This window comes from Cyrtonyx montezumae, unplaced genomic scaffold, assembly GCF_038088225.1.
Source record: "Cyrtonyx montezumae isolate F1298 unplaced genomic scaffold, pur_monq_1.0 scaffold_44, whole genome shotgun sequence".
NCBI classification, from domain to species: Eukaryota; Metazoa; Chordata; class Aves; order Galliformes; family Odontophoridae; genus Cyrtonyx; species Cyrtonyx montezumae.
The window spans coordinates 997,348-1,129,021 of NW_027072050.1; the positions used below are offsets into that span (position 1 = coordinate 997,348).

Below are 131,674 nucleotides of genomic sequence, written 5' to 3' on the forward strand. Positions count from 1 at the left end.
CTGTAAAGGCATGTCTTTCTTTATGAAAGGGGCTTTCCCTTCCCTGTGTTGCCAAGCTGAGTGTATCTGGCAGGGACTTGTAGGACTGAAATGTGCCACCCCCACAGGATGAAGGCAATGTGTAACCCTGGAGTTTGGGCGCAAAACATTTCCTAGAGGTGGTGGATGCCCCATTAGGACAATGCCCTCATTCAGTTTTGGTTGGCCTTGAAGAGGTCAGGCAGTTGAATGTGACAATCTTTGAAGGTTTCTTCCCACTTAACTTGGTGGAGAGGACAAGTGACAGAGCACAAGCTGAAGACAACTAGGCAACAGCTACTTAGAGCAGCTCAGACCACCATTACCACCACTCAGAGAAAAACAAGGCTGTCTCCCCACACAGACCCCATCACCTCTGCATATTTTCAGCTAACTTTTACATTGAACACCCAAAAAAAAATTCACACCACAGTGTGTGTGTGAGCTGTAAATCAGCTCCCAGTTTCTAGCCAATATATCATTTCAAGGCTGAGATGAGATTCAAGGATGAGATTTTGCTATATGCAAAGTTAGGAAATGTTAATATGCAGGAAAATGTGACAAGAAATCTGATAAACTGTATTGCTGTCTTCAGTTAAAGAACACAACTGCAAATTAGCCTAAGAGAGTGCCCACTCATAACCCATGGCCACTGGCAGATCAAAGACAGAAGCATGAGTCACAGTATTACCAAGAACTGCTGGAAGAACAGAACTGAAACCAAATCAACTGCATAAAACCAGGTTAAGTTCTGTGCTAATGCCTGAAAATGATGATTCAGTGTAAAATATACTCATTCCTGATTCAAGAAAACTCAATTTAGGGCCATCATGTGTTATCTATCATTGATCTGAAGATGGCGAAACCTCATTCTCCCGCCACATAATCTGAATATTTGCCTGAATACTTCACCTTTGATATTCAAAGGTAAAAGACTCACAGGAGAGCATGTTATTGAAATGAAAACATTCCAGAGTGAAATCCAATGCAACTCCATCTACATTTCAAAATACAAGATTTCTTATCTCCGTAGAAAAAGCACTGCAACTATTTAACATTTGCTCTGATGCAATTTCTTCCCAGAGGATTTACGGGCCTTACATTAGCAAAACAAAGCCAAACATATCTTTGTAGGGTGAGATCTCAACTGTCAACCACAATGCTTTCCTACTGAACTAGTGGACTTAAGGTTTTCCACACTTCACATGGCCAGCCACTGCAGCTGTTATCCTGTCTTCTTCCCTACTGCCAACCCCACATCTACCAATTTTAATACAATTACTACTTGAAAAATTATACATGCATTATACAACTATGGGACAAAGAGAAGACAGACAAAACTGCAGGGCAGAACTTTAGGATCTCATGATAAGTAACTGTATGTGAGCACTCCAAGAGCCAATAGAGCAGATCTCTATTTTGTTTCTATTGTTTTACTTCTTACTGGGCTAGCCAGGGAGGGTATAAACACAGTTGAATGAAAGGAAGGAATCAATCCCTCAAGGCCAAGGGCATTTAATAGGAAGCAGAGAGAAATTAAGCAGAGAACTGGCCTAAGTCAGTAACAAAGCTCTACAAACTGCAGGGTGAAACCATTCAGATGCACTGAACACACGGTGACCCAACAACTTCAGTCTGAAACAGCTTTAAAAAGAACAAAAACCAACAAAATGATAACTCTGAGCATTCTGTCAGATTCTACAGAGCAAAACAAGAACTGCAGGGAAATACACGTCTCCTAAATGTCATGTTATTTGACCGATGGATGCAGTCACCTTCAGCAAAGCTCCAGATTGTTATTGCAGCTCTGTTCAGTAGGTAGCTTCTTTCTGGCTCCACAGACAGTGCTATTTTCCAGCATACTTAGAAATAACTGGCATTAACATTACAGCCATAGAGTCTCAGTAACAATGCATCAGAGATGCAAAAAATAATTCTAAAACATGGAAATGGGCATGAAAAATGGAGGGCTTTCTTAAAAAGAGACAGACTGAGGGGTACTGCAACAATAAAAAGAGCAGCTTCTACAGGACAAGTTTCACTGAGTATCTGAGATCAAGGACTTAGGTTAAAAAAATAAAAACAACAAAATCAAGAAATTTGGTATGGTTAGCATAAAAGAAACATGGAATGTGAAAAAGATGACTCACATAAATTAACAGAGGATGTGGGGTACTTCTCCCTTGCTACTCTCATAAGGATCCTTGATATCACATTCTGCCTTCAGCTACATTTGTGCAACCCTTCAGGAGGGTCAAACCCAAACAGTCAGTCCAACACACTGACTTATTTAGAAATTTTTGACCCAGGAAAGAATATATCCCTTGCTAATCAGGTAATCCAAAGTGTTAAACAAAGCACTTAATGCTACTCCAAAAGCAGCCTTTTAACTCAAGTTTAGTGTGGGATGTACATCTGCAATCATCAAATAAAATCAGAGTTAACTATGCTGAACATATTTTCACATTTTCCTGTACAACATTATATTTTACATTAGGCAGTTTAGGGAAATTTAGGGCAAGGCAGAAAAGCACAACCTTGGTTTCTGATGGAAGTGTGGAGGATCAGGGTCCAAACAGTCGCAGCCAAACTGGTGCACCAAAGGTGTACAGTACTGCAGTAGTCAAAGTATGTGACTGTTTATATACTTTAACTGGAGATATTGCACTATTTTTTCCCACTCTGATATCTGTAGCTTGAGAAAGAAAAACACACAAAACTTACACACAAATAGATGGAAAAACACTGAAAACAAAGGTGAAGCATGTACCCACCCATCTAGAACAAAACAAAGCAATAGCTATGTGTCTACAAGTTAGAGTTATAAATTCTTCCATTTTCATTGAGTTATAAACAAGTTGAGAAATAAGCTATTTCCTATCCCACACAAGAACAAACGTTAACATACATTTTCAAGATGGTGATAAAACTTAATGCTTCATCATCAGAAATCTACTGACCTCCATGTATAAAAATTACTCCCTATAGTATTACGACTGAAAAAAAAATCAAAGCAAAAACACAGAACTTGGAGTCATTCTCCAAACTTTTATCACTGTTTGTCAAGTTCATTATTTAAACAAAGGATTGGTTTCTTTACATATAAACTTACACAATGGTTTAAATTAAGGCATAATCCAGCTGGCTGATATTTTCAGTAAAACACCTCTGTTGCTTTTTAGTTTGTTGAAATCCAGATTAGCACTGGCAAACATAGTCCATCAAAGAGGAGATTGAAGAAAACAAAACCAAAAATAACCCCAATGTCTTTAATACTACTATCTTCCATTTGGGTCATTCAGGAATTAAATGCAGTGCAGGACTTGGGCTATTAAATCAATCAAACAGGGCTATAAGAAGAGAGTAAAATTTTGACTCCACATTGTGGTTTTACAGAAGACTTTTCACATTCCAGAGAATGAATGTTACCCAATCCAAAACACACAGGAAGAGGAATAAACCTCCAAAAAAGAAAAACACAGGGCCAACTTCTGGAAGATCTAGCCAAAGAGATGATGGCTGAAGTTTAGCAGGCAGACACTGAAGGAGAACCTTTTGAAATTCAACTCAACATGCCAACTGGAGACTCTTAATTTAAAATCATTGCCTCAGACTGGAACACAATGATGATGCTTTTGTAAATGACATTTTAGGCTCTCAACGTGCTTTGAAAAGCATTTCTCCCATGCAATTTAGGAACGTATTCTCTGATCCTGGAACATTTATATCATGAACATATCCTTTATGCTTTCTTTCTCAGTTTTATCATGAAGTGTTTGAAGCTTCAGAGGACTGCAATTTAAATGCAAGACAAATGCTTTTGAGAAAGCCAAATGTTCATATATGGAACAAATGGTACACAAATCTCATCATCTCCCCATAAAAGATGCATAAAAGATTCAATCACATTACACAAGGAAATGTATAATTTTGGGAATATAAATTAAGACCACCTGCACCTCAAATGGTTTTACATTCACAAATTATGTCCTTTGCAATGCCATTTAGCATGAGGGGCAAAATAGTGAGATCACAGCCTTTTTCCAGAACCTGATAGGCCATGCTTCAGCTACTCCTGGGATGAAGACAATACATTATCTGAGGCAGCTGATTGGTTACCAAGCAGCAAGTAGCTCTAAATCACAACCGACTATAGCACCGTGTGTTCCCTTGAGATTAAAAACATCAGATTATTTTCCTTCAGAGTTAGTAATCACAACTATGTTCCTTAAAGTTCTTCAGTTTGGGCTCTTGAGGTTTTACTTATTCTTTTTGCTGTTTTACTGTAAAAATGATAATAATTAAGCTTAGTTTAATGCTACTACCTATTTGCTTATTTATCTGACTTGATTTCTAAAGCAAACATTCTTAATATCCTTGGCTCTACCAGGCAGTGTTCCATGACAAACACTTTCTTTTCAGAGACAACACCTGGACTTCACGGAGTGCTTAGCGAGCTTCTCGTAGCTCCATTCATCCTACCTTTTAAACTAGACTAGTAGCCAATGCAGGTACCTGGAAGTAAAAACAAAGTAGTTTAAGAGATGCATTTAATGCACCATGGTAGTATAAATCCTTTCAGAGACTGATAATTTAACTATTCTCTCCATTTCCTGAATGTCAGCTTATACTAAAGCATTCCCTTGTATCAATGGCTTTGACAAGTAGGAAAAGTAAAAGGTGACAATAGGGAAAGTGCTAAAGTCCTATTGAGTTTCTTTCAACTAAGCACTGTAGCAAACTTGTTCAATGCTTTCCCTCCATGTTAACCTACACTATGTTAAAGCAGCAAAAATAACCACAAAGCACAGAGTACTGTGTAAATAAAGACTCTTAATACTACCCTGGTATAATTAAAATGAATCAATCAAAGGTATTTACTAATAAAATGATAATTGAAATCCATAAATCAGAACCCTTGTAGAGCACCATATTTCAGAAATACGTTCAAAGTATATAGCTGTACCAAAGCTGGAGGCAGAACATTCTTTGTTGGATTTGATGATCAGATTCCCACCGAGGTTCCTCAATGAATGTGAATACTACAGAACCAGTCTAAATACATACTGGTTTTACACAAACGTTTGTGAGGGAAAATACAGAGTTCCTATCAAATTGTTTATTCCAGCTGTTTTTGCTCTAGGTTTAGAGAATTACTTTCAAGGTTATCCTTGCTGTGCCCAGCTGGTTCCTCACTCTGTGTAATAGAAACTTCTGACTGTTCTGTCTTTGTGTCGTTATCAGCTGGCTCCTCTGCAGCCAAGGTGGGGCTGTGCAGCTCCTTCACATGGAGGGTAGGGTTGGCCATGTCCTCTGCCTCTTGCTGAGAAGCTGGTACACTGCTATCTTTAGGAAGCTGAGGGCAGTTGACAGAAGCTATCACCAAGGGAGGCTGAGGTAGGTCTTTCTGCAAATGGAAGATGGCAGAGTGATGAAGTACAGAGATTTTTACTGCTGTGAATAGACATTAGCGTTTAAAACAAACATACTTGACTCTAATCAGTTGTCAGGTATGATCAAAATGGTCATATGATGTGAAGATAAAAAGGCACAACATCTCTTACCACTCTCCAGTGACAGACACGTGCATACAGTTATTCTCTCTCTGCCATTTAGAGTGCATAAGATGATTTTAGTTGCAGAGATTTGTCCAATAACTTCTTAAAACCCACTAAACCTTCGTTATTCACAATAAGTTTAGCAACAAGTTTCATATAGACTTTTCTTTAAACTCTTGAACAGAGGATCAGTTTTGAATTGCTGCTTGAACTGATGACTTTAAGTCTAAAATTTTCAGATAGTTTTGGTAAGGCTTTGGAAGGAATGTATTACTAGATGACTTGTCCCTAAAAAAAACAACTTGCAGATGAGTGTTTGGTTGATTGTAGACAGTGAAATACCTACAGGATTTGTAACTAGGAAATACTATTCCTCCAAATAAGAACTGTGGGATTTAAAAAAATAAAAATAAATAAAGATCACAATCTATTAAGAGTTTCTTTGTAAGGAAGAACTTACATGCTAAGCTCCTCCTGGGACTCCTGCTATTACAAGGATATAAAGGACTATCTTTCATTTATTTGACTAATGTTTGTGTGCTGTTAATAGCATTGGTTTTAACGACTCATTCTTGGTTTATCAGTTGTGACAGATTTCCTCAAAGATGACCTGTGTGAGGCATACAAAGCCTGCAAGCCCTGCCCAGCTAACTGCATACAACTTGTCTTCCTGTAATAATAAGAAATGCATTGACCTAACCAGTTCCATGACATTTTGTATTCTTAACTGAAGGACCCTGAAACAAAAAACATTACAGTTTCTGAAATTGTATAGTTAGTAAACAGTTCATAATAACCAAAGATATTTACTAGTGATTTTGAAATAGATTGTACCAATTAACAGAAATAGAGTTAGAGACTGGAAAAGGAGAAAGAAAAAGAATGTGCAGCCTGACAATTCCTCACTGATATCAAACATGCTGTCTTGATTACTCAGGGACAAGCAGACAGCACTCTGGCACTCCAGCATTCTCTGGTTTTGTTTACTTTTGCTATCAGTGTATGGTAACTGGCACCTTTTCCAATACATTTTGGATGATGACTAATGGTTTTTCAATAACTAAATCAGTTCTCTTAGAAGAAGGCTGTGCATGTTATAAAAAAAATAACTGAAGAACAAAATAAAACTTGCTAGGAGAGAATCTCCATCTAGACAGATTCTCCCCTTTTGGGTAATTCATCAAAATCTGAAGTCATGCACAGTGATAAAAATTATTCCATTCAGAATCAAAGGAGTTTCATTTATAGCACAGAGAAACAAAGTGATAATTCAATATACTTAACCAGACCTTTATAAGCAGTAAACTAGAAGAGAAATATATGTTAAAGGTGCTACTTACTAAAATGGCAGTGACACTTTCAACAAAGATCAAACTAGTAAAACTGTAGCAGAATAGGATAGACAGGGGTCTACTTATCGCTAGTCAGTTTAAGTGGCCATAAACATTAAAGAAAGAAAATGAAAACATTACCTTAGGGGTGAAATAGTGCATTAAAAAAACCCAACAAAAGTAAAAATATTTGGCTTTGGTGGATAATACTACAATATTTTACTCAACTTTAATTCTAGTTAGGTTTATATAATATTAGTATTTCTTGAAGACACTCATATCAAACTGGTATTCACCGCAAAGCCGCTGCCCGTCCAGAACATTGTAAGCTCCTTTCTCCAAAGAGCCACAGCAAAGCTGGTGATTAGAGTGCAAGGTACCAAGTAGAGCAGAGCTGGCTGACCCATCTGCATTAATGCCAAGGCGACAAAGGTCACAAGAAGGCCTATGCCATATGCTGGAAGGAAACAGAACCAAAGTTAATTAGGTATAGCTTGGTGCAAGAACAACCAAAAAGTTTGCTACATAAGCATTCTATCAGGATTCTTTTTCCATGTAATATGTAGAGCAACTTTTTAAAACAGTACTTTGAGATACTGCTTTTTATTGACAATATGATGTTGTGAGAGTAGTATGATTGGCCTAGAACATGCTGTGCAATTAAAAAAATTATCTTCAATTTCAAAGAATAAAATATTTTCTCTGATTGTACTTATGAATCAGATACAGATGGTTATTTTGACTGTTAAAATAAATGCTTCTTCTTTGGATGGTCTTTGGCTGTTTGTACACTGTGATGTCACTAAAATAATACAGCTGGCATTTTTATATTATTTTTCCTTTAAGTACTGCAAGTATTCTGCAGAAAATAAGCAGAGCAGAAGCATTTACATGGCAATATAGGGTAACAATTTCAATTACCTTTTTGGAGGAATGAAGCTAAAGCCAAATGACTTTTGATTATTACTGAGTAATAGTTTTATCCAGTTATTCAAAATCAATTTAGATTACAGAGAGTTCCTTATATTTAATTGAAATATTTCTTTTTGTGACTTACATTCACTATCTCATGTCTTAGCCCTTCCCTACATGCTTACAGAGACTACAATCAGAGTTTCTTTGCATTTTCACATTAGATAACTGTGGACAGCGCCCCTTTGCCTTTTCTCCTTTGAATCCCATGTGCTTCTGCATTCAGCCATCTTGACGGCCTCAATTGGATTTCCTCTATCATGACAATGTCATCCTCAAGCTAGACAGTGTGTTCTAGACTCAGTCTTGAGACCACACAGAAAAATTTCTCTCATCCTGCTGGTCCTAATTTGGCTAATACAGTGCACTATGTGGGTAGTTTCCATTGCTGCAGTAACAACGTCAACTCTTCATTAATACAGAAATTGATAAGAAAATGTTGCAAAGATGTTCTGAAAGTACAAGGCAAGATGACAATTTAAGAACCGATGAGAGGAAGTTATCTGAAGTCTGACACATGGAAATAAAAGCACCTTTCTGTCCTTGCTTCAAGCCTCCTAAGAATATAGCTGCTTTAGAAATTCTTGTAAAAAATAAAATATTTGCAGAAAACTTTGAGGAAATTAAGTCTTTGCTGGCATAAATACAGATTTGTGGTGTCTTTGTAACAAAGAAAGACTGTATTTGTAAGCCAATTTGAAGTCTATGACATGCAACTCCAGATTCTACAAACTAAAGTTCGGAACCAATTTGTTATTAATTTGAAGGTATCACATCATTATGAAGTAATTCATTACACAGAACACACAAAGTAAAGAACAAAGTCAAAACAAAATATCCTTGAACCTGAACTTTCATATGCAAGAAGTTTAAATATTCATTAATAAAAATCCTCAGAATGATTAACTAAGCACATATATAACATAACATAGCAATACATAATGTGTCAAAATGTCAGTGTTAAGCATACCTATTGTGCAGGCTACAAAATATACTCTGGATGACTGCACCTGAATATCAAATCTATGGCAATAGGCTACCAGTAAACCTAGGAAAGGAAAGAAAAATTACAATGTGTTTCCAACCAATGTATTAAGATTTATGAAAACATCAAGTTCTCAGAACTTAAGATACTTTTAATACTTTTTTACTCCTTTAAGAACCATGACAGAATCATTCAGGAGTCTGCACAGCTTACAGGTAGTTACACTGTACACTACATTTACAGGTAGTACCTGTACACTAACAGCACAACCAAAGCAATCTAATAGTAACATTAAAATCTATACAGTGATTCTGTAGGCCCAGTTTGAATGAACAGCACATTGTGAAGTTCCTCTCTCCCAGATAACTGAAGCCCCTTACCTGAAATTCAATACAAAAAATAACCAGAGGTGATATGATGTCATCAGACAATATTCTAAAAGCAACAAGTCTCAGATTGGGTTGGGAGAGGAAGAAAAGCACAAACAGCTCAAGCTTCTCAAAACAAGCAAAGGAACAAATTTTTCAAAAGACTAACAGCCAGAATATACCTTTTTTTTTTTAGCTGCAATAGCATTAGGTATACTTCCAGATACTGTCTGATGCCAAACTTGAGAGGTGTGATTAGCAGTTACTAAGTTTTGAGTGGTCAGGTATATGTGTCCTCGAAACATGGGCAAATGGACAAGTAATTTCCTCATCATCATACCATTAAAATGTCTATACTGAAGTACCATTTGCTGAATTAACTCCTCAAATTTCTCTACATTTCCTTACTTCACTGAGTGAAAAAGTGAACCATACAATTCAAATGCATTTTCTTTCTGAAAAAGTAAACAGTGCAGGAAAAAAAAAAACCAAGAAAAAGTATACTTCAAAATACACCAAGTTCTTAATACACCCATCAAGAAATACCTGGAACTAAAATGTCTCCAAATCCTAGGAGAGAAAAAGGCCTGTCACACAGAGCCAGTGGGGAGGAGTTCAGTCGTGGAACCTTCAGGACCATTGGGAGCTTAGAATGAAAGCGACATAAGCCTTATGAAAAACTTTTCTTCATATATTGACACCAGATCTTATTTCTGTTGTACTGGAACCAAAGACTACAGACAGAGCAAGTCTGTATACAAGTTATAGACCCCTGTATTAGGTACTTTTTGCTAACATTACTGACAACAAACAAACTATAGTTGAATTTAGATGCTAAGGGACATGGTTCAGTGGGAAATATTGGTGGTACGTGGAAGGTCAGACTGGATGATCACAGAGGTCTTTTCCAACCTTGGTGACTAATTCTATGACACAAGAGCAATGAAATCTTTAAAATCTCAGTATGAAAGACATCTAAAAACATTCTATATTAATTTAAAAGTCCTCAAATGCAGTAGGGAATGAACTCTATTTTGACTGTAGAAACAAAAAGTGAGGTAAGCTGCCACATGCATAAGAAATAGCAAGTCATTTTTCCAATCACTTCAAACTTCTTTTCGTCTGTGTTTTTTAAAGTTTCTGCTTAAAACATCCTTTGCAGTGCTGAGGCACAGTATGTCAAGGTTCAGGGCAAACATATATACTCTAATATATTATATCAAAGACTATTTGTTTATTTTCCTTATGTTAATGCCAAATTAATTGTATCTACTTGTACTATAATGGCACAGAAATGTTGATTTTTGACTTCTCTTTTCTGTCTCCAGTTTGAATTTCTCTTCTTTGCCTCACCTCAGCTTTTCATAAAACAATTGAAATAGGGCTGACTGGAGAGGAGGAAAGAAACAACCATCATACAAATTAAAATTCTGCAAATTATGTAAAAAATGGATACACTTCATTAGCAATTAGTTCTATTTGTAATTATGGACTCATGTTTCTATGAAACCAAGCTAACCCGTTTCCTTCCTTTAAAAATCAAGACAATATCAAACCTATCATGATGAGTTACTTAAGTCCATTTTGACTCATTTCTGTTATAGATTTCCAGAGAGCTCTAAAGTACATGTTTGCATGCAAAATTCTTTTTGGAGCGGCATTTCCATTTTCAGATCTGTGGTCTTTAAGTTTTACAGAAGATGAAATCTTAAAAGCTGGTACATAATGCTAATGCTTTATTGTCAGACTACATACAATACCTTTTCATGAGTGGCAGAATCAGATGGGCCTGCAGCCACTTCCACCATTATACTCTCCCCAGTCTAGAAAAAAAATGGCAAAGCTGTAAATGAGCACATCCCTCTGCAGGACAGGGGTTATTTAGGAACACAGATAAATAGGCCATTGCTTTGCTCTGTGAGCAGCAGGCATGAGAGAAATACTTCACTTACCTTTGTTAGAAATGGTGTGATAAATACAAAGAATACATCATAGACAAAAAGAACAAGGAGGAGCAAGGTACAACCCTGGAGGAAGAGACAAGATATTTGGTGTATATTTATATACTATGCATTAGCAGACAGCAGAGAATAATTAGCAACTCATGAGCATTCAGAGCAAAAAGTGAACAAGGAATAAACAAATCATCCACATTTTTCTCAATTCCCAAGTATTTTAAAAATGGAAGAATCTCACCATGCATGCAGCAAATAAAAGATAAACCTCAGACACAAAACCACATGTTAGTTCCTCAAGTACTTTATGCTGTAAAATCTGGAAATACTCTTCCAATACATTAGGAAATAGTGAAAAGTTCTGCATTTTCCCTGAAGTGTGCTAAGTTTAAAGCAGTATTTAGATTTTCTTGGCCAAAGTACATGGGAAAAAATTTACAGGTGAAAATAACTTGGAACAGAATTTGAAAGAGCTGTCTGAGAAACAATTAAAGCTAATTTTAGTTTAGAATGCCAAATAAATTCTGGGAGACTTGGAAAGAGCCAGAACATTGCATCTATGGTATGTCTAATTTGGGAGTTAAAAAACAAACAACACCACCAAACCAGAGAGTGGACGTTACTCCATTTTGATTTGCAGTAAGATAGACACTGAGAAGGACTGCAAAATAACAGCTGACAGATCTCCACAAACAAGCAGCAAAACTTATGAGGTAATCACATTTAATGATATCTGCTTGACATGGTGCTTCAGCATTACTTTTTAAATCAAACCTAAAACATGAAATCACCACTGAATGAAAGGTAAGTTCACTGGTACAGTGCAGTTGATAAGTAAACCAACTACAGGTAAACTGAAATATCTTTCATATGGGGTGAAAGCAAATATAGTAGATCTATTAAATGGGATAGAATAGCCTATGTACAACAGCTCTAAAGATTAAGATTTACACAAGTGTGACCATTAACATGAGTCTTAAGCCTTCTAGTATCTCTACATATACTGAGATTGAAATGTTACTGGAAGACAACATTTAGTTCCATTATAAATTATGCTATTTAGAAAGGATGCTGATGAACTAGGGAGTTTAAAAGGGGTGTGACTAAATTACTGGAAAGTCCCTAAGTGGCAACATTCAAAATTCAGAAGTTACTTGAAATTGAGTCATTACGTACGCAAAAGAGATGAGACTGAAGAGCAATCCAATATCTAACAAGCAAAATTAGGAGCTTTACGTTTAACCAATTTCAACCAGAAATACAATAAATGATTTTAAATGTGATGTAAAGACAATTATCAAAACAGACTGATTAAAGATTGCAGAAACTTTTGATCAGTCTTACAAGTTTTTAAAAGTTAGGTTTTGCTCAGATAAGTGTTTTTCAGGAAATGACTTTTGTCATGTTGAACAGAAGCATATACTAGATATATTATTTTTCTTCATTAAGCTTCACAGAGAAAAGGGCAGCTCAAATGTAAGCTGCTGGTCATTTTGCCTTCACTTCCCTGCTTCCTGACAACCTAAATCCACTGTATTAAGTCTGTGAATGCTCCATTGTAAGCAACTCCTCTGTTCAACTTTACAGGTGAACCTTCTCTTTTAATGTCTGTTTAAGATCCATACCTTAAACGTAGGCAGGCGAATTGTTTTCAGCATGTAAAGACAGAAAGCAATTCCTAAAGCATCTTGCAGAACCCAGGCCCATCTAAAGGAAAAGAAAAATGTCACATTTTTGCAGGGAACTCTGACACACAGATCAAGTCTTGTTCTCACCAAGGACCTGCATGGGACAAAATGAACAAAAATCTTATTAAAAGCACTTGTTTCAAATCAACATCGTAGCTATCATGGATTCATAGATGGATAGCTGTGATGACCAACCAATCTGACAACCTTCCATAATGAAATGAGTAGTTGCTTTGATGAGTAGATATTGTTCATCTGGCCTCCAGGAAGGACTTCACCTCGGTGTCTTCCATAAGATCCACACAGAAAGATGTTGATACACAGGCTGGTTGAGCAGACAGTGAGACAGGCTGATGACTGGCTGAAAGGCCAGGCTCAGAGCATGCTGATTTAGGGACACAAAGACTAGCTGGGAGTCTGGGATCTAGCAGTGTACCCCAATGGTCCATATGGGGTCCAATCCTGTTTAACATCAATATTAATACTCTGGATGATGGGCAAAGTGTAGTCCCAAGCAAGTTTGTAGATGACACACAACTGGGAGGAGCAGCTGTTTTTGCTGGAAGGTTTTACTATCATCCAGAGGGAATTTAACAGGCAGAAAAAAAAGACTGAAAGGAAACGTACAAGTTTAACAAGGCAACAGTGCAAAGTCCTACAACTGTGGAAAAACAACATTCTGCACCAGCACCTGCTGGGGACTGACCATGTGGAAGGCAGCTTGGTCTGTTGGTCCTGGTGGAAAGCAAGCTGGATGTGAACCTGAGGTGTGACCTTATGATCCTGGGCTGTACTAGGAGGAGTATTACCAGCAGACTGATGGAGGTGATCCTCCTACATTCAGATCTAGTGTGGTCCAGCAGGAATATGGTGCCCTGTTCTGGGCTCCTCAATACAAGGCAGAGATAGAGCTACTGGAGGGAGAGCAACAAAGGGTCAGAGATGGTGAAGAGACTAGAATACCTCTCCCGTGAGGAAAGGTTGAGAGAGACAGGACTGTCCAGTCTAGAGGAAAGAAAGCTTGGAGAAGGGATTCCTCTTATCATAAGCATCTGATGGCAGGATGATAAGATGATGGGGCCAGGCTCTCCTCAGTGGTACTCCGTGCCAGGATATGAAGGAGCAAGCACAAACTGAAAGACAGGATGTTCCCTCTTAAAACTTTGTACTAGCAGGGGACTGAACACTGGCACAAGATGACCAGAGACTGTGGGATCTCTCCCCTTGGAGATTCTCAAATGTCAACTGGACACAGTCCTGGGCAACTAGCTCCAGACTGTTCTCGAGTAGCTTGGCTGAAGCACATGACCTCCAAAGATGCCCTCCAAACTGAACCATACTGTACTTGTTTTTTGTTCAAACTACCTACAGTTTAGTATGTCACCTAGTATGTAGACATTTATTCTTTAAGCTTTTGGTTGTAAGACTAAGATAAGTTGTACTTTGTACTCAGTGATTCAGTTTAGAATAAGCTAATTGTTTTTATTCTTTTTATTACAGGAGGTATTAGCATACCTGTTACAATACTGCATGCATCAGAACAGGTTAGGGGATAACCTGCTGGAGAGGAGCTCTGCAGAGAAAGACCTGGGGTTTCTGGTGGACAACAGGTTGGCCACGGAAACAGCAGTGTATGCTTACAGGCAAAAAGGCCAAAGGTATCCTGGGGTGCATGAAAAAGAATTCCCAGTAGGGCAAGCAAAGTGATCCTCCCTCTCTGCTCTGCCCTGGGGAGGCCATATTTAGAATATTGTGTCCACTTCTGGGCTTCCCAGTGCAAAATAGACAGGAATCTCCTAGAAGCAAGTCCAGCAAAGGGCTGGACTGAGGAAAGGCTGAATAACCCAGGTCTGTTCAGCCTGGGAAAAAGACAGAGAGGATCTGGTTCACATTAATAAATATGTGAAGGGATGTGGGAGGCAAATGGATGAGGCCAGGCTCTTTTTGTTGTGCATAGCGATAGGAGAAGGCCTAAAACTTGAACATAGGAAGTTCCAGTTCCATACTAAAGTGCAGAATAACTTATTTATGGTAAAGGTGACAGAGCACTGGAACAGGATGCCCATAGAAGGAGCCTCCACAACCTTTCTGGAGATATTCAAGACCCATCTAGATGCCTGCCTGTGCAACCTATTATAGAGAACTGCTTTAGCAGGGGGTTGGACTCTAGGATCTCTTAAGGGTCCTTCCAATCCTTGCAATTCTGCAAACTTAAGAGCAATCAAAGGGTGTTTGTATACATACCATCTCAGAGTGCAATTAAGCTTACACACCAAATTTTCATACATATTTAGTGCCAGTAGCTACTTTTCAAATTCTACTTTTTCCATGACTCTAATCCTTTTCAATACCTGGACTTATCTTTCCCCGTTTGAATGATAACATTTACAATGCTTCTGTAGAAGCACTAGAGATTATACCTATCATAATAAATTAGCAGCAACACACTGTGGTCATGATAGCTTTAAGATATGTGAACTGCAAACAAAACTAATTCTACTAAAACTTGGGATAATATTTTTAACTCTACTTCTCTCACATGTAAGATACATTCTGTTCTTTCACTTTAGCAACCATAAAAATGTAGCTAAAGTTGGTGCTGGTATAGTCACTAAAAGACCAGGACAGAAAAACAGATCCATTCTTGGTTAATACTGATCATGAAGAAAGCATTCTATTCTGATTTACTGGAACTAATCCTGGTGGAACACATTTTTGTATGCCAGTCTTTCAAGAGACAGGTTCAAACTGACAGTCACCAAAGGGACACACAAAGTGTGAACCACTCACAGAAAAAGGTACAAATCTTTTCAGGAGCTGCTAGGATTTGTTCATTGGGTGTAACACTGCTGAAAGCCTCCTGTTCTTCCCATTCCTCAGTAATGGGAAGAATGCCAGGAATAACAGTTTTTAATCAGTGGTCACCAATACAAACAAGCTGAATTGCTGCCAAGGTCTGTGTGAAATGGTAGGTACTGAAAAAAACATGAATTATTTCTTTCAGGCACTGGTATAAACAAGGGAGAAAGTTGCAGGAAGAAGGACATGTTTTTAAAGTCAACAGTAACTCACTTGCTAGAAGTAGACTATCCCACTAAAATTGAGGTGAAAATGTCAGTTTTCTAAACGCCATTAGAGGCAAAAATGAACCAGTGTCTGATCATGCAACATGAGGAAATCCCCATGGATAGCTGTAGTGCAATACTGAAGTACAGCTGTTCCTTTGTACTCTCAGTGCTGGGTTTTCATTCCTTCATGAAAGTCACAGAGGATCTGACAGATTTTTTGGTTCTTGTATGAAAAACAGCTGGTGCAGTGTTCATTAAAGACCGCTATATATTGCAAATGAGGCAAGGAGTGCTACCAGTTACATCCCCTCACTGGGTTCTCTGAGAAAGCTCGTATGAAAGAGGTCAGTGTCATAACCATGAGTATCAAAATAGGAACAGCTCAGGTTCTTTGCCTTGTGTATAAATGTATGGGCCTTGCATATTGAGGGACATCTACAGCTTCCCTGCAATTGCTAGAGTAACAACGGCAATATTGGACACAGTTCCATTCAGCTGTCTGATATGCATAATTCCACAGAGATCTGACAAATACCATAGCTCTTATTCACTCAATAAATGCTCATGGAGAACACTGCCTAAAGAAATACATTATACAGCTTATGTTCAAATTTCTATATCACTTCTGAAAAGCTCTCTGAAACCACGAGATAAAAATATTGACTCAGACTCCAGTTCGAGTTAAGTGTGAATTTTCTGGGGGAAATTGAGGTTTAACAAGAAAAATTTTTCCATAAATTAGACCAATCAGACAAAAGATAAAGCACATCAAGAACAGCTAGAAATTCCTGCCCAGGTCTCTCGTTTCCTTACTGCAACACCTACCCTTTAAGACAGGAGTTTGCTTCTACAGATGTCAATAACTTCAGGCATCATGCATATTACAGTCATCTTGTATAGAAACTAAAATATACACTTACTGATCTTCATTTCTGAAGACTCCCCAGACTACACTGACAGAGATACAGAACACTGCTAACAACAACATCCGGACCTGTGGCCGCTTGTGGAAATAAGGCAAGTTGTTGTCTGGGATTCTGCAAGTAAAACACAAACAGGTACAGTTATCTGCATAAGTTACTCTGCTGCTTCATGAACATTTTGACACATGAAGTTACCTTGTAAATCCCTTACCTACCCTACAACTTAATTTTGCCTACAAAAAAAAAAAATAATTAAAGTTTCCACATACCTACACTTTCCCAATGGGAATCTTCTTACAAAGGGAGACAGACAACTGTAAAGGCCAATTGAGGCAGCCAGGCAGAATATTCCTATGATAACATAGACTGAAAAATAAAAAATAGTAAGTTCAAGGTAAGAGATGCCTTCTTCCAACCAAAAAGCTTGAATGAGAAATAAGACTTACATGAAATAACTTCATCTGTACTTAATTTTCACTCTTGACATATATTTGTTGATTAGAATTAGATATTTTAAGGTCATAAATCTATCTCATTTTAGCTGATGCACTTCATGCAATAGCTACTTTAACAAATTAAAAGCTCTTTGCTAATGTTCTAAGTATGCCACTAAATCATAAGCCAAAGAGGCAATCTGTATATTAACTCACTACAAGTTCATATGAATGCCATAAGAGAACTCCTAAAATCATTCAATAACAAAGTTATTAACACAGACAGGATACATCTTTCACAGCTTCCTGAAAATAGGAAGACTGAAGACTGTCAAGAGCACACTGGGTAATAATAGAGACAGGTTTGATATACAATTTGACAAAAACAAAGATTTAATGACTTACACCTCTTACATAAAAGGCTTTAATGTTTGAAAGAATCACTATGATCACCTAATCCAGCCTCACTAAAGCAGTAATAGATGTCTACCTGCAGGATTTTCTTATAGGGCTTTAAATTGCACTGAGATCACATGGCAGAAGTGACTATGAAACAGCTGTCCTCTATCTTAAAAGCATTATTTAAGCAAAGGCAGTTCAGTGGTATTGAAGAAAAGAGAAATATAACTTTAAAAGTACCTAAGTGGTCATAAAAGAAATAAAGGAGGACCAGCATTGAGCAGCACATCACCACAAATACACAGATCATTATTGGAGTCACATCAACTGTTTCATCATCATGTTTCTCTGCCCCATCATCACGTTTGTGCTTCATATATCGCCTGAAAGAAGAATAGTAGTTGGACCATTACTTCTGCAACAAAACAAAGGGCACTGCCTCTTCAGTGAGCATTACATGGGATTGGAAAAGATGATGCTACACCAATACCTGCATTTCCACTCAGGTCATCACTGAATTAGTGTATAAAGAGTACTATTTTTTTTATTCACTAACAACTCTGAATCCTGAAAATCACTACATCAGCAGCTAGTGTAAAGGTAACATTGGAAATGTATAGCATAGATCTCCTCCTCCCAATCTGCTCAGGAAAAGCAGCAATGAAGTTTCAGTAAAATGTTCAAAATGAACACAGTGCTAACCATCTCATCAGCCTCCTTTGCACTATCCCAACAAAATACATTTCTATACATTTCACAGAAGATCTTTAAACATGAATCTTTGAAAAGCCCAGATAGGAAGTAGATTCCAACCCAATTTTCCTTCTGAGCTTAAGTGCATGATTTCTTTTTTGAAAAGAGGTAAGACATTAAGGTACTGGCCATGAATATTATACATCAGGCTTAAGAGCTCTCTGACAAACATCTTCCCAAGTCTAATTGCAGAGTCTCCAATCCTCACCAGCACAGCTAGCATACACCATCACAGCTTCCCCACCTCCCCCAGTCAAAAACACAAGAAGAAAACTTTGCTTTCCCAGTACTCACTTTTTCACATCTCTGCTTCCTGCCCAGTAGCCTCCAATTGCCACAGTCCCAACAGCCATAACAAATATAATGACCATGTTGTAATCTAGCACAGGCTCATTCGGTGCATACATTGCCCCCTTCACTGATCTGCCAAAACTCTGCAGAGGCAAGAGCAAATTGAGGAACTTGGGGAATCAGACTTCAGTAAAAAACACCCTGTTCTTTACATATCTCAATTTTGCTTTTTGTATTACTTTTCCTTCAAGATATTTAATCAAAAAAAAACAACTAGGTGACAGTGGCAGGGCAAAGCCAACAGCAAAGTACACTGCTAGATTAGGACTACTCCATAGCAAGTCCCTGAAAGAGGTATATAGCATGGACAGTGGATCCTCAGCAACAACTGCTCTTCTCTCCTTTCTGTGATGCACTGAACTAACAAATTGTTTAGTGCACTAGATGAACAAGTGTTTTGCAAGGAAGTCCTGGCCCACATTTTTAAAAGTGGACTTACTATTATAGATGATTGATGCTTAAAAAACATGCATCATTGAACTTTTAATATCACATGGTCCTCAGAGCCAGTGTCCTGGTTACATGGTGCCCAAGATTCCCACAGTCAGAGCAGCAGCTTTTTCAGAACTTGCAGGGGATTTTCAGAACTGTCTGGTGATGAAACTCTTATCTCTAACAGAAGTATTTTAATATGAACATCCAATGCTTTTTAACACTATCCAGGACACCACCTTTACTTGGGCTTTATCAAAAACAGAAGTGGCACCAAGGTGTTTCTTTAATAGAAGCTATCTTACTATCCATAGAAATAACTGATTTACATAAAAAATGATATTTTAACTAAAGCCACCACCTTGCCATACTCAAATATGAGTAAAAAAAGCTCATACGAGAAGGCAAGCTATCAAATACCTTTGACAAAGGCTGATGCTTCTACATAATTAGCAATGTACGCTTTGAAAAAGCCACATTAGCAAAGCTTCAGTTATTTAGATTTCAGTAAGTAACCTCAGAAGGGGACAGACTCTTTTGCAGGGCCTGCTCTGATAGAACAAGTGGAAATGGCTTCCAGCTTAAAGAGGGGAAATTAGGTTGGACATAGGAAGAAGTCTTTTACAGTGAGGGCAGTGACGCACAGGCACAGGTTGCACAGAGATGGTGGATGCTCCATCCCTGAAGACATTCAAGGCAAGTTTGGATCAGGCCTCAGGCAACCTGACCAGGATGTGGTGACCCTGTGCACTGCAGGGGAGTTGGATTAGATGACCTTTAAATGTTTGTTTCAGCCCTAGGGATTTTGTGATTCTATAATAGTGTTCTAGCAAATACTGTAAAGCAATCTATTAGCCCTACAGTATACAGTAATTCCAGAACCAAACTCTGTTTTGATTTTATTCTTAAAATGAGAAATAACGTCCTAAAACAACAGCATTTTTAAAAGACCGAGTACAGCCTGAGTACAACACTTTACAGATCCAGAGCTCCTAGTATGAGCTTCACATTCCATAGAGCAATTACTCATTTGGGATAGCTTAAGTGATAATATCAAGCTTACCTTGACAATATCTAACATATCAGAATAGCTCAGCAGAGCAACAGGAATATCAATCTCTTCATATTGGCTCCTGTTACCCCCAGGAGGGACCTGAAAGACAGATCAAAACAGGCAAAAGAAGAATTCATCTCTGCAAAAATCTACTACTTCAAAAGGGTTCAAGTCTGGTTTTCTGTTAATCTAGAAAATTTTATGAAAAGGGACTATCTACTATAACCTAAACATATCCTTACAGTCAAACCACAGAAAAAATAATCCAATACATAAATACTGCTACTATCCTATCAGAGTCTTAAACCAACTTCAAAACTGCCAAAGCATAAAAGCTATTCGCTCATTATATTCCCCTCCAGCACTTCAATGCAGAGGCAAATGTGGAGAAAAAAAAACACAAAACAATAATCAACAGAAAAAAAAACAAAAAAGAGAACATCTTCCCTTCTTGGTCCTACACTTGAGCAGAAAAATCTCAGTTTAAGAATCATGCTATTTTATTTTACTAGTGTCTGTATTCTTCCCTTTATGCTTACACAAAATGATCCCTGAAACTTCTGGGACAAGTGCAAAACAGACTCACACCAATTTCTAAAAGTGATATAATTTCTAAGCTCAGTAGACTTTCCACTGGTCAGTGAAGCTAGATCAGTTCATAGGTAATACTCAGGAAGATGTTAAAAAAAAATCACATGACTGAATTACATTTGTGTAAGAGTCCCATAAAAACCATATGGAATAAGTGGCTAACTGCTCATAATGTACATGATTACAGTCACAGTACTAGAAAACTGAAGGGCTGTCCCATCCAAATAAAAGAATCCAGAGCAGATGGTGAGAACTAAACCACTAAACTGAAGAATCACCTATGTTGGAAGGGACACCTGATGTCTGCCTACACCATTTCTGCTTTGAGAATGAAGGCAAGAATTCCACCTAGGTTAGGAGATCAAAGTTAAGTGGTCAAAGGAGTTAAATACAGTTGGTGATCTATCATCTGAGTGGTGTCCCCCAGGGCTCAATACTGGGTCACCCCTATTTAATATCTTTATCAATGATCTTGATGAGGGGATTGAATGCACCCTCAGTAAGGTCACAGACAACACAAAGTTGGTAGGGATTGTTTATCTGTCAGAGGGTAGAAAGGCACTACAGAGGGACCTGGACAGACTGCATTGATGGGCCAAGGCAAACTGTAAGTTACAATAGGGCCAAGTGTTGGGTCCTGTATTTTAATCACAACAACCCCAGACAACCCTACAGAACTGTGGAGGAGTAGCTGAAAAGCTGCCTCACAGAAATGGACCTTGGTGTACTGATGGACAGTCAGCTCAATATGAGCCAGCGGTGTGCCCAAGTGGCCAGGAAGGACAGTGACATCCTGGCTTGGATCAGGAGTGATATGGTAAGTAGGAGTAGGGAAGCCATCCTCCCCCTGTACTCAGGGCCGGTGAGGTCCCACCTCAAGTACTGAGTTCAGTTTTGACACCTCAATCCAGAAAGGACATGGAGGTGCTGGAGCATGTCCAAAGAAGGGCAGCAAGGCTGGAGAAAGGCTTGGAGAATATGACTGATGCAACTGGGGCTGTTTAGTCTGGGCAAGAGGAGGCTGAAGGGAAACATCATTACTCTATTCAAATACCTGAAAGGTGATTGCAACAAGAGTGGCTTGGTCTCTTCCCTTTGGAAGCAAAAGGTAGGATTTGTCTCAGGGATGGAGAAGAGTTAGTAGTGGAATCCATATTGGGCTGAGACTGCTTTCATTGATCATTTTCATTGCTGGGGTGAAGAAGTAAGACAGAAAGGAATTCTACAGTAGGATCTCAAAATTCAGGCTGTCAAATATCACACCAATCACAAGGATCTCAGCAAACTGAAAGAGTGGAAGAAGACAGCCAATTCACCTCAGCACAGGCAAACCAGGTAATGCAACTTGTGAAAAAGCAATCTAAACTATGTTTCTAAACTCTGAATCAGTGGTTATCACTCATGAAAGGGATCCCAAAAAATCACTAACAGTTCTCTGAAGTTGGTGACTCAGCATGTAAAAGCACAAAGATGTCAGAGATGTCAGGTATCATTAGAAAAGATACTGAGAACAAGACAAAGGCTGTAATTTGGCTGTGTAGAAAACCTGGATGCAGATGTACCACAATACTTCACAGTAAGCACTATTTCTTAATCTCCAGAAATCAAAGAGCTTGGAAGAGCTAAAAAAGGGTGAACAAGATCATCAGTGGGAACTTGTTTTATTAAATTTTAGTTTAGAATATAATTTTAGTTAAGTGTTAAGAAAGAAAGGGGAAAGGTCATTTTCCTATAGACCTAGGAAAATCACAGTGGATAAACTGAACACAGAACATACAACTCTAGTACAAAGAGCCAGCTCTGAAATTTAACGAGAAATCAGCTTAAAACAGATTTATTTATTAAGATACTAGGCAGTGATGTTCCAAAACCTGCAACGATAGAAGGCTGTCAAGGCACAGTGGACAACTCTAAGTTCAAGTGCTATTTGCTATACAAAACTGCATCTGACAACCAAGAAATGCTTTTGCAGTTTAACTTGCAATGACAGCAGTAACTTCAAGTGAAGTCACTAATGTTTGGCATTTCACTGTTGCAGTCTTCAAGCAATATCTTTTAGTCAATACTAAAGATACATTCAGTGTAAAGTATTAAAACATTAATTTTACAAAACATATACTGGTGACAATCCAAATGAACCTTGTGCTTGGTGGGATATAGAAACTGCCCTTCTTTCTTTGATTGCAGTATGTTATATAATGTAAAAGTAATTGAGCTCTTTATTTGGATGTTACAGAGGCTGCATGCAGCACTCTGCCTACTCAAATGAGCATACCCTCTCAATTAATCCTTCCTTCAGCTGTATTATTTTCCACTCAGAGCTGTGCAGTGTGGAAACAAATATAAATAATGTGCATGTGTTTAAAGAATCAAATCAAGTACCACCAACAACCACTGAAAATAAGCCAACATTAGAGCATCAGTGATACTGAAAGACAAAAATAGACTTACCAGCCTCTCTCTGCTAACAATCAGCAGCCCACGAGCTCCATTTATCTGAGCAAGCCTCACTTTCTCATAGAAGGTGCAGTTCCCTCGCATCACCATGGGGATTCGATTATTAAACCCCCCATCAGGTACATCAGAAGGAGAACACAAAACAGATGCTGTCTGATCCTGCAGTTGCAAGAGTGACTGAAAAGAAAAATTAAAAATTATATATCCTTATTTTTAACTAAGGAAAAGCAAATAGCACAGGGAGTTGTCTAAAACACAATTTAGAACTTTCAAGTAATGAAGTGATAAAAGTATTCTCATAGAAGCAATGGTGTCCTCTTTGCAGGGAGGGCAGGTGAGGCAGGGGTTGTAGGTAATGGGGATGCCTGCAGTTGGCAATGACACATTTGAAAGACTCTGGGGATCTTTTTGTGGGTGTACTGTAGGCTACCCAGGCAGGAAGATGATGCTGTGATTCTTTAAGGAGCTACGAGATTCATCTAAACCAGGTGTCCAAGTCTTCATAGGTATCAACTTGCCATGAATAAGCTGAGAATACCAAGTAGAAAAAGTAGGACCAGAAATAATAGTGGCTTGCTATTTGATGAGATGGTCACTTCATAAATTGGAGCACAAACAAGGCAAGAATGCCTCTACCCTCAGCACTGTTAATGGGCCCTGGGACCCTGGAGCTGTGAGTTGGAGGACTATGATAGGGGAAATTATAAGCTCTCAGACAACCTCAAACTCATGCAGAACTTGCTAGATGCATGTAAGTCTATGTGGCCTAATGGGCATCAATCCCAGAGTTCTCAAAAGAACTGGCTGATGTTCTCCCAGGTTTCAAGAAGGGCAAGAATTAAAACCATAGGAAAAGGCATGACAACACCCTGGGGTGCACCAGGCTCAACACTGCCACTGGGCAAAGGAAGGAGCTATCCTGCTCTTCTTGAGCTGAAAGCGAGGCTGCTATGTGCAGAGCAAGCTCTATCAGCACTGAACACAGATGTACAGGAAGCTCAGCCTGCATCACCTCTTTCAATAAATAGTATTGCTGGAGTACTTGATGGAAGGAGGAGCCAGAACAGGAAAGAGTTCAGAACAGGCTGAGGGAGAGCAAAGGAAGCAAACAGGGATAAGTAGAGCTTATACCCAGTAGATATGAAAATTATCTACAGAAGACAGGTCTGAACCTATGAAGCACAAGTTTCAGTCCAGCACAAGCCCTTCAGGACTATATTGGCTCCTGATGAGCTACTGAAATGCATCTCCATCAATTTATAAGAATGTTTAAGACAAAATGTCTTTAGCACCCTCCATATATGACAAATCTTAGAGCAACTCCCAGAGTGGTCGGTCTGGATCCAGCTGAGCAAGACTCCAAGGCTCTCAAACCAGCTTCATGCACTGTGTGGATTCTCTATACACCGCACTCCCACTCCAGCTATTGAAACAAAGTAATCCAGTGCATACCTGCACCAACTTCACAGAACAGTCAGGTCAGGTGTAAGACTTAAAAGAAGTCTATTTCTCAAGTTTCCCCAGGTCACTCCGTCCTCCAGGCTGAACAGACCCAGCTCTCTCCTCACAGGGGGGCTGCTCCATCCCCGGAATAATTTTTATGGCTCTCCTCTGGATGCACTCCAACTGATCCATGTCTCTCTTGTACCAACTCCACATCTGGTGGCAGTATTCCAGGTAAGGTCTCACCAGCACAGAGAAGAGAACCAGGATCACCTCTCTCACTCTGCTGTACATGCCACTTTGGATGCAGCCCAGGATACAGTTGGCTTTCTGGGTTGCAAGGGCACATTGCTGACTCATGTCCAGATGCCACCCACCAGTACACCCATGCCTTTTTTGGCAGTGCTGCACTCAATCCTTTCATACCCCAGCATGTAAGGATAGCAGGGGTTGCTGTGACCGAGGTGTTTCTCTTCAGATTTTGGGCATGACAGGAAAACAAATCAAATACCAGGTGTCAACGTACATTCTCAGCCAAATTATCTTCTTAGAAAGCATGGTGCTATTACAGAGGGATGGAATCACCACCTAAGAGGCAACCTCACTAGTAGAAGTGAAAAGAAAAACATAGCAAAAGCTTCTCAGATCTTAAAGGATCCCTTGATATTTCATAAATTGAAGATTTTATGCCTGGTAAAGAAACTCAGCATGAACAGGACCTTAGGCAACAAAAGCAAGGCCTTGCTTTCAAAGCTGGACCAGAAAACCTCCCTAACACCCTTCAAACTTTGATTTTCCTGTAACAGGCTTACGCACTCTTTATAGTATTCCCCCAACTTAGTCTTCTTGTTTAGACAGCCTGAATAATATAAAACTAATCTCTGCAAAATTGAATCTTCTAGGAATACAGACAAATTATGCATAATAAAGAGGACAAAGAAGCAAGGTGTGAGTTTCCTCCTCACATTCTAGCTACTCCTCTCTCATTTGTCAGAGAAAGTTCCTCCTATTGGTGTCTTTCTCCTCTTCAATCTTCTCATAGAAGAGTGGAAAAAGTTAGCTGTCAGCTCACAAAGCTTTGGATAACAAAAACAACTTAATTTTAGGTATCAGTAATTACAAGCTGTATCAAAAGAAGAATGAACTAACGAGAAAGTACTACAGGTCATGCTTCAAGGTATCAGGAAAGACCTAGAGTATTTTTCTGTATAATACCAACACACAGACTCCTTTCCAAACACAGTTGAGTGCTATTCTCATTTATTTAATAACCACGAGCAGAAGGAGGATTGTTTTGAACTTGAAGTAGCTGTTATCCCTTTGCATGTTGCTTAGAAAGTAGTATCAACCTTATAGAACAGTCTAGGGAGATGGAAAATATCTTCAAAATAGAGCAAGCAAATCAGGTAAATCAGATTCTACTAATCCAAGGTTGGAATTAGAATTTCCCCCTAGAAGGGCAATTTTGAGTACATTCTTTTAGTTGCTAGGCTTGGTACTTACAGCTTTACCCAGATCATGTGGCAGATGGGCCCACTGGGAGTTGAAGAGGATACAGTAGTCCTTCCCTTTGCTGCTCCCCTTCTCTGAAAGGACATGGACCATTCCATACTCACAGTACACCTGAAAACAACAACAGCAACAAAAAGTCAATACAGGTTTATTCAATACAGGTTTGGATCATATGATACAGTAGAAGTAATGGGCTTAACTTGCTGTTGATTAGTCTGCTTCTTACTTAAAAAGTAAAGATCCTACAAAGTTTCAATATCTGCAGAGGGAGTGCAGAGAAAAGTAAACATGGCAGCATGCAGTGAATATACCAGGATGAGTATATGCTCAGTTGTACACACTTGACTATCATAGAGTGTCTGTACAGACAAGTGTTCCAAACACATCTGAATACACATACTCCCTTTAATACAGATATTTTCAGCTTCCCATTTCTGCAAAACAGTGCACAGCAAACAACAGATTCTCAATTATTTTGGTTGTGTCAGATTGCAGCATCCGCAAACAAAATTTGAAGTTAGAGGCTAGCACAGGTCAAATGCCAATCACAAAAATTGGCAAAATTCAACTGTTTGGTATTATCCAGTACAGTGAGAAGGAAAAAACAAACCAACCTTACCATGGAATTCCACTGCATTCCTTTGTTTCCTTCCCTTCTTCCCTTTATGAGCACCAGATATATTCCCATTGTCTAACCAAGAAGCCAAACAAACACTAACTACAAGCCCATGTATAGAGCCTGCTGAAGTATTTTTGTGGTGGTGGCAGTTTTCTGCTTGTACATCAAGTCCAAGGAGGTAAGTACCCAGGCAACCAGATACCAGCAAGAAAAACAAAGCAACTGTGGAAGTATGTGCAACTTTCCTACCACTAATTACAGTGATGGAAATTTTACATATACTAGTATTGGCTTCATTTCCATATTAACGGAACAAAATACCCTGTAAATGCTCTTTGTTCTCAAAAATAGGGGGAGAAATGAATCACAGAATCACCAAGGTTGGAAAAGATCACCCAGTCCAACCACCCACCTACCATCAATATTTCCTCATTATATCACATCCTTTAGTACAACATCTAAACCAAGTATATATTACTGTTCCTGCAGCCAAGGGGATTTGATCCAAGTGTTCCTGCCTGATTCTTTCTCCCTTTTCTAAGAGAGATAAAGAAATGTAGGCTTTGAGATTGAAAAAAAAAACCAAACAACAGTTTTCAGATGTAATCACAGCTCCATTTTCAGTTCATTTTTATTTCACATAACTACCTGCAGATTTTTCAAATGGAACGCATAGGGTTGAAATTAGATATTCAACTCAAAAATTTGATCACATCTCAGACATCTCTTACCAGAGAAAAATACCTCTCCCTTCACAATCACACCTTATTCATGTCATCCCTTTTTGGCTGTATGTACATCTGTGAATAAGTTTTCAAGAATGAGGCACAAGGAGGATAAGATCCCCTGCATCTCTGAGGAACACCTTGAGAACTCACTTCACTGCCATCAAACAAGAATGATGCATTAGTTTCACAAAAACATGGTCCAATATCCCACTAGTTTTATCACAGATTTGGTTATGTTGAAAGGTCATCGAGTTCTATCCCCATTTGTGGGGGAGGGGGGGGCGGGGAAGAAGAAGGACCACAAGTGTTTCTTATTGCTGCCAAATCTGCTCAAGTTTAAGGGCTGCTGTGGTTTAACCCAGCAGGCAGCCCAGCACCACACAGCTGTTCACTCACTCCACAGCAGAAGAGAAAAGAAAGACTCATGTTAAGATAAAGACAGTTTACTAGGACAGAAAAGGAAGGGAAAAAGGAATACACTAAATGAGTCATTCACAACATAACCACTCATCACCAGTCAAACAGTGCTAAACTGGACCCTGGTCTTCAACCTCTTCCAGGTTTATTGTTCAGCATACTGTCACGTGGTATAGAATGATCCTTGCCTGGTTTGGGTCCAGTATCCTAGTTCTGTCCCCTACCAAGCTCCTCATCCCTGCACACACTCACACACACCCACCCAAGCTCCTCATAGGCAAGAAGGTACAAGAAGTTGAAACATCCTTGATGCAGTGCTAGCACTACTCAGTACCATCAGTGTGTTGCAAAGTCATTCTCATCCTAGATCCAAAACACAACTCTATATAGCCCCTATGAAGGAAGTTATCCCATGTCCTGCTGAAACCAGGTCAGCTCAGTTCTGAATATTACACATACAGCAGCCTCCAAGAGTTTAAGGCAGCTTCACAGGAGGAAGCTACGTGCAGTAGGATGGCTTTATGCGTTTGAAAAATATATCAACTTGTACAGTTGTATAGTTTCTCTTATAAATGTCAAGCTTTCATCTCTAAAATGAAATGATCAGTATGTGTTGCTACGTTTCCATTTAAATAAGCATTACTGGAACTCAGTAATAATCCCCAAGCAGCACACTGCAGACAGCAACATGCACTTGTCCTTTCTGAACAGCTCAGTGGATGTACTTGAAAGAAATAGTGGAGTAAAAGGCTTCTAATGTGAAGAGCTCAAAACATTTTAGAAAGCTGTGCACTTGTGTGCCAAAAGCTAAGTAAAACCAAGGATGATAGGAATTAAATGGAACATGAGCAGGGCTAAAAGTAGAAGACGGTGCAGGGAGTTGTACATGGTCCATGGAGTACAAAACCAAATGTGGATTAACATACATTTTTACAACACAATTTTCTTAGCATCAAAGCATAGTTCTGAAGTCTGTTAACAAACATGTCAAGCTTGTTATTCTCTCTCACCTCAGAAGTCACAGGTATTAGTTTCTTCTTTCCATACTGAAGGGCTTCGATGCCTCCAGTTTTGGGTCTGTTTATATCACTAGGTATCAGATAGCAAAAGGAAGGTCAAGGCAGGGCAGCTGATGCACTGGGACAGTAGCAACATTTGTTTCCAGTTTCCAGAGACCACACCATATCCTAGGCCAAACTAGGAGAAATACTTTCCTATGCAGATACTATACAACCTTCCCACAACCCCTAAGGACTCTCTTCCAGGAGTCGACCTCAAGTCCAGCCTGTTCCAAATACTGAAGGAAAACACAACAGCTCTTAAAGTTCTTTTACAATTCTTGCTTCTTAGAGTACATATGATTTGGAAAACACTTCATGTAAGTGTTGGAAGAAGGTAGGGAGGAGAAGCTCAGTTCACTGAAGTCTCAAGAAACTGCAAAATGAGCAGCTAAGCCAACCTAGTGGCACCTTCTTACTTTCTGCCCTGCCCACATACAGGTACCTAAACCTCTGTTCTTTCACAGAAAGAGGCGAAGCATGAAGATTGTGATTGAGCTTTAAGGCAGTACCATCCATAACAAAAAGATAACACCAAAAGTGACAGTTAATTACACTACAAGGACAAAGAAGTCTGGATGTGTGTGAAGAAGTTGTCTCTTACATATTAGGATTATAAATTTGTATGGCAGTACCTGGAGGTAGAAGACACTGTTCACTTATACATGATCTCTCTACATTCACAACCATCTCAGCTCTGCCAACACAACAGGCTGAGGAGCTAGGCTACCGAAATAATACAAGCTAACCAGCCAACCTCTAAAAACTTCTGTGGGAGTGACACAGTTTAACCTCAGTGTAACTTCTAGTACAAGCTAGGATAGTGATAACCACACCATGGCACAGAAAAAGCAAATCAGCACTTTGTTCTTCACTTAAAAAGACCTGCTCACAGCCACATCACAGGCAGTATTTGGTGTGTACAAATACACACAGAATGAAGCGTTGCTTGTTAGTCAGTCAGTCACAACTAAGAAACACCCCCTGCTCTGTAAGGACTGATCCACAGCTATAATGCTAAGCAGTATAGAGCAAAGAAAACCAGCACAGAATTAACTGCCAGGTTGCTACTGGTTTATTTTGTTACCGCCTGTTTTTTCAACAAATTAATCAAACTGAAAGCAAATTACCTTTTTGCCTTGTTAATCTTAGTGGAATATGCTGCATTTATGTTCTGAAGATAAGTAGAAGCTATGACACCGATCTTAAAGAGGTTTGACAGACAGTGCTCTGTTTCAGGAGCTGTACCCACTCTCACTGTAGATGTCACACAAGACATGTAAGAGTTCCTAAGAGCTGGGGTACATTCTTACCCACGAACTGCACAGATCAGTTTCAAGACCAATAACAGACAGCAAACTTGCAGACAAAGAAAGCACTGCTTCAACAAGCACTGTACAGAGAGCTTCATACTCAGTGTGACAACTCACAATTGCCAACAACTACTTTAACCCAGAACTTGAGACAGTCTTTTCAACTCTACATAATCTACCACGGATCTTAAGTACAGGACCATGATCTGAAAATTAGCATAGTGAACAGCAGCAAGATCTCACACAGCTTACTATTTTCCTCACTGGTCAAAGGCCCACTTACACCAGCTATTGCTACAGGAGAATACCAATGCAATGAAGGAATAGTGAGAATAAGAAAGAAGTTGCATGAAAAATGAGGACTGTAACACCAGAGCAAGATCTAAGGGAAACTGCACTAGCACACTCAGACTTTTAAGATTGAACCCTTCTTCAGGAATTCCCAGACAAGTGCCCAGATATGGGGGAGCCATGTTTAATAGCAAACCTGCTATAAATCAGAGTTCAGGGAACAAACTTGGACACATCTCCCAACATCCTTCCCCTCTTCCTGAGAAAGGGCTCCCAAATAATTCTATCTCCCAGGGTAGAAGGGGGAAGACAAAGAACTGCTAACGCAAGGGTAAGCCACTGAAGTTAAATACACACGATCATTGTAGGAGATGTCAGCTTCATCCTCCTCAAATAACCCCATCTGTCAGTCTCTGGTCCTGTTATCACTGTAGTGCAAGGGCACAATTACACTCTTCCCTACCTCAAGCTGAAGATGATGGACTAGCTAAAAATCATACAGCAACTACCAGAGACGTAAGACCATCGCAATATCAGTGTTATTTAAGCAAGTTTTAAACAAACTAGCTTAGGTATCTGGAATATATTAGTAGCTTACAGTAAGTTATCTTCTTGCTGCTGCAGCAGAACCAACTCAGTGCCCCAACCAGTCTATTCAAAGTCTGCTCAAGTATATAATGCAGCTATTCTGCTGCACAAACTCACTAGGCAACTTGCTTACAGAAAGGCAGTATACTGCAATAGATGGAGCTGACGCCAAGACCTGCAAGTACCAGGTCTCAAGCAGAAGACTCTCATTGGCTTTCCACACTGATGCAGTCACATTTTCAAAGCTTATGATGACCTCAATGCTAGACCTCAAACCACTCTAATACCTTATTAATGTCCCAACAACATGCTAGCACTGGCAGCCCCCTTGAAGCATTACTACAGGCTACAAAATGCACCAGGCACACGGAGAATGAGGAATAAAACAGGCAATATACATGAAAGAAAAAAAATAAGTTAAATGGCAATTACTTCATTCTATCACTGAGGATCACTGGCAAGGGAGCAGTAATATCATAAGTAAGGAAGAGGGAAAAATTGGACTACCGTTTTCAGATACTACACTAATAAGATCTAAGAAGGCATACTACTCTACAGAGTATGTAAAAAATCCAAACAGTTAAGATATTTTAATGAGATTTCCAGAAGGCAGAAGAGCAGAACTTTAAATACAAAAGCTATGTACCATACTGCAGAACAGTGGCTATTCACTCTTTGCCTAGATTGTCACAAGTGCCCATGAGACTTTTAAAGCTCATCCCACAGAGCTTCTTAGTGTCACAGAACAGCTTATGTTAGAAAGAACCTTAAGGATCATTCAGTTCCAACCCCCTACTACAAGCTGGGTGCCCCTCACCAACTCAGGCTGCTTAGGGGCCCACCCAGAGCATCACCCACCTCCAGAGATAGAGCACCCACAACTGTCTGTGCAGCAGTGCCAGCATCTCACCACTCCCACACCATAGAAAGAGAGAGCAAGAATCAAGACAAGCTGTAGTTTCACTAGGAGCCACCTTTGTTTCACACCAGCCAGATTCTCAGAGAGAATCTCTGTCAGCCAGACAGAGCCCATAGCCAAGTGCCCAGCCCCATCCCCTGGTCTGGCTGCTTTTCCTTAAGTTCCATTGTTTTTTTTTAAGAACTATAGCGACTATGATAATAAAAACTAAACACAGAGAACTAACATGGGAGTACTGAGAAACCGTGGTGGGCACAATAGCAACGAAGTGCGGTGGGACACACTGTAGAGTATGAATGGCACCACCTTCTCTCTCCAACAGAGCACTGGAAGCTGGCCGGGCAGCCCCCTCTCCGCATCGTTAAACCCTCAGTAAGGGATCACCTTCCGACCGAGCGGGACCGGGCCCTCTCACACCACAGCCCCAGCCAAGGCATGGGAAGCGGCACCGAGTTCCGCTCACAGCCGCCCCCTACCCAACTGCTGCCCCGAGCACCCGCAGCGCACCTCGAGCACATAACCCAGGGCGCTCCCACAGCCGGCTCGGCCGCTCACCTGCCGCAACGAAAGCAGAGAGAGCAGAGCAAACCGAGCCCATCGCGCCGCCATGCCGGGCCCGCCGCGCCGCCGCCCGCTTTTGTTTCTGACCGGGCCGGGCCAGGCCCCTTCCGCACCGGGTATCCCAGCAACTCGCCCCGGAAGTTCCGCCCCGGAAGTTCCGCCCCGGCGCTCCTCGGAGAGCCAATGTTTTGCGTCGGCGTGAAGCGTCACTTCTGGTGGCGGTAAATGAAATGGCGAACGTCGGTGGGGGCGGCGGTGGGGCCAGCAAGATGGCGGTGAGGAGGGGGCGGTTGTGGGCGCGGGGTCTGCTCCTCGAGGAGTGGGTGATCTCTTGGGTGGGCGCTGCGGTTCCGTTGAGCGGTCTCAGGATGTCGGTGTGGTGTGGGCGGCCCTCCTCTGCGGCTTTGCCTCTGTGGGCTGTACCGATGGCTGCTCCTTTGTGCCTGACTTTGCCCTGGGGTGATCTCTGCAGCAGCTTTACGAGCAGGTTAAAGGAGAAGAAAGTATAAAGGTGTTGTGAAGTACGTAGCAAAATAGGAGGTGCGGTGAGGTCTGGCACGGTTTTGTTTTGAGTCACGTTGACTTTGTTTCTCGCTGTCAGGATAAAGAGAAGAAGAAGAAGGAGAGCATTTTAGATCTATCCAAGTATATCGACAAAACGATCCGGGTGAAGTTCCAGGGTGGGAGAGAAGGTAAGTGGGCACCGGCCCCGGTCTGGGCTGTGTGCACCTGTAGTGATCAGCTCTGTGCTTTGTTGCATGTCTGTGTTTTGTGTGTGCACTTCTGTCTCCTGTGGGCATTTTGTTGTCTTTCAGAGCAGGGTGGTGGCTAATAGGTGCTTCTGTTCCTTGCTGTTTGCAGTTTCTTGGTGGGAAGCTTATCTCTCTTCATGTTTCTGTGAATTCCCTTACTCTGATTTTATGTATGTTTCATCTCTATGCTTTTTTTTTTCCATCTTCTGTTTGCTGTCTTGAATTTTCTTGTTTCATTTTCCAGACTTCGCAAGGGTGTGCTGAAAGCAGCAAAGAAAGGTGTTATGGCTCATGTGCCTGTCTTACCTCTTGTCTCTTAACTATACATTCCTTCAGTTCTTACATTGTTTCAGTATATTTCAGCCTCTATTTGTTGCTTTCAAGGCTGTTACGTTTCCTCCTCTGTCTTATTTGCTCCTTTGTCATACCTACATCTGTCCATCTCAGGATGCTGGTGGTGCCACCTGCAGACCATTTGTTCCTCTGAAAGATAATAGTATGCTGAGTAGCAGCTTTGCACAGCATCCTGTTTGTCTTTAAAATCTCGTTTACAGCTGTAGTGGGCCCTGATGTTTATAAATGCATGCTGTTAAGTGTGGGGTGATTTTGTATTTTATTTTATTGTAGTTCTTGAGCAATTGACAATTTCATCGATTCTGTTGGCTTAAGTTTTCTTTTCAAAAAATGACATTAATTACCTCTGATCTCCATGTAATCCCCAGGATTGTAGGAGTCTCTTTTTGATTTGAGCTGGTAGCAATGGTAGTAATGCTTATGGTAGTAATCAGGTATTTTTCAGTACAAGAATTCATTCTGTGTAGCCCTGCAATTTATTTACAGACTAGTCTTGATGAATTGTGGGTTTCTTTTAGGTAACGCAGTTGGCTGTCTGCAGTGCATTCCTATAAAGCTAAAAAGATCTATCTTCTAGCTGTATTTCTGGAATGTAGTTGCCTAAGGAAAGCACTTGTTTCATTTTGTCCTTCCCTTTCTGTAGGAAACCTTTTTATTTGTAGCATTTGTTTATTTGCTATGTTGAGGTATTCTTGAAAAGCACATGAAACTGGAAGAAAATCTTAAGTTTTCTTTAAGGAATCCACGCCATTGCAACTGATTGAAAAATCTGAATTTTCAGTTGATGCAACACAGATTGGGTTCTTGTGCATTTGCATTTTGTTAGAGGGTGCTGTTTAATGTTGCTGTTAGTTTGGTAACCTTGGTTGAAGGAGTGGTCAGACCTGGAGAACTGAGGGTGTCCTATGTGTGGTTCTGTGTTGCTGTGTTCCTGATTTTGGTTTCTAATCATTCTGTTGTGTGTGGTCTTTAATAGCAAGTGGTGTCTTGAAAGGATTTGACCCTCTACTGAACCTTGTGCTTGATGGTACCATTGAATATATGCGTGGTAAGTAATGCACAGTCTGTGTAAGTCAGCTTTCCTTTACCCCGTATCCCCTAAAGCAATTGACTTAACAGAAAACTGACAGCTCTGCCAGAATCTGCAGATTGACATAATCTGAGCTTGGATTTGTACACAGCAGCTAAGTGTAAAGGAAGGGGTAATATACACAGGTTAGATTTACCACATTTTCTGTGGTGGAGTGTTGTTACCATAGAATAGCTTGGGTTGGAAAGAACCTTTAAGATCATCTAGTAGGTCTAGTAGATCTAGTAGTAGTTCCTCTCTACTGTAGCCAGGGACATCTCCCTCTAGACCAGGTTGCTCACAACCCCATCCAGCCTGGCCTTGAATGCCTCCACACCCTCTCTGGGTAACCTGTGCCTGTGCCTCACCACCCTCACAATAAACAAATTTTTCTTAATATCTAGTCTAAATCCATCATCCAGTTTAAACCCTCCTCCTGTCACTACATGCCCTTATAAAAGGTCCCTCCCCAGCTTTCCTGTAAGCCCCTCCAGATCCCCCTGGAGCCTTCTCTTCTCCAGGCTGAAAAGCTCCAGCTCTCTCAGCCTGTCTCCCTAAGGGATGTGCTCCAGCCCTCTGATCATCTCTGTGGCCTTGTTGTGAGTCTTTGCTTGAGCTCCTGTGTAACTCGTTCAGTACTCCTGTTTTAAATTTGAATGAATTCACTCTGATAAGGCAGTTTGCTTTACTTTCTGTGTGCTGCTGGAGAGATGAGTCTTGCTCAAAGCATGTCAGTAAGAGTATCTTACTGTCTTATAAACTATACTGTAAATGCCTTCTTTGTCTTTCTATGGAATTTTAGCCTTCTGTAACTTCTTTGAGCTAATAGAGCTGTAATTTTTTTTTCCCATAAAATCAGTATTTGCTGTTGAAAGAGACCCACGAGGACCATCAAGTCCAACTCCTGGCTTTACCCTTTGTCTGAGAGTGTTGTTCAAAGACTCCTTGAACTCTGGCAGCTCGTGGGTTGTGCCCACTGCCCTGGGGAGCTGTTCCCTGCCCACCACTATCCTAATGTTCCTGACCCTCCTCTGCTGTTCCCTTGGGTCCTGTTTCTGTCCCCTGCGAGCAGCACTGCCCCTCTGCTTTCTGTGAGGAGCTCCAGCTGCTGTGAGGCCTTTCCTCTGCTCTGAACAAACTCAGGGCCCTCAGCTACTCCTCGTACATTGTAACCTCCAGACTCTTCACCATCTTTGTAGCCATCCTTTGGATGATCTCTGATAGTTTTATATCCTTCTAATACTGTGGTGTCTGAGCCTGCACTGAGTAGTCAAGGCGAGGTTGCACAAGTGCAGGGTAGAATCATAAAATGGTTTGGGTTGAAAGGGACTTTTAGGGATCACCCATTTCCAGTCCTTCCATTAGATCAAGCTGCCCAAAGCCTCATCCAGCCTGTTTTTGAATATATCCACAGCTTCTTTGGGCAGTCTGTACCTGTGTCCTACCACCTTTACAGTGAAGATTTTTCCCAATAACTAATTGACTGCCTTTTATCATTAAATTCTTACCACTTGTCCTATCACTATACCCCCGTCAGAGTCCCTTGGAACCTTTTCTGTATGCCCTCTTTACATACTGGGAGGCTGCTATAAGGCCTCCTTGGAGCTTTCTCTTCTCCAGGCTGAACACCACAAATTTCCTTTCTTTGTAAGAGAGGTTCTTCAGACCTCAGGCCACCTTTGTGGCTTCCTCTTATCCTTCTCTAATAGGTCTGTGTCTGAATATGCTGACATCTGAAGGAGGATAGAATTGGCCCTTGCTGTGTTGTTTGTCCGTTCCCATGCACAGCCTCTTCTGGTTTGGTCTAGAAATAGATCACCAGAAGATTTCTGGTTAGTCTGTTTTGAGTTGAGTCTTGTGATCTGCATTGACCAGTGTTTGCCTAGGAGGCCATTTAAAATGGGATTAGGTTTGGTTTCTTCTCTTCCTACTCTTATATTTTTTTGTCATTTTTATCTGTGCTTTTGATTAGGGTTAATGAAAGGGACTTTGTATTGTTTAAAATATGCATGTTCTGCTTTGCATACAAAGTGGAGCTCTTTGTCACTCAGTAGTAAGTGCTGCTTTGATAACTAATGAATCAGTAATGTTCTGAAGTAATCAGATATTATTGCTGCATCATTTTTAATAGTCTGTGCTCAGTAAAATAATGCTGAGAAGTCTGGAAAGATTGTCTTACTTTTTAAAGTTGATGAAATTTATTACCTTCTTTAAGTTGCCGTTGTAACTATAGATCTCTGCTTTTCAGACCCAGATGATCAATACAAATTAACAGAAGACACACGTCAGCTGGGACTTGTGGTTTGCAGAGGGACTTCTGTGGTTCTCATCTGCCCTCAGGATGGAATGGAGTCAATTCCAAACCCTTTCATTCAGCAGCAAGATGGATAATGGCATTAGACTGTCTTTAAAGACTGAGGATTCAGATCATTGGAGGGAACGATCAGTGTGTGAGAAGCTTCATGTTTTTGGAGAGGAGTTTGAATGTGTATTTGTTGGCGTGAAAGAGCAGTTGACTTTCATTTTTTGTGTCTTTTCATGAATAGTAAGAGAATGAGATGTGATGTGCAAGGAGCGAGTTCTGATTACTTTCTTTTTTTCCTCAAATAAATGTGGAGCTCTACATTGTTAAGGAATGAGAGGAGAGAATATTCTGTCTATGAATTGTCAGAAATAGTCCTGGTATTGTGAGTCTTGAAACAACCATGTAAAATTAGTAAAGAATTCTCTGAACGCTGCTCATTTGCTTTACATTTTAAAATACTTTAAAATTTGAAATAATCTGAATACATTAGAACCTGATTTTCTTCCTCTTAGACGTCAGTACTCAGCTGGGAAACGTTTTGCACCATGTTTTAGGCTTTCTGCTGGTGAGTTAATCTCTTTCCTGTTTGCTCCAGTGGAAGCAAATTACTTGGATCATATGGTGTCTTATCACCTTTACAAGCTGCATAGCTAAGAAGGTGTTTTTTTAATTATTATTTTTTCTTTTTAGCACTTGCTTCAAATTACTGTGAATTGGAAGGCTTCCACACTTCTACATAAAGACTGGAGTCTCTTGTCAGATTGTCTCAGCTGGGTGATATGAACATTATGGAAGTGTTTGTTAGCGGAGATTATAGGGGAGGAATTAAGATCCTAATGTTCAGTTGAAGCAGTGTCTGGAAATACTGCCCATTTTTATATTGTAGCTGTCTACTTGTGGCTGTGCTTGTTTACTTACAAATCAAATTATAACATTTTATTTCTTCGCAAGTAGCAAGATTTGAGGATTTGAGAACAAATAAATACAAATTAACCTGTTCCTAAATGTCCATTTTTTAGTCTGAGAAAAGTGCCCTACAGCTGCTGTTGCAGTCTTCCACGCTTAACAGATGTAAAGAACATTTGTTCAAGAGCTGGGTGGACACAACAAAACCAGCAATGAACAGATCACAAGCTGTGCGTGTTTCCAAAGCAGAAAATAAATGAGAAGTGGCTGACAGTGTTTGGTCCTGATTGGCAACTTAATTCATAGCTTTTCCTGGGTCACTGCTGAAATGAAGGTGAACTTGAAGTCATTTCAAAGTCAGTATATGAGACTTTCCTAGGGAGCTGTGCCTTGTGTGGTGTAGTGTGTGCATGAAGGAGTGCTTCTGGATTTTAAGTTCCTATGGGCTCATTCTTAGGGTGTTTCCTGCAGATGACTATGCAGTCATGCTCCTTCCAACCTTTTTATTTTTTACTTTTTTCTTAATGTTGCAAAACTTAGAATGGTTTAGATGGAAGGGACCTTCAAAGATCATCAAGTCCAACTGCCTGACTTCTTCAGGGCTAGCAGAGTTAACATGTTATTGAGAGCATTATATGTGTGGCTCTTGAAGACTGATGGACTTGGGGTGTCAAACAGCTCTCCAGTGTTTGTTTATCCTCATGTTAAAGAGATCCTTCTTAATGTCCAGTCTGAATGTCTCCTGGTGCAGCTCTGTGCTGTTCCCATGTGTGCTGTAATCAGTTACCATTGAGATGAGGTTGGACCTTCTCCACTTACACAATTTGACAACTTCAGGAGATAAATTCTAATTTAGTGCATAGGGCGGAATTTGCCTTCCAGCCTCAGTGTGGACTTGAACAGTCTGTCCCTGGGAAGGGAGAGGGGCTGCTGGTTATTGATAACAGTAACACACGATGTCTGGTGTCTGTTCTGAGTGTAGCATGTGAAGAAGGCCCATTGAAACTCCTGGGATGTTTCTAAATTCTAGATGCAGAGATCTTCCTGGAGCATGTGACACGTATAAATTCTGGAGAGTTATTTGAATTTCATCACAAGGTGCAAGACTTTTCTGCAGACATTTGAATAATATTTTGGGGCAAATCAACAATGGTGGAAACTAAGAAATCAATTTCAGGTGTATTTATTTAATTCCTAAATAGAACTGCATAAAACCAATGTGACAGAAGTGACTTTTCCAGAAATAGAATAGGAACCTCTGCAGAATGGTCCATGTAGTGCTGCTGTTTGCTGAAAGCTGCTTGGAAATGGGGTAGAGTCCTCCTAGAATAGGCTCTTTAGGATTAGAGTCCTTAGTTCAAGCTGTGCAAAGCCTTCCACTTACCAGATTGATGTAAATGCTTTGGAAAATCCACTGTGTGAAGTCAGTGATCTGTACAGTTACTTAGCACATTGAGAATGGTTTGGTGTGTGGCTGCTTTCTGGGTTTGGATGAGGGTTCTTTCCTTCCCCTACTTTCTGTTGAAGTTTAAAGCTGAATGCTGTGTGTGGTTTGGAATTTGATGTTAGATTGGCGAAGGATCTAATTTTGGGAATGTTTTCCTGGAATGCTTCAACCTTTTCTAAAGTGGTTTGCAGAAAGAAAGGTAAGATGTGTTTTGGTTTTTTTTTCCTCAATGGGTTCAGTATTAATCTACAATTTCCTGAGATGACATCAGTGCTCAGGGATGTTTTGGTTGTACATATCCCTCTTCCTACTTGGAGAACAGCTCTCCTAATTACCTAGCTAATGCAGATTCCAATTAAATCTGCCAAATTTGGGTTATGCAGTTCTCTTGCCACTTCAAAAAGCACCAGGAAGCGTGGAAGACCAAAGCAGGAGCACAGAAACCATGTTCTATTTTTAGAACAAGACTGTCCTATCTTGTATTTAGCCCAGCTAGGCAGATAGTATTTCCAGCAACCTCACATGAGTGAAGGCTGCTTAAGGACTGAGTTAAAATTAACTACCCGGCCATCAACAGACATGGGGTCTGCACAGGAACCAGAAGAGCTGGACTCTCAGGCAGAAATGTTTGCAGACACGATTCTTGAGGTCGGAGAGAGCCTTTTTCATGTCAGCCGTAAGGCACTTTCATTACACAGCCGTTACTTCGAAGCGATGTTCTTTGGAGGCACAAAGGAGAGCTCTGAGCACCACGTAGTGATCAGAGGGATTGATGCAGTGCCTTTCCAGGCACTTGTTGAGTTCACTCGCACAGCCCAAGTGCTCATACATCAAGAAAATGTGACCAGCTTGCTGGAAACTGCTGATTTTTTTCAATTTGATAGAGTGAAACTTCTGTGTGAGAAATTTCTGGAGAGAGAGCTGCATGTTTCCAACTGCCTGGGCCTGATGACCTACTCACAGCATTTTGCCTTTATAGAGCTGCATGCATCTGCCATGAACGTGGCTCTCACCCACTGGGGGGATGTGATGTCACAGGAGGAATTTAAGGCACTACCCAAAGAAACGCTGATGCAGTTCCTCAAAAGCGATGACCTTTTTGTCCCTCGAGAAGATGTGATATTTGACAGCATCATTATGTGGATAATGGAGGATCCAGCAACAAGAGAGAAAGACTTTCTGGATCTGGTGGCAGAAGTCAGGGTCGCTTTTCTGAGTTTGTCCTTCCTTGATATCTTGGTGAAGCGCAGCAAGCGCCCTGGGCAAGCAGATACCTTCTCCAGGCTGATCAGGAAGTTGGACAGCTGTCCTCCACCGAGCTGGCAAAACGTGAAACTGTGTCCATACCCAGGTCGGAGCTACGACACCTTGTATGTCCTGGGAGGAAAGCGTGACAAGGAACAGCAAGAATTATTTCTGTTTCAACCCAAAACGGGGACCTGGCAGGCTTGTTCTCCATTGCAGCGCAGAAACCTCACCCAGTATGCAGTGGCAGCAGTAGGTAACTCACAGAGCTGTAACTTAAGTGGTGCTAGCAGCTGGGACTGAGCAAATGCAAGCACTGAGGCTTGGAGGCCTCAGTGCAATGAATTCAGCAGCCTCTACTATGAAATACATCATGGCTAAAAACCTCACTTGTTCTCAGAAATAGCTCAAAGAATGGTTTTGTTTTGCTTAGTGCTGGGAGAATGCTAGGCAAGGCTGAATACTTTTCACATTGCAGAAGCAGTGAAGGTATTGGACTCCTCATGTCAGCTTTATCTGGAGCAAAACCAATGACTTTAAGCAGTACATTTTTTTGAGCCTCTTTTTCATGGTTGTTTTGCCAGACAGTGATTTATAGTTGCCTTTAAGAGAAAGGTACATATGGACATCCTTGGAGACTTTTCAAGGCAGCTCAAAAACATGGCTTCCCTTACCTGGTGTTGGTGAGACCCATCTCAAGTGGGACCCTGGAAGAGTGATCCCCTGAGGCTGTTTCCAACCAGTGCTTCTATGATTCTCCTCCAGGGAGACTTGGAAGGAGTTGCTGCGTCCTATTGGCCCATGTATCAAAAATTGTCAACTAATGAAGGAGCAGTAATTTTCTCTGTTTATCTTGCAGCCTGTTGGTACATAGAAATAAAAGAGCATAGAAAGAAAAGAGCAACTTCCAACCTTTGTATAACTGACGCTTTTCTTTGTTGTCTTTCCAGGAAGCTTCCTTTTTGTAACAGGAGGATATTTCCGAGATGAGTTTGTGTGGTATAGTGTGGATTGGGTGCTGATCTACAACTGCCTGACCAATAGCTGGCTGGAAGGCCCAGCCATGAAGAAGTCTCGCAACAGCCATTGTGCAGTAGGAGTAGGGCTCTACCTGTATGTGCTTGGAGGGAGCACGGATGAAGGGATCATCGCGGAAGTGGAGCGCATGGCATTGGTGGACTCCGAGTGGGAAAGCATGAGTCCTATGGTTCAGCCTGTGGAGCGGGGAGACGCGGTCAGCGTGGGAACCCGGATCTACGTGGTCTGTGGCCTGGATGAAAATGGACATGTCTATGATGGAGTGCAGAGGTTGAACACAGAGACAGACAGCTGGGATGTCATCTCATTTTCTCCACTTCCAAGGTAAGAAATAATCTTATTGGACCTGACAGGAAGGTAAAGGCTCTGCTGCAGGGGTTAACCTTGATGAAGGGGCAGATTCCCACCCAGCTATTCTCTCATTTTCCTTTCTGAACAGGGATGGGGAAGATGGAGGACATTATAATCAGTCCATTAACAGTTCCTCGTTGTTCCTCCTTCTTTCTCACACTTTTTAACTTGCTACAGTGTAGGTTCTTCCCATGTTCTGCAGTCCTTCAAGATAAACCAGCTCTAATGTAGGCTTCTCCATGGGCTGCAGATCCTCTTGGGATGGCTGGCTCCATCTGTGGAGTGGTCCCCTCTGCTGGCTGTGGGGGATTCACCTGGAGCATATTCTCCTCATTCTTCTGACTATGGTGTCCGTGGAGATGATTTGCTCTTTTTTTGCCCTTCTCAGCCTTTGTGGTATTTTTTCATTGAAGATGCAAATACAATTTTACTGTGGAGTTTTTATAGGGGCTGCATTTTTTATCTTGTTAGAGTTGGTTGACCCCAACAAGCATGTTTACACTCACCAATCACTTGCTCATTCCCTGTGAATGGGATGTGAGAGAACAGGAAGAGCACATGCAGCGGTACTTGTGGGTTGAGATAAAGGCAATTCAATAATTGAAAGAAAGAGAAAGAAAATAAAAAATAAATGATGCAAAGGCAATCACTTATCACCCTCCACAAGCTGACCGATGCCTGGTGAGTCTCCAAGTGGTGACTACTTCCTTGTTTGCCCTCTGTATTTGGGTTTCCAGTTACTCTGACTCCCAGTTATACTTCTAACCATGTGAAACACAGACTGTCCTGGCAATTTCCCAAAAGTTTGAAGCTAAGCTCCTGCATATTTTAGGCTGACATCCAACTCCAAATGGTTGAATCTCAGTGAGAGGATTTACCACATCCCATTCCTTAGTTCCAGGCCTGATTATGTTTTTTCTTCCAAGGGAACTTATTTCCAGATAGACATTCCCTGACACCTTCTTCTAGCTATTGAATTTACATTTCTGTGTACACTGTTAAGTTTCTATCTATGATGGCTCTTATTTTTAATAGAGAACAATTAAAGACAGCTGTTTCTTTAAACTATATATGAATCATGGCTCTGTTTGGAGAGCATGGACAAAGAAATCCTTTTCCATGTTCTGTATTGTTACGAGGGGAAATTCTTTACAACTTTAATGAGATTGACTTTGAGAGGTGGCTTTATTTGTAGATGAACTTTGTTGTAATTGGAAGAAATAACTCCATATAGCCACAGTTACCTCAGTTCTCCAAGACACCTTGTTGTTAGGCTGGGCTCCCTGTGGCACTTTCAGGTGCTGTTGAAGAACTATCGCCCTGCAAATGAGGACTCGTATACACTGTTTTACCTTTATGAGATCAGACCCTCTTGCTGTTGCCTGTAGTTTCTGTTCCAAATAAAGCATCCTCCTCCTAGGTGACTTAAATGGATTGTCTTTTCATTACAGGTGAATTAAAATGGATCAGGGGAACTGTGCCCCAAACTGGAAAAGCATGAACATGCACACACATACACACATGCACTCAATCACAGTAGAGCACTGGAAAAATGAAAAATAATGGTAATCTGAAAATAGTCAAGGCTTCTAATATATGAGTTCCAAGTTATTCGCTTATCTGAGATATACAACAAAATAAAGAATGGAGAAGCTGAGACTTAAAAACCTCCTGAGGTTTAATTACAGAGAAACAGTACCTTGTGCATCGGGAGCAATCATGCCATGCATCAGTGCAGGCTGGGACTGAGCTGTCCCTATAGAGACCTGCTGGAAAAAACATTGGGGCTCACACTGAATGCCAGTACTGGTGTGATCCAACTCTTAAACAGATGTTTTGATATGAGGAGTTGTGTGGCACTGAATATTTCAGCTCTTTCTGTTGACTCTCATTAAGGATTGCTCCTCTCTCAGGTATGATCTCTGCATCACATCACTGAACGGTGCTCTGTACACCATAGGAGGGGAAGCATTCCGATTTGATGTGGAGACAGATGAGTGGACCCACGTGGACGAAGAATGCTTGACCCAGAAATTCTTCATGGGATGCAGTACCGTGAATGGGCAAATCTATCTGCTTGGGCAGAGAAAGGGTAACAGTGCTCTCCCTATTGTAGTCCTCTTTGATCCCTATGTTGATATGTGCCAGGTCATAGACAACAAACTCCCTTGTCCCCTTCCTATTCATGGTTGTGTCTCTGTGAGAAGGTTTGATACCTATGCTGAGTGATGTCAGATCTGGGATAACCATGAAGGAAAAGTCATGTGCTTTACAGCCAGTGCAAACTGGATTGTATCAAATTTCATTTGTCAAATATGTTAAATTTTGAAAATAGATCTCTTTCCTTCCTAGCTTTGTTATCCAAAATAGAGATAATGTGTAATATTCCGACAGAATTAATACACCCCTATGGAATGTTTCCATTCAGATTAATTTATAATCTCTGGCAGAAAAAGCATGCACTTAGAAGAGTTCCAGTTGCTTTCCAGTTCAGGAGCCTTATCCTGAGGTACGTGTTCAGATAAGCAAAACCTTTTAGACACGATTTGTTTCATGCCATTCCCACAGCAAACACAGCGAACATCAGCTGGCTGGGCCTTATCTGTGGGAGCAGTCCATCCTTGCCCCAAAGCTTGGCCATTTTAGTGTACCAAACTGAAAACTTATGTGGAGGTTAAAGCAAGAGTTGTTCCCATGCAACTGGTCTCATAAGGTGGCAAGCAACAGCTATCAGTGTCTTCCAAAGCTGTAAGTTGGTTCAACAGTTTCCAGTAAGACTTTGACTGATAGATCATTGTTCCTGGATAAGTGACCATAGAATAATAGTAAAGCAAAACTCCCAATAGAAGAAGTAAAGAAAACATCTCCTAAAGTTACTTGTTGCCTGGAAACTATACAATGAAATTTAGGAAGTCTTCTCCAAAAGTAATGCCTCCTATTTGATGATGTCAACCCATGACATTAGAGGCATTGGTGGGATGGCAGTAGAGGCTGAACCTTCCCACCAAGGTTCATTTTGCTGCCATGTGACAGATGGCAGCAGAGGGGCAGTCTGACAGGATGGGTCTAACATGGGAGTGCTGATGAAGCAAAGGGGCATCACTGCATTCCTCCATGGAAAACAAATGGCACCCAGTGACATTTCATTCACACTTGCTGAACATTTATGGAGACCAAACAGTGGATGCAGCACAGTGTGGGGTGAGTGGTGCATTTCAGCAGTGGGTCATCTCCACTGCTCCAGGTTTCGTTTGAGTGCAGCACACAGCTCTTATTCATCACTGGTGAAAATGCATAGCTAATGGCAGTGACTGTATTGAGAAATAGCATTCTGTAGCTGAAAACTTGTTCTATCAAATAGTGTTACTGTGCTCTTTGTATCTGTTTCCGTAGAAGTAAATAGGAGGCATTACTTTTGGAGCAGCCAATGTAGATGCTAGATGGTGCTTTGGGTGTACCACTGAGGAGGGGTCTATGAGCCTGTCTGGGTTCTTCCTCCAGGTCCTATTCAGCCTTTGTACTTTTAAACCTCTGTCTGGCTCTTGGTGTGGGAACGAACTCGTGCTACTCGTTCTTTTCCTCTGCTTCACTCCCGTCGCTTTCCTCAGTGTCACTTCTTGCATCTTTTTTTTTCTGTAGGAAAGAAAGATGATTTAAATGAGCTGCAGAACTTCTGCCGGGTTGTATTATAAAGGAAACTAGTCCTGCTTTCATTCAGAGCACTGAGAGGTATAATATAAATAATAGGTGAGCTCTGGTCCTTAAAGCCAATGTGGTAATTGTCCCTGCATTTGGAAGTCTGAAGCAGCCAAGTGTTTCTGTAACTTTTGAACTTTTTGCACAACCCTGACAATGTTCTTGTAATGTGATCTTCTGAAAATAAGTTTAAAAATATACATCCAGAAGCTGTTGAATGTGCTGAATGGCACAGAGTGGGACAGCCTCTAAAGGAGCTAAGCCAAGTATGAAGAGAGAGCTTAGTTCTTGCATAAGCAAACTGAAGGTGGAAGCTTGCTCTTGTTGCTTTGTGAGTATGTAGTCTAGTTTGGATTTTATATACTGATACATACACTCATAAATGTATGTAATGGTATTCAGGATCATAGGGAAATCATATGGGAAAAGGACTTCAAGTGATCATGTACTCCAACCTCTTCCTCAAAGCATGGTCAGCTTTGATGTCAGACCAAGTTTCTCAGAAGGAAGGGCACTGCACCACCACATGGAATCACACAGCACCACAGAATTGCAGGGGTTAGAAGGATCTCAAGAGATCATCGACTCCAACCCTCTGCTAAAGCAGTTCCCTACAATAGGTCACACAGGTAGATGTCCAGATGAGTCTTGAATATCTCCATAGAAGGAGACTCCACCACTTCTCTGGGCAGCCTGCTTCAGTGTTCCATCACTCTTACTATAATGTTCTGTCACAAAATAGTATGACACTTCCTATGTTCAAGTTTTAGGCCATTTCTCCTTGTACTATCGCTGCAGAACACTGAGAAGAGCCTGGCCTCATCCATTTGCCTCCTACCTCCCTTCAGATATTTGTAAACATGAATCAGATCTCAGTCTTCTTTTCCCCAGGCTGAACATACTCAGGTCACTCAGCCTTTCCTCATATAGGAGATGCTCCAGGCCCTGTTTAATCTCTGTGGTCCTCTGCTGGACTGCTTTGAGGCGATTCCTGTCTGTTTTGCACTGGGGAGCCCAGAAGTGGAAACAATATTCTAAATGTGGCCTCCCCAGGGCAGAGCAGAGAGGAGGATCACCTCCCTTGCCCTGTTGGCCACACTCAGTGCAGTGCACTCCAGAAGACCATACTCCACTCCCTGAGCAACCTCTTCTGTTGCTTTATTGCCCTCACCATGAAAAAATCTTTTCTTTACACGCAGATTGAACTGCTTACTTCAGCTTTTGTCTGTTGTTTCCTGTCCTCCTATTGTTCACCACTAGGAAGAACCTGGCTCTTCCTTCTTAAAAGCCTCCCTTTAGATGCTGGAAGGCTTCTAGTAGCTTCTCCTAAAGGCTACCCAGCCCATTTCCCTCAGCCCCTCCTCCCAGAGCATCTACTTCAGCCCCTCACTATTGCTGGACGTCTGTGTGTTGTTGCTTTCCTAGGTGGCCCAAATCTAGGCACAGCACATGAGGTGTTACTCTATTGACTGGCTATGCTCCTTGTCATATAGCCCAGGATTGTCTTGGCTTTCTTTGCTGGCAGAGTCCACACTTGGTTTGTGTCCATCTCCAAAATATAGAGGTCCTGTTTTGCCCCACAGCCCTCTGTTCTGGCAGAAGACACACCTCATCAGGTGGAGGACTTCTGATTCTTCCTTGTTGACCTTTGTGGGGTTCCCAAAAGCCAAATCCTCCACCTTCCTTGAGCTGTTCCAAGTAGCAGTGCCCTTGAACACAGTGACTCTTCTCATTTTGTCATCGTATGTGAAATAGACAAGAGCATACTCCATTGTATCCTTCAGAGAAACTATTTTTTCTCTTCATCTAATTTAATGAAGGTGCAACTCAAGCTGAAGGCAAACAAAATACCCAAGTATGGAGCTGCTTGACCATCTACGTGAAGGTTAGATTCAACCCTCAGCTCTTGACTTCAGTTGTGAAGCTCCTGGGCTGTTTGGTTGGGCAGCCCCTTTTCTCCCACCCTGTCCCTGCAGGTGTGCAGGAACCACTCTGGATCTCGTGGTAATGGAGGAGAAAAAGATTTTTCTTACCGCACCATAGAGGATGACACCGAAGGTCATCCGGAGGATTAGATAGGACCAAAAAATGTGCAACAGCTGCAGGATCATCAGGAAAGCATTTATCAGACAGCTTAGGAAGAACATCTCAAATTTTGTCACATAGTAGTAGTATGTGCTGTGAGAGACAGACAGAAACAAATGAGAAGGTACAAGACTCCAGCAGGCTGTGTGCCTTCACACTTAACAAGAGTCAAGAATCTTTCTGGGCAGATATTTGTCTCCTGAGTCCTCTGGGCAGAACTGAGCTGTGCTGGGACTGTGAAATTGTGCTTCAGTTTGATGTCATCTTGCTCTTCCCCAGAAACGGACTCTACCCAGCTCTAGCAAGCATGTCCCAGGTCCAAGAAGACATGTACTGACTTAAAATTGCCAACCAACCCATAGTGTTTGCAAACAGGCTGCTTGTTGGAAACCTGCCATGCCTCCCAGGAGCAGCAGGCAGTGCTCCTCCCTGGGCTGGAGCTGGAGCTGGGTGTCTGTGGCAGCCTGTAACCATCCCAGCATGGGAGACAGCCAGAACCTGGGGACAAAGGGCAGCCTGCGACTCTAGGTTAATTTATAGCTTACAACCTTCAGCATTCCTTCTCGATTCCCCCACTTCTAGCTGAATTCATCTTTGAGCTTACCTGGAATGTTCTGTTCATTAAAACATAACTCACATTAGAGGGAAAATGATAAGCCGGGAGCTGATGAACACCACAGCAAACACAAGAAAGACCACTTCACAGACCCGCTTCCATTTCATGTAGTGGAGAACCTTGGCCAACTGTGGAGAGACAATCTGCTGTATATCCCATGTAGTTACACGTTGCTTCCCCCATCCCTCTCCTGCAGGGCTGCAGGGATTTCCCATGAGCTGGCAGGTTACCAGATTTGTTGGTTGAAGTCCCTCTTCTGCACTCACTTTTCCCCAGGAGCTGTAAATCTGATGCTTCCTAAATGCCCTGGTCCTCCCATTGCACAGGTCATGTGTAGCAAGGCACTACTGACAGACATGAGCATGGATCTGCATTTCTGAGTGAGGGGAACTCACCTCTAGAAGGTAATCAGAGGCATCGTGGACCAGCATGATCATCACCCCAAGCCGTATCAGGTTGGCACAATAGGATACAAAGATCAGAGTGATGGTGGCAATGTGGTGGATGATCTGTTCCTTAAAGTCCTGTAAGGAGAAGATAGAGCATCTTCACCTGGCAGCAGCTGTTTGTGGATGGTGCTGCCTCACTGGACATGGCAAACACTTTGCATCCAGAAATTCAGATGAATACCAGTCAGGTACACACTGATGTAAATGTGATAGAAGATGGGCTGTCTAAATTTTCCATGAATCAGGCTGTCTTTCCTAAGCTCCTTTCTTAACACTGTGTATTTTCCTCCTAGGCTGTACGTGGGCTCACCCTCCTATGTATCAAAAAGCTTTGTGTGATAACCCTTGTGTAGATGCCCTTGGCCTTGGGCAGGACCTACCCAGTAGCCACAGTGCAGGTAGTACCTCAGCTCCCCAGTGTTGCCCATAGAGAAAACCAAAGGGGGTGGATGGAGATGCTGCAGATGGGAAATGTGGAAACAGAGAACACTGCAGCATGGGCAAGCCTATATGGACAGATGCTGCCTGCCTTGCTACCCCTGAGGGCTGGTAATTGGGCATTCCTGGGAGGCTGAGTGGTGGCTGATGCAGTGGATTGCAGTTGTGCTGCTGTCACTCACCTTCCTCTTCACATCGAAGGGCAGGGTGGCGACCAGTGAGCAGTAGAAGGAGAGCTCCAGCAGGTAGAACCAGCCCAGCATGGGCAGGAGTGGCTGTGACAAAAGCAAAAGGCAACGTGACAACCCTTGCTTAGCCTTGGGGGACAGGAAAAGACAAGGCTCTTCCCAGAATATGCATTCATTCAGACTGCACGTGGGACATCGGGGTTTAGTCACATCTACATTTCCCCATCCCCTGTGGCTGAACTGATTGCTGCTGTGCTGGTGGCTGCACTGAGGACAGGAGAAACCCCAGATCTTTGCTGAAACTGGGGGGAACTATGATCTCCCATTGGACATTCCATCCCCATTCCTGTTCAAGAGTTAAAGGGTTGTCCTGACTGCTTGATCCTATTTGTGGCCACACACATGGAGCTGCTTCTGGCCAAGCTTCTATTACAGAGAAACTCAATGAGAAGAGGTGGCTGCTCAGGACAGAGGCAGGACAGCCTCTCTGCTCCTCCATACGCACTGCACACAGGGAGCTGGTCAGAAAGACAGGCACGTTTTCACCATGGTTCATGGTGGGAGGATGAGAGGCAGCATGCACGGTCAGAAACAAGAGGTGGATCTAAGGGGAAACTTTGTCTCCATGACAAGGATCAAACAGCAGGGCAGCTTGCCCAGGGAAGTTGTGCTGTTTCCATCCCTTAGGGTCTTCAAAACCAGGCTGGAGAAAGACCTGAGCAACCTGCTCTGAGCTCACAGCTGACAAGAAACCTTCCAAACTAAGTTATCCCACAGACTTGCAGCTCACCTGTTGTGGATATCTCAGCCAGCACACAGTGTGATCCCAAAACCATGGCTTCTGCATAAAGAGAAGGCAACACTAAGAGCCCACAGTGTATATCAACAACATGAAAAAGCATTCAGGGAGGCACATGGTGTCGGGCACTGTGGTAGAGTCAGTCTGCCCCTGAGCTTTACAAAAGTGGATGGCATTTGTCACTGGTGAATGTTTCACCAAAGGGTGATGATATCCAGTGGGCCAGGCACAGCCCAGGACGAAGAAAAGCATGGTGACACCACTGGCACATTATCAGGCCTGTATCTGGAGAAGAGAGCTGTCCTTCCGGATGTGGACGGGGAATGGTTCTTTGCCATGTCCCTGATTTTGTCCTTCTTTGACTCCAAAACTGTGGTCTGAACCCATAGTCGTGGCCACACATCATCTGTGGGTTCCTTGGAACAGCCTGGGAGCATCAAACTTATTTTCCATGAATGAGAAACACATGAAAGGTGTCATCTCACAGTGTTTCCCAGCTGATGTACTTACATCATATAGGAGAGCCACCCCTGAGAAGAATGATGTGACATAGAATGTGAATCTCCAGCTGAAACAGAAAGAAACAGACAGGGAATTACAACTTCCTCTGGAGTTAGGACACCTAACTTGTTTGCAGATTGCCTGTGCAATCTGTTGTACTGCAGCCTGGGGAAGGCACATAGTTGTCACCAGTGATGGCGTAGGAATATCAGGGTCTTTATTATTGCCCTTGGGAATGCTGCGATGTGGAGCACTGAACAGGCTTTCAGAGGAAGAACAGACTTTATTGTTTAAAAAGCATTGTAACAGGATTCAAGCACTGAGAAATGTAATTTTCAGAGCAGGAGGAATGGTGGATCTTCTACTTCTATTTGCACACAGGAAGTACATACCTCTATGTACCTCTACGTACACACAAAGCCTCAAGCTGAGGTCCACCAACAACCTGATCCTTTTCATCTAGATGCTCAGTGGCTCCTCTGTCCTTTCTGTTTCCATATATTATTACAATATGCATTAGGACAATATAGGATGAGAGGGAATGGCCTCAAGTTTTACTGGGGGAGGTTCAGATTGGAAGTTAGGAGCAATTCCTTCTCCAAAAGAGTGGTCAGGTGCTGGAGTGTGCTGCCCAGGGGGTGGTGGAGTCACCATCCCTGGAGGTGTTCAAGAAACGTGTAGATGCTGTACTAAGGGACATGGATCAGTGGGAAATACTGGTGGTAGATGGATGGTTGGATTGGATGACAATGGAGGTCTTTTCCAACCTTGGTGACTCTATGATTACAGCATCACAGAATTGCAGGGGTGGAATGGGGCTCAAGAGATCATTGAGTCCAACTCCCCTACTGGAGCAAGTTCCCTACAATAGCTTGCAGAGGTCGGTATCTAATTGGGTCTTGATTATCTCCACAGAAGGAGACTCCACCACCTCATACAAGAGTGGATAGTTTGAGAAAATGAATTCAGTGAAGCTTTCAATGATTTCTGGTGCTTTTCTTTTTTCACCTTTCTGTCCATGCCCACTGGCTGGATGTTACACTGTTATGTCCAACAATCAATGAGTTGGTGAAAATATTTAACATTTGTCATTTCATATCAAGGTTCTCTTAAAAAGATGTTTGACACATTTTGCCAATGGTATTACTGCTCAAAATCCCTCCAGCACCTGAGATTTAAACCTGACCAGTGGACACTTTTGAGGCACCTTTCTCTTTCTGAAACACAGAAGTGAGAGGGAAGGAAGGGTGAAGCTGGGGGCACTGCTCTGTGGCTCTGTCACTCCACTGGAGTGTGTCCAGGGCTCAGGGCAGGATGTGGGCTGCCATGCAGCTCCTTGTTGGAGCTTCCCATCCCCGTGCTGGGCCACTTACCTTGCCTCACAAAACCTCTTTGTAATTTTGGGCCTATCCTGGGCCCGCCGGTGCCGGAACCATGTCTCCACTGTTCTGACTGGCAGGCCACTTTGCTTGGCCACTGAAATCAGGTCCCCCTGGAGAACAGATTGGGAAAGCAGGGCTTCACCTTTCTGATGCTTTCTGTTTCCATGCGGCAGGAGAGGCTGCTTCTGCCTCTCTGGGTCCATGCTTCTCCAGAGACCACCTCCCTTTGGAAAAGAATTGGATCTGCTGTGCTTGCACTGGTGACCTCCCAGGTAATTTTGACCCTTCTAGAACTCCAGTGTCGAAATATGTAAAGCCAGGTTTGGAGCTTAGCACAGGCTCTCCCTGTCCAATTTTGCCAGCAGTGAGACTCAATGCCTGCTCTGAAAGTCTGTCTACAATTTTTTCATCTCTGATCCATGATTGACAGATGATTATCAGTTGCAGGTGGCAAACGAGGATAAAATAAGTTTAGTTTGTGATGATAAAGAAACAGCACACTAGCTCATTCAATAACATCAGATAGAACACCCAATTGAGCAACAAACAACCTCAAAAGCATCTTTTCCACCATGGTCTGTTTCACACATAGTCCCAGTAAAACTGCCTAGCCCTAGGACTTATTAACAGTGATTAAACTAAAGGTGGAGTTGAGCTTGGGAGCTTTTTTTTAATTAATTTGACAAAACTTCATACAAATCTAAGTAAATTATTTTATAGATCTGGCAATGCGTCACTGTGAGCAATGATCTGAAGGATTCTGCCGAAAATAAGGAGTCTTATCCACAGTATCTGCCCACCGTGGGGAGATGGCTGCTTTGTCAGTAAAGCCAGCAGCTCTCGGCTATCTGCTCGATCTGACACACAGCAGTCAGGTGGTGCTGGGGCTGTGGCTGCTGAATGCATTTGTGGATGGTGAAATAGCTGCTTCTTCCCCAGAATGGTGGTTGGCAGTGGGGGAAGGAGGCGTTGGTTGCCTGGGCTGTCAGCACAGGGGCACTCACCTCCTTCGGGGTCCTGCCCAGCAGCTTGTAGAAGCCTTCCAGTGTGGCACTGGGCTGAGCTTTGGGCCTCTGCTTGTCTCTCACTCCCAGCCTTCTGCCCAGGGGCAGAGCTATGGTTCTACAAAAGGAAAGAGAGTTCAGAACAGAGAGGATGTGGGTGCCCTCACTGTTTTTTTCCTGAAGCCAAAACGCAGCATCACACCAGACACTATGAAGAAAATCAACTCTGTCTCAGCTGAAACCAGTACAAGTGGCGAAAGCAATAACAAATATCAGTAGTATTGAGGCCACTTTCTTCTGATACTATTATCAGTGATCTTGATGAGGAAATTCAGTGCACCCTTAGGAGGTATGTGGGTGACATCAAGTTAGGTGGGGATGTTGATCTGCCCAAGGGCAGGGTGGCTCTGCAGAGGGATCTGGATAGGCTGGATTGAAGGACCATCGGAGAAGGCCCACGTTCCAGCTGAGGGCAGATTTGCTGAGCACAGCCTTCCCACTCCACAGGCATCGAAGCCCTGCTCTGCCTGGCTGGACAGGTGCACATCTACCCAACACCCTGCCCACTCTCACTGATAGTTCCTTGACTTCCCCTAATGTGTCAGTCTCTCTTTTTGGAACAGGCGTCCAAAGCCCAGTCTGAATCCACCACCTGTGCTCAGCCACGTGGATCTGCATTGTTCCCACCCAAAGGCCCAGAGGAGGTGGCTATCAGCTCACAGGCTCAGCTTGGAAGTACCATTTCCCTCAGCCAAGGTGGAATGCCCATCACTGAGGCACTGTAGGAACTCAACCCTGCATGAACTGGGGACCTCTGGTGCCAGAAGGACAGAGGAGGGCAGAGCTGTGGAGGGAGGAAGGAGTGGTGTGAACAGAATGATCGTACAGCAGGCTGAAATAGCCATGGCTGTCCTCTCCTTCTTCCCCTATGCTGACAGTGGGACTTGCACGGCATCCTTGGGAGTATCGTTTAAGACCAGGCTGTCCCCTGGCCCAGCAGGGGCTACCAGCCCTGATGTACCCAGCAAACGCCTTATTCTGTATTGCACACTCCCAGCTGGTCTCTCTGCAGAGCCCAAGCCCCCTCTCTCCAGGGGGACTCTCCACCCACAGCTGAGGTGCAGCTGAGTGATGGACATGTCTTTTCACACCTGGTACAGGTGAGGATACAGGTACAGGAATGAGATGTCAAATTATTGCCACACAAATGCTTTATGCCACAAAATTCAGAGAGTATTTCTGAGTACAACCCCCTGCCAGCTTTATTGTGGTTAGGAGATGGGTAAGAATAAGTCTGGAGCAACCCTGCACAGACACAGCTAACAACAAGCACAGAAGAAGCTGGATTTATGGCACCCACCTTTCAAAGATGCATCGGACCATGATCAGGAGCAGGGCACCAGGGAGGCAGAGCCAGAGGTCCTGAGGCTTTGGGTAGTGTGTGTCTGCAGAATCCTTCATGTCTTCCCAGGTGGTTCCGGGTGGCAGCCAGTACTTGTGGTGCCAGACCTCCTCCAACAGTCCCATTCTTGTCGAGGTGGTGGGCAAAGACAGCAAGAGGCTCTGGGACTTGGACGTGAGATGTAAAACACTCTGCAATCAGGACTGACAGCGCTCCAGGACACCTAGCCCAGCTGCTCTTCACTCACATTGCACCTCACACTCGATCCCACGAGTATGACTTTCAGCACCACTTGTTCTGACCTGCCCGTGAGCTTAGAGGTGGGGTGAGATGTCTTAATACAAGAAAATAATTCTGTGGGTGGATATCTTCAATTACACTCCATTGCATGGATGGCTAGTCTCTTCCTGGTGACAGCATCAGAAGGGGCATCTCTTGCTCTCGTTTTCTACCAACCTTTCTCTTCCCAAGCTGCAAAGCCATTTCCTGTTAATCCACCACCCATTCATGGGGCTTCTAACAATTCAGAGCTGTGAAAAATCTGTTGGTTTCTCACGGAAACCTCAGGTGGGTTTCTTCAGACCTCTGGTGAGGGATCTTTCTGAATGCCTTTGCAAAGCACTACCAGCAAGTTCTCTCCTTTGCAAAAACATTGACCCTTTGGGAGAACTCAGGCAGACATGACAATTTCCTCATACGCAACCCATGGGAACTCTTTCCCAAGATGTTATGTTCATACACGTTTCCAGTAACTCACAATACTTGGTGCCAATCTGCTCAGGCCAGATGTCAGCAGCTCCTCGCCTTCCCACCTGGAATTTCCCTACATTGCTGACATCACCATGGTTTGAAACAAAAATGACCCTCCACTGTTGGTAGCTGAACTCTCTATTGTGTCAATTCCCTCTTCTCTCTTGGCTGAATATCACCCAGGGTGAAGGTTTGCTGCTATTCCAGTACTGTTTTCTATAGAACCGCTTCACACCCATCATTTTGGTGGGATGCAGCCTCAGCAAGAAGACAGCTGATGTGGACACCCCCTGCTTCCAAGTAGGGAAGCCATGTGCAGTCAGTACACGGGATTGCTTTTGCTCCAGCCTGATCCCTTCCCAGCCCTTATTATTTTATGTCTCCTCCAGTTTTCCCAGTATTGTTCAGAGGAGATTGTAATTGCCTTTTGTTTCTGAGTGTATTTCCTGGCATGTCCAGATCAAACTGACAAAGTTACAAGTCCTTTCCTTGCTTAGACATGACTTCACCTTTTTGAATGACATCTTGCTGTTTCTTAGAGATGCTCCTGCCTGCAGGCACTGTGTCTGTTTTACACGTGCAAATGGGAAAAGCAATGTCATATGAAGTGTAGCCATCCAAGTAAAGGTTCCCTTGGGCGTATGTGTCTGAATGAAGAAATGCTGTGGATGTTCATCTCCCAATTTCCAGTGCAAAGTGCTTTTAAAACACGATCCAAAGCAGTGCTAGCTAGCACTGTAGTGCCCACTACAGCCAGCAGCTCAGTGCCAGCTGCCAGCCCTGGGGCCCATGCTGTTCTGGTCTCCAGCTCACCACTGCACAGCTGCCTAAAGATAGTGGGAGAGGTTCTCTTTCTCACAGCTCACCTGGAGCTGGACATTCCATTCCCACTGCAGTTTGATGTCATTATGTGACATACATGGTGTGGTGCACTCCTTTCTTGCACACAGGGCTGATAAGGATCAATTGACAATAGATTCTGCTGTGGCACCCTGTGCTCCATCTGCTCTGCTGGGTTATTTATCAGACATAACGTGGCATCTTGCTGCAGGTTTTTACAGCAGCTTCAAGTTTTGAGGTCTGTGATGCTCCAAGAGGAACTGTGTCAGTGGGTGGTGGTGGTGACAGAGGGTGGATTCAGAAATACTAATACAGCACTCACAGAATTCCTGACACCAGAGTACACACAGAATATGGAGCCATTGTGGGAAGAAAACTGCACGCAGGACTTGACTGAGCCATAGCAATTTGATGACAAGAAAATGTTTGCTGCGCCATGGGTCCCAGTGATTCACTGTTGCCATGCTTGGTTACTCAGTTCAAGTGTCCTAATTCAGTTCCAAGAGCCCTCTTGAATCCTTGATGTATCCTTTCACAGTGATCAGATTGGGCTTATAATGAGAAATTGCTTCTCTCAACAGTCAGTGGGACAGCGAAACAGGATGAAACAGCTGGCATCAGTATATGTCTGCACTGGTTCCACAGCACGTGGTGCAGTCTCCGGGGAGCATTCTGCTCCTCAGATGTGTTGTGATTTTACAACATCGATCCTTTCCATCCTCTGAAACCACATGACAAAGAAAAAGAGACACACACTTCCCTTCCCACGTCCTCACAGCTCCAAATCATCTGCCAAGCTGTGGACTTGCCATTGCTCTGTCAGTGTCATGTCACCTGGGCTGCCTCCAGATTTATCACAGGGGTGCTCCAAACTGTTTCAGGGCCAAATGAAGCTTGGCCAATGGAGGCCAAATGGAGTCAAAGAAGGACACAAATGAGGCAGCTGCTGTTCTTTACTGGCACAGCCTAATATGACTGAAGGTCATATTAGAAGGTACATATGTTAGAAGGTAAGGGGGCCTGTGAGAGCTGGTAAGCATTTAAACAGCTCTTCTTCCAAGTTCAGGATCAGTGCGTCCCTTTGAGCAAGAAATCAGGAAGGGGTGGCAGGAAACCTGCGTGGATGAGCAAGGAGCTTATGCACAAACTCAAAGGGAAGAAGAAGGTCCATGAGATGTGGAAGAAGGGTCTGACCACTTGGGAAGAATATAGAAAGGTTGTCAGGGCCTGCAGGGATGCAATGAGGAAGGCTAGAGCACATCTGGTATTGAATCTGACAAAAGTGATAATAAAAAAAAAATAGTTTAGTAGAGCTATAAGATAGAAATCTATGCCATACTTATTTAACTCTTTTAAAGCATTGTAGCTTTCCCAACAAATATCTGGATAATTCAAGTTACCCATAAGAACCAGCACCTGAGATTTCATGCTACTGGGGATTTCCCACGGCTACAGGCAAGGGATGAGAGGCTGGAGAGCAGCCTGAAGAAAGGGACCTGGGGGTTCTGGTTGACTGGTGCCCTGGGGTGCACGGGGGCTAGCACTGCTGCTGGGTAAGGGAAGGGGCTGTCCCACTCTGCTCTGCCTGGTGCAGCTTCAACTTCAGCGCTGGGTGCAGTTTTGGGCCCCACAAAGTCAAAAAGGCATCAAACTACCAGAGAGCATCCAGAGAAGACTCTTATAATGGCCAACTCATATTCCATATCAGGAATAATTTGTGGCTGGCTTCAGCATCTAATCAGCATGTAGTATTTCATCACAGTATTTAATTGTGAGCATATGCATAATGTGCATTTCAGTGCACTTGGAGTATCAGGTGGTTTTGATCAGTCATTACATTACTTCTCTCACAAGCTGTAAGCCTATTAATGTGCTAAAAGTATGAGTGCATTAAAAAGAGCGTGGCCAGCAGGTCAAGGGAGGTGATCCTCCCTATCTACTCTGCCCTGGTGAGGCCTCATCTGGAGTACTGTGTTCAGTTCTGGGCTCCCCAGTACAAAACAGACAGGGATCTCCTCGAAAGAGTCCAGCGGAGGGCCACAAAGATGGTAAAGGGTGTGGAACACCTCCATTATGAGGGAAGGCTGAGAGACCTGGGGCTGTTCAGCCTTGAAAAGGAAGACTCAGAGGGGATCTGAGCCATGTTTACGAATATCTAAGGAGTGTGACTCTTCTCTGCAGTGTGTGGTGATAGGACAAGGGGAAATAGCCACAAACTGATGCATAGGAAATTCTGCACAAATGTGCATGGAAACTTCTTCACAGTGCAGCAGAAAGCACTGGCACAGGCTGCCCAGATAGTGGAGTCTCCTTCTTTGGAGACGTTCAAGACCCACCTGGACACCTACCTGTGCAACCTCATCTCGGGAGGTGCTTTGGCAGAGGGGTTGGACTCAGTGATCTCTGGAGGTCCCTTCCAACCCCTACAGTTCTATAATTCCCAGGGCACAGTGCTGGGCAGACCAGAACCCAGGCTGAGCCTGAGTGGTGGAGAGCCAGCCCCAGGTGCTTGGTGCTGTGCCATGCTGTGCTGTGCTATGCTATACCATGCTATGCCATGCTGTGCTGTACTATGCTATGCCAGGCTGTGCTATGCCACGCCGTGCTACACTGTGATCACAGAATCAGAATTGTAGGGGTTGGAAGGGACCTCTAAAGATCATCAAGTCCAACCTCAATGACGTGATGTGCTATGCTGTGCCATGCCAGGCTGTGTTATGCTATTCCAAGCTGTGCTATGCTATGCCATACTAGGCCATGCTATGCTGTGCCATGCCAGGCCGTGCTATGCTATACCATGCTGTGTTACACTGTGCTGTGCTACACTATGCTACACTGTGCTATGACATGCTGTGCTGTGCTATGCTATACCATGCTGTGCTGAGCTATGCCATGCAGTGTTAAGTTATGCCATGCTGGGCTGTGCTACACTGCGACGTGTTATGCTGTGCCGTGCCGTGCTATGTCAGGCTGTGTTATGCTATGCCAGGCTGTGCTATGCTATGCTATGCCACGTCAGGCTAAGCTATGCTGTACTGCGCCGTGCCATGCTCTGTTGTGCTACCCCAAGCTCCACTATGCTGTGCCGTGCTGTGTTGTGCCATGCAGTGTTATGTTATGCCATGCTGGGCTGTGCTACACTGTAACGTGTTATGCTGTGCAGTTCCGTGCGATGCCAGGCCGTGTTATGCTATGCCAGGCTGTGCCATGTTATGCCGTGCCGTGCCATGCCAGGCTGTGCCATGTTACGCCGTGCCATGCCAGGCTGTGCCATGCCGTGCCGTGCAGCGTTACGCCGCGCTCCACTACAACGCGCCGTCCCAGCTCCGGGCCGGGCGCTGGACCTCTCGCGAGAAGTGGAGCACCTCAACGCGCAGGCGCAGGAGGACGACGCAAGACGCAGAGCGCCCCCTGCGCGCCTCTCCCCCCGTCTTTCCCGTCGTGCCTCGCGCCCAGCGGCGGGGCGGGCTCTCCTCACACAAAGGCGCAGCATTGGGAAAATGGCGGCAGCGGCGGCGGTAGCGGCGGCCTCCGAGAGCGCCGGGGGCAAAATGGAGGAACCGCCGGCGGCGGCGGCCCCGCCACCTCCCAACGGAGCGGGCGGCCCCGGAGACGCGCCTGCCAAGAGGTACGGGTGCTGCTAGGGCACGGCTCCCGCCTGGGCCCACCGCACCCCACGCGGCCTTCCCGCGCCTCGGGCCTGGCGCTGCCGGAGCGATGCGGGCACGGGGAGAGGTTATTGATGTCAGGGAGGTGTTGGAGAAATCCGAAAGGGAAAACAGTAAAAATGCAGCGCTTACAGCGAGCGGTCCGCACGCGTGGTGCTGATAGACCGAAAAAGCCGGAGCTGCGCATCACCTTCAGCGCTGACATAACGTTGGGAAGTTTCATAGGTGGCAGAGCTTTATTTTTCTAAGGGTAAATCTGCGGAATATGAACTACAGGTTGTTTTTGTTTGTTTGTTTGTTTTTACTTTTTTTGTTTGTTTGTTTGTTTTTTGTTGTTTTTTTTTCCCTTCAGTTAAGTTTTGTTCTCGGGCCTTAAATACTGCACAGGTCAGAAGCAGCGCGGTTGTGTTCTTCCGGATCTGGGGTCGGATGTGTGTCATGGTTTTCCTGCACTGCTTCGTTTTGCAGCGCTCACGGCTCCGGCTGTTGAGCGCTGTTGGGAGCGCTGTGCTGTGGGTCCGAAGTCTGAGAGGCATCTTAGGACCGAAGCAGCCTGCAGCTGATGGTGAGACAGCCAGCTGGGGCTGCTGGAGGACCTTCAGCTCGTTATCCCTAAGCGTTGGGTATTTGATCCCTGCAGGGTGTTTATATCTGGATTTGTTTTACATTTCTGGCCTGTGTGTAGCATAGCCTGCAGCTCCGGGTGATACAGTTACAGTTGTTTCACTTTGGTAAGACTTAGTCCCAAAGCTTTTGTTGCTGTAACCCAAGGAAAGTGGAAGTAAGTAAAACGTATTATGAAAGCTGCTGAAATGCATTATTTTCTGTGGCTTTTACCTTTGTCCTGGGCAAATTTGGACTGTTTTTCTTTATACCGTATGTTATTTTTGTAAACAGATCACAATTATTCAGAGTAGTTCCCTATTGGGAATGGCAAAACTGCTGTGGGAATTTCATTTCACTTAGCTGTCTTAATGATACTCACAGACGTGACGTATTTTTGAGACGATGTGGAGAACTTGCTCCTTCCTGCTGTCAGGAAATCCTGAGCAATCAGTTGTGTTCATATTTGGCACTTACAGTGGCCCTGTACCTTGTTGTCATGCTTTTATTGTTATTGATTTCATTGTACTCATTGATGTATATCTGAAGTCCCGCAAATGAAAAACCTTGTATCTGAAGCAGTTTCTTTTGGCCTGGCTGGATTTTGTTACACTGAATGTTAGCAGGAATGATTCCTAGCTTAATGTTTGTATTTAATGGCAGGTGGGTTGCTTGTCTGAATTCTTTACAGAGATATATGATAGCTTGACATGTTTATAATCTAATCTGGGAGCTTTAAATGCAAACCTGCAGAATGTCTTTGCATCACACTCTGAATTTGGAGCATGTTACACAGCAGTTCTGCCTGTGTATCACAGTTCCACGGTTGAGGAACATCTGTGCATTGTGTGTAGCTTCTAACAGATGTGCTCAACTTTTGCTACTTCTTCAGTCAAACAGAAGTTTTGGAGTACAAAGGATTCTCCTGACCTGTTCTTGAGGTTTTTCATTATTTAATAATTTAAGGGGCTATTCTAAAGCTCAAAGAGTGTAAGTGTAGAACTTCAGTTTTTGATTAAATACTGTAGATAACTAATGAAAGTTCTTCATTGTAGATCTGCCTTCCAGCATATTACTTGCCATACAGAACCTGTGTCTCCTTTGCTGTCCAGTTGGAACACAATGGCTGTATTTAAGTGCAGATCCTGTTTGCAGTTATTGCTGCACCTGTTAAGTACAACACTTCTGTGCGTTTGATTTCAACGTATACTTACAGCAAGAAGAGTACATGTTGTCTGTAAATTGTAATATTAGAACCGCTCCCTCGTTTTCACTGCATGCTGTCTGCATCGTTTGCCCTGCAGGCTGTTGTATCTGCTCAGTGATTTGAAATGGCTCTGAAGGGAGTGAATAGCATTGGTGCTGAAGTCTGTTCACATCAGATGTCAATTTCTTACACAAACACTAGTTTCTGGCGTGACTTGGATTCTATAGACTCTTTAGTTTTTGAGTAAAAGCTCACTGTGCACAAATTAATCAAATAAGTTGGTGTTCTGAAAGTTGGGCTCTCTGTGATACCTTCTAAAGCTGTATTTCTGCATCTTCTAAGCAGCACAAAGTGAGCAGGAAAGTTAATTGGTTCAGTTAAAGAAATTATGTCAGGCTGAGGCTGAAGTATTTCATTTTCTTTTTAAAATTTTTGAATGCTTACATTCAAAATACTGAATACTGTTTTTTGAGTAATGCTGTTCTCCCTGGGGGTGTTCAGGGCCAGATGGGATGGGGCTCTAGGCAACCTGATCTAGTGGGAGGGGGTTAGAATGAGGTGGTCTCTAAGGTTCTTTCCAAACTGTTCTGTGAGTTAGTGGCACTTCTGTCCTGTTAAGATCCGATGGCAGCTGGATTGGTTGAGAAGTAGTTTTCACTTCTCATTGTTTACTTTTCACTTATTAGAGCTACTGTTCTAAAATAGTTAAAGGAGGCTGCTCTAGATGTTTGTTGAAAGGCACGGCAGCTTTGAGTTTGCATTGCCCAAGAATGACATTGTTTGAGGAGTGGAGAGTAAAAAGTGTTGGTGATGTGAGTGCTTAGATACAGCATCATTTTACTGAAATTCTTAAAGTGCAAAAGTACAAATATGGTGCACCAACACGTTATTTGTCTAAAAGTTGTTGAAGTGTGGTAGGTTAAGGAAAAAACAGGGTGGATATCTGGTCTGGAGCATCACAAGGACATCAAGCAGGCAGAACTTTGTGTTAAAGGGATTCAGCATCTGAAGTCATAAGCTTTGGTTATGCTGCACACAGAAATGTGACAGAGAGTAGTGTGTTGTGATACACAACTGTCTCCTGCTAGGATATCATTGTTAGCATACAGAGTGTAGCACTGCTTCTGTGAGTGCCAGTATGTGCTCGTAGGACCGTGCTGTGAGTAACATGAGTGGATGAAATCTTGAAAGTTTTGATTTTTGTTTTGAATTTATAAAGACTACATTCTGAGGGGCGGTGCAACACTGATTGAATGTCAGTGTACTTAATATGTCTGATTATCTTTCATTGTTTGCAGTGAAGGTGAACGACCGAGTCAGAATGAAAAAAGGAAAGAGAAAAGTGTCAAAAGAGGAGGAAATCGCTTTGAGCCATATGCTAATCCTGCTAAAAGATACCGAGCTTTTATTACAAATATTCCATTTGATGTGAAGTGGCAGTCTCTGAAAGACCTGGTCAAAGAGAAAGGTAAAGTAGAACTAAGTTTGATCAAGTGATGTCTGTCGTCTGACTTGTTGCTAACTTTGTAAACTTAACAGTTGAAGTTCTGGGTGGACTTATGGAACCGTGAGTTTTGCAAAAGGTCTCCTTGAAGCCTTTTTTTGGTGCTGCGCAGTGTTGTTCTCTGGCAGCCTTCCAGACTGGGAACTCTTTTTATAGGCATGTTGGCATGTTTTTAATAGTGTTTAATCAGAGATTATGAAGAGCATTGGTCTCGGTGGTGGGGAAAAAATAGTGAGTTTTTTTTCAGGTTTTAGTCTTGACATGCAGGAAAACTTTCTGAAGAATTTTATTTTCTCTTGGTAATAAAGCTAGTTATATAATACTGAGCTGGCGTGTGTTTATACATGTGTGTCCAAACTTTGTAGTGATTTGGGCTTAGAGAAACATCCACATTGCCATTTGATACCAGTAAAAATGTATTTAAGGGTGACCTGCAAAGGATTAAAATCAGGTTTATGCCTTGGCATGTACCTCAGCATTGGTTGGGCTTTGGAAATCAAGTTTGTTCTTCTCTCCATCCCTGGTTCTCTCTAACTTACACCTGTGGATAGGAGCCCTCTTAGTTTGCAGGCCTTAGAATCTTAATTCTTCAAGATGATGAAGAAATTGACTTGATTACTCTCAGGTGGTGATACGCCTAAGTGCATATTTTTGGCTCGCTTAGTGTTATTTCTTCAAGTTGGTGCCTGGCCTGCAGATTTTGAAGTCACTTTGGAAATGCAGTGGATTGGCCAGAAAGTACTTGGCTTCCCCATCATTTAAAATGTCTCAAACTGTGCTAGGAGAAACTGATGCAGCCATTCCTCTTGTGGGTCACTTCTGAAATACACAGTATCATCCTAACAAAGTAGAGATCAATGTTCACTGTTGTTTGAACTAGATAAGGAATGATGGTTAATGAGTTCATGAGTTGTGGCCTGAAGAATTGGGGAAAAAAAATTCCAAAAGGGTTTTCCAATGTCTGTTTTTGGAGGCAAAATGGAGATGCTGAATCTGTGCAATGAACTTAAGGACTATAAGCCCTGACAAACTGCCATAGTTAGAGGATGTGAGATGCTGACACTTGAGATGCAACCTGTGGTTTCCTGAAGTATGGAGACTGCAGTCTTAAGAGACTGCTTTACTAGGCCCTTATTATGCATGGTCCCTTGCTTTAAACTGTGCTTTCACTTTGCTACACAAGATACCTTGGTTAATAGGAGTGTGTGTTCGTGAAGATGTCTAATTTTAAGTACTATGTTGAATTCCGTTCCAAGTGTTTTGTGGTTTCTCTCCAGTTCACGTGGATGGAAAAGTCCGATGTGAGATTGTTTCCTGCCTTGCTGTTCAGCTGCTCATTCCAGCAGATACTCCTAGGGGGACATTGAAACCTCTTCATTCTGTCTGCAGGGTTGATAAGCTAAATATTGAGAAGCATTGTTCTTGGTTTTTGGGACTGCTTCTTAAAACATAACAGTTTAGATTTGCTGTGTAGTTGTGATTCACTCTAATTAGTTCCTGACTTCTTCCAAATTGGTGCTTTTGTGCTGTGCTTGAACTCGCTGAATCGGTGCTTCTTGATATAAGGCATAGTAGTTCCAAGAACCAGGAATGTAGCTGAGGGCAAATCTAAACGTTAGAATTCTTGGTTTGTGAGTGTAAGAATTACAGGCCAAATGTTCAAGGCTTTGAGAGCATGTGAAATGGATTTGTACACAAGGGGTAAATGTAGGTGATTCATGACTGCTGCATCGCTTGGCAGTCGTGAAGACTGAAGCTGTTAGCAGCGATGGCGTAGCAGGTGACCGAGCGGAGGAGTTCACCTCCGTCGGCTGTTTTGCGTCAGTAAGTATGGGTTAGGCGACACGAGCTTCGGAGGTCTGATTTTTCTATGATGCGGTTTTTTCAGATGCGCACATCTGAAATCTTCTAAAGGTGATCTCTCTCTCAAGAGTAATGCCTTAGTTCAGTCATTTCAGTGAATTTGTTGGTGAAACTCAATTACGGGTATGCAGTATTAAAAAATTATTAACAAAATTAAGGAGCGTTCTTGTTTGCAACTCCCTTGTTCGTACTGGCTGACAGACACAGTGTTACGGGAAATGGGTGGAATTGGCACTGCTAACTGGTAATTGGTAGATGGCTTCGGGAGGATGAGGCAGCAGTTCTTCAGAATGTAAGTGGAATCTAAAGGTAAATGTGATTGGATACTTAATACTGGCCTTAATCTGTCCCCCAGTAAATGTCTCTGTCCTGGGGAACTAAATGGTAATACTTCATGACAGCTGGTATACGTTCTGCAGTACTGCATGATTACAAGAAATTGAATTTGATATGTTTATAGATACCTTTAGGAAGTACGGAATTTTGTATTTAAAACCTTTTCCTTTTCAAGAGTAGCAGGATGGCATATAGTCCAAGGAGGAATGTTAACTATAATGATAGTTGTTTTCTGCTCTGCTGCAAACTAGGTGCAGTTAAGGCTGTGCTCACATCACATTTAAAGGCTTCAGGACACCCTAGGCACTAGTTGTATTAGATTGGTTGTAACCACTTACAGAGCCAGATGAGTAGTGTCTTGCAGGCATGTTTAACACTTCATATCTGAATCTAGATGTGTGAACAGATTTGAGGAGAAAAAAAACAATGCTTTAAAAAAATATATTAAACTCTGTATGAAGAAAAGCAACTACTAAATGCCATGTGCAGTCTTCTCCTTTCTTGCTCCATCTCCTGTACTTGTTAGGCTCTTTGTGGCCTCTTAAAGATACAGCTGAAGCCCTCTTGTTACTGTAGTTGACCCCAGGCACTATACAGCATTTTCATCAGTTTGATTATAACAGCTGTTGTTCTCATGCTTCAAGACAGCTCTTCCTGGAGGACTACATGGGCTTCAGAGCCAGAGAATTAGAGAATCAGATTGTCAGCATGCTTTCAGACTGAAGTTTTTGATGGGCAAAGAGAAAAGGATCTGACTTTTCCCTGCCCTTGCTTTCAGTTGCTGTGCTTGTGAGTTCTTAACAACATCTTCTCACAAAAGGGCTTCTTCTCCTATCTCAATTAACTTAAAAATGGATCTTGTGCAGTCCTCTCAACCTCTTTCATTTCTGAACTGTTTCCATCATTTTTCAACATCAGGAACTACAGCCACTAGTCAATTTATTTTTAAAACTGAATCTCAAACTGCAGCTAGCAACACTTCAATGCTTCTTTGTGTACAAGGAAGTAGAATTTAATGAATGTCAGTAAAATGTTTTGTGTGAGAATCAGGCTGTTATTCCACAGCATTCCACAAGGGGATTACAACTTGTGGATTGAGAGAAAACTGTTCACTAAGAAAGAAAAAGGAAGTGGGGAAAAAAGGGTGATAGTTACGATAATACTAATTACATTACTTAGGTTGCTCTGAAAGTAATGCCTCATTTATTTCCCTGGAAATTACAGCAGTTACAAGAACCATAAAAACACTATTTCATAGAGCAAATTTTCAGCTGGAAAGCAGGGGTTTTCAGCATAGTTGTCACCGTTAGTTATGCATTTTCACTGTCAATAAACAAGAACCTGCAAGCTATGCTTGTTCACATGTGCACTAATGAAGGTAACCCACTGTCAATACTGCTGAAATGCACTGCTCTCTGTGCTGCATCCACTGTTTGGTCTCCATAAATGTTCAGCAAGTGTGAATGAAATTTCACTGGGTGCCATTTGTTTTCCATGGAGGAATGCAGTGATGCCCCTTTGCTTCATCAGCACTCCCATGTTAGACCCATCCTGTCAGACTGCCCCTCTGCTGCCATCTGTCACATGGCAGCAAAATGTAATGGTATGTTGGTGGGAAGGTTCAGCCTCTACTACCAACCCTCCATCTTCCTCTGGCACTGCGGGCCAACGTCTAAAATAAGAGAGACTACTTCCAGAGTAGCCCTTGTGCGTACAAGTGATGAGCAGCATGGTTCTCACTGCCCTCCAACCAGTGCCAGTTTCCAAGCAGCTGCTGTCTGCCCAGCCATCCTCCTGTTTTGTAGTGTTTTTTCTTTTTTTTAATGCTGTCATGTGGTATGAGAGATCCCTTTGTCCAGTTTAGGACAGCTGTCTTGGTTCTGTCCCTTCACTCAGAGGGCAGTTCCAGAAGCTGAGACATCCTTGGCTCTGTGTGGCGCTCCTCAGCAACAACTGAAACATCAAGGTGTTACCAACATTTTTTTTTCCTAAAGCCAAAACACAGTATCATACTAGATGCTATGAAGGAAAAATGAACCGTGGCTCAACCAATACTGTTGTACTTCAGTTATTTGCAGATTCAGCTTAATTCACTTTCTGATCAAAGCTGAAAATGTACTGCAGTAAGTTATTAAAAGGCAAGTAGAGATGTAGTTTTGTGCATTTTTTCATCAGTGTTGGGAAGAACTTTCACAATTCAAAACTTGGTATTTTTCAGATGTATGTGAATGCTGTCTAAAATCTTAGTCATGTAGTTACATGCATGGTGACTGCACAGAGCTAGGTTTGCCAACCTGAATGGATATGAGACTGTTCACATCAAGACATCTGAGTGTTTTTAGAAATACAAACTAGTAGCTGAGAGCTGCAGTGATTGCAATCTTATAACTTCTCTTTGTTTTCTTTGGCATAATTTTTGCCATTCAGTACTTAATTTGTGCAGTCAGTAGGTTGTATTTGTAAACTTTAGATCTTTTAAATCCAGCTGTGTACCAAGTAACACTCATAGCTTGATCTCTAATGTTTAAGCCTGATTTCTGCATGCAGTGCTTCAATGAAATGTATTGAGAAACCATTATCAGTGGAATCTGGTACCTCATGATAGGGCTTAGGAAGTGCAAACTTATGTTATTCTGGTTTTTTTTTTGTTGGTGTTTCAGCCTTGGTAGTTAAATGTAATGTAAATACTGCCATTGTACTAAGAACAGAAACTGTGCTTGATGCTCTTGAGCTGTGTGCCTCCTTGTTCAAGAGGTGGTACAATCAGCTTCCCAGTAAAACAGGAGGAGGTTTCAGTTCCATTCCAGTGCTAACAGTAATTGAGCAAATATCTTAAACTTCATTAGGTTAAAGCTTACAGTGTAGATAGTTCAGTCAACACTTTGAGATGTGAGGGTGGGATCTGACTGTTTCTTCCACATTAAGGTTGTAAAAATTGATCTCCTAAGATCAGATCCAGCCATCAAATTGCTCTATTTTAATTGTTTAAACCATCTTTTCAAGGTGGTGAAACCAAAGTTTTGGTAGAACCAAAACTGCTTAGGCTGCTCATGCAAAGTGAGACTTCCACTTCCCTGTACAAAAAATTGCTTTTCCCTTTTGGAAAAATATTTTTCTCACCTTTTATCTAAAGCTTTGTACGCTATATGCATAAAGTGTTGTCTCTTCCCACTGTGAAACTTTTCAGCAGTTGCCAATCATGAGCTTTTAAGAACTGTAAACGAAGCAAATTAATGAAGTGCAATTTGTATAATATGAAAGGTAGCAGGTTTTTGATAGCACAGCCTTCCTGCATTTGAATCGCTTGCTTTGATTGTAGTTCTTAACTTGTGGAGATAATGAAACTCTTAGAAATAACTCTTAGAAATCTTGGTGATGTCCTGAGAAGCTATTTATTATTTACTTTTGACCTATTAAGTCAAAGAAACTAATGTTACGTAAAGCATTTACCACTTCCTCATTTTCTGTGCTTCTCTACTTGCTGAGACTTGCATCTTTGGGCCTTTCAGAGAGAATCATTGCCCCACTTCATAATCCTTACAGCTGATGTCTACAGCTGACGAAGTCCTGGTTTCTCAGATACCTCTGGTGAGTCTAGGGGAGTCTGTCCAAGCCATGCCTCAAGTTGCCATGTACTTATCAGAGCTTCCTGAATAGTTTCTGCAGGATGTGCGAATGCTGACAGACTAACTTACTTGAAAGTCTAAATTTTCAGTGCAGATAAAGCTTCTCAAATTTATATCCTCTCCCCAAAGGAAAAAAATGATGTCTGTGTGAAGTAGTACTTGGTCATAAGTAAGACTAAAGATTGCTTTAGTATGTCTACTTATTGTTTTGATTTCTACTTCAATCTTCTGTTCTAGGAAGCGCTGAGTTCCTGAACTTCCTCTGATAAGAGCTTTAAAATGGAAGTCTGTCATGTCACTGGGCAGAACATGTTCCACAGTCATACTTGCATTAACTTTGAGCTAGTATTTTCTGTACTTTTCTCTCCCCTTGGAGGCTGATCTGGAATTTGTAGAATCATAGAATAGATTGAGTTAGAAGGGACCTTCAAGATCATCTAGTTTCAACCTCTTGTGCCATGGGACACCTACCACCAGGTCAGGCTGCCCAGGGCCCCATCCAGAATGGCCTTGTGCCCTTCCAGGGCTGGGAGCACATCTCCTTTGAGCAGCCTGTGCCTCACAACTCTCTGAGTAAATACTTCTTGTCATTTAAAGTAGAAGAGGGAAGATTTAGGTTAGAGCTGTTACCCCTTGTCCTATCCCTACACTCCCTGATAAAGCCTCTCCTCATCTTTATTGTGGGTTCCCTTTAAGTACTGTAAGTGATCTTCTCTTGTGCTTGAATGAGATCTCTTTGCTTGTGGAGGTAGGATATCTTCCCTCACACAAGCCAAATTACTCACAAGCAGAAGGAACTTCTGTGTTCCCTTTGCCCTCGGGAGGTTTCAGACATGGCTGTCTGCTGCTGCTGTTTTTCTGTGGCTTAATTTCCTTCGCAAAGTTGCAGGCTACCCTTGTGTGCTGTCATCCATACAGCCTGGTGTTCTGATGTTTCTGTGGTTTGAAATCTATGAAGAAGACAAGTAAAATGTAACCTAGCACAGGTTTCCTTTGTTAGCCTCAAATAATAAGTCTTGGAAGAATTGTTAACATGTTTCTTGTGTGAGAAACTTTTTCCTCGGTTCTGTAATCTGGAATTATTTTCTCAGATAGTGTAGCAGCTCAGTATCTGTGTCGTTTCCCCTCTCCACACCCACACTGTGGTTTTTGGTTTTTGGCTATTCAGCAGAATTCAAAAGTCCTTTGAGATATATGTTTCAGTTTTAATACAGGTGTCTCAAAGGCTTGAATGTGAAGTACTGAGCAAATTGACCAAGTTTTCCAGGTGATACACAACTGCTGCTGTAGCAGATTTCAGGACCTCCTGTTGTCCAGAGGTCATATTCTTTGTAAAAAGAATGCTAAATTGTATTTGGTGTGTTATGTTCAGTGTGGGCAGGCTTCTTCCTGCAAGTGTTGTTGTGCATTTTAAGAGTTGTAGCTGGCTTTGATTAGCAGAGGATCTCAGAGGAGACCTTATTGCACTCTACCACTTCCTGAAGGGGGGTTGTGGTGAGGAGGGGGTAGGCCTCTTCTCCCTGATAAGTAATGACAGGACGAGAGGGAATGGCCACAAGTTGCGCCAGGGAAGATTTAGATTAGACCTCAGGAAGCATTTCTTTTCTGAAAGAGTGGTCAGGCACTGGAATGGCCTGCCTAGGGAGGTGGTTGAGGCACCATCCCTAGCGCTGTTCAAGAAGCGTTTAGATGAGGTGCTAAAGGACTTAATTTAGTAGTTGGGTAGAGATAGTGATAGGAGGATGGTTGGACTAGATGATCTTATAGGTCCTTTCCAACCTTATGAACTTATGAGCAGTTCACAGAGCCCTTGATCCAGGGGCTCATAGTGTTATTGAGAACAGAGTCACAGGCTTGTGACTTGTCATCGCTAGGCTCTATGAAGTTGAGTGCTTTTCTGTTGTAGGTAATGTGGGAATTTGTTGTCTTACTACATAAATTCTTGAATCATGATTGCGTTCTTGATAAGATAAAAATTCCATTGGCTGCTGCTGTTGAAATGAATGGCTTCAGAATGTCTTAGTAATGCTGAACATTTGGACTGTGTTTGTGTGTCCTATGTCCCACTGAAGATGGTGCTAAGAGGACTTAGTGCAGTCCCTTCCGTCAGTTGACTATGGAAGCAATCCCATGAACACGACGTGATCTCATCCTGTTCAGATGACAGGAAGGAGATGGTTTTTGTTACATTTATTTCAAGAGCTGTTTTTGAAGTAATGAAGCTGTGGATAATTAGTAAGCACTGTCCCTTTTAAAGGGGTTTGTTAGCCTATACCAGGCTTTGAACCTTGGGAAAGTATGAATGGATGTCAAACTAACTGTTCTTTGGATGGGATGTTGACATGGATTAATTCATTTTTGAACTGGAAGTAGAAGAATTCAATTTTATCAAGCATTCCTTTCAACTTCTAGAAAAAAAATGTGGAATGGTCCCTTTCAATGATAGTATAGTATAGACATAGTATATCAGAATAGTGTCTGATGAAAGACTGCTTCTGTGGGATGTAGTGCTGAGCACTGTCCCTCTCTGAGAAGGAAACTCGAACATGAGATTCCCTTGCTAAGTACGCTATCAGTATTCACATCTGGTTGTGAATACTGTTTTCTTTTTACCTTTCAGATAATGCAACTTGGAGTCCTCCTATCTTAACTTTAAAAAGTAGAATGTGCGAAACCAGAAAGAAGTAGTATTTAAAAAAAGAAAAAAAGTTGAGTGAAATAGTTCTGTATGCCAGTCAATTCAAAGGCAGCAGCCATTGCAGGAGTTGTATTCTGGAGGTACAGCATAGTTCTGTGGTTGCTAAAAAACAAAACAAAAGCCTGAGAAGGAAAAAAGCAATCCTTATCTTGTGAGGAATGGTGCAGATACAGTTTTCTGGAACATTCTGACTCATGCTGTAAGCTGTTTTGTCTTGTGGACAAATAAGGCAGACAGCTAAATACTTCATATTGAGCTTAAAATATCGGCTGAAATTTTACTGTGACTTAACAACAGGCTACATTGCTGAAATGAAGTAGGACATGCGTGGTCTTTTGGTCCATTGGGTCATTGTGATTCTTTTTTGGATATTTACCAGAGAAAGTTCCTGAGAAAAGTGAGTAACGGTTCAAATTCTGGACTGTGGAGATGAGGCTGCATGCTGTGTGAAGGAAACTTGTTTTGCAGACTTCCTCATGGATTTGGATTGCCTTAAGTGTCATGAGTGAGCACTAAAGATTGAGTAAATAGATACTGTGGAAATAGCCAGCTTTTCAAGTGGAGGAAAAACAAGAACATGTTTAAGTCTTTAAGATTTTACTGCATACCTGTAATTGTCCAGTTTTGTGGTTTAGAGAACATGGAGTGTTTCTGGGCTTTCTTATAAGGCAGAGGCTCCATACACGGTTGATTGTTCTAAATTCCCATTGTTTTCTTGGCTTTTCTCCCTTGGTATATGTGTCGTCTGGAATCTGATTTGTAGTTGGTGAGGTAACATACGTGGAGCTCTTAATGGACGCTGAAGGAAAGTCAAGGGTAAGTGTTTGTGAGAATTTCTTCTGTGGATTTTCTACATGACAAATGTAATTGTATAGTGGCGTGGAATGAAAGGAAGTCAGGGAGGCAGAGTGTGTATGCTTAGTGGCTATAGCACAGGATTGCTTAAAAGCTTTGGGGATGGGGAGGTGGTGGGATGGGAACTTGGAAACAGTGTTAGGGTGGTCTTCCACTGCGTTCAGTTGGTGTTGGCTGTTTGCATTACCCATGGACCCTAGCAGTATGTATAGTGGTATGGAATATTAACGTAATACTTGTGTTTTGGAAAACGTCACTGTAGTGGTTTGCTGAATTTGTAAGGCCAGTGTGTAGAAGCAGGTTCTGTAAAATATACTTCCTGTGGGAGTAAACATAAGTACCTATGAAGGCAATATGCATTTAAGTTTAGAAATTGACTTAAGTCCTTCAGTCCAGTGAAAATATCTTGCAGGAAGAAACAGTAGGAGCTCACTTAACTGTCCTGAAGGATATGGATTTAGGGTGAGAATATGGCAAGGATTTTGCTGTATGATGTAGAACAGTTGAAATGAAGCGTGTGGTATTTTTCTTGGAGAACATGGACTTAGTTCTGCTTGTTACAACTTCAGAAACTACAGTTTAACCGTTTCAGTGCGTAAGCAGTTATATCTTACGGAATTCAAGTAATGAAGGTTTTATTGGGTAACGTTACATTCATTTTTTTATTAGTTAACTAATGTGAATTGACTTTTAGAAAATGTTCTTTGTGTTTTGTGCTTTTACTTACTTTATTTTTTTTTCCCTCCTCTCCTTGTTATTCGCCTGTGAAATGATTTCATCAGGGATGCGCGTAAGTTCTCTTATGAATTTTTAGCAAGAAATGAGGAAACTCTTAAGATACAAGCAGTGTTCTTAGAAGTCTTGTATCTTCGCAGTGTTGTTGAATTCAAGATGGAAGAAAGCATGAAAAAGGCTGCAGAGGTTTTGAACAAGCATAGTCTTGGTGGAAGACCGTTGAAAGTGAAAGAAGTAAGACTCGCATCTGTTCTTTCAGTACCGTGGAAAAAGGCGGAGGGAGTGCTCTTCAGTCCAGCAGTATGACTGACTCATTTGCAGCTAATGATTTTTGATCGACAGTGTGACTCCTGAAATAGAATTTAAAATGATACTGAATTTTCTTTACCCCTAGCATGTGTTGCTGAACATCAGTTTGAATGTGATTGTTTAGACTAATCTTGATTTGATTGCTACTGATAGTAAGGCAGAACTCAGGCAAAGCAAGCTGTAACTGCAGGTATACTTGCGTATGATTTGAAAAAGCAACTTGCATGACTATTGTTTGTTCTTGACTGACTGCTTTCCATTTATTTCTGCATCATGATAAATGTGTTCTACAAACAATTCCATAAAATAAGCTGGTTTCTGATATACTTTGAAGATTTGTTTCCATTCTAGTGGCTTTGCTGTTGACAACCCCTATGACACGCTCAACTGTACCAGGAGTTAATCCTTATTTATTGACAAGTTTAAACTTCTGTTCCAGCAGCTTAGAACCTGTAGCTGCATCAAAGGTCCAATTAAACAAAAATCAAGAGAGACTTCTTCAGTGTTAACAGTGACTCTTGGCCGTAGGGTAAGCAAGTTGTTTTTGGCTAAGCAGGCTTCATGTTCTGCTGTGCCTGTACCACCCCTGAACGGTTGGGGAAAAAAACACCTGAATGAGTGTAAGATGGGAAATGTATGCAGAAAGTCCACCCTTAACAATGTGTATTCTTGGAAGCACTTGAGAAAAAGAATGAGGTGTGCAAGTGGCAGCACTTCTCAGATCTAGCATATTTTATGTGGTTTTGTGCGTTCTGAGGAGCAGTGGTTTGAGTCTTGCTGCAAGCCATCATCTGCTGTTGACGTCTTGCTACCCTGTCAGGGAAGTGAGAGCAGAAATGGAATATTAGGAAAGTGGTTCTACCTGAAACTTAGCAAGCACTGACTTCTCAGAGAGAGAAGGATGAGTAGGATTGGCTTTCCTGTCCAACCCCTACAGTTCTGTGATTCTTTGATTTAGCACTGAGAATCACGCTGCCTGGTTGGTATTAGTCCTTGGAAAGGAGTGGTTGTAATTTGACCGCATCTTTGTAAAGTGGTTGCTGTACTTGAATATTTCTGCTTAAATGGCACAAACAGAACAAAACAGATAGTTCTAATCAGTGAAGAAGCACGCTACCAGTTGCAAGGGGTTCAATAACACTTCTCTAAGTTAAGGATTCTTCCTGTGTGAAAGGAGTTAATTTTTTGTAGGCAAATGTTAGCATACGTTTTGCCAGCTGCCCAGCACATTCATCTGTGTTGGCTGGTTCATTGCTGGAAAGCAGGAAAGCCTTCAAGTGAATGACTGCTCAAAGTAGGTGTTGCTGGATTAGTCATGAAAGGTGCAATTCCTCCTGTTTGCAGAAATGTGTTGTTGTTTCTTCTTAAAATTCGTATGAATATTATTTTTAATTCAAATAACTTTTATTTTGACACCTTTGTTTCTAACTAATGGATTGAATTTTGATTTTTCTTTTCAGTTGCTCACTGAATACAGTGTGACATTTCTAACTTAAGCAGCATCAGTTTACCATGTACTGTGAAGGCATTTAGTTTCACTTTCAGTCTGAAGTTACAATAATTTTATTTCCTTGCTAGAATTCTTCATCTCGTGCTTCGTGTTTTCTAGGGTATCCTAAAACGTGAGATCTTGCAGTAATATGATGATACACTCCTCAGTTTGGAACCCTAGAGGGTTGAGGGGAAATTGCTGCCTGAAACTATCTTGAAATTTTACATGCTGTATCTTGTCTTGTAAACTTTAACTGCAAGATTAATGAGCTGTTGTCATGTTTTGAAAATGACAAAAGTTAATAGCCATTTCCCTTCTAAAATCTTTGCAATGTCATTTTGTCTTCAGAATGAACATGACTGAGGTTTGTTGAGGGTATTAAATAATAAATACACACTTTCAGAATGAAGGGAATGCATGAGTAAGGAGTAACTTGCTAACCTGGAGGGGCCTGATAAGCTGTTTTTTTTGTTGTTTTTAAGAATAAGATGATAAAAAAAAAGATAGCAATGTGGTTGGCTGTAGATCTGTAGGGATCAGATAGATAAAGAAATTCTCTTCTTTTGACTTCTTTGGCCATGCTGCTAAATCCCCATACATTTATTGTAATCATGGCAAACTTAGTACGTTGTTTCTATGTTTTGCAGGATCCTGATGGCGAGCATGCCAGGAGAGCGATGCAAAAGGTCATGGCAGCTGGTGGAATGGGTATTGGTCCAGGCCCTGGTGGCCCTGGAATGATCAATATCCCACCTAGTATACTCAACAATCCCAATATACCCAATGAGATCATTCATGCTTTACAGGCAGGGAGACTCGGAAGCACTGTCTTTGTTGCAAATGTAAGTGTTGTATGATCTGTGAAGAGAAAACCTGGGTCTTAGTTGAGTTCAATCCAGTACATTAGAGGAAAAGCTGTAGAGTTTCTGTCCCAGTAAAAAATGAGCAGCAGCTTGTTTTGTGACTAGTTCAGATGGAACACCTGCTGTGTGGGGAGTATACTTCCACTGCTTTGTATGAACAAAAAATGTGATCTTCTCTGTGAAAGCTGTCATGGATGTAGTGTAAAAACATTTTTCCTCATTGTACTTCCCTGATTCTTTAGACTATGCAGTGTTTTCAAATACTAAAACTAACCACGAACAGCAGAGGAAAATGCAGCTTATTTGAAGGAGAGGCAGTGGAGAGACATCAAGCTAGATGGAGGCTAGAGAACGTGAACTCGTGGAAAGTCTGAAGGATGTGGGTTTGTTCAGCTTTAAAGGAAGAAAGCTAAAGGAATACCTGATTGCTTGCTGTCTCCAGGTCTCTGATCAGGGAATACAGAGAAAACAGAACCAAGCTCTTTTTAGGGTATGTGAGTTGGAAGATGGGCTATACTGGGATGTTTTTTACCTTGAATTGATGAAATACAGGAGACCTTATCTAGAGAGATTTTTCAACTGTGTGCATTTAATAGTGTTCACAGCTGAGCTGGACATGGCCCTGAAGAACCTGAAGTAGTTAGTCCTGTTTTCAACAGTGAGCTAAGAGGCTCACTTGTCTTCTGAAGGTCTCCTTCAAACCCAGATTATTCGGTAATTTTTGCCTAAGTAAAGTTATAAGGTTGTTGTTTCCTATATATTATGATGTTTAATAACGGGTAATTTCCAACAAAGCCAAGCACAGTGCATGAAGTTCTGGGGCATTCTTTGGCACCCTGTTATTTATGTTTTTTATCTCATCTCTCTGAATGCTGCTTATTCTCATGATTGCAGATACTGAGAAAGGAAAGTGAGGAACACTGAAGGTATTGTTTTATTGGAAAGCTTTTTCACACTTTTACTATTACTTGTCTTCTAGTTGGATTACAAGGTTGGTTGGAAGAAACTGAAAGAAGTATTCAGCATGGCTGGTGCTGTGGTTCGAGCAGACATATTAGAAGATAAAGATGGCAAAAGTCGTGGAATTGGCACTGTCACTTTTGAACAAGCCATAGAGGCTGTTCAAGCAATATGTATCCTTAAAGAGTATTAATGTAGATAGTAAGTAGGTTTGCTAGCCCATCCCTTGTAAACTTTTATGAGGAAGGAAATCATGATGAAAATATGAATGATAGTATGGTAGTTAAGAATCTTTTTTTATCGCAGTAAGCGGAACCATTGTAGTGGGTGGAAAACGTAAGGAAAACTGGAAAAAAAGAAAAAAGTACATCTTGAAAGAACTATTCTTACTTTCTCAGAATTGTTAACAAGTGGTGGATGTATGAATTTCTAGCCCTGATAGTAGACATTTTATCTCTAGGCCACGACAATTAAAATACAGTTTCTTAGAAAAGGTTTGTCTTAAATTACTGTAATGGAGGTAAAGGAGAAATGTAACGTTTATCTGCAATAAAAGGCTTGGCCTGGTTTGTTCTTTGTCATCTATATTCATTTGCTGTGCAAGCAGTAATTTGATAACATAGTAGTCTACACACACACAATAGAAATGCAATGCAGATATTGCTGTGTTCTCGATCTCTCTGTTTAAAAGCTGTGGTGTAGAAGGAAGGAAAATATTTTTCTCTTCCCTAAAAAAGATGTTTGTTTTCCTAGTGTTATTTCCCTTCTGTATGTACACCTCAGAAGTTAAGCCTAGTCACGATAAGCTGAAGCTTAAAATATTAATGTGATTAAATCATGTGATACTTGCACAGTTGTTGGTTAGAAAATCGTGGGAAGTTCTGCATGTTTTCTCCCATTTTGAATAGCTAAAGCTACTGCTGTAGTGTTTTAACACCTACACTGGTTTTGAAACACAGTTTAGGGGTGTCTTAATGACTTTATTCTTAATCAAAGGATTACTACTTAACTCACATTTTAACATCATTAGAATCATAGAATCACAAAGGTTGGAGGGGACCTACAAGATCATACAAGATCATCCAGTCCAACTGTCTACCTACCACCAACTGGTTTCACTAAACCATGTTCCTCAACACAGTGTCTAAATGTTTCTTGAATACCATCCTTATTAAGTTTTGGAAGGCTTTTAGTTTTGGAGAAAGGAGAAAAGGATTTTTGATAGTCTTAATAAACATAAGCTATGTGGAGTTTTGTGGTTTTCTGTAGTTTCTTTTGTATTCTGTATCAAGTAGCATTTCAGTTTTTTGTTTTAAGATTCTTTGTGGTTCTAATGCTTCAAAGATAAACCCTTAATGAAACAAAAGCAATGTTTAATGGGCAGCTGCTCTTTGACAGACCAATGCATGTTAAAATGGTAAGTATGTTCAGATTCCTACTGCTTTTTGAACTGATACAGTGCTTTTAATTTTTATTTTTTGAGAGATGTGTGGCTTCCAGACTGGTGTGACATAACTAAACAGCATGTTACGACAAACGTAGTCCTGCACTTTGTATCTCAATTGTAGCTTATGAGCTAAAGTGTTGGGAGGAATGCACATTCTGTTGGAAGGACTTGGCCTAATATGTATTGTGGAAGGTTATATTTCTAATTATTTTTCTAGAAGATAAAGTCAAAGCAGTTCTTACTATATTTATGGTTAAGTTTCTGTAATTGGATGGTGGGGAAAAAAAGGGACAGGAAATCCTTCTAGCAAGAAAGCAGGCCAGGGTCATATATCAACTTAACGTATTGAATTATTTTTTAGGATGAACGAGCCTTTCCCAAAGGAGATTTCTTTCCTCCAGAACGACCCCAACAACTTCCTCGTAAGTTTCTCCTCTGTGACTGAACATGTTATGTTACGCTTTTTAATTTGCTTCACGACAACTTAAACATATGCAAGATGAGACTTAATCCTGAGAACAAAATGTTTTCAAATTGGATTTAGAGAGATTTCCTGTATATTCCTGGGTTATACTTATCATTGAGTCTGTAGGTATTAGAATCTTACGCTTAAGAAGTACTGCTTCTGTAGCCTGTGATATGCAGGCAGGAAGAGATTAATAAGTAGAATAGAAATAATAGATAACTGTAACCTCCCCCACTACCCAGCTGCTTAAACCCAGCCCTAGTAAAATGATTCAGACTTCTGAAAAACTTGAATTCAAATGACTATAATAGTATCAAAGGAGAAAATAGTAAAGAATAATTCATCAGTCTTGTCTCTTTTCGGATACTTCCTTCAGCTCATAGCTTAAAGTTTGTCCTAAAAACAGTATTCTGTTTCCAAGTCTCTCGATTGTAATTCAAAAGCCCTCTTAAAAGCAGGGTTTCAAGGAAACATAATCAGTTAATAGAGAAAAGTGTGCACCCTTTTGTGTGTTGGTGTATTCTATTCTATTTTTTCTTCAATTTAAAGGGCGGAGTTGAGGACCTGAGAATTTTCCAGGCTTTCAGGTTTCTTGGTGGAACATTATACCAATTTATCAATACCCAAAGGGAGGTTGCAAAAAAGACAGAGCCAGGCTTTTTTCAGTGGTGCCCAGTGACTGGACAAGGCATCTAAACATAAGGAAACAGTTCTGTGAGGGTGACTGAGTACTGATGTATCAAGTTACCCTGAGAGGGTTTGGGAGTCTCCATCCTTTAAGATAATGAAAAGCGGTTCAGCACAGTGGGCTCTAGGTAATCTAGGGCCTTTGGGATGGATAATCTCCAGAGGTCCCTTGCAACCTCAGCTGTTCTGTGATAATATAATAAAAATCTTGAACAGAAGGAGACTTGTTTGAAAGGGAGAATGATGTGTGGAGGGGAGGAAAAACCCCACTATTTTACAGCTGAAGCTTAATTTGCTTAAATACCATGAAAAATGTAAAGTTTGGCTGGCTGCTCTAAAATGTAAAGTAGTTCTGTTAATTCAGCCACATAAAGTTTTCTTAGTTCTAGAAACAAAACCTGTTGAGTGCTGCTACCTTGTACAATTCTAGTATTCATTAATCCATCCCTTAGTTAGTTCAGTTATCTGCTTATCTGCCAAAGCCTTGTTCAGCAGCAGTATCATCCACAGTTGTTTTGGTTATGTTTTTTTTCTTTTTTTAATGCTGCCTTGACTTTCTATAACAATATACCTTATCAAGAGAAAGTCGTTGGTTTCTAGTTTAATTATCTTTGCATAAAGTAGAACCAGTAATTATGGAAATGTATTTCTTGGCCTTTAATTTGAAGGGGGAGGAGTTATGGGAGGGGGGAAGATTGTTAACTCTTGGTGCTTTACAACAAAATTCAATGCTTCCTAAGATCATTGTGTTGATCTAAACAAGGAAGTTGTATTCTCATAGGCAAAGAATACCATTGAGCTTTTAGATGGTTCAAATGCAATAAAATAAATTTCCTTCCTGATTAACTGTGAGCAAAATGAGATGGTTTGGTTTTTATGATTTTATTTTGTTTTTGGACTGGGGAATCCATGATTCACTTGGGTACAGGAAGATTCAAATATTGTTTCTGGAAATTATGTTCTTCGTTTCTCTAGGGAAGAGGCTGGCTGTGTGCTCTGAATTGTATAGGTGGCTGTCATAATGATAGGTGGAACCTTGTGGTTGTTTAAATTCTTACCTGCAAGGGCAGAACCTTGGCAAAGACTGAAATAAGACATTTGTTAATCAAAGGTATTACTGTGAAAAGGTTAGAAGTTGTTTATACTAAATTGCCCACTCTATTCTCAGATTGAGGAGTTACACAAAATAAGCAGTGTTCTAGCCAGTTATTTTTCAGGAGTCAGCTTAAAACCAGTCAAAGAGAAAAACAACTTTTCTCAGTAGTGAGATAAAAACTGGATCCTGAGAAAGAATAATTGAAGTTAATTTTCAGTCTGCTTTAAGACGTATCTACTCTGGATTTACACTTTCATGCATTAACTATGTACCCCAAAGTGGGAACACAGCAAGATTTTTTTGGAGAATGAAAGTAAATTACTTAAGAATAAAACTTGCTGTTTTGTCAAGTTATGGAAACAAGGCTTTTTTGATATCTGAATATTTTCTTCAGATGGTCTTGGTGGTATTGGCATGGGATTAGGACCTGGAGGTCAACCTATTGATGCAAATCATTTAAACAAAGGCATGGGAATGGGCAACATGGGACCTGGAGGTAAGAAGATTACTCCTATGCTTTGTTTCATGAGAGCTTTAAGCTGTGTAGAGGGTAGATAGCTTTGTTTTGCCTACAAAAAAGAGTTGAAGTGTATTAGGAGTGTTAAAGCCAAATGAATTTTTATTGAGCTTGATAATGGAAACTTGAACTTAACAGATTGCTCCATTTTTATTTTTTTTATCATGGTCAAGGCACAGCTCTCATTTTCTGACTCTTGAGCATGAGCAGCAGACACTGCAAATATACATTAAACTTTTAAAACCATCTGTTACTCTTAATACTTGTTAGTGGGCTTGCAAATCTTGTGTTTAGGGTTTGTTTAAACAGAAAAAAGTTTTAAAGAGCCACCTAAAAAGTAGCACACATTCAGCTTTCAGTTTATAAATGCCTATGGGTTTCTTCCACTTACTGCTTTTATTTGTTGAGAAGGAATGTTATAATCTATTAAAAGCTATCATGTGTAAACTGCAGTTGAAATTACTGTATGATCTCTATTTCTACAGCCACTCTCATGGCTGAAGCTTTGTAGAATTACATCTGCTATATAAAGCTTTCTCTTTTATTTTGAGGAATGGGAATGGAAGGCATGGGCTTTGGAATGAATAAAATGGGAGGTAAGCTGTGTTTTTTGAAATAAATATAGCTTGGGTTTTTTGAAAGCTGTGTAAACTTAGCCACATGTGACTAGCAGGCATTTGTGTTCTCTATGAAATAGTTACCAATTTTTAAATGTTTGTTTATTCTTGAGTATTAAAAAAACTACTGTAGGTGTGTGAAGAAGGGTTGAAACCTCAGAAAATATGATGTTGGTTTGGATATGTGACTTCTTAAGCCTGACTTTGGCTTAGAAAGTAAGATCTGACCAAATTCTTGACCCAATTTTGTGAATCTGTGATACAGAGTTGTCTTGATGCCTGTGAAAATGATTTGTGAAAAGCTTATTTTGATGAGGTGTAGTGTTAAATTGAAATGCATTGCTAAGGAATCCCTGGAAAATACTTTCTTTTAGGAATGGAAGGTCCTTTTGGTGGCATGGAAAACATTGGTCGCTTTCCAGCTGGAATGAACATGGGCAGAATGAGTGGTAGGCACTGGGTTATTTGTCACTCACTGGTTATGACTTGTTACGCTCCCAGGTTTGACAGAAGTCCTGTTTTCTAAAACTGTAGTAATGCAGACTTGTCATTTTCCTCTTCTCAGCTTTCCTTGGAAAAACTTAAGGTTCACATGTGATGTGGTATCTGCAAGGCCTTCATTGCCTCTAAACTACAAAAAACAAGTGCTTTGCTGAGGTTTCCTTGAATAAGATGAACTGTGTTCTGTCTATATTCACCAAAAAGACCTCTCCTGAGCACAGCATCTGCCTTGTCTGCATTTAAATGGATTTATGTTTTTTCTGTCTGTTGTGTTTTTGTTTTGGAAAGACAAGGCAAAATAATCAGAAGGACATAGTAGAAATTAACAGCAAGGCAAACATTTAAAAATTATGCCTGCTTCAAAATGTTCTCTCAGGAGTTATTCAGGTACCCTGAAGAACATAATCAAACTTGATCTTTACAGAGATGGATCGTGCCATGGGTGGTGGAGGATTTGAGAGAGAATTTGGAAGAAATGAAATGGGGATGTCTCGTAGTTTTGGAGACACCTTGGAGAGAGGAATAGGTCAGTATACTAAGCTAAGTACATGTACTTTCTACTGGAAATACTTGAACTCTGCATAAAAAAAATAAAGACATTTTGTAAGTAGCTGCTCGAATACTTCATGTTTGATCAGACAGATACATGTAACAGTAGTGATCTGTGAGTTCTGTAATGGAATTACAAATGCAGCAGGGAACATCTGAGATGCTACTTAAGTGACTTTGTGTTAAGTTTACATATGTGGTGGCAAAGTTCTGACTGGTGTGTGACCCAAGCTTATAATGTAGCCTGCAGCCTACCTGGTAGATAAGAAAAATGTGGTGTAATCTTTGTTTCTTTAGCAGAAATTTTAGAAATCACACTGTGAAATGCAGTGCTGTGTTGCAGATAGACAGTTTATGAAATAAGATCTTTCATGTAAAGAAGGATTATCTTTCTGTTGAAGTGATTTGAAAAAAACAAAACCTCAATGACTGAATGACAACATTTGAATAACCAGGAGCTGTCTTTGGCTAACAGCTTGGGGTTAGTACTTTTCTCAGAGACTGTGACCTAAATGCAGAATGCTACTGTCTTTCAGCTGAAAGAAATAATATATTAAGGTATTTCAGTGAAGTGACAGCAGTAAATATATGTCTTTCTTGAATAAGTATTAAATGTTACATAAGTCAAACCCATTTTTTTCTTAAGATACTACTGAAACTCAAAATATAGAAGCTGAAGTTAGATATATTTAATGAAAAGAAATGATGTTTGGAAGAAGGCTTTTTCTCCTCAAATCAGACTCGAGGAATCGTTCTTCGGTTTTGTTTTTTTGTTGATTTGCTTTAGGTTTGTTTCTAAATTGCTATAGTGTTAAACTCAATAGGTAAGATGGTTTGTACAACAGGAACTTTTTTTAAGGGTGTGGAGTCTAAATGCTTTACTACTGAATCTGTAGCATAGTGAGGACAACTCCATCAAGGGATTTAATGAAGCAAATCTAGATACCGTGTTCTTGCTTCTGTTTTATGGCATGGGCAGCCTTTTCATGCTTTCCATGCTAAAAGGCTGAGTGAGCTTTGTACTGTGGCTATAATGCAGTGATTCTTGTGTGGAGTTTGCTGGTTTTTATTCCCGCAGTGTATTGTACAGGACAGCTCCCACCTAAATATAAATACTAACTTTTGCTACCTGATTTCCTCATGGGTTTGCATATGCCTTTGATCTTTTCTCCTTTTGTGTATGTTGGTTTTCACTGAACATGGTGAGTGTAAATTAGAGTGTTCATTAAGGATAAATTTCTCTCCTGCCCAGCTGTAGTGCATAGTCTAACAGGATTACCAGTCTCCTAAAATGTGCTGCTGTCATGGTAATCTGAATAATCAATGACAGTATTCTTCCTGTCCAAAGTAACTACTACATATTCTATAGCAACACACATCATGAGGTCATGTTTTGATTAATGATACTTGAAAGCAATTGAGTAATGTTAGTGTGCATTAGGTTTGTTAGTCTGTGTATGACTATTGGTAACTTGTGTGTTTTGTTCCAGGTGGTGGAAATGCCAGCATTCCTGGGATTGAGAGGATGGCACCTGGCATTGATCGTATGGGCTCGGGAATAGAAAGAATACCTTCTGGGATGGGTCATGGGATGGAGAGAGTAGGGTCAGAAATAGACAGGATGGGTCTTGTTTTGGATCGCATGAGTTCCAATGTGGATCGTATCGGTTCTGGAATTGACCGAATGGCCCCGCTGGGCATAGATCACATTGCTCCTAACATTGAGAGGATGGGACCAGCTATTGAGAGAATGGGTTCTGGCATAGAAAGAATGGGTTCTGGCATAGGCTTTGGTATCGAGAGAATGGGTGCTGCCATTGATCGTGTTGGCACCACTATGGATAGAATGGGATCAGGTGTAGAACGTATGGGATCTGGCATGGATAGAATGGGTATAGGTATGGAGCGTATGGTCCCTGCTGGAATGGGAACTGGAATGGGTCAGGTCATAGAGAGAATGCCAGCTGGCTTGGATCGCATAGGTGCCACTCCTATGGAAAGAATAGGAATAGATCGTATGGGTGCTGCTAGCATGGAAAGAATGGGCTTGGAGCGCATTGGAGCCACTAATATGGAACGAATGGGACCTGCTATGGGACAGGGCATGGGAGCAGGCATAGATCGCATGGGACTTGCAATGGGAAGCAATTTTGAAAGAACAATGGAAATGGAACGTGGAAACTTTGCAGGCAATTTTGCAGGCTCCCTTGGAGGAACTGGAGGACCTGCAGCTGGGGTGGCCAGAAAAGCTTGTCAGATATTTGTGAGAAATGTGAGTAGCCTTCTTCCTATGCGTTGATCTCATCTGAGTTCTTCTGACTTGTGTTAGAATATTTAATATTGGATGCTGCCAGAGGGTGGAATTAAGTAGACCGTTGTGAGTGGAATATATTTCCTTAACAGATGAACAGCTTTTCTGCATCTGTAAATAAATATGTTGAAGTGTAGCTGTCCCAGGATGGAAAGCTTTTGAAGATTTGGCAATACTCACAGGTCACTTAACAGATCTTCAGTAATCATTCTTCTCTTTTCCACAGCTTCCCTTTGATTTTACATGGAAAATGCTGAAAGATAAATTTAATGAATGTGGTAAGTTATTATATCACTGGCAAGCTTTACTGATAACTGAGTGAGACAGGAACTTCTTGTCTTTCACAGACACCAGTACTGTAACTGAGATTTCACTCAGACCTGGAAGTACTAAATCTCAGTGTTGACAGGTGTTTTGGGGATGTTTACCATCCTGCTTTGCCCAAAAGAGCTCTACAGTGTTGAGAAGCAGTAGATGTTTTCACTGGCCAGTCAGTGATAATTGAGTCAGCATGCTCTTTCTCAGCTTGCTACTCAGTTTGTGCTCCTCTGTCTCATGGGTTGGGCTTATAGCCTCTCTGTGGTTATGGAAAGAGGGAGGTGTGGAAATCCAGGATGAATTTAAGAGGTTCGTTTCTACAGAGAAAAGCTGATGACTAATGAAAAGTATTGGCACAGATGTTTTGTATTTGAGTGAACATAGTTGGTTTGGGGAAACTGTCCTTAAAAAGATGTTCAGAAATTAGTAGTAGTAGTAGTATTAAAAGAAAAGTAAATCAAGTAGCTAAAAGTTGGATTGCTGAATATTGCTGGATGTAGGCTGTTGTGCTTCTGGGAATTTTTCTTGGCAATAACTACTATCTCCTCACCTTGTTCCCTAATGTTCACTGCTTGCCAAGTGCAAGCCTTATCAGTTATGATATGGATTATGTTTCCAAGTGGGGCAGGGCTCATTAGCTTTGTTCCATTCATCTACTTCTGATGCATCACACTTAAGAGAGTTGACAGAACAAGTTTGAATTCATACATACTTTAAACTGAGAACGCTCCTTTAAAACGTTGACTTGGTAGAGTCTTCCTATGGCTTTAAGTTTCAAAGTAATGTTAGCTTGCAAAGGTGTGCTTTCTGTGGTTTGAAGCAGAGGACTGTGAATTGGTAGCTATGTGGTATGTACTAGATTAAACAAGAACCTTTCTTTTCTTTTGAAGGTCACGTGCTGTATGCTGATATCAAGATGGAGAATGGCAAATCAAAAGGATGTGGTGTGGTTAGATTTGAGTCCCCAGAAGTAGCTGAGAGAGCCTGCCGCATGATGAATGGGATCCAGCTTCGTGGGAGGGAGATAGACGTGCGAATTGATAGAAATGCTTAAGTAGTTGCTTTTTTAACACTGAAACCAGATTTTTGAATTTGTATTTTTCTTGTTAACCATTTTAATTTGACTGGATGTAAAGGTGTTAAAACGATTCAGTTGCTTTCTGGAGTAATTTTAATTACTTTTTTAACGAATGGATTTCCATTTTACTGTTTTTTGCATTGAAACTGCAATGTGCACAATCTTTTTTTGTAGTTGTGGCATCTTGTTGACATTACAGATGTAAACAGTATGACTTTGATAATAAATGCAAGTTAAAGATTTCAGTCACTGTATCTGTTACTGGTGGCACATCCTGTGCTTGCAAAACTATCTGTAAACTGAGCTCAGTAAAACAAGAATTTTTCTCCTGTGAAGTATCAAGCAAGAATGTTCCTTTTGGTTATCAGTTTGTGACAGTATGAAGCAGACTAGAAAATGATGCGCTTGGCCGTTCCTGTTAGTACTTCATGGCACTGGCATACAGGAGACTTTGGACTTCCTATCTCCAGGCCTGGATGTGACTGCTTTTTGCAGAAGCACTGGGGCTGATTTTTAATTCAGTGGCAATGCTGATTTTAAAAAATAAATTATCCTGCACCTTCAGTTGTGTTAGTGCCGTTCTGAGGCCTGAACTGAAAGTGGATTTAAAAACCATGTGCTTATTTTTTTCCTAATGTGTCGAAGGCAGATGGGTCAGTAAGAGGACAAGCAGCCAATGTGCTCACTCTGTTCTGTACTTTCTTGGCTCAGAGCTGAAGATACTAAGAGTGAGAGCTACTACTTTTTTTTGTTGCTCAAAGCTATTACGTGAGCTGTAATCTATCTGAAAAGATTGGAAAGCAAGTTGGAGTGTAATGATACAGTTGCTGTTAAGCTATAGCTTATCAAACTGCTTTTGTGGTGGAAGGGCCCTTCTGTGCTCCGTTTTATGTTCTGGAATTGTACTGCCAGAATCGGAGGGGCCGGGCCTGCTGAAGGTGGGAAGAAACGCTTCAGTGTCTGCGACTGTGTGAAGGGGGGAAGCGTTCAGCGCTTTCTCCCCTCTTGAGTTTCAAGGCAGTGCAATACTGGCTTCAGCACTTTTCGGTTTCCCTTTGCTTTGTCAATCATGAGGAGGCAGCAGGAGAAGTTCCCGCCCTTTCTCCTCCCCGCGCCCGGAACGGCCGCGCTTCCGCCGCTGGAGGGGTCTCGGGCGCTCCGCGCGGATGTGACGTCACTACGTGGCGTCGATTACGTCACTGCCGCGCGCCACGCTCGGATCACACGCTCGGCTCCCAAAATGGCGGCGGCGGCGGGCAGCTGCCGGGTGAGTGCGGGCGCGGGCGCTGCGCCCGTGCAGGGCCGGGTCCGCGGGTCTCGGGTGCTCCGCGAGGCTGCAATAGGGCAGCGGGAGCCGCCGCTGGGGAGCGGGGCTAGGGGAGCCCAGATTGCCTCGGGGTGGGGCGGGGCGGGGCCGCCTCCGGCTCCTCAGCGATTCTACCGCTCGGGTTCTCGGCCCTCGGGGTTCGCTCTTCTCGTCCGCGTCCGCACCGCTGGCTTTCCGCGGCAGCACGGCCACCTGCGCTGCGCCTCATTCCTATCGGGGGGGCGGAGTCTGCTTAGTCTGTGCAGCTTTGGGACCCGGAGGCTCTGGGTTCTGTGGAGAACATCTCAGCTGTCTCAGTCTGGAAAGTGCTTTGTCCTGTCTTGGACTGCGGTTGTGAACCACTGAGAGGTTCGCTCAGTGGCAGTTGTAGCACTACTCAAACATGTTCACAAAGCTTTGTGGATGAACCCGTGGGGTTTCTCAGCAGCACTCTGAATCTGCTCCCAGACGTGACTGTCCTTTTTCAGGATGCTCACCTTCTTTTCTTGTCTCTTCAGGACTGCTGTCATCTTCTGTGCATGCTAACTTGATCTTGTTTTTGTTACAGAAGTGCCTCATTAGTGGCGTATGGCTTATGCCTAGAAGATACCTAGTTCCTGCCATTCACAGTGGTGCTGTGTACAGAACGAGTGGGCCTGTCTCAGAGATCAACCAGGTTGGCTAATGACTGAATGTTGTTCTTCAGGCTGAGCCCAGTTTCCCACTAGAGTACTGTATCTGCTGGGTGTATTCCCAAGCATTAGCAGTTTCAGGCTGAAAGTTTCACCTTTTCAAGATTCATGTGATGGATTCAAGGATTTTTGAAGAGGTTGAATCTAAGTGCTCGAGGTCAGAAGTCGTGCTCTAGTAACTCTGCTTACCAGACTGTTTCAAACTTGGTTAGTGTCAAACTGCCACTTAATGGCTACGTAGAAGTATTCCACAAGGCATCAAATGTATGTTAGATAATTGGCTGTTTTGAGGAGAATGTACTTCTTTTTCAAAATAGGGATATAATTACCAGAACATTTAGTCCCTTAGAAGTGATGTAATACTTGGCTGAACTAAATCCATCTGCTGGCTTTAATACTTGTTTAATTTCCCTTTGGGTTCTGCAACACGTAACAATTTTCTTTAGTCTAGATGTTACTCTTCAGGAGGAAGAAAAGGTTTTATATCGGGTTTTGTGGAAAACATCAAACAAGAATTAGCAAAAAACAAGGAGATGAAGGAAAGTATTAAAAAGTTCCGAGATGAAGCTAAAAAGCTAGAAGAATCTGATGCACTTCGAGAAGCAAGGAGGAAATATGTGAGTCTTTCTCATGAGTTCCTTTGACATTTTCACTGCTTATTTGCTGAACTACTTCTGTTTTTAATGTTAAATTGTAGTCTTTCTGCAAGTGAGCTATTGAGTAGTTAGCATGCCTTTTTTTATCAGAAGTTCTGCTTGGCTGGATGTACTGACTGGTACGTGGTTGCCCTAGAGTGATTTTTTTCTTGAGGAGGCTGCTTGCTGGACTTCCCAATTAAGATATGGGGACATTACATTTAATGTTCACGGTGTTTTTTTAAATACTTCTTTTGCATTCTTTGAGGACTGTTCAACAGCATTACTTGCAGTAATTAAATGCTTGTGTTGGTTACTCAGTGTTTACCCTAAGATAGATTTCAGCTAGCTGAGAATGTGTTATATTCTGATTTTTTTTCTAGTAAGAATGTATTCTTAATTTGCAAAAAGTTTTAGGAAAATATAAATCAATTAATTCTACTTAGGCACGAACGATTGGAGCTCTTTTTGCCCTAAATTAGTGTTAATTGGGTATCCCATGCTTTAAGCTATTTTTGAATGAGTATCTTCTGTCCTCTTAACTATATACAGCATGTTTTTGATTTTTTTTCTACAGAAAACTATTGAATCTCAAACAGTGAAGACCTCAGAAGTAATTAAAAAGAAACTTGAAGAAATAACTGGTACAGTTAAAGAGGTAAAATACAGCTGTGGAATCACCTTTCCTTAAGAGAGCTCATCTCTGAGGTTCTCTTTGTATTTGAATTATCATCTTTTCTTGTTTTTCTTGATGCCAGGTAGTTGCTATTTTGAAGATTGTCACTATTCAAGATGGTAAATGATAGAGCTGTTACCAAAGCTGCAGCAATTACTGTATGACGGATTTCTGAGTTGGTCATTGAGTGTTCTATAGCACAGGCCTTACCAGAGGCCTTACCAGAGTATCCAGCAACACCTTTCACATTTGGAGACTTAAGATGCTGCTTGTAGTTCTTTCATTCTTTAGCACTTATGAAAGAGGATGATTATATCTGTGCAGATTGATTTTTAAGCAATTGAGCCTCTTGTAGGGTGGGACCAAACACTGAAACTTATGCTCATCAGCTTCATCTCTTGTTACATACTGAACTCATCCAGGCAGTGGATGTACTGGAGTGGTTGCTGCACTTTAAGTTCTATCTCTTGAGTAAATTCTATGGAATTTTAATTATAGTATTTCAAATATGGGGAAAAATTAGGTGCATGTAGCACCTGTAGAAGCTGATCTGCAGTGACAGCATCTGAATTCAGGTGTTGCAAGACTGGGCTATTGGAGCAATCCCCAGTGGAGTGCAAGACCTTTTATTCATTATGGAAGTGAGACCAGCAACTTGCAGCATCCTTTTAAGCTCTTACATGCTAGATCCTGGCTCTTTATACACAGCCTAAATGATGCATATGAATATGTAAGATTGAGAAACAAGTTTGCTATATCTACAGGAAGATCTGAATAGTAGAGAGCTATCTCATCCTCTACTATCTCTTCTCTTAAGAAATAGTAAATGATTGTTAAAGGAAGGTACTGGAATATGTTAACTCTGGCATCAATGGTCCTTCTCTTTGAGGTCAGGAAAAGTAGTTTCTGTATGTATGAGTAGCAGCTATTACAGATGTATATGTTACTGTCAGCAGTCAGAATTGTTCTGCACAGAGGTATTGGCTGAATTCCAGCGTTAAGCCACTGTGTCTCAGTAAATCTCTCCTATGACATATAAACTGTGTTCATCTTGGGATTGGTTAGCCCTATTGCATGTGTTTTAGATCTTTAGCATTCTTAAGAAAGATTGTAGAAAATGGGTTTTCACCTGTGTTTTTGTGGCTTTTTCTTCTCTGTTTAATTCCAGAGTTTGGATGAAGTAAGTAAGAGTGATATTGGCCGGAAGATAAAAGAAGGTGTGGAAGAAGCAGCAAAAACAGCAAAGCAGTCAGCAGAGTCAGTGACAAAAGGAGGAGAGAAATTAGGCAAGACAGCAGCCTTCAAAGTTATTTCTCAGGTACAGACATAAGTCCCACACCTCTCTGGGACCTATGGCTGCAGACAGAGATCATCTGAACTTGTGCTGAATATAAAATTAGATACTGTACTGATATAACTTCAGTACAACCACCAGCTTACTGTCCCAGATATAACTTGTTATGTAGAAGGCCTTGCTGTCTTTGTGCATGTCTATAAGCAAAGAAGCATTTGCTGAGTAAGAGAGTTGAGAATAATACGTGCTCTTATCTTTTTTTTTTTCTTCAACAGAAGCAATTTTAATTTTGATAGGAAAGATGAAGGAATGGCAAATCAACCTAATAGAATTGCTTTCCTTTCAGGGAGTAGAAACTGTCAAGAAGGAAATAGATGAAAGTGTTTTGGGGCAGAGTGGTCCTTACAAACGTCCAGAGCGTCTACGGAAAAGAACAGAATTCTCAGGCGAGAGGGTTAAAGAAGAGCGAATATTTGAAGCTAACGAGTATGTATTTTATGTAATTTCAGGCAGATCTTGATCAGATTATCCACATAAATGTTTTAAAATCACAAGATCAGATAAAAATCCAAGTGCTGAATTCACAAGTGGAGCAGGTAGATCTGAGAGCAATGTTCTGCTGTAAGTTTAAGACATTGAATTTTCTGATAGTGAAGCTGGCCATTTAAAAATGTAGAATATGTACATAGTGTTCTAAGTGACTTGCATGTGTTTCATTTTTCTCAATTTGAATATCTTGCTATTGAGTTGTATTTGGCAGGACCAAGTCTGTTTTCAGTGCCTTGCCTCCACGAAATCATGTATTTTTTATATCGTGTATCAGTCTCAGTGCTACTGCATGCTTCAGTGATATCAGAATGTCCATCTGTTTATTCTCTCTCACCTCTAAGTTACTTGCTCACAAGTTTGTGTCTTTTGTACTTCCTAGGGAGGCGATGGGCATGGTGCTACACAAGGACTCAAGGTGGTATCAGCAATGGAAGGATTTCAAGGACAACAATGTGGTCTTCAATAGTATGTGTACCAGAGACAAAGTAGTAGCATTTTATTTTCTCTGATTGTATTCTTGCTGTGGGATCTGATACCATTTGTGCAACTAGTCCCAGCAGAATTCTAAACACAGCATTGTTACTGTTATAGCTATTGCTGTGAAGTGATGTGAATGGGAAGTATGCATAGTTGACAAGACTGCAGCTTTTCTAAGTTGATATCTTGCAATGGGGCATTGCCTTTGGTCAGTCTGACTCACTGTAAGTACCAAAACTTGCTTTCACAATTGCTTGAAGAACTCTAGCTCCACCTTTGAGCTATGAGGAGACCAGGACAGACGTAAGTGCATGTATGGGTATAGGTATAGGGTATAGGTCAGGCAGGTCTGCTCCTGTCCTTGAGCTTATGGCAAGGAAAAGTCTTGTTGTCAGTGAGCTGATTTCTGTTGTCATCTGCTCGGGAGTCTGGAATGAGTGTGACCTTGCATCATTTCTTTGCATTAAAAAAAGAAATGAAAAATTGTAAAAATACTCAATATCTGTACTGCTGTGAGCAGAGACTTTTGATGGTTGTCTAGATACTTATACTTGGGTGTGAAAAAGCCTGAGACCAGGATCCTTTGACAAATGAAAGTAATTGCTTCAGGGCAAATTACGTGTTAAGGAATGAAGTGCTATAAAACTGAAGCATATAATTATCTTTGGACTGTATTTCTTCCCAGTTCCTTGGGAGGTGTTCAGGAGTGGGTTTTTACCTCCCTTCTGTTCGTTTGTCCAAGGAGATATTCATAGCTGTCTTTACATATTGCACTCTCAAGTTCTGTGCCATCTGCATGAGCTGTTGGTGTATTCTGTCATTTTTGTGCATGTTTCTGTGGTGTAGCGATTCAGACAACATTGCAGATGTGGCTGCACTGAGCTGTACAATTTATGTTCTCCTGTTGTGTATCCTGTGTACCAAGAACACTGCAGGTTGTTTTTGTTTTTTGGACTGGTTTGTAGCATAAGCTTCAAGATTCCAGTTGTTATTAATTGACATGGTGGGAAGAAGGTGCTTTGTACAGCAACTGTTATCTTGCAACTATCTTCTGTGGTTTTGATCTATCTAATTATGTCCAGAGAATGGACATGGAGCTGCTCCCTGGGGCAGAGGGCACAGCCCCAAGCTGCCAGAGTTCAGGGAGTGTTGGGACACCACCCTCAGCCAAAGGTTTTGGGTGGTGCTGTGTAGGGCCAGGAACTGGACTCGAGGGTCCCTTCCAACTGAGTTCTTGTGAAAGGAGTCAATCCCATAGTTAATGACAACTATAAAGAGATGAGAATGTTGCATGAAGGTGAGGAGAAAGCTAGCTTTTGAAACTGAAACTTGTTAATCAAGAAAGAGATTTAAAAGAGAACTAGCAGGTTTAGTCTGCATCCCATTGCTTGTTCTTCCTTCTACAGGAACTCAGTGGAAGGACTCTATGCTAACATCTTTTCTTTTTTCAGGGTTCTTTGAAATGAAAATGAAATATGATGAAAGTGATAACGCATTCATTCGAGCTTCCAGAGCTGTCACAGACAAAGTCACTGACTTGATAGGTAATGTTTCATCATTGCTGTGAAACTGCAAGTCTAGCCTTCTGCCTCTGTTGCTGTTAGTGATGTCCTGCATGTGATACTAACCTCTGGAAAAGAGTTGCAAGCTTTTTAATATTTTGTATGGGTTGTTATTCAGAGTCATTCAGTGTAGCACCTTCTGTTGGCAGTGTGTTGGCAAATGCTTGTGTGGGGTAAATCTCACGTTAACTTAGTCTGTTTCAAGGTGACTCTTCCTTCCCTCTTTTATAGACCCATCTTTTCTCTTGTTTTCTGGCAACAGCTGTCATTCTGCTAGTCATGTTGAATTGTTTTATCAGGTGGATTGTTCTCAAAGACAGAAATGTCAGAGGTTTTGACAGAGATTCTGAAAGTGGATCCATCCTTTGACAAAGATCGTTTCTTAAAGCAATGTGAGCGAGATATAATTCCCAATGTCTTGGAGGTAAGGTGGGGACAGAATGGGATACATTCGTTTTATTTTTTTTTCTCCTTTACTATGGAAGATTGTATGGAAGATTTTTCTTTGTTTTCTAATTATAAAAGTTAAGAGCTGGGGCTGTATTTGCTTCTGCAGCGCCCAGATTTGCACAGCACCCTTCGTAAAATAGACTTATAGACTTATAGACCTTAGACGTAAAATAGATTGCAGAATCACAGAATGGCACTGGTTGGATTTTGCCCTTTAGTTGAAAACCATATTTCATCATTTAATAGACAAGCAAAAATTCTTTTGGCCTGGAAGATAGCTGGCCTCCTTCTTCCATGAGAAACAGCATGGGCATCAGTGGGATCAGAGTGACCTAGGTGAACAGACAGTTCTGAGCTGATATCAGCTATTGGTGATTGGGAGTGGGTGCACGTACACTACTAATTCTAAATGATTGTGAGTGATCTGTAGCTACCTGCTAAAAAAAACAATTCCTGACCTGTGGTTCAGGGAGGCTGTTTCTGGCACCAGTCAAGGAAGTGTCTGGAACAATGTTTTTAAAGACTGTGGTATAAATAAACTCGTGTTATACTACAAAGTGTCTACCTAAAAGATGTAGCTGCAGATGTGTATAGTTCTCTGGCTGTCACAGATGTCAGAAAACACAGCAAAAGGAGGAAATTCAAAGTGGTTCCAACAGAAATTGTTTGGAGAGATTTGTATGAGATTGGCAATGCTGGGGCTTGAAGGGAAAAGAATGTTAAATGAAAGCAAATTTTTTGTTCATCTTGAAGCCCAATGATACTGGAAGATTGCATGTCAAACTGGTGCATGCCAAACACGTAGAACTACTTTTGATACTCTGGTTGTGAGGTAGGATGAATTGAAAAAAAGCAGCAAGAGCAATATTTAGATATACAAATCAGAGTGATGTGTGACCAACTGGTGTGTGTATCAGAGGTATGGCTGGAACTGTAATGTCTGTAGTGACATAAGACTTCCCAGGATTTCTGAGTAGTGCATATTCTGGCAATGGTTTAGGATAGCTTATGTCTTAATTACCTGAAGATGTATGTACATCTGCCTTAGTATGTGTTTACAGAAGGTCTTATTGCTGCTCCTCTTAATTCTTCTTGCTCCTTTCCTACTTCAGGTTTTCACAAGATGTAGGATTTAAAGCAGTTTGCTGCTGAAAGTGCAGATACTTCAGTTATCTGATGTAGCATGTATTTCTACATGCTTATGTTTTATTGATTTTTTTTTTTGTTTCTGTCTTAGGCTATGATGTCTGGAGAGCTTGATATCCTCAAAGATTGGTGCTATGAGGCAGTAAGTAGAGTACTGTCAGTACTAAAAATGTCTAAAAAGGTTAAGATTCTCACTTCTAAGTGAATGTGCTGTGCTTTCTTTGTTTGCAAGCTTTGTGGCCACTGTGGCTGTGATGTTGCTTACCTGCTTTGCCTCTCTGCTCCTCCCCCATTAAACATGTTCATACATAAAACACTAATGCAATCAAGTATGCACCGTGGACTTCTGGAGCAGAATGGGCGTGAGAGGAATACTGTTTAGAGAGAGATAACCAAGAGCTACTGCTAAACTAGACTAACTAGCTCCAGTTCTTCAAAGCCCTTCTTGATTCAGTTGGACTTCAGTGGAGCCTGAGGGTTTGTGCACTGTTCTATACTGGTGATGACCTCAGAGTGAGTTAGGCCGTGGAATTCAGAAGTCTCCAGGATGAGTCTTTCAAGATCTCAGACAGTTTGATTTTGTGGAGTTTAATCAAATTATTGGATAGCCTCAGAGAATGTAGTGCTTCTGCAGCACCAATTCACATGCTTCCAGTTTTGTTTAACATGTGTTCAGTATTGCTACAACTGCCTGATTTTCTTGGAACTGTTTGACACACTGAGCTGTTTTTGGGAGGCTTTGTGCAAAACCAAGTGAACACACAAATCCCTCTTAACTTACATCAGCTTTTAAGGAGCCCCTGGAGCCTGAAGCTATGGAGGAATAACAGGAAAGACAGTGGCTCTCTGTAATCAGCTGTGTTCTAGCACACCTGGGTGTGAAGAAACTACAGCAATGACTGAGTTTGTTGGCTGTGTCTGTCCTGTATTCCTCTGTATCTTGGAAAACAGAATGGTTTGGGTTGAAAGGCACCTCTGGAACTCATCTGTTCCGATCTGCTGCTCAAGTAGAGGACTCCTAGAGGTTGCCCAGGGCCATATCCAGATGGCTTTTGAACATCTCTGAGGTTGGTCATCCCACCTTGGTGCTCCCTCACCTGCCCCATGAAGAAGTGCCTCCTGTTGTTTAAATGGATCCTTTTGGTTCCAGTTTGTGCCTTTTGTCCTGGCACTGGTCAGAATCCTGATACGGGCTGAAAAGGTGCAGAGACATTTGAGCTGATCCTAAAAGGTGATAATTTTCTTCTTGCAGTCAGGTTGTCCCTGGAACTGCTTACAAGCAAATGGCCACTGTGGTATCCCAGCAATCATGGCAAGCTCAAGTTTTTCTGAAATTGCAGCATAAATAACGTGCAGCCTGGATATCTGACTGCAAAAATTTATTAGTGAGATAGGGAATTTACTTTTCTGCTGGTGTAGGTTTTCATCATTGGATGCACTTCTTGGAGCAATGAGTATGAATTGGTTATCATTCAGTAATCATGTTATTGTCCTTATAACTTCACGAAAGCAGGTCTTTACCTGACAATAGCATTTTAACATGAAAGTGCATTTGTTCTCCTTTCTCTGTTCCAAAATAATTCTGCTATTTTCAATGCTTCTTTAAAATCAAGAATGTAACTCCTTCCCAGTCACAGCCACCACCAGGGGGCTGCAAGTTCACGCACTGGAAAAGAGTCTTCTGTATTTAAATTTTTTGAGATAAAGTTATTAACATTTTTATAGCCATATTGCACAATACAAGAGTAAGATATTAAAGAATTCCCCTTATTTTCAGACCACCTTAATGTTTCAAGCCACCTTTGAGGTCATACCATAGAATTCCTTTCAGATTTCCAGTGGGAAGTAATAGATTTACTGTGGCCTATAAAACATACAAACCCTTCTAGTGGTATGTGGAAATTAAGCTCATAAGACTCATCCATAAAAACAGACCAGGGAGTAAATAAGAGTTCCAAAGTGAGAATCCAGAAGACTCTTGGAACAGAACCATGCTGAAAATGTTAGCTTTGTGATACTGGTCATTAACATGCTCGAGTACGAAGCAGTAAGGCAAGTAAGCCAGCAGAGCTGCCTGTGCCTGCTGTCCCCAGAATCCCTTTCTATTATTCCTGCTTTACTCTAGTGACTTTCTCAGTAGATTTCTGTCAGGTATTTACACCTGAATGCTTGCGGTGAAGGTTAGAAGATCAGTGTTGGGGCTCCTGGCAGGGACTCCTCCTGTTTGCTTGGTAGCTGCCAAGAATGCTGTGCTAATGCTGAAATTCAAATTCCAACAACAGTTCTTGATGCATAAATAATGAAGCATATGTGCCTAAAAGCAGCCAGGAAGTACTGCTGTGCCCGCAGTGTCTGACTGGGCACAAGGAAAACAGCTTCCTACCCAAACTGTTTCTCCCTGTCTGCTGTCAAATCAGAGCTGCACGTGCCTTGGCTATCAGGTGCCCTCCATTTGCTTATTCTCATAAATGATGGATCTCTTGTTCTGTCCAGGGGAGATGGGATTCTTAGGAAGAATTGGGTTGTGTGAGGCCCAGAGCATTTGATGTAGTTGTGGGGTATATTGCAAGACGTACGTGTTCAGCATGTTTGCAGAAAAAGACTTTTATTCTCATATTTTCTGGTGGTTCTCTCTAAGCAGAAAATTCCTTTTTCTTTGACAGAGCAAGTTAAAACATGTAACACAAGTTTGTTGCTTCATTTAGACTTACAGTCAGCTTGCTCATCCAATCCAGCAAGCCAAAGCCATGGGTCTCCAGTTCCACTCCAGGATTCTTGACGTAGACAACATTGATGTGAGTGTCCTTTTCAGTATTTTACCTTGGGGGTGAATTAGAAGCTCATGATTTCAGGGGTTTTCTTCTTTGCTCTGACTGTTTCACCTCATGCTGTTCTATTTACCGTGTTTGCTAAGGGAGGAACGGATCATTGTTGCAGAAAGAGAAATGTGGAACAGATTTGGGGGAGTAATTTGCTATTAGGTGATCAAGCCTAAGTTACAGCATTGTGGTTTGCCTTGTCCTCAGTGCCAGTGCACCTTGGTCTAAACCACCTGCAAAAACTGAGAAAGGCAAGTGCTTTCCACAGAGGTCTTTGTTGATGCTTTTTTGGGGTAGTAACATACGGTGCTTACACAACTCATGGTTGTGCAGTACAGGAGCAGTTATCAGAGGCCTAAGGGCTGCTCTGAATGGTTGTATGACACTGCTGCCTTAAGAGCTGTGTTGGCAGCTGAGCACTCTGGCTAATGTCAGCACAGTCATTATGCTCTCTGTATTCCTCTTTACTCAGGAGTCTGAAGTGTTACTGTTGTACTTAGCAGTAAGTCTGCTGTACTGCCTTCATTTAATTAGATCTTTGGTGTTATCTGTACTTCAGGTTTCTTTATTTTGTTCAATGACAAAGGTGTCTCAAAAAGAAATGCCTACTTTTTATTAGATCTCTATATCCTATAACGATTTCTGCCTCAAAGGATGGGTGTAAGTGGAGGAGGGGCTGTTGCACACTCCCCCATGGAAACACACACAGAAGCTCCAGAAATATCTGAGGAGATGCCCTACAACAAAAGATTGAAGAGTTTGCCTTCTGTAGCCCTGCAAAAGAGCAGTGGGAGCTGACTTGTTTGATGATTGCACAGGGAGCAAGGCAATCATCAACCCATTAAGACAGCTTCTAGGCTTCTTATTACCTCTCATCCATCTAGGCTCAGAGGAAGTCATGCCTCTTTGGCCACTCTAGGCATTATCTACAAGCATGTGCCAAATGAGAAGGAAAAATTCTGTGGCGTTCTCCTGAATACTCAGCAATAAATAACAAGTTCTAACAAAAGCAAAGCTTTGGGAGTAATAAATGTGATGACCTTTTCCCTAAATATCTTATTTAAATATGAAGTTTTTCCTCTGTTATTAGAGTCTAGGTGTTTTGGTTTCCTTGTAAACTGAATGACTTTTTTGGTGTAAGTAGGTAGGGTAGGTGCTGATTAGTATAGAACTCTGCACTGATTCTGAGTGGTGTCTGGAAAGATATTTTGTTATTAACTTGTCTTGGATGTCTATTTTTGCATTAAGTTTCCCAAGTAAATTACATTATCCTAGCTGAAAAATAACTGACATAGGATGTATTCAGTGCAATTCATATTACACTCTCTGTGTTGCAAGAAAGGGGCATAAAAGGGTGATGATTGCTTAAATTTTTCGATGCATTTCCCTAGAAAAAGTTTATTTGGGTATTGTGATGAGGGATCACATCTGGAAAAATTGTTCACCGAGTCTGAAAATCAACACGTGAATGTTTTAAAGGAGTGCACGTTCTGCAAAGTTTTGAAGCACTGAAATTAAAATTAAGTCTTTAAAATGTCAGTGTATGAACTCACATTCCATGCTTAAGGACTTTAATTTTATGTGCTTGGCTGGAAGGCATTACCATAGGGTGTCTTGGGTTGGAAAGGGGCCTTAAAGATCATCTAATTCTAACTCCCCTGCTGTGGGCTGGCCGCCAGATTCAACTGCCCAGGGCACCATCTGTGGTCTTGGGCACTTCCAGGGATGGGTTATCCACATTTATTTGAGCAACCTCACCTGCCTCACTGCTCTATGAGTAGAGTTTATTCCTAATATTGAATCTAAATCTCTCCTTTTGTAGTTCAAAGCCATTCCCCTTTGTCCTGTCACTATCAGATTATGTAAAAGGTCAGTGTCTCTCTTACTTGTAAGCTCCCCACAAGTACTGGAAGGCTGCAGTCAAGTCTCCCCGGAGCCTTCCCTTCTCCAGGGTGAGCACCCCCAGCTCCTTCAGCCTGTTCCTATAGCAGAGGTGCTCCAGCCCTCTGAGCGACTTTGTGGCCTCCTCTGACTCCACTCCAACATCCTTCTTGTGCTGGAGCCTGCATGCAGCATTGCAAGTGGGGTTTCATAAAGGCAGAGCAGAGGCAGTCCCATCCCTACCCTTTGCCACCCCTCTTTTGATGCAGTCCAGAATACTGCTTGCCCTTCCAGGCTGCAGGCATGCACTGCTGGCTCAAGTTTGGCTTCTCATCTACATGGACCCTCAGCACTGCTCTCAGTGAGTTCTTCTCCCCTTCTCTATGCCCATCTGGGGTTGCCCTGACCCAGGTGCAGAACCTTGCACTTGGCATTGTTGAATCTCATTAAATTCACATGATCTCACTGTCAAGGTTTCCCATGTCCCTCTAGATGCCATCCCTTCCTTCTGTTGTATCATCAACACCACTCAGCTTGGTGTTATCAGCAGACTTGCTAAGGATGCACTCAATCTTTGTCATTGCTAAAGATGTTGAAGAGCACTGATCCGAAGATGGATCCCAGGAGGACACCACCTGTGACTGTCCTCCACCTGGGCATAGAGCTGTTGACAACAACAGTTATGACTTTACAACCAGTGCTTTATCCACTAAATAGGACAGCCTTGAAATCCATGTCTCTCCAACTTTAGAGATAAGGATGTGGTGGGGGACCGTGTCAAAGGCCTTGCACGAGTCCAGGTGGATGACATCAGTTGCCTTCCCTTTGTCTAAAGTTGTTGCTCCATCATAGAAGGCCACAATATGGGTCAGGCATCATCTGCCCTAGGTGAGACTAGGTTTGGTGCTGGGAGACAGTGTGATTGTTTAGCTGTGTAGTTGTGCTAAATACTTGATATTTTTATGTTCATCTGCAAAAGTTTTCTTTAATTAGAATTTTCTTTAATTACAGCTGGCCATGGGAAAAATGATGGAGCAGGGACCAGTATTAATTATCACTTTTCAAGCTCAGATCGTGATGGTAATTAAGAACCAGAAAGGGGAAGTGGTGGAAGGTGACCCGGTAAGTGACACTCACCAGCTGAACATGGCTGCCCTAGGGCCCTCACTAGCCATCTCAGTTATGTATTGAGTTTGCAGCAGCTTCCTATAGTGATGTGTGGTGTATTTCAGTTTTGCTTATTCACACACATTATAATTCACTCACATTGTGTGCCTCTAAAGGCATTAGTAAGAATTTTTGACAACTTTTCTCTGATATTGTTGTTAAGATCACCATCTCCACTAGAATATTAAATGGTCAGTGGTCGTGATGCGATCTGTTGTTGTTGTTTAGAATGCTCATGTGCTTGACAGTGAAACCAAACACCGTGCTATTTTATGAATTCTGTTGTAATGGTGGTCCCCACACCATAGACAGGAAAGCTGGGCCATGTAGGCTTGCAGTGTGTCTTGCAGATCTCCAGATGACAAAGAGCTAGAGTATGAAGCAGCTGACTTCAGCACAAGTGGATGAGAAAATGGGTAGAGTAATTAACCTTTTGTACCAGAATAAATTAAATAGTGCCTTTGTTTTGCATGCTCTCTGCACCTGGGAAGAGCAGACAAGCTCTGTTTTGCAAGTGGTGCAGTTGAAATGTCTCCACTGAAGTTAGCATACACATCTGAGTTATCAGCTTGCTTTTGTGCTTTACAGTCATGATTCTGGTTTTTTGGATCAGAGCTGGCTCTCTATAGAGAATTATAGAAGCAAGCATAGGCATATTGCAGCTGCCCACATAGAGAAATGGTAGTAAAGTAATTCAGTCAGTTCAGTGAAATCATCTGGGTATTTACAGGTGAAAATAGCTGGCTGTATAAATCAACCACTTTTGCCCTCAGTGAAGTCGCTGTCATGTAGTTAGGTGAAGTACTGAGATTCTGTTTGCTAGGCCATTAGAAATACTGGACTAAAATTAAAATACTCCTGGCAGTGGTGGACAAATGAGAAAATGTATGAAAATCTGGAGGGAGTGAGAAAGCTGTGGCAGTTGGAATCGTCCTTGCAGGCTGCCCTGCTTGTATTTCCCTGCAGTCATATCATAGACCTGGTGATGTGTGTGTATTAAAGTGCTGAGAGAGGATGGTAACTGTTAGAAACCTCATAAAACTCATTAATTGTGCTCCTTATGTTTTCTTTGATCAGTGTTAGCTTCTTCAGGTGGGCAGCCTAGTTACAGCTCAGTTCTATGAGACTTGGTGCTTGTTGCTGTAGGTTCCCCTCAATCAGATGTGCTTTGTAGAGAAGGCTGCAATAACTTGAATTTAAATTGGCTGGCAGGTGATGTGCTGGCTGTGAAATCCCGTTCATTTCTATGCACTATTTATCCCTGTCACTCTTGAAGTGCTACAACCCATTAGCTGAACATTATTTTGTGTGAGGAGAATCTACAAACATCTGGAAGGGATGCAGAGTTTTAGATAATCTTAAATTCACAGTGAGGAGAGGAACTGGAGTTAGGAATGCCAGCAGCCCTTTCTCTTCCAGTTGCTGTTGTGCCTGGCCAGCAAATTCCTGGTCTGCAGAGTGGTTGTGTGTGTGGTCCATTCCTCCGGCACTCTCCAGGACACAATTGAACTGTTCTGCTGTGGATTAAATACAGAATCCCCCCAAGCCTGTTATTTTTTTCCTCCCTCTTCCTTTCCTAAAGGGCAATTAAAGAACAGAGCACAAAGATGCCTGGCAGTCAGGCTGGAATTAGTGAAACCATTTCTTAGGAAACTGGGAGCGTCACTGAAACCAACTGGAAGCAGGAACTGTTGTTTTCAGCTCTTGCCTCTCTACATTGGCACAAAGTGATTTATAGTGCTGCAAGCCTCTGTTTGCTGAAGCTGTTCCGTGTCCATTTGTGCTAAGTACTTTCCTCTTCTGTTTGTCTAATGGGAACCTCTGACAGAGAAATTGAACAAAGATACAAAGGGTTGTGAAGTGTGATGTGGGGGTAGAACAGAAGGAAATGGTGTGCTTTGGCAGCACTTCTTTTGAATGAAGGTGGAGAATTTGAACTGGGAAAGTTAGAAGTGTATTATTAATGCAGTTGGAATTGGACAGATTCATGAAATGTTGGGTATTCTGCAATTCTGGGTGAGTCTGAGTCCCAGAAAAAACTCTAACCCTTCCTTACCAAGTTGTGTAGTACCCAACACAAGTTCTGTTTCTTTCACTTTGGTGCATCACGTATTGACTGTGTTCAAGGGTAGCAGTCTTTATGCATTGGCAGGATTGTATTCCTTCAGGATTTTTTATGAGGAAAAGGAGGTGAATAACTTAGAAAACTAAACTAAAAAACAGAAATAGAAGGGTAGTATGAAAATCAGATTGATGTGTGGTCTTTGGAAGTACACTAACCTGCCATAGCCCAAAATCATTTTGTGAACAAGCAAAATTTCTGTTGTTTTTCTTTGCTTGTCCCCTCTGCTCTTCCTTCTTATGCACCTCCATCATATGTACTGCTTACATTTCCATACTTCTAACACTTCTAAGCATAGCTGAAGCAAGTGAAGCTGCTGAAACACTGAACAAGAGGAAAACAGCTTTTAATGTAAGGTGTTTCTAATGCCTGCTGTAATGCAGAAACTTCTCATCACATTTATGTACCCACATTGCTGCCTTTAAAGATGGGCACATTCAATCAAAAATGTCATAGTTCAGCTCACAGTGGGGAGGCAGCAATACTTAGTTTTGTGGAGGGAACACTTACCTCTTGGTGGCTGCTGTTGTGCTCCTTGAGCTTCTCCTCTACCACAAATGTTGTTGAATCCACTCAAGCATGAATTCCTTGAAATGAGCCAGGCAGGCGTGGTGGTTTGTTTTTTAGGTTGTTGGTTGTTTTTTTTTTTTGTATTGTGTTTGTATTTGTTTGTGTGTGTATGTTTTATTATCTATTTTTAAGGATTTGTTTTTTGTTCTTTGTTTTTTTTTCCTGAAAACGAGTTGATAAAATCAAGCACTTGTATCCAGCGATGAGAGGGTTTAAGCATAACTTTTCTCTTTGCTGGCTGGTGATGTACCTGACTTCCATGTGGATCTCCAAGGTTGGAAAAGTACTCTGTGATCATCCAGTCCAACCATCCACCTACCACCAATGTTCCCCACTGAACCGTGTCCCTCAGTACTACATCTGCAGGGCTGTAGCTGTGGGGAAGAGCCTTCAGCTTGATTGAATGTTACAGACAGCAGTAGAGCCTGGCAGTCAAAGCAGTTTGAAACCAGAAATTTATATTTAACACTAAGTCAGGTATGATTGAAGTTGGCAGGATGTTGGTTAATATTTGTCACACACAGGTATTAGGAAATCCTAATTCTGCTTTCAGAGATAAAAAGTTTATGGGTTCCTGATTCTGATAAATTTCTAACCATAATTTGGGAATTGTTACTGAAGCTAACTTATTTGGGATTTGGGGGCTTAGAACCTAGAGAGAAAGATCACAGCATTCTGTGGAGAGAACATGGAGCATCTCCACAGCCAGCACTGAGCTAGGAGATCTGTGACTGTGATGCAAGCTCTAACAAGGGTTTTCCTTCCAGGACAAGGTTCTGCGGATGCTGTACGTGTGGGCACTTTGCAGAGACCAGGATGAGCTCAACCCCTATGCTGCGTGGAGGCTATTGGACATTTCCTCATCAAGCTCCGAGCAAGTTCTCTGAGACAAATTACATCTGAGAGCTTTCTGTCCCTCTCTCAAAGCAACGCCATTTCTGAACTTGCACCAGTTTGCTGCATGATGTGCTGTGGGGGAGGGGGGCTGGAGTAGTTCTCTTTCAGAAGGTTGGGCTGTTAGGTGTGCCATCATTATACCGGTCCCATTAAGAACTGGGTGAGTCTGATGTACCTGCCTTACGCTTTGCTGTGTAGCGATTTGCACTGTGAGGGTGTATGGTAGATTGTAACTCAAATGGTCTAAGACACTCGCAGCTGCTGTTGGCTCCTGTTTAAATGGTGGGTGAAGGAGGATGTTTGGGCCCCTGTACATTGGCCATTGCTTCCTGTGATGGGCAGAGGTGGATGCTGATGAACAGCACAGTGAGGTGTGACAGGTGCAGTTCCAGTCCTCTGTCATCCTGAGATGGCCTTAAATCATCTCTGAGAAAAGTGTAGAGGTGTTCTTAAAGGCACATTGAAGCCTTCTGTTGCTGCAGTGTCTTCACCAAACCAAATACAATCATGTCTTTGCACACTGACTGTTGGAGTGGAACTGAGTGGGAATGGAGCATCATCAGAAATATATGTCAATATACGTCCACAGCATTGCAGGGAGAATGCTGTTGTTTCTGGTGTTTCTATTCTGTTGTACTGTACTGCTAAATGGTGCACAGCTGCATTTCTCTGTGTGCTGAGCTGGTAACGTGGAGGAGACTGACTGCAGGGAACTGGGCAGAGCACAGAGATGACAACCAGGAACGAGGTTGGACCAAACAGCAAAGAATTAGTAAACTGCAATAACAAACAAGCAGAATGTCTTCTCTTGTAACTCAGTTAGTTACTATGTGAGATGAGAAAAGAGGGCTTGTCCCACTTCTGTGCTGCATAAGATGCATTACAAGCACAGCTCTCTTTGGCAGGTGGATCTGTGCTTCAGAGGGACAGCACACCTGTCCTGGAGGTCGGGTAGCAGGGGGAAGACAAGGGAAGGCAAGCTGCTGGTGAGTGTTGAAGGTCTCTTGGTTCTGAGCTTCTGCTGGAGGCTCAGTTGGGAAGCTGAGCTGGGGGCCAGTTCTTCAGCTGCCTTCTCTTAGTGGAAGGTGGCATTGAGAGGAAAACAAAATGGATGTGGAACAGGAAATCAAAGGTCTGATCTGCTGCTGTGCCCTGTGTGCAAAACAGGGTGTTGCAGGACAGCACTCCCTTGACATGGTTATTAAAGAAGATAGTTGCCAGTTGTTCCTTTTCTTGTGATTGTCAAGGTCAGTCCGTTGGAAAGTGAATGGGATTATAGCACAAACCTTGAATGATACTTTCAACTTCTGTAGCAACTCTCTTAGAGTGAGAGGTGATGCGTGCAGCAAGTTCAGTAGCACAGTGCCCTCTCCCACTGCCCATGCCCAAACCTGCTGCCTGGCTGGCTCCTGCACCCAGAGGAAGCTGTGAAGTCCCAGTTTTCTTCCTGGTGCTATTGTGTTATCTGCCCCACTCAGCTTATTGTCAGCAACAAACTTGCTGAGGGTGCACTCATACACTGTCTGTGTATTTGATAAAAGTGTCCCAAGGCAGACCCCTGTGGGACTCCAATTGCCGCTGGCCTCTGCCTGGACATAGAGCCATTAACCACAACTCTCTGTCTGTAACCTTCCAAGCACTTCTTTATCCATCATATAATCCACCCTTTGAACTGATATCTCCAATTTGGAGCTCCAGCTTAGGGGCAGGACACCTCCCTGCTCTCACAATGCCATCATTCTATCACCCAGGGCAGGCTGGGGCAGATGCTGATCACAGCTGGTCGCTCACTGTCCCAGTCCCAGGCTGTGCAGGATGTGCCCTCTAGCACTGTGCAGGAGTGCTTTGAACTGTTTTCATGCTATTGTGAGATGTCAAGAGACATGCTGCAGCACTGGGGCAATGGCACACCCAGCTCCTCCCACTGCTGGTCCTACCCAACGCTGTGGGGTCAGCAGTAGACCTACGTGCTGTTGTCACTGCTTTGCTCGTGGCTGCCCCACTGTTGACAGACACCTCCTGGTTCCGGGCACTGCCAGTGGCCTCTGTGTAATGAGGCAGCTCACGCAGAGCAGTTTCTGGTTCTGGTGAAAGAAGCTGATCTGCTCTTTAGAAGACAGCTTGGGTTTAAGTGAAATGATCTGTGCTGGAATTTCTCTGCTGCTGTTCTTCGCCAGCTCTCCGGGCAGTTCTGGCTCCTGGGGGAGACCCCCACCAAAGCCCGGGGCTGGAGAAGGCTGCAGGATCCCTGCGGAAGCACTGTGACCTTGGCAGTGGGACTGTGGCTGCAGCCTCTGTGAGGCATCCCATGATGAGGCAGGGCTGGGAAAAGCTGTTATGAGGGTAAAAGTCTCATGGCTGCAGTCTCATGCATGTCGCTCTGAAATTAGTGCCTTCTATTTATTTCCATGGGAACTACGGCAGATACAATACTTACAGTAACTACACCAACTTCATAGAGCGAATTCTCAGTTACGAAACACGATTTCTCAGCACAGTCACAACCACTAGCTGTATGTTTTCACCAGCAATGAACAAGAGCTGCATGCTGTGCTCATCAAAACCTGGAGCAGTAGAGATGACCCACTGTCACTGTACCACCCCCCTCACTGTGCTCACATCCACTGGTTGGTCTCCACAAATGTTCAGCAAGTGTCCATGAATGTCACTGGGTGTCATTTGTTCTGCATGGAGGAATGCAGTGATGCCCCTTTGCTTCATCAGCACTCCCATGTGAGTCCCATCCTGTCAGATCGCCCCTCTGCTGCCATCTGTCACATGGCAGCCAAATGTAATGGGATGTTGGTGGGAAGGTTCAGCCTCTACTGCCCAACATCCACCGCTGATGTCATGAGCTGACACTGTGAAATAGGAGGCATTACTTTTGGAGCAGATCTTGTGAAATGCACACTATAGAGAGAGCATATGTGAAGGGAGAGATGTTTTTCTCAGTATGGCAAAGAGACAGGATCAAATTGTCGAGCTGAACATCCAATTATAACTCCATACATTCCTTCTGGAAGTTCCCACGTCGTGTATTTCTGTCCATAGGAAATGGAGCTGCAGATGGAAACTGATGCTACCAAAACAAAAAGCAAGGCTGCATATTCCTTGCTGTTCACAGGATTGTGTTCAACCAGTGTGTAGAATCATAGAATCGCTCAGGTTGAAAAAGACCTTCAAGGTCATCGAGTCCAACCACAACCAAACCATACTGACCCAACTCCAGCAACCCACTGCTAAATGATGTCCCAAAATGGCCCCAAAATGTCCCACTGCTAAATCGTGTCCCAAATCAACCCACTGCTAAATCAGTGGCTACAGCCACTTAAATCCACTTCCCTGTGACAAGGGAATGGGAATGAACCTCATCTGCAACAAAATGGACCAATCTGGGTTGCTGTGTCCGCCTGGATGCCCAGAGAGCAGGACTGCCCAAACATCGGTGTCAGGCAGGGCGTGCTCCTCTCTGTAAGCAGTGCGTGGCTGCACCCAGCACCACCCCAGGCCCCAACACCACTGAAGGACATAGAGCAAGGAGGCTGCAGAGGCTGTGCCCCAGTGCAGCAATGCTGTTTCTTCAGCTCTGTGTGGCAGCTGAGCTGACTCCCACCTCTCAAAGCAGCACCTTAGTAAGGACAGCTGTGGAGGTGTTAAGGCAGATGAAGAGGAGAAGCTGATTCTGGAGGACTGGGCTTAGTGTCTTTTCTATCCTGTCCAGAGCACAGAGCCCTGAACACTTCAATTTCCTCCATTACTGTCCCCCTGTGGCTGACTCGGAGCACCATTAGAGCACATCTGAAATGATTCTTTGAGATAGAGCATAAGCTTTATTGATCTCCACAGGAAAAAAGCTAATAATGCCTATTCAGGAAGTGTGCCACCATCGATCCATACCTAATCTGGCTCTGAAAGATTGAATTGGTGCTCCTTCTCTCATGATAGCAAAGCCATTGCGGGACCCTCCCGTGGCAGTGAGGTGGGAGAAGGGCAGCAGTCAGTCCAAGCACCTTGATGCTGTGGCAGAATGGGGTCCAGACTTGGAAAAGTGAACAAAGAGCAAGAAAGGCTCCTACAGGTACATCATCCAGAAGAGGAAGGTCTGGGAGTGCGTACTCCAAAGTGAACAACACAGGCAGGCTGCTAACAGCAGACAAGGAGGTATCCAACAGCTCGATTGCTCTGCACACAGCCCTAAGTGGATGGTTCGGAAGGTGGGAGCTGGGGGAGCAGTGCCCCTCTTCCTGTATGTGAAGATGAGATTGGCGACATGAGGAACCTGAACATCCATAAAACTATGGGTTCTGATGAGATGCATCCAAGAGCCCTGTGAGAATTGTCTGATGGAGTCACCAAGTCATTCTTGATGATATTTGAAAAGTCATGGCTGCAGCTAACTGGAAAAAAGACAACATTACACCCATTTTTAAGAAGGGTAGAAAGGATAACCAAGAGAACTATCAACCTGTCAGCCTCAGTTCTGTGCTGGGGCACATGGAAGAGAGGGAGACTATGTGTGATAAACAGCATGACTTCACCAAGGGCAGCTCCTGCCTGACCAACCCATGGTCTTTGATGGTGTCACTGCATCAGTGGGCAGAGGAAGAACCACTAATGTCTCTCTGGACTTGGTTTGGTGGCAGGACTATTCAATGGACGGAGAACTGGATATGAGATCATATGAGTGGTTGTCAATGGCTCAATTTCTGGATGGAGATCAGGGATGAGTGGTGTCCCTCAGAGCTCAGTACTTGCACCAGTGCTCTTTAACATCTTTGTCAGTGACACTGACAGTGGGATCGAGTGCACTCTCAGCAGATTTTGAATGACACCAAGCTGTGGGGTGCGACTGTCATGCCTGAGGGATGCCAGGGAGATCCAGACAGGCTGAGCAGTGGGCCCAGGAAAACCACATGAAGTTCAAGTGCAAGAAAGTAAACTCATTAGGTGTGTATGTGCACACCCTCACCCTGCTGGCCGTGCTGCTTTGGATGCAGCCCAGGATACGTCTGGCTGTCTGGGCTGCGAGGGCACTCTCCTGGCTCATGTCCAACTGCCACCCACCAGTACCCAGTGGCCCAGCAGCTGCCCTCTGTCAAACCAGGTCCAGCTCCAGCTGCTCCAAAAGGGGTCTGCTGCTGCCAGAGCTGAGCTGTGAGAGATGCTCGTTGGGACAGCACGGTGAAGAAAGAGAAGAACTGCTGTTACTGAGAGAGAGGAGTGAGAAACTGAGAGAAGCAGTTCTGGACCATGGAAGAGTGACAGAGACAGAGCATTATGGTCTGACCACAACCCCATTCCCTGTGCCCCTGCAGGAGGCAGAGGACTGTTGGTGGGGTAAAGGTGTTTTCATTGCTTTTAGTTCTCACGGCTCTGATCTGTTACCACTAAGCAATAAATTACATTAATCTCCCTTATGCTGAGTCTGTTTTCCCTGTGATGGAAATAGCTGAGTGATTTCCCTGCCCTCATCTCAATCCATGAGCTTTTCTCTATTGTATTTTCTCCCCCAGTTATTTTGAAGAGGTGCAATAAAAAGCAGTGTGGTGGTACTGGGCTGCCAAATGATGCCAGATTTCCACATAGTCAACCACAGTGAGGAGCTCTCTGCTTTGGACTGTATGTAAATCAATTTAGCAAAAATTTTGTCCATAACTATTCCACTCCTCGGTATCAGAACAAACACAAGCTTTTTCCTCACCAGTCCAGTTTAAAAAATGGGGAGTGATTTGATAAGAACCAGTTTGCTGCATCAGAGAAGATCTGTGTTATCCAGTGGACCTGCGTGATGGAACAGGATGCTCAATGAATTTGACACTCTATCAAGCAGTTCTTGCCAGGGGCACTGGCAAAAAACAAACACATTTATTTTTGGGTGAAAAAGAAACGGAAACAAGAATCTCTGTATGTATCTGTATAATTTGTACAATTTCTGTTGCTGGCAACGTGATGCCACAAATATCAAAACACAGAATTTCCACAAATAGCCAGGATAGATCCCTGAGTAACAAGTAGTTAAGGACAGCTGGTTTGCATTTTGCCAGAAGACCCAAATTCTTCAGTGAAACAGCTCTGGGAAGTCTGTGAGTGAGGAAAATGCAGACAACGTGAGAAACTGTAGATCTGAGGAAAGCATTTGCTACGTCAGGTCTGGAACACTTAAGTGAGAACATGTTTCAAATGGAGACTAAATTGGAAGGAAGGCTGCTAAGGGGATATATGGTGACGGCAGCTTTTTAGGTGTGGGAGGCACCGAGGACAGCTGCTTGCAAATGAGATTTGGACTGATCTTTCAGGACCCAGCCATCATCAGATGTTGTCATGAGCGACTGCCCTGAAGGAGCTGCTTTCCCTGGAGCCTCTCTCCATCTCCCAGTATTCATCATCTTGTCCATCAGTATTGAGAACACAAGTCAAGCTTGTATTCCTATTTCTGTGCCTCTACAGTGCCCAGTACCAGTACCCATGACTGGGCTCTAGGCCAGCAAGATTATGCAAATACATGCAGAAGTAAAACAAAAACAAAAAACAACACAACAACAAGACTTAGTTACAACCAGGAGAAGCTGCAAGAATGTGAGCAAGGAGAGGATGCAAGGTGAGAAGGGAAAAAGAGCAAATGTGATACAAATGTGGTGTGTAAAGCAGCTACTGAAAGTCCGTGAACCTCTGATTGTTATAGAATCATAGAATCACCAAGGGTGGAAAAGGCCTCTAAGATAATGCAGTCCAACCTCTCACATATCAACAGTATTTCTTACTAAACCATGTCCCTCAGGACAACATCGAAATGTTTCTTTAACATCTCTAGGGATGGTGACTCCACCACCTCCCAGGGCAGCTGCACTGGGTCTTTAGCTGTCCTCTGGCATAGTTCTTGTGATGGGTGCTGGGAACTCCCAATCCTCCCACCTCTGGTGTCCCAACCCACAGAAACTATTGGGAGCATCTGTTGTCGAGACAGCAGCTGTCTTCCTGGCCAACCCATATCTGTGCCATTCAATGACAGGTCTGTCCCTCGTGGTGACAGGGCAGTCCTCCACACCTGTTGTCGCAAGGCCAGCTTACATGCCATGCATAGCCAGCATACATGATGCTGCAGCCATCCTTTGGACACCCTTAGATAAAGGATTCTCTTGGATTTGACCAGGCTCAGCAACAGCCTCAGGGATTTCATCAGGAATACCTGAGTGTGGTTCTCCATCCTGGTTGTGCAGGTGATGAGTAGCTTGGAGTCTGCCTGCCTAGGAAGAGGTGAGACCCTGCCAAGGCTTGCTGATCAGGCTGACCAGCCTTTGCTCCTACATCCTCTCACCGTTGGATGAAGACAGGTTGGGGAATCCAGATCACACCCCTTGGCCACATGACTCTGTGGTTCCCAGGCATGGGCTTGTGAATCCTGTGTTCCCCAACAATCCTTCATGCCACAGCCCTCTATCTTTCCTATAGTTTCAGGTTAAATCTACAGCTGCATTGTTCACATCAGTAACATATACCTTGACTGCACATAGTCAGGTGGGCCTCAAGGACATAAACCCCAATTGCCATTGATGTACAATGGCAGAAGCATGTAATTGCACATATAGTACTGACAGAGAGCACAGGGGCCAGCTGCACAGAGCCAGGGAGTGCAATTAACTCTGCACAGCTCAGAATTCAGCAGAGTCACTGACACTTAGCTTATTGATTTCTTCTTAGGAGAAATCTAGTTATGTTTCATGAGATCAAGCAGGCACCAAGCCTGGGAGAGCATAATTTGATTGAACTGAGAATTTCATGCCTGCTGTGTCTGGAGCACTGTCTCTGGAAAGTGCAGCTGGTGTTCTACTTTGAAAGGGGAGGAGAGGGATCAGGACTGAAGAACATTTTGTGGAGGATGCTGGACCTGAGGTTCTTGTAAAACATGCTTCAAATAGCGCAAGAGAAGCCCTTTCACTTTTCATGGAAAGAGGGGAGGGGAGAGCAGGGGACAGAGTTGGAAGGGTCCTACAGTGATCATCATCAAGTCCCACTGCCAGATCACTTCAGAGCTACAAAAATTAAAGCGAGTTGATGAGGCTGTTGTCCCACTGCCTCTGGAACACTGATGGGCATGGGACATCAACTGCCCCTATTCCAGAGTCAGATCACTGTCACAGTAAAGAGCTTTTTTCACAGTAAAGAGCTTTTTCCTAAAGTCCAGTCTGAACCTCTCCTGGTGCAGCTTTGTGTTCTATCCTCAGTCACCAGAGAGGAGAGATCAGAACCTCCCTCTCTGTTTTCCCAAGTGCCGTTGGCAGACTTGCAGCAGATAATTGAAAACTGTTGGACAGAACTTGACCTAGAACTGAGCCCTGGCAAACTCCCCCAGTGGCTGCTTGCCCCATTCACTGCAACACTTTGAGCTCTACCATTGAGCCAGTTCATCATGAAGTGTAGCATAAAGCTGTTTATCTCACAGATGAACTATTTGTCCAGAAGGATGCTGCTTGGGACATTACCTGAAATGCATCTCCTTCCACAACCTCTTATTTCCACCATCTTCCCTTCATCCACTGAGCACGTATCCTTATCCTAGAGGAAGATTTCCTAAGGCAGGACTTGCCCTTCATGAGCCCATATTGACTATACCTGATAATAATCTTGATCATTAGATGCTTTTTAATAGCACTCAGGATAATCTTCCTAACTGTTCCAGGTACTGAGGTCAGAAACAGGTCTGTAGTTTCCTGGGTCTTCTCTTGTGCCAATCCTGTAGATCAAAGTAACACTGGACAGCTTCCAGTCATCAGGGTTGATTCAGATTAAACTTGACATCAACTGGAGTCACTGTGGCTGTGCTTGGATGTGTGACTTACCCATCCATCTGTATCTCAGCAACATAGAGGCATTAAGTGCAGAGCACTGCCACACAGCCACTAGAAACAGTCTGGGGTTCTGACACTGCTGATCTGCTGCAGAGAGTGTGTTCTGCCTCATCTGCCTCTATTGGGACCTCTCCTGTGGCAGTTGTGTCTGTCTCAAGTCCACTGAACACTGCCTGGATCACCTGCTGTGGTGTGATGGCCACAAGGAACCTCTGGCATAGCTACTGCCTGGGGACAGCCAGCCCTTGCTCCCTATGACATGCTGCTGAAATGTGCCTGCACTGCTCTGGTAGCTGAGTTCTCAATAAATGGACGTGGCTAAATGGCACCACTTGGCCACAGCACCTGAGGGTAGGCCCTTAAACACCTTTATTTTGTTGTTTTTGTAGCACATCTGTGCCACCTAGGAAATGATTCATTAAGTACATCGGAGAGCACACTCTGGTCCCAGTCCTGCTCTGACATTCCTGCATCCTTGGGAATTGCCAGGAAAACCTTTCTGCCCTGGAAGACACTCGGTCTCAGCACATGGCAGGGCTGTGTCTGTTGCTCTTCAACTGCATGTCACAGCATCAGATGCCCTGCTGGAAGGATTCTTTATTAAAAACAAAAAGGTTTTATGATCTGGTAGGAATAAAACATCTACCCAAGGGAAATTTATTCCTCTTGTATGAGTGGCGAAATCTGTGTGTACATTTACATGTGCCTTTGGAGCATTATTTAACAGAACTCAGACAAGCAGTAAGAGCTGCTGCTTGAGAGGCTTTTCATTATCATGGCAGGATGCAGTACATGGGCTCTGTGTACACACGGACAGACAGTTCAGTTGTTTCCCCCTCATACTGCACATGCCTATCTTGCTTCCTCCTCTGTGCCATCTCTGGTCACAGTAGCAAAGCCATAGAGAGATGCTCTGGTTTTTGGGTACTTGCCTTCTCTATACTGGATTTCCCTAAACATTTCTCCAGCCTCACATTTCTGCAGCACACACTCCCAGGAGTTTCACAGTCCAGTGCTGTGTTAGCCCTACAGAATACAGAGGGGATAAATGAGAAACAGTGAGCTCGAGTAGCAGGAGAGGGACAGGAGTATGGCCTACCATACCTGTTTGAGCCTAGAGGTGTTCCCTTTAGATTACCCTCTTCTGCCCTAGAGTTATCTCAGCTTGTTGCTGTCCTGCCTCTTCTGATCTGATTAGTTCTTGCTCCTGTGGAGTCAGGTTGGTGGCTGATGGACAGAGTGACCCTGAACCTCTTTTCTGATTGATCCTGAGTGTGAACTGCTCAAATTTTGCTAGAAACTTGACTCCTGGTAGGGCATTCTCCATGCATCAAGGCTCTGCACAGTCTTACTGGGAGAGAGGGGTCACTCATAGGGCTCCCATCCATCTTCAGCATTACCTGGAAAAGCTACAAGAATGGTAACCCAGCCTCAACCTGCCAGAATGCATTCAAGCCCAGAAAGAAAGTCAAATGACGTTACCGAACAGAAAACAAAGAGATGCCATTGCATGATCCATGCTGGCTCACTCTCCCTACTCAGGGTAGTTCACTCTCCCTACTCAGGGCTCATGGACAAATGGTTATTTTGTCTTTTCATGGAGGTAATGGAAATTGTGAACACCTTTTTTTGTTTTGCTTGGGGCCACAAATAGCTGTGTGTGTCCTTGAGCATTTCCCACTTCTCTATGCTGCAGAGGACTCGTAAGCCACCAGCCACTGGTCCAGACAATGTTGGCAAGATGAGCAGCCTTCACTTTGCCAAGCTTGGTCTTTCACTCCATCTGCCTGGTAATTAAATAGCATGGACTTGCCACTGAGTCTTGTCTGACAGAGACTCACGCATGACAAACATTTTGGCCTCTGCTCCATCAAAGACAGTTCTGTGTCCAGATTTCTCCCCGAGCAGTCCCAGTCAGAGGTGACCTTTGCAGGACAATATTCAAGGGAATAAACAGGGCAGGTATGGAAGGTGGCAACAGGGTTATGCTGGCAATGTAAGGCTGTCTTTGAGGACTGAAGCACTTTCAGATGAAGGAAAGGATCCCACTGAGCAGGGGAGCCAAGGTGGCCAGGGCTGTGAGACCCCACACAGCATTCAATACCATGAGGAGCTCTTCAGGAAGCTCCTCTCCATCTCCCATCCAGGTTTTCAGAACCTCATTACTGCTCCCAGCACCTGTGCTGTTGTTAAGCACATTGCTACAGCTCTTTCTTATGTACTACTGCCCTTTCTTCTTCAATTCTGCCCCAGGTAGTCCTTTCTTTTTACTTTTGTTGAGGCCTCCCAAAACAAGATTTGATTTTGTAGAGATCATATTACCTTGCCAGGATCCTGCATGGTGCTCTGTGCTGGGTGGGACATGGTCCAGGGGCAGACAGAAGCATTTTGGGAAAAGAAACTGTCTCTGCCTCAGTGTTTAAACATTCTCCTTGCAAATCTTTCTTTTATATACAGCCAGATTTTCCTATGTTTCATCCTGTGCCAGTTGCTCCTTTTCCTTTCACTGTGCACCTGCAGTTTCTCCCTCCCATCTGACAGATGAAGACGCAATAATCTCTCGACCTCTTCTCCCATTTCTGTCATCCTCTTTCCATCCATCCTACACTCCAGCCCTTTTGTTGGCCTTGTCTAGACTTGCTTTAACTTCTCACTGTCCATTTTGTACTGTTCTTACAGCAGGAAAGGCCTCTGACAAGACAGGGAACAGCAGCTCTCAGAATTCTCCTGCCTTTCTGCCGACTGCAGAGCGAAGCTCACCTCTATCTGCTCCCCCTGCACCATGCAGATTCCCACTTTCCCGTGTTGAAAGGGCAGGGCCCTTTCAATTCTGCAGGGCCAACCTGCATGTTCTGTGTTTGCCTCATTCATCCTTCTGCTCAGCAGCCCAGCAACAGCAGGAGGAAGGAACCCAGCTCTGGATTTCAGGGTGCTGGGTGTGTGGTGATACCAAGCTGGGATGGTGGCCGATGCCCCCAGCATGTGTTTAAGGCAAGTGGGGTTGCCACATGGGAATAGTGACTCACTGCTTTGTCAGCAGCTGACTGCCAAAAAGCTGCTCCACGTGGTGCCTGACATTTCTGTGAGCCGTCGGTGTTTTGCCGCACAAATCCCTGGGTCTGTGGGCTCTGCAGAGCTCTTCTGGAAGCAGAGAGCTTTCCCAACTGTGTTTCCACCTGATTTCCTGCCTCCCTCTTCCTTTAAGCTGCACTGTTTCTCCTGCAGGACCCCAACTAGTCAGGCATCCTACTGAATGTGGAAGAGGTGCAGTGCTGGGGCCAGCCTCCAAAGTAGAGCTGTTGGATTTCCCCTAGCAGAAACTCAAGGTTCCCATCAATCCTCTTGTGCCAGGTCTCTGGGACAGTGGCAGGATGTCAGCATGCAACCAAAAAGCAGAATGAGAGACCACCAGGCTGGGTGGGGCTTTGAGCAACCTGATCCAGTGGGAGGTGCCCTGCCTATAGCAGGGGGTTAGAATTAGATGATCTTAAAGAACCCTTCCAACCCAAACCATTCTGTGACTCCATGAAACACAGAGCAGTGGGTAGGCAGAAGATAACAAATGTGACACTCATGTTCACTGATGCAAGGAGTTGTGAAAAATGACTAGCACCTCGGATGGGCTGTGGAGTACCACCACGGCTGCCAGGTCACCTTGCTGTGGAGATGTTGGGTGCTAGTGAAAAAGGAATGAGAGAGCTGCCACATACCCTGGAAAAGTGACCTAAGCCATTGCACAAGGCACTTGCACATGACATCCCCCCCTCCTTCAAACAGCCTGCAGAATGGAGAGCTCTGGGTTTTGGCACATCAGCTCAGCAAATAAAGAGTTGGAAATCAAGTACAAGAGAAGAAGACAAACCTTCAAAGCAGCAGTGTTCCTCTAGCTGTCAATGCCATCTCCCTGAGATATACGTCAGCCACAGGAGCCAAAGGAATGACTCAGGAACATTTTTCCTCCTCAGATCTGTTTGTTAGAGCCATGTGGACTGGGACGAGTGGCTGGAGAATAAGTCCTTGTGTCATGAAAACCAACCAGAGCACCAACCCTGTCTGATACTACCCACTGTCCTTTTGCTCAGTAACACCTCCCTTTCTCATCACTTCGTGTCCCTCATCTTTACTCCAGTCTTGGGATTGTTTTCTGTGAATTCTGGGCTCTTCCTTCTCTGAAAGATTCTCTCAGGACCTAGTTTGCTGCTTTCCTCATGTGGCACATCCCTTCCATCATGGGTCCCTGCTGCATGGTCTAGGCTACTGCCAACACTGGTGCAGGAGAGTTTCCCTGCACATAACAGAACATACTTCTCCCGTAGCTCCACACAGCACACAGCACTACACCGTCTGTAAGCTTCTCCCATCCTGCCCTCTCCTGACCTGTGATGGGTTTGGGGAGCACTGCTGACTGAGGCTATGCAGAAGGGCTGCAGGGTCTTCCATCTCATGTGGAGGATCCAAGGCCTGTCTGGAGGTGATGTGTTCTGTGCACTACTGAATAGATGTGGCAGCAGGGCTAAAAAAGGAGGCACATTTTCTTATGTCTTGCTTTGCACTTTCAGCCATCCAGACGTGCAAGTAGAGTCTCTTCCCACATATACCCTTAAGTCACCTGATGTCTTTGAAAATCCATCCCCTACCTCAGCTTTTCGACCATGCCCATTTCCAGTGGTGTTCTGAAGATGCTTAATGACCTCAGGGTTGGCTTCAACTCCAGTTAGTGGCTGCTCTGGGTTGCCCACTGCAATCAGACCCCAAATATGTGGAGCAAGGACATGGATATGGAGGTTTTGTGCAGGGCGGTGCATGGGGAGCACCTCAAAGCAATGACATTCATTTGTTAATGAGCCAAAGGAGTGCAGACAGTGCACAGTTGGCATGTGTGGCCTGGCACATAAACATAAGGTGCACAGAGAAGTCAGTTACAACATTGTCTGGGATACGGGACCTGACCAATGAAAAATCAGGTTAGGTGCACTGGGTGGGGGGGGAGGGGAAGAACTGAATACAACTCTCTCTTGTAAGAAAATGTAGTTAAAGGAGCTTCAATTAGGAGAACCACTGATTATCATCCCAGACTTCCAGTGCTGAAAGCAAGAATCATGCAGTTGTGATGATTATAGACACAGTCAATTGCAAATTGCAAGCAATTTTCAGCAGAGAATTTGCCTGGCTTTGTAATATGATGTGTATATTTACAGTGCTGCATACAGCAGTACAGTCATGGCATGGCTTTAATAACATTCTTTCAGTCAAGGCAGGCGTCTTTTAACAACTTCAACATGTGTCTGTACACACAGATATTCAGAATGTGATAATAACACTCCATGCTGACTACACATGTGATTGTTTCTGGTGTTGAGCGCCCTTCTCTTCTGCTGCACCTTCTTTTCTGAAAAGATCTAACTTCACTTCTCTCATCAACTTCTTCTGTGTGGGTGAATTCACAGTCTCATCACAAAGCCCAACCATGTGCTGCCTGAATATGACAGTTCAAATGTACAGAAACCTTTCCTCATTTTCTGTTCTTGTCAGAACTATTTGTAAGATAATACGTCAGTTTCTTGCCCACATAGGAATACACAGAATCACAGCATCACTGAATTGTAGGGGTTGGAAAGAACCTCCAGAGATCATCGAGTCCAACACCTCTGCCAAAACAGGCTCCTGAGAGCAGGTTGCATAGGTAGGCGTCCAGGTGGGTCTTGAATGTCTCCAGAGAAGGACACTCCATACATTTTACTCCAGATTCAAGGAATGAAGAAGGTAGAAAAATAGAAATAGAAAAATGGAAGGGAAGGGAAGGGAAAAGGGAAGGGAAAAGGGAAGGGAAAAGGGAGGGGAGGGGAGGGGAGGGGAGGGGAGGGGAGGGGAGGGGAGGGGAGGGGAGGGGAGGGGAGGGGAGGGGAGGGGAGGGGAGGGGAGGGGAGGGGAGGGGAGGGGAGGGGAGGGGAGGGGAGGGGAGGGGAGGGGAGGGGAGGGGAGGGGAGGGGAGGGGAGGGGAGGAGAGGGGAGGGGAGGGGAGGAGAGGGGAGGAGAGGAGAGGAGAGGAGAGGAGAGGAGAGGAGAGGAGAGGAGAGGAGAGGAGAGGAGAGGAGAGGAGAGGAGAGGAGAGGAGAGGAGAGGAGAGGAGAGGAGAGGAGAGGAGAGGAGAGGAGAGGAGAGGAGAGGAGAGGAGAGGAGAGGAGAGGAGAGGAGAGGAGAGGAGAGGAGAGGAGAGGAGAGGAGAGGAGAGGAGAGGAGAGGAGAGGAGAGGAGAGGAGAGGAGAGGAGAGGAGAGGAGAGGAGAGGAATGTTGGAAAGGTCCTACAATGATCGTCATCAAGTTCTACTTCCAGATTACTTCAGAGCTAACCAAAAGTTATAGAAAGTTGATGAGGGTGTTGTCCCACTGCCTCTGGAACACTGATGGGCATGGGACATCAACTGCCCCTGTTCCAGAGTCTGATCACTGTCACAGTAAAGAGCTTTTTCCTAAAGTCCAGTCTGAACCTCTCCTGGTGCAGCTTTGTGTCATTCCCTTGTGTTCTATCCTCAGTCACCAGGGAGAGGAGTTCAGGACTTCCCCACCTCAGGAAGTTGTAGAGAACAATGAAGTTGCCTCTTGGCCTCTTCTCCAAACTCATATACCTAAGTGCCTTCAGCCTCTTCTCAGACAACATACTTTCCAACCCTCCTTGGGATGCTTTCAAGTACCTGAAAACTCTTCAGATTGTGAGCCAAGGACTTCATGGAATATTCAAGGTGAGACTATACTAGGACAGTCACCTCTTCTGGATGGCTGTCTGTGCATCCCCAAAGCAGTTTGGCCCCTTGGCTGGTAGGGCACATGGCTGGCCCACACTGAGACTGCTGCTGACCAGCACCCCACGTTCCCTTTGTGCTGAGCTGCTCTCCTGCCATTTGGTTCCCAGCCTGTGCCTCAATCTACCGTTACTCCATCCCAGCTGCAGAACCTGACATTTTCCTTTGTGAAACATCATGCCCTTGATGACTGATCAGTGCTCTGTTATATCTGTATCGCTCTGCAGGGCTTCTCATCTCTCCAGAGAGTCAACACTACCTTGCAGCTTATTGCCATTGGCAGGCTTGCAGCAGATGAATTCTACTCCTACATCCAGATCGTCCATAAAAATGTTGAACATAACTTGACCCAGAACTGGACCCTGGAACATTCTCTGAGTGACTGCTTTCCAGTAGCCCCACTCACTGCAACACTTTGAGCTCTACCATAGAGCCAGTTCATCACCCAGCGTAGCGTGAACCTGTTTATCTCACAGTTGGACAATTTGTCCAGAATGACTTTCCTGTTTGTAACCTTTCCTGCTCTGCTGCATCCAAATGGTCCAGAGAGATTGCTTGGCCTGCAATCCACACCATCCTGAAAATACTGGCATGTCTTTCCTCTTCTGTTCAGCATCTTCTATTGAAACAGAGTAACTTCATTTGAAAAGGGACAGCTCTGGCACCTGGTAGCTTCTGCACTCACCTGTGCTCATGTTTGCACAGCAATGACAGCAAAGAAGAATAGCTCCAAAAGGGCAACATATCAATATACCCAGTTTCTGGTATATCAGGCATACTTGCAGACTGTGGGAGATTGGGAACACCAATATGGGACTCCACAACAGCTTCACAGCAGATTGCGTGCATACCCAAATGAAGCAGGTTGAAATCTGCCCAGTGTAGCATCAAGCAGGAAGACCTTCTCACTCTGTGTTTGATTCAGTGAATAGATCTTCTGTGGTCCCAGTGCAGGAAGTATTGGAGAGCAACTCCCTTGAGCTTGGCATGCAAGATTTATTTTACATGAGGTGCTGATAAAGTGGTCCCACATCAGGAATTACTACTCTTCTGTCATGGCATTCTCATGTGAGCATGCTGCTTTGATAGCTGCACCACAGAGATGCCCACACAGAGAGAGAAAAATCTCTGACAAGACAGAAAAGCACAGAGCAGCTAGCTATGGCCAGAGCACACAGGGTGATCCTCCCTTAGCTGTGCCCTGTGTGCTGCTCCTGCAGTAATTTCTCCTGACTGAAGCTGAGTTTATGGAGATGATATTCCTTGATAGCCATGAGTGTATGAGCACTGAGACTCAGCACGTTCCCTGCAAACTAGGAATGAGATGAGCAAAGCAGCTGCTGGATGTTCATCAAGCAACACAGCATCCTTGCTCTGTAAGCTTCTTGTTGGGCAGATAGAACATAGAAGACTTGGGGAAAGTGTGATTCCATATGACTTTTGCAGGTGTGTTTCCTCTGCCTGTGTTCTGCATGGGAGGGTCTGCTCTTCTAGTATAGATGTTGCTGCAGGTTATGCCTGGATTCATGTGTGGGCTTCTGCTTGCCATCATCTACTTGCTGAGTTTAGTTCTGGATGCTCAGCTAAGGATGACATCAGTCGTTACAGTGCTAATGCTGAACCACCCCATGGTGTCATGAGCTCACATTGCAGCTAGCTCTATTTGATATGGAAGAGAGAAGGAAGAGGGCTTTCTTATTCATGCAACATTTTGCCTCCTAGGAATAAACTATCATCCCTGTATGCTTCCACATGTCTCCTGGCCCTTTAGGAGATAGACTTCAAGATGCTTGAGCAGATTGTTTCAGGAGCAATGTGTGGTTGTTGCACAGTGGAGGATGCCACATGTCCTGAGCTGGACATGTTGCCTAGAGGAGATCTCTACATGGAACAGAAGGATCTCAGAGACCTGCAGTAGTAAAAAACTGAGATGCAGCAGATGGTTACAGTGTAGAGCAGGGTAGGATACAGGCCTAGCTCCCAGGGTGCCCACACTGCTTAAGCTGCAGCTCTTCTTGATGCCATGTGACCATGAAACTGTCTGTGGTGTATTTCCCACCTCTAGATCCCATCTTGCCCTTCACTGCTCCATCAGACTCAACTGGTTGTACTCTTGCTTTCCTGACTGCAGTGTGGGAGATGGGATTCCTGCCTTCCCCCTGTACCATGATTTTCAAGATGGGCACTATGCCATCTTCTATCCCATAGTTTTGCCTTCAGTAGTGTCAGCCTTGGGTGTGAGCTGGTGCATGGATGGATATGAGGTATGCCCCAAGGGCATCAAACACCATGCTCCACCGTCTGCTTTCTTTGGGTTGGCCTACATCACACTCTGTACTGCTGCAGCCTCTGAAAGTCTGTGCAAGTCCAGGCTCAGGGGGTGGCTCAGGATGGGGGGATGGAGCACCCTGGGTTTGGTGGTAGTTACAAGTAAATGAGTGGCTGTGACCTGCTGGAATGGGAAGCCCCAGCTGTGCTTCGGAGCAACTCATTTGAATGCTAATGAGGCCTCTCAGACAGGGTGTTTCTCTGCTGCAGGAAGACGTGTCAGTGATGGATAATGCAGCTTTCCCGAACTTCCCTTCCCAGCTGCCTGCAGAGCAGCCTTGCCTCTGAGCGAGCGCAGGATGGTCAACCCAGCTCCGAGCTCTCCTTAGTCCTGAATCAAAGGGCGACCCCTGAGCAGTGAGTGGGCACAGACCATGGAGGATTCTTTCCCATCACCCAGAGTCACTTTCCTTACAAAAGCGGTGTTCCAATTGGCCCCAGACTCCCCAGCAGTGTTGTACCTTGGGAGACATTGCACCCTGGTTCTCTGGGATGGGGCAGCTTGAGAGCTTTTCACTGCACCGGTATCACTAGCCAGCAAGTGCCTGCCTTTTGCACTGCGAGGTGGCAAGCAAGGCTCCTTGCACCTTGGGTGACCTCCATCTGAGTGCAGCAGACACATGCATCCCTTTGCCACCACTGCTTTTCAGTCTCACTCTGCAAAGGTGATCAGAAGTGTCACATGCCTCCCTGGTTGCATCCCCCTAGTACTGGGTATCCCACTTGGGTACATATCTCCGGGGCCAGCATGCTCTTTCATCACTTCTTTCCAAGGGAAATAAAAATAATGATGGTTAGACAGTAAATACATAAACATTTCCCATTGTACCAGAGTTGGCTTCCTCTATTATGCAGCATTTTTTTGTCCCAGAATTTTTCTGCATTTCCCATTGCTATAGCTTGATCCAGTGACCTTCCTGCATCTGCCTTAGACTCCTATAATCTATTTCCCTTTCAGTCAATTCCTCTCTCTCTTGGCAGCACACTGCCTACAGCCAATGTCTGACTGCAAGCTTTCATGAAAGAACATTGCAGCAGGCATCGGGATCAGTTTCTAGTGGGCTTGATTTTTAGTTTTGTGCAGCCAAAAAGAAATGTAAACTGGGATCTTCCTTTTTTTTTTTTAATAGATTTTTCTTTTTTAAGGTTCTAATAACTGTTCATGAGCCCTGCATACAAATGAATGTTTATAATATTGTACCCTTTAGGCAAAAATGGACATTTTCAACAATCAAAGTGTTATTTCTACAGCTGACACCCAACACACCAGATCTCAGTTTGACATGTCAGATCTAATTCAGTAGTTGCACTTTCTAGAAAGGCCACCTGAAGTTGTGGTTACAGTAGTCCTGAAATAGTGTATAAATCTGACTCTTCATAAACAGTTCTATACACACATACATGGGCAATGCTGTATTTGCTCTTTGCCATTCGTTTCCTTCTTCTGTACTGCCCCTTTAAAGTAGGCTGTTTTCAGCTTCAGAATAGCTTTTCCTGTTCCTGAAATCGATGCAATTCAGTTTTATGTCACCCTCCATCTAATTCACATGGTTAAGGTCTAGTTGAAATAACAGTTAAGGTCTAGTTGGAACAATTCCATGTGACTCTGTTTTCCTTCTTATTTTTCACAGTCTAACTTGAGAGAGTGGCCATTAACTTGAGTACCAGATGTATTGATCTAATTCTTTAAGAATTATTTCATTTTATTCATTATAATTGTCCATGAACACAGGCATCCTTCTACCAATTTCAACTAATAAATCTTGAGATCCATCTGCTACCACACCCCTCTGTAGGACATATTTTGCAAGTACATGACACCCTCCTCTGATTTATTTCATTATATTTGTCATTCATTCACAATACCAGCCTGAAGTGTATGCTGTGTACATGGTCAGTGGAAATCTACCTGGTCTGATAAAAAAAGAAGACACTGCTTTCATCACTGCTTCTCTGCTTGATGCAATCAAGCCTGCAATGTTATTCTATTTGCCTTCATGGTCTCATTTTCATTTCCTCTTCTGATCCTACATTTGTAATTCTGATTCAGTATCTCATACTCTACCCCTAGACAAGACAGTCTCAGTTTTACATGGCAGTATCCTTCTATCTATGTTTAAATCTATATTTCTCCACCAGTAGAAACCAACTTGGTTTTCATCAGCTAACCATTTACTAAGCACAACTGATGCCTCAATTAAGAAATTTGATTAATCTTGATATTAGTTAATTATCAGACTTTGATAGAAAATCTATTCCTTGACCCTCTGTGTTGTCCATTTCCCTTGTTCCCACTTTCACCTAGAGGCAAAATATTTGTTTCTCTTTGATGTTTTGAATATTATGATAGTTTGAATATTTTCTGTTTAGTAGCTGACAGGATGGTTCCAGGTTGCATCTTCATGACTTTTTGTTGTTTTCAGATATAGCCTGCTTCTATTGATGAATGATTAATTCTTCTGAGTTTGTGTTTGATTTAGAGCTATGCTGGTGCTTAGAGTAAGGTAAATATGTGCATTCACATGTATTAGAATACAGTCTTGAATGGGGGAGAGAGAGACAGATATCTCCACCTGTGTTTTCAGAGACTGACACACCTGCCAACAGCCCAGCTTTGTAGTACTGGGATGGTAGTGGAGAGGCATAGGATCATACAATCACCAAAGTTTTGGAAAAGAACTCCAAAATCATCCAGTACAACCATCCACCTACTGCCATTATTTCTCCACTAACCTATGTCCCTTAGTACCATATCTACACATTTCTTGAACATCTCCAAGGACAGTGACTCCACCACCTCCCTGGGCAGCCCGTTCGACCACTCTTTCAGAGAAGAAATTTTTCTAATAACCAACCTGAATATCCCCTTGGAGATTCAAGTGCAATTCGAGGCCATTTCCTCTAGTTCTATTGCTAGTTACGTGGCAGAAGAGGCTGACATCCACCTCTCAACAACCTCTTTTCAGGTAGTTGTAGAGAGTGATATGGTCTTCCCTGAGCCTCTTCTTCTCCAGACAAAACCATTACATTCCCTCAGCTGCTCCTTGTAAGACGTATGCTCCAAATCCCTCACCAGCTTTGTTAACCTTCTCTGGACACACTCCAGGGCCTCAATGTCCTTCTTGTAGTGAGGGGCCCATCACTGAACATAGCACTCGAGGTGTGGCCGCACCAGAGCTGAGTACAGGGTACAATCACTTCCCTGCTCCTGCAGGCAACACTATTTCTGACTCAACCAGGATGACACTGGCCTTCTTGGCCACCTGGGCACTCTGCTGGATTGTGTTCAGCTGAGCACTGACCAACACCCCCAGGTCCATTTCTTCCACACAGTCTTCCAGCCACTCTGCCCCAAGCCTGTAATGTTGCCTGGGGTTGTTGTGGCCAAAGTGCAGGACCCGTCACTTGGTCTTATTGAACTTCATCCCGTTGGCCTCAGCCCAGCAATCAGCCTGTCCAGATCCCTCTGTAGGGCCCTCTTACTCCCAGGCAAATTGACACTTCCTCCCAGCTCACCTGCAGACTTACTGAGGGTGTACTCAATCCCTTTTTCCAGGTCATCAATCAAGATTAGCCCTAATATTGACCCCTGGGGAATACCACTTATAACCAGTCACCATCTGGATTTAAATCCATTCGCCATTACTCTCTGGGCCTGGCCATCCGGACAGTTCTTTACCCAGCATGTTCCAATAAAGTTTGCTATGTTCTGCCCTTTCAGCTTCTAGATCACCCTCAGCCTTCATGCTCTGGTCCCACTTTGCTCAACTGGACTGTTTCTCTTGACCTGTTACTCTTGTGACTGGCTTCAGTCACCCACTCGTCTGGTTCTTCTCCTCTCTCAGGTTTTCCTGAGAATAGAATTTGTGTCAGGACACACAAGTGCTCAGCAGACAGAACAGTATGGCCTCTGTACTCCAAGGCATCACTTATCTAGAAAGATCCATTCCCAGCACTGTAGGAAGATGAATTAAGGACAGAAAGAGGGGAGGACTACTCTGAGAAGGGAGCAGTATTGGCTGTGCCAGTCTTGAATCCTGTCTACTTGGAGAAAGCTGAGAATCATGAGGCCTCCAGAAATCTCTGCAGACCACGTCCCTTCTATGTCTGTTACTGCCAGTCCCCAGCTGAAGACTGCCCAGCACCATTAGCTCAGGCCATCTTGGCAGGAACCATCTGCCTCAGTAATTTAATGAGCCCACAGCTTAATGCATGGCAAATTCGGACATAAATAAAATAAAATGTATCAAAGTGGAGCTTCTTTCCAATTACAATTCATTAGCAAGCTCTGAGCCACTGGCCTGACCACAATCAATAATCCTGGTTAGGGAAAAGCAATTTATAACCCTCCCTAGAGACCTCAAGAGGACACAGGCCTGCCTCACACCAGATCTGAGCAGGGCCAGCATCCTACAGGAGCCTTCCACATCTGTCCCACCTGGCTCTGTCTCCCATGTGTCGTGGGGACCATCCTTCTTCCTCCCTGGCCCCTTCCTGATGTAGGAATGCACCTGCTGGTGGGATCTTGATGTTGCCTGAGGTGGTCTGGCCACAGCAGGACATGGGGACGTGACAGCTTAATGGGGGACCTACCCAGGCTCCTCACACACTCTCCTTTTCTAGGACTGTTACAACTGAGCAACTGATGCCATGTTCAGGCATTGAATGCCTGTTTGTTCAACATGAAAGGAGCAGGACCTTCATAGAATCACAGAGTCATAGAATCACAGAAAGGCTTGGATTGGAAATAACTTCAACGATCATCAAGTTCCAACCCTCTGCCACAGGCAGCACTGCCAGCTTCTAGATCAAAGACTTGATCAGGTTGCACAGGGCCCCACACAACTTGGTCTTAAGCTCCTTCTGGGACAAAACATCCACAACCACTCTAGGTAACCTGTTCCAGCATCTCACCAGTCTCTCAGCAAAAAACTTCCACCTGATATCCAATCTAAATCTCCCTTCCTCTAGTTTAAAACTATTTCCCCCCATCCTGTCACTATCTACCCATGTAAAAAAAGCTGATTTCCCTCATATTTCTAAACTCCTCTGAAATACTGGAAAGCCACAATGAGGAATCCTCGCAGCCCTCTCTTCTCCAGACCTAGCAAGTCCAATCCCTTCAGTCTATCTTCAGAAGAGAGATGCTTCAGCCCTCGGATCACCTTTGTGGCCCTTGTCTGGAATTTTTCCAACAGCTCCACATCTTTCCTGTTTGGGGCCCCCAGATTTGGAGGCAGTACCCCAGCTGGGACCCCACAAGGGCAGAGTAGAGGGGGACAATCCTCTCCATCGCCTTGCTGGCCATCTCTCTCTCCTGATGGGACCCAGAATACCATTGATCTTCCGGACTGCAAGCGCACCTTCCATCCCTCTTGATCACCCCAGTTGCCTCAGGAGGGGCTGGATCAGGGCAGACAGATCCCAGGAGCTTCAGACAGCTCTTGTATTTAATATAGGACCTTTCAGCCTCACAGCCCATACTGGTGCATTCTGAGCTGGAGAGTGAGCCAGCACTGAGACCTGGCTGAAGCCTGCCCTGCCCTTTTGCTCTGCCCCCTCTGGGCACACTGCCTGCAAGGCTGGCAGCAGCCTGCAGCTGCAGAAAGTCATTTGTAAGCTGCTGTGAACGAGGCATTTGGGTTAACGCTTTATTCATGGTGGCATCTGCCTATGTGCTATGATTATAGCACAGGAGGCTGAGAGTATCCTACCACCAAAGCCATCCAGGGCAGCTGTGAGTGTGGGAAAGAGCCTTAAACCAGGAGCCTGACCAGGACACTGTATGATGGATGCAGTGCATGAGGGGGAGTGCTCCGGCCCCCTAACAGCATCCTACCAGCTCTCCTGTCTGCCCACCAGGGTAACTCATTGATCAAAGTGCTGGGATACCCCCTGCCGGCTCCTGTCTTTCCTGCCTGCAGACTCTGCAAATGCTGCCGCTCTCCCTCCCTCAGATCTTTCCAGCAGCTTCAGTTCCCACTGCACTGCAACTCAGTGTTTCCCTGAACACATTATCCCTGCAGATCCCTGCAGGGGATAGGAAGTTGTTTTGAGCCCAGTGAAGCTGATGGTATGGAGGAAACAGGATCAAGGCAATGTGGGTGCTGCCTGGTCAGGGGGCAACTGTTTAAGTGAAGGGACGGGAAGCCCAGGAGGGAAGGGCAGTGTGTGTATGCATGCCCCATCCCGAGCTTTGTGAGGGGAAGCTGGCATGGAGCATCCTTCCCTCTGCAGCTGATCTGTGCCTGCGAGAGCCCTCCAATAGCCTGCTCCGCATCCTCCATCAGCAGTAAGCTCGTGAGTGGTGACCAAGAGAAGACAGGGCTTTAATTAAGCTGGAGCTCAACTCCAAACCTTCAACAGGTTTGCTGGAAAGGCTGTGATTCCTGAAGGTAACAGGAGTGAGGCCTGGAGGGAACCACAGCACTCTGCACATAGCCAGGATAGGCACCTGTTACTGATGGTGCTGAAGGATGGTGGAGAAAACCTCGCTCTCAAATCTCTCAGAGGAATGAGTGGATGCTATGATGTGTCCCTGGTTTGGATTCAACAAAGACCAAGCAGATTCCAGACTATGCTCAGCTGTCCTTGGCTCTGCTCAGGTTCAACTTGGCTCAAAGCAATTCTGGATACATTTTGAACTGGATCTATCAAGACTTTAAAAAAGTACTCAGGCTCAGTTCAGAGGGAAGAGGTAATGCACACAGACAGTTGTTGGTATTGGCCAGAACTAAGGTTTGGATTTTAGTAGTGCAGGTGTTTAAATTTAGGCACAGATTCCTTGGGAAATGATATCTCCTGCTAAAGAGGTCTCCAGAGTCTGGAGTAGGTGACTTTTTATAACAGATCTCTTGGCCAGGTACATGGTCAGTGGGTACACGGCCCAAGTGAGATGGAAGGTGAGCATGATCTGCTTGTTCCTTCTGAATTATGGACCATGACATTGCCAATGTATGGGGGAGTTCTTGAGAAGCTGAGGGAGAATGCCATGGTTTGCAGTCTTGGATCTTTCCATACGTGTTCTCACCTTGTTACTTCCAAATGCGTGGGGCTTTGCTCTGCTGCTCTAATGAGTCCTGTTGTGTTTGAAGCAGCCAGAGCTCAGCCTTCTTACTGAAGAATTTCTTCAGGTGTTTCCAAGTTTTATGCTTGATCTTTATTAAATGTGATGATCAGGGAGAGATCATGAACAGGTCGCCAGTTGCACCAGTTGCTTTCTAGGTGCTCTTTGGTCCCCTCTTCCTATAAACAACATACATTTGGGATGCAGCCCGTGCTGCCAGATGAAGTTTGTCCTCTCTGGTCTTTCTGGCAAAGGGGTGATTTCTTCCAGACTCTAGCATACAAAGTGTTCGCAGACAAATTACAGCTACAAGGAAAGTTCTGTGCCAAGAAACTTTGTTTATGGAAAGTTCATTAAAGGTGGAAGTATTTGAACAAACTGCATTCCATCCCAGAAAAGCACCCACCTAGCCCAGATGGAGGCCCATAGAATGAACAGAAGGGTTCCCTGCGGTAACACCTTTCAGGGCACTCATGTCATCTCTGAAGTGGGTTCATTTTAGCAGAAGATGACTCCAGAATGATTCATCTCTTTTATCAGATAGGCCAAACTGCCGTGAGCTCTCCCTGGGTGCTGCTGGAGGGAGCGGCAGGAGCGAGTTAATTTGGACTGTGTGTCTTGACGATAAACTAAAACAAACGAGCAAACAAACAAACCCTTCTTCGAGGCAAATGCTTCAAGAGCACTTTAAAAACCTCATGTCAAGGGGGAGGGAGGGGAAGCACTGTTTTGAATGCTTCTGTCTGAAATGAAGAATGATGAAAGGGGAACAGCTTCAGGTCGGACACTGGGCTGTGTCCCATGGATGCAAGGGGACTGCTCCAGGGCACATGGGGGCTATAAAGGCGCATGTGTTAAACCAGGCAGCCTCTTAAACTGCGGAGTCACTGCTGTGACTCCAGCATGGCACCAGCAGAGAGCAAGTAGCACAGCCGAGGCACAGAGTGTCATTAAAAAACAGCAGCACTACAATTGTCAGCTCTGAGTTACGATCTGGGCAGCGGCCGCAGATGCCATCAGCAATTTACTTTCCAGAGGGAAAGTGCTCAGCACTTACAAACATCACATCCACGTTAAAGTGTCTAGAGGCAGATGCCCAATGCCAAAAGCTCCCTGACATCACGCTGAGCTCAGGATGTGGCTGAACATCCAGCAGTGATGCTCCACAACCAGTGCACTCCTGTGTGATTTTTTGTGCAGCTGGTTTTCAAACAACTTTTGCTTGAGAAATGACTACAGATTGATAGATGAATAAGTCACTTTTATTCCTTTCATTTATCTAAATCTCGTGTTTCTTCAGTATGCTTTCAGTTGGAGTGTTTTCTTAAAGGGTTTTCACTGCAATGATAGCTGGAGCGATTTGATGGGATTGACATGTATTCTGAAGGAGAAAAAAATAACACCCCAAAATAGCACCATTTTTAAAATGTAAATTCAGGAAAAACAAAAAACAAAACAACAACAAAAACAGACTTTATGAAACCACTTTCTTAAAAGATACTGAAAATATCCTTTGATTTTGGAAGAGCAATTCTCTCCCACAGAAACATTTGATGTTGGAAAGGATGTGGAGCTAGATTAGAGCAGCCCGACGAGTTCCAATTGTAGGGAGGTCTGTAACGACGCAATGACTGCTCAGACAGGAGAAGCTCTTCAGTACATGTTTGACTGTCTCTGGGAA

At 43.0% G+C, this 131,674-nt stretch overlaps 7 protein-coding genes across 14 annotated transcripts; 5 read left to right on the forward strand and 2 right to left on the reverse strand.

Moving 5' to 3' along the window:
- Positions 1-3,765: 3,765 nt before the first annotated feature.
- SPPL2B (signal peptide peptidase like 2B) lies at positions 3,766-32,896 on the reverse strand. 4 transcript variants are annotated; one of them, XM_065747426.1, is made up of 15 exons: positions 32,781-32,896; positions 26,284-26,403; positions 23,332-23,514; positions 20,299-20,388; positions 18,747-18,886; positions 17,940-18,082; positions 17,136-17,232; positions 16,864-16,980; positions 12,813-12,894; positions 11,185-11,259; positions 10,993-11,055; positions 9,779-9,878; positions 8,850-8,927; positions 7,204-7,364; positions 3,766-5,425 (listed from the first exon to the last, which is right to left on the reverse strand). In XM_065747426.1, the coding sequence occupies exons 1-15, from the start codon at positions 32,832-32,834 to the stop codon at positions 5,138-5,140; spliced, it is 1,791 nt and encodes a 596-aa protein (XP_065603498.1). In that variant the 5' UTR covers positions 32,835-32,896; the 3' UTR covers positions 3,766-5,137. The 4 variants fall into 4 exon arrangements, with proteins under 4 accessions (XP_065603498.1, XP_065603500.1, XP_065603499.1 ...); XM_065747429.1 differs by having other exon boundaries at positions 5,349-5,425; positions 7,136-7,364; XM_065747428.1 differs by lacking the exon at positions 16,864-16,980.
- Positions 32,897-32,970: 74 nt separating this feature from the next.
- On the forward strand, positions 32,971-38,265 carry LSM7 (LSM7 homolog, U6 small nuclear RNA and mRNA degradation associated). The gene is made up of 4 exons (XM_065747349.1): positions 32,971-33,061; positions 33,388-33,478; positions 34,869-34,940; positions 37,210-38,265. Exons 1-4 carry the CDS (start codon positions 33,017-33,019, stop codon positions 37,350-37,352), a joined length of 351 nt encoding a protein of 116 aa, XP_065603421.1. The 5' UTR covers positions 32,971-33,016; the 3' UTR covers positions 37,353-38,265.
- A 1,876-nt stretch (positions 38,266-40,141) lies between these two features.
- On the forward strand, positions 40,142-44,537 carry LOC136055554 (kelch-like protein 23). Its single transcript, XM_065747354.1, has 3 exons — positions 40,142-41,120; positions 41,815-42,226; positions 44,167-44,537. Exons 1-3 carry the CDS (start codon positions 40,142-40,144, stop codon positions 44,480-44,482), a joined length of 1,707 nt encoding a protein of 568 aa, XP_065603426.1. The 3' UTR covers positions 44,483-44,537.
- Positions 44,538-45,727: 1,190 nt separating this feature from the next.
- On the reverse strand, positions 45,728-54,962 carry LOC136055553 (ceramide synthase 4-like). Its single transcript, XM_065747353.1, has 10 exons — positions 54,772-54,962; positions 53,412-53,529; positions 52,399-52,517; positions 51,035-51,092; positions 50,516-50,566; positions 49,720-49,812; positions 49,046-49,174; positions 48,672-48,778; positions 47,983-48,127; positions 45,728-45,886 (listed from the first exon to the last, which is right to left on the reverse strand). The coding sequence occupies exons 1-10, from the start codon at positions 54,936-54,938 to the stop codon at positions 45,818-45,820; spliced, it is 1,056 nt and encodes a 351-aa protein (XP_065603425.1). The 5' UTR covers positions 54,939-54,962; the 3' UTR covers positions 45,728-45,817.
- A 4,896-nt stretch (positions 54,963-59,858) lies between these two features.
- On the forward strand, positions 59,859-73,419 carry LOC136055516 (heterogeneous nuclear ribonucleoprotein M-like). The gene is made up of 3 exons (XM_065747308.1): positions 59,859-60,031; positions 63,180-63,349; positions 72,672-73,419. The coding sequence occupies exons 1-3, from the start codon at positions 59,904-59,906 to the stop codon at positions 72,764-72,766; spliced, it is 393 nt and encodes a 130-aa protein (XP_065603380.1). The 5' UTR covers positions 59,859-59,903; the 3' UTR covers positions 72,767-73,419.
- Positions 73,420-73,458: 39 nt separating this feature from the next.
- On the forward strand, positions 73,459-86,954 carry HNRNPM (heterogeneous nuclear ribonucleoprotein M). Of its 4 annotated transcripts, XM_065747301.1 has the most exons (14): positions 73,459-73,553; positions 73,639-73,732; positions 74,250-74,336; positions 75,947-76,141; positions 77,142-77,295; positions 78,490-78,539; positions 78,931-78,991; positions 81,213-81,314; positions 81,887-81,931; positions 82,327-82,401; positions 82,878-82,979; positions 84,493-85,274; positions 85,540-85,591; positions 86,522-86,954. In XM_065747301.1, exons 2-14 carry the CDS (start codon positions 73,655-73,657, stop codon positions 86,683-86,685), a joined length of 1,947 nt encoding a protein of 648 aa, XP_065603373.1. In that variant the 5' UTR covers positions 73,459-73,553; positions 73,639-73,654; the 3' UTR covers positions 86,686-86,954. The 4 variants fall into 4 exon arrangements, with proteins under 4 accessions (XP_065603373.1, XP_065603375.1, XP_065603374.1 ...); XM_065747303.1 differs by lacking the exon at positions 81,213-81,314; XM_065747302.1 differs by lacking the exon at positions 74,250-74,336 and having other exon boundaries at positions 73,460-73,553.
- Positions 86,955-87,971: 1,017 nt separating this feature from the next.
- On the forward strand, positions 87,972-105,408 carry TIMM44 (translocase of inner mitochondrial membrane 44). Of its 2 annotated transcripts, XM_065747431.1 has the most exons (13): positions 87,972-87,976; positions 88,584-88,691; positions 89,154-89,324; positions 89,920-90,000; positions 91,187-91,336; positions 91,659-91,798; positions 92,241-92,326; positions 93,790-93,882; positions 94,200-94,324; positions 95,588-95,638; positions 98,202-98,291; positions 101,208-101,318; positions 104,823-105,408. In XM_065747431.1, the coding sequence occupies exons 2-13, from the start codon at positions 88,611-88,613 to the stop codon at positions 104,940-104,942; spliced, it is 1,299 nt and encodes a 432-aa protein (XP_065603503.1). In that variant the 5' UTR covers positions 87,972-87,976; positions 88,584-88,610; the 3' UTR covers positions 104,943-105,408. The 2 variants fall into 2 exon arrangements, with proteins under 2 accessions (XP_065603503.1, XP_065603504.1); XM_065747432.1 differs by lacking the exon at positions 87,972-87,976 and having other exon boundaries at positions 88,602-88,691; positions 89,159-89,324.
- Positions 105,409-131,674: the final 26,266 nt, after the last annotated feature.

Excerpts from the sequence above, each read along its gene's own strand:
- LSM7 (XM_065747349.1), top strand. The coding sequence starts at position 33,017 with ATGGCGAACGTCGGTGGGGGCGGCGGTGGGGCCAGCAAGATGGCG. Across the intron at positions 33,062-33,387 it reads GTGGGGCCAGCAAGATGGCG|GATAAAGAGAAGAAGAAGAA; the intron begins GTGAGGAGGGGG and ends TCTCGCTGTCAG. Across the intron at positions 33,479-34,868 it reads GTTCCAGGGTGGGAGAGAAG|CAAGTGGTGTCTTGAAAGGA; the intron begins GTAAGTGGGCAC and ends GGTCTTTAATAG.
- TIMM44 (XM_065747431.1), top strand. The coding sequence starts at position 88,611 with ATGCCTAGAAGATACCTAGTTCCTGCCATTCACAGTGGTGCTGTGTAC. Across the intron at positions 88,692-89,153 it reads CTGTCTCAGAGATCAACCAG|TCTAGATGTTACTCTTCAGG; the intron begins GTTGGCTAATGA and ends AATTTTCTTTAG. Across the intron at positions 93,883-94,199 it reads CAAAGTCACTGACTTGATAG|GTGGATTGTTCTCAAAGACA; the intron begins GTAATGTTTCAT and ends TTGTTTTATCAG.
- LOC136055553 (XM_065747353.1), bottom strand. The coding sequence starts at position 54,938 with ATGGGACTGTTGGAGGAGGTCTGGCACCACAAGTACTGGCTGCCACCC. Across the intron at positions 48,128-48,671 it reads CTTATCATTTTCCCTCTAAT|CACATACTACTACTATGTGA; the intron begins GTGAGTTATGTT and ends TGTCTCTCACAG. Across the intron at positions 45,887-47,982 it reads GTGTCATCCTCTATGGTGCG|AAAAAAAAAGATGCAAGAAG; the intron begins GTAAGAAAAATC and ends TCTTTCCTACAG.
- HNRNPM (XM_065747301.1), top strand. The coding sequence starts at position 73,655 with ATGGAAGAAAGCATGAAAAAGGCTGCAGAGGTTTTGAACAAGCATAGT. Across the intron at positions 74,337-75,946 it reads CAGTGACTCTTGGCCGTAGG|GATCCTGATGGCGAGCATGC; the intron begins GTAAGCAAGTTG and ends TATGTTTTGCAG. Across the intron at positions 82,980-84,492 it reads CACCTTGGAGAGAGGAATAG|GTGGTGGAAATGCCAGCATT; the intron begins GTCAGTATACTA and ends GTTTTGTTCCAG.
- SPPL2B (XM_065747426.1), bottom strand. The coding sequence starts at position 32,834 with ATGGCGGCGCGATGGGCTCGGTTTGCTCTGCTCTCTCTGCTTTCGTTG. Across the intron at positions 18,887-20,298 it reads ATATGTTAGATATTGTCAAG|AGTTTTGGCAGATCAGTGAA; the intron begins GTAAGCTTGATA and ends TTGCCTCTGCAG. Across the intron at positions 7,365-8,849 it reads TTTTGTAGCCTGCACAATAG|CATATGGCATAGGCCTTCTT; the intron begins GTATGCTTAACA and ends GTTTCCTTCCAG.
- LOC136055554 (XM_065747354.1), top strand. The coding sequence starts at position 40,142 with ATGAGTGAAGGCTGCTTAAGGACTGAGTTAAAATTAACTACCCGGCCA. Across the intron at positions 41,121-41,814 it reads GTATGCAGTGGCAGCAGTAG|GAAGCTTCCTTTTTGTAACA; the intron begins GTAACTCACAGA and ends TTGTCTTTCCAG. Across the intron at positions 42,227-44,166 it reads TCATTTTCTCCACTTCCAAG|GTATGATCTCTGCATCACAT; the intron begins GTAAGAAATAAT and ends CTCCTCTCTCAG.
- LOC136055516 (XM_065747308.1), top strand. The coding sequence starts at position 59,904 with ATGGCGGCAGCGGCGGCGGTAGCGGCGGCCTCCGAGAGCGCCGGGGGC. Across the intron at positions 60,032-63,179 it reads GGAGACGCGCCTGCCAAGAG|TGAAGGTGAACGACCGAGTC; the intron begins GTACGGGTGCTG and ends CATTGTTTGCAG. Across the intron at positions 63,350-72,671 it reads AGACCTGGTCAAAGAGAAAG|TTGGTGAGGTAACATACGTG; the intron begins GTAAAGTAGAAC and ends TCTGATTTGTAG.